General features: G+C 42.9%; 1 protein-coding gene and 1 pseudogene across 1 annotated transcript; both read left to right on the top strand.

The window, feature by feature from the left end:
- Positions 1–36154: 36154 nt before the first annotated feature.
- On the top strand, positions 36155–116020 carry NPC1L1 (NPC1 like intracellular cholesterol transporter 1). The gene is made up of 20 exons (XM_073622184.1): positions 36155–36311; positions 38150–39472; positions 47195–47409; positions 49650–49750; positions 50698–50870; positions 51061–51189; positions 51951–52133; positions 53005–53119; positions 56724–56851; positions 56981–57118; positions 61072–61161; positions 62998–63188; positions 82839–82954; positions 85511–85637; positions 87698–87753; positions 87841–87991; positions 89996–90227; positions 90822–90935; positions 109766–109928; positions 115482–116020. Exons 1-20 carry the CDS (start codon positions 36258–36260, stop codon positions 115667–115669), a joined length of 3987 nt encoding a protein of 1328 aa, XP_073478285.1. The 5' UTR covers positions 36155–36257; the 3' UTR covers positions 115670–116020.
- LOC141135058 (5S ribosomal RNA) lies at positions 76556–76674 on the top strand (annotated as a pseudogene).
- Positions 116021–144179: the final 28159 nt, after the last annotated feature.

Below are 144179 nucleotides of genomic sequence, written 5' to 3' on the forward strand. Positions count from 1 at the left end.
GCTCCTTTCGGATGCCAGACTTCGGCTGTCTTAATTGGCCAGTGCAGAATGATGTCATTCCTGTCCATGCACAGGACTCATTCATCCCAGCATACTGACACTGTGCTGGAACTGTAAACAGAACTGTGCATGTGCAGCTCTGTGTACATTTCCCAGAGAATTGCAAACAGGCAGGTAAGTGTATTTTATTGCAGAACAAACATTGCATATCTCTTCTGCAATAAAAGGCCTGCCTGTTCACAATTGTTTCATATTTTACATTTAGCTCTGCTTTAACATCGTACTCCGATGTCCGCAGCCAGCACCTAAACGTCAGTGAGGTGGGTGAGCTGTGGGCGCAGAAGGCAGGCCATGCATTGTAACTTACAACCTAGTGAGCTGTCAAAATTAAAGCATTTGGCAGCGGTACTTCTGGGGACTGCTGAAATAGTCATTGCTTGTCTGCATAGGCACACGTTCATTAAGTTGCTGTCCTCTACATTACTGGCTGCTGACAGGATTTCTAACGTAGAGAGTCCACTAAGAAGCCAGGACATACTCTATCCAAATACATTTAAAAAATGCAGTAATTACTCTAGGTGGCAAATAATTTTGATAGATGTTAATGATGGTTGGACTTTGCACATTGTCCATTGCTTTATTAAATAGAAAACACTTAACTTCCGTATTGTGTAATGACTACTCTTTCCTCCGCTATTTTTGTGGCATGCAACAAGATTGGAAAAGTCTATAGAAAAGATGAAGAAATTAGCTCAAAGGTCCAAGTAAATACAGATATGTGTCTTCAGGTGATAACATTCATATAACTTTGACCTGTATATTTTTTGCTAGAGGATTACTATATGTTTTGCAATGATCCCTGATTAGAAGTATGCAACCTGTGGGACAGGACCTAAAATTGCATATACGTTTGGTCTTATTGGGATCCTCAATTTTTTGGGATAAAATGGCAAATTTGTCATCTAAAAAAGATTCATGTTTGGATCAAAAGGTCCTGAAATCCTCCAGCCGCTCGAGAAGTGTATACATTGGACATAGGAACCAGCATTTTCCTAACTCTGTTTCCACTGCAGAATCCTATTTGATGACACTGACAGCCCTTCACAATCAGGCCTAATGCACACAGGACGTTTTTGCATGTAGTGCAAAGGCCTGCCTCATTGCATACCAATTGAAACTGTTAGCCCGGGTAGACACATGTGCGGTGGGAATTGAAGCTCAGGTTTCACTGCGAAGATAAAAATCAGTTGTTCAGAGGTTCCTCTGCGTTTTAGCTGCGGATCAGTAAGCGGGAGGGTGTAGTGAGGAGAAGGAGAGAATTCATGTTCAGAACGGAATGCATCTGCGAATCAGATGTGTTCTCATAGAAGATAATGGGCTTGTAATTCGCACCGCAATGCCCAAAAAAAGCACACGTTTTTTGTGCAATGCGCAGTGCGAATGCAACGCACATATGTACATTTTAGCAGCATTTAGTGGCAGAAGAGTTTACAGGAAAAAACCCTCTGCCAGCGCATCCAGAAGCAGCAGTGTTTGGGCAGAAAAAGCGATTGACGTTAGTAAACGCATCTAAACTCGCCTAAACGTGTGTTGATGCTAAGCGCATTTAGTGCTTGAGTGTTAATTCATTTCAATGGCCAAAATAAATTATTTATTCTAGCCAATGAAATGAATTAATGCCCAAGCCCCTGACCAAGCACTTGGCTCCTGTAAATGTTCCTAAACGCTTGTAAAAGCATTAGACGTTGCTGGCTTCTAGGAGAGTTTTAAAAGAAAAACGTCCTGTGTGCACGAGGCCTTAGTTGAATTCAGTAATGTATCACAAGATGTTAAAATGATCTGTAAGACCCAAACCGTGGAAACTGTGTCCAAAAAAGGCAAGCAGAGCACAAAAGCCTAGTTACCAGTATTGTCTGTGGGCTCCCTGTAGCTGATCTTTTCCCCCGTTACTGACTTAAGCAGGCCACAGATGATTTGATTTTCTTTCCTACCGCAACGGATGGAAGACAACGTATTACTAGACAGATAGTGAGGTAAATGATCCAATAATAACACTGGCAGAAGTAATTTTAAAAAAATATATTAGCTACCACTAGATAACCACGCGCAGCTCTGATAGGAAAAAGATTGGTTGAATTTCCCCTAGGCTAATTAGGATAACGCTATATACTGAAACATCAACAACAATATATCACCTTGACCCTTACAGGATGACAATAATAAATGTTTCCCAGACAAAATGTAACAATCGTAGCATTAGGATCTCTAACCCCTTATGATAGAAATTTAATTTTCTACTGCCTTGCTGCTTCATATAACGAATGGAGCACTCGCAGAATCAAAACAAACATAAAGGTGGAAAAAGTAGGCAAGCATATTGTAAAGTTTCCATTTAATCTGATAAACCAATTGAGTGGTATACTAACAAAAGTGATGATTGGTGCTTAGCAGTATTAGCAGTCTTTCCATGGTATGCCGCTCCAGGCTTTTGGCATGAGGTCCATACAATGTGATGAAAAATAGACACCACAGTTAGATAACTGTCACTTCCATCAGTAGGCCTCCTACCACTCAGGTTCTTATCAGCTGCTCCATCTAACAGCGCATCATATTAATGTGACCTATTTGCTGGGGATGCGTCTTGAGGACATTCCCCTTCATCAGCCAGTGTGATCGCTTACTATACATCAATGTCATTTTTTTTCTAACTAAGCATTTCCAAATATTTTGTATCTGTTTTTATAATAACTTGACCCCTCCCCATCAATAATCTCAGCACCGGCACACCCCAGCATAAAAAAATGTCTTGAGCTGCCCCTGATGCTGCATAACCAAGATATACACTCCAGTCTCAGTAAACTGCAGGGGCCAGTTACTAAACTCTGCAGTGCAATCAATCTGCTGCTGGTGTTTTTAGATGTTGATTGAGTGGCTATGTGACTAAAGCCTGATTCCTTTGTTTACTTAAAAAAATACTACCTAGGAATTTTGTCCTCCAATATTGTCCCCTGCAAGCTCACTCCAAGGTCTAGAAAGAACCTCAGACAGATGGGATTTTAAGGGCAAAGTCAAATTAGATTGAAAGAATTATGAATTTTATTATGCAAAAACGTTTAAAAAAAAATATACAAAAACAGTCATTAAAATAGCACCATTACAATGTATTACAGTGATGGCAAAAAATCCCACTACACAGATGCTCCTTGAGTGAGAGTCCAACGCGTTTAGAAATAGTTAAATATATAGTCTTCCTCAGGGACAATTTTTTCCATTTCTGAAAAGTACAAAATATAATATATAATATAAATTACATACATATATCTTATCACATGCATCTGAAGCCTGTGCTGAAATATACAAAAAACTTACAAATCAAAAAAGAGAATTTCCCATGCTCCATCGGACATCCACTCAGTCTGTGTAAGCCTTTAATCATGCAGAGGAACCCCTGGATCTTTTAGTCCAAAAAAAAAAACTAGAGGCAGCAAAAATGCGGAGATCTGCGAGAGAAAAACACACAGCATATGGTAGAGCCAGGTGGGGAAGAAAGAAAAAAAAAAAGACACACTTACGTAAACTTGTAAAGTATGACATCCCAGCTGGAAATTTTAGGATAAGATTTACTCCAAAGGAGGGGGGAATTCAAACCACTCACTAGGTGAAAACGAAAGATTCCCAGCCCTAAATGATAGTGGGGAGGGAGAATGTAGGGATCGTCTGAAAAATAATAATGTATAAAAAAGACCATCAAAAAAAGGAGTTTCCAAAAACTGTAACTACCATGATGAAAAAATAAAAATAAATAAAAATTAGACTCCATAAAGTTAGAGGCACTGGTAGAAATATCACTCCCCAAGGGGACCCCCCCAAAAAAATTATGGGAGCCATTACGGGTGAACTATTGGAGTTCATACGTACTAGACATCCCCGCATTCCTACCATGTATGCACTTCCAAAAGTACACAAAGATCTATACAATCCCCCTGGCCGCCCCATTATATCGGGTAATGGCAGTATATCGGAAGGCAAGTTATTGACCAACATCTAAGACCTCATGTCCTAGAGTTGGCATCTTATACTAAGGACACTATTCATCTACTGCAGATATTGGAGGATCTAGTGATCCCTGATTCGGCCATTCTCGTAACCATAGACGTCAAATCACTTTACAATAGCATACCGCATGATCTGGGGATAGCTGCTGTTAGTCGTGTGTTACAACAAATGGCAACCACAGAGTGGAATTTCAATAAATTCATACTTGAGATGTTGGATTTCATCCTCAGACACAATGTCTTTCTGTTAAAGGGTTATACATCCAGGTACTTGCTATGGGGACATGTTGCGCCCCCTCTTATGCAAACCTGTACCTGGGGGAGTGGGAAAAAGCTTTTTTGTCTGATGACCAGTTAACCACATATACTGAATATATCATCCTTTGGCAAAGATACATAGATGATATCTTTCTGATATGGAATGGTCCAGAAGATATTCTTAAAGGTTGCCTAAGAGAGATGAATCACAATACTTTGAATTTGTTTTTCACAATAAAGGGATAGTGAACCCGCGCAGTGAACATAAAGACTTAATTGGTAAAGTTTGGAACTGCTGCCTCCCAACAGGCAGTCACCCTAAAATGGGGACAGCTGAGATATATTAGAAATGGTAGAAGGGTTTGGCGCTGTTCCTATTTAGTTTCCTACCTCCATATAGGTTACTAGAATAAAATAAATTCTTAGGTGCACCGTGCATATATCAAATATTAAATACAATATGGATTCCCAAGTATACCGTGCATGAGACAATTAAATATTCTGCTGCAATATTGTGCAATCATAGGTGATACATAGACATAACTTAAATGCTTACATATGTAATATTGCTAAGGGGGGAAGAAAGGGGGGGGGGGGGAGAAGGGAGTGAGATAGGGAAGTGGGGAGGGGGTGTAGGAAGTCTGTTCCTAAGGAAAATTACAATAACCAGATAAAGTGCAAATGTGCTGGTGCAATCCAAAAGGCAACAGTGACAAGATAAGGTGCAAACGTGCTTCAAAATTCTTTAGTAAGTCTCTTGTGCCATATTCTTGTGCTGTGGTGATAATCCTTCACTTATAATATCTCTTTGCTCTGAAAGTGCAGCCACTCACCAGATCACTTCACCCCTGCGGGGGTAGTAGGCAGTTACAGTTTTATCGCCACTGTACAGCGATCGCTGGCGGGCTCAGGATCGTGGTATATCATATATAAAGAGAGAGGGAGTGCCCATAGCGTAAAATTGCTTTAAAAAAACTGCTTTAAAAAAGTTTTATTACACAAAATGAAAGGGTACTCACACTTTTACAGTAAAAATCAAGCGAAATGGTAAAAACGTCAGAACCGTCATAAATATCCTTCAGCGCTGGTACAGGAGGTGATGTTTGGGAAGCACAGATTAGGCCACGCCCTACGCGTTTCGTCGTTAGGACGTCTACGGGAGCTCCCGTAGACGTCCTAACGACGAAACGCGTAGGGCGTGGCCTAATCTGTGCTTCCCAAACATCACCTCCTGTACCAGCGCTGAAGGATATTTATGACGGTTCTGACGTTTTTACCATTTCGCTTGATTTTTACTGTAAAAGTGTGAGTACCCTTTCATTTTGTGTAATAAAACTTTTTTAAAGCAATTTTACGCTATGGGCACTCCCTCTCTCTTTATATATGATATACCACGATCCTGAGCCCGCCAGCGATCGCTGTACAGTGGCGATAAAACTGTAACTGCCTACTACCCCCGCAGGGGTGAAGTGATCTGGTGAGTGGCTGCACTTTCAGAGCAAAGAGATATTATAAGTGAAGGATTATCACCACAGCACAAGAATATGGCACAAGAGACTTACTAAAGAATTTTGAAGCACGTTTGCACCTTATCTTGTCACTGTTGCCTTTTGGATTGCACCAGCACATTTGCACTTTATCTGGTTATTGTAATTTTCCTTAGGAACAGACTTCCTACACCCCCTCCCCACTTCCCTATCTCACTCCCTTCTCCCCCCCCCCCCTTTCTTCCCCCCTTAGCAATATTACATATGTAAGCATTTAAGTTATGTCTATGTATCACCTATGATTGCACAATATTGCAGCAGAATATTTAATTGTCTCATGCACGGTATACTTGGGAATCCATATTGTATTTAATATTTGATATATGCACGGTGCACCTAAGAATTTGTTTTTCACAATGTCCTATGATCATCATATGATCAATTTTTTGGACATCAGCATCCACAAAAACAGAAACTTGCCAGCAGCCTCTACAGGAAGGAAACTGCCGGCAAAACCCTTTTGCATGCCGACAGTTTCCATCCTGAACCCCTCAAGAAATCCATACCTTTCAGCCAATTTTTACGTCTGAAACGCAATTGCACCACCATGGAAACTTTCCAATGTGAGGCAGAAAAATTGAGCGAGAGATTGCTCGCAAGGGGATACACAAAATCCTCTCTGAAAAAAGCCTTCAACCGGGTCAAGGATCAGGATAGACATGCCCTAATTTTTAAAACTAAAACTCAAAAACATGATGATACAACAAGGATCATCTTACGTTACTCCAATGAACATAATACCATAAGGAAGATCCTTACGAAACACTGGTCGATCCTCACTGACGATCCTGTCTTGGGGGGTTTTCTTACCCCTAAACCCCAGATTACTTTCAGGAAGGCAGGTTCCTTTGCAGAGATGCTAACTCAAAGTGAATACAAGGGAAATCAAAGACAGGACCCCTGTAAAATCTGGGGGACCTTCCCCTGTGGTTCTTGTTCTTTTTGTAGGGTTATCGGCAAGAGAACCTCCTTTCGACTACCCAATGGCGAATGTTTCCAGATGAAACATTTTGCCAATTGTAAGACTCGGGGAGTAGTATACTTGGTACAATGCCAATGCGGGGCTTTCTATGTCGGGAAAACCCGGCAAGGGTTTGGACAACGTGTCAGCAAGCACTTACAAAGCATGCAAATTGGTAATCGGTATCTTCCCCTTGGAAGACATGTGGCCAGGGGACATGGATATAGGATGTCATCTGTAAATTTTACAGTTTTGGACCGTATCCATGTCCCCACTAGAGGTGAGGTTTGGAATAAAATCCTTCTACAATGCGAAACACGCTGGATTAGACACTTGGATGCTACCACCCCACCAGGCCTCAATGAGGCGGAAAGTTTTAGGCCCTTCTTAGAAGGCTTTAGCTCAGGAAAAATGGATTAAAACTCAATATGCTTGATTTTTCTCCTTTCCCTCCCTTTCTCTCTCCCCTTTTTTCTTGCCCCGCTGTCTCTTATTCTGCTTTCTCAGCAGGGGATCTGTTTAAAATGACAGTCTCTATTGGGGTATTACATTACCATTATTTTTGAAATTGTATTAATTGAATGATATATTATTTTGGGTTATTGATGTTCTAAAAAATTTTTTTGGTAACTCTATAATATATTATGATTTGTGTTATGTTGTTCCATTTTCTGTTTGTTTTCTCAACTTTCATTTTTTATTTAATTCATATATATGATGAGATTGAATTCTTTTGCTCCGTCTGGCCCTAACCACTCTCATCTGTGACCACTATCATGCATCCAGCACATGTAGGCCCCCACCAATCTTGTTGGGGGCCATCCTCCTTCCACACTGTGGTTCTAGATGCTTTTGGCACTGTCCAACAGTTGTGGGAGGATACCTCATGTGTCGTTGGCTATTAGTTTCTCCTTCTTGGAAATTTACCCCCCTTTTGGGTCTTTTTCCTTATGCCCCTGCTTTGGACTGGGTGACGTGTTTGTTCCACCTTACCCATCCAGCCCATTCAATATTATTTCATTTATTCAATATATGATGTTATGATGTGATGTTATTTGATATCCCTTTACTTAATATCATCCACTGATTTAATTTCATTTTTTCAGTTTTTATAATTTTTGGATTCCTATTTTTGAGTTTCTAAATTACATTGTCACAATTCATCATGAATTATATTATCAGCGGTTGTTACCCCTGTTTTTTTTGTTCTGGACTGCAGGGGGGTGGAGCTGTGTCCTCCTTTGGAGTAAATCTTATCCTAAAATTTCCAATTGGGACGTCATACTTTACAAGTTTCCATAAGTGTGTCTTTTTTTTTTTTTCTTTCTTCCCCACCTGGCTCTACCACATGCTGTGTGTTTTTCTCTTGCAGATCTCCGCATTTTTGCTGCCTCTAGTTTCCTTAAGACGGTTCTCCGCCTTTCCAATTTGGTTCCTCTTTTGGACTAAAAGATTCGAGGGTTCCTCTGCATGATTAAAGGCTTACACAGATTGAGTGGATGTCCGATGGAGCATGGGAAATTCTCTTTTTTGATTTGTAGGTTTTTTGTATATTTCAGCACAGGCTTCAGATGCATGTGATAAGATATATGTATGCAATTTATATTATATATTATATTTTGTACTTTTCAGAAATGGCAAAAATTGTCCCTGAGGAAGACTATATATTTAACTATTTCGAAACGCGTTGGATTCTCACTCATGGATAAGGAGCATCTGTGTAGTGGGATTTTTTGTCATCACTGTAATACATTGTAATGGTGCTATTTTTATGACTGTTTTTGTATATTTGTTTTTTAAACGTATTTGTATAATAAAATTCATTTTTTAATTACCGTATTTATCGGCGTATAACACGCACCGGCGTATAACACGCACCTCAATTTAGGAGGGAATTTTAAGGAAAAAAACTTTTTAGGAGGGAAGTTGAAGGGAAAAAAACTTACATTTAAATGCCCATCATTGCAGCCTTCTCAGTGCAGCCTTGCCCCAGTCCAGCCTTGCCCCAGTCCAGCCTTGCCCAGTGCAGCCTTGTCAGTGCAGCCCTGTCAGTGCAGCCATGTCAGTGCAGCCATGTCAGTGCAGCCTTGCCAGTGCAGCCATGTCAGTGCAGCCTTGCCAGTGCAGCCATGTCAGTGCAGCCTTGCTAGTGCAGCCATGTCAGTGCAGCCATGTCAGTGCAGCCTTGCTAGTGCAGCCTTGCTAGTGCAGCCATGTCAGTGCAGCCTTGCTAGTGCAGCCATGTCAGTGCAGCCATGTCAGTGCAGCCTTCCCCAGTGTCCAGTCCAGCCTTGCCCCAGTCCAGCCTTGCTGAAGCCTGTGAGCTTCAAAATCGCCGACCGCGATTTGAAAATGGCGCCGCCGGCGCCGAAATACACAGAGCCGGTCCTCGGCTCTTCTCGGCGGCTCTCGTTTACTTTCGGTTCCACTCGGACGGTGAGCGGAGCTATCCGAAACTAGCCGAGTATACTCGGCTAGGTTCGGGCGGCGCTCGAGTGAAACCGAAAGCCGCCGAGAAGAGCCGAGGACCGGCACTGTGTATTTCGGCGCCGGCGGCGCCATTTTCAAATCGCGGTCAGCGATTTTTTAATTCTGACAGGTCAGGATCGCAGGGGATCGGCGTATAACACGCACCCGCGATTTTCCCCTGATTTTAAGGGGAAAAAAGTGCGTGTTATACGCCGATAAATACGGTAATATAATTCTTTCAGTCTAATTTGACTTTGCCCTTAAAATCCCATCTATTTGAGGTTCTTTTTGTATTGTTCTGGGATGGTGGCAAACTTTCGCATCAACCTTTGGGAGTTTATCTTTTTTCACTCCAAGGTCTAGTGCTGGAATAATGCTCATCGTCATTTAACTTACTTCCAATGAGCTCAAGGAGTCACGGACATGCCTCCTGTGTGTACATTACCAATCAGAACTTATAGCTGTAATAGTCAAAACCACTGTACAGGACGCCGTAGCTGGGTCCTGGAAGGATGCTATATTTACCCTCTGTTTGGACTGTGGTCCCTTTAAGGGAACAAAAAGGGTTAACTCACTTGTCAGAGGAGTTGGGTTTAAAACAAGACAGGAAGTTGTAGGTGGGTGTGGAGGAGTGTAGAGGAGACTGTGGATGGTAGATGGTGGTTTTGTGTACAGCGATAAACGTGAATGGCAGTTTTTTTTTTTTTTTTTAAAGTCTGTGGCGTGTGAAACACACAAAGTTGAGAAAACAAAACAGAAAATGGAACAACATAACACAAATCATAATATATTATAGAGTTACCAAAAAATGTTTTTAGAACATCAATAACCCAAAATAATATATCATTCAATTAATACAATTTCAAAAATAATGGTAATGTAATACCCCAATAGAGACCATCTTTTTAAACAGATCCCCTGCTGAGAAAGCAGAATAAGAGACAGTGGGGCTAGAAAAAAGGGGAGAGCGAAAGGGAGGGAAAGGAGAAAAATCAAGCATATTGAGTTTTAATCCACTTTTCCTGAGCTAAAGCCTTCTAAGAAGGGCCTAAAACTTTCCGTCTCATTGAGGCCTGGTGGGGTGGTAGCATCCAAGTGTCTAATCCAGCGCGTTTCGCATTGTAGAAGGATTTTATTCCAATCCCCACCTCTAGTGGGGACATGGATAACTCCACCCGGTGCCAAAAAAGTGCACACACATAAAGAGTGAACACAAGGAGAGACGTGTGCGAGCTGAGCTTCTCATACCCCGCACCAATCTAAAGCCATCTGCTGCCTTTTCTCATACAGCCACAACCGCAAACAATATACTCTTGATCCCTGATCACTACTGCTCTGCGCCAGGTGCTTATCGGGACTTTGTCTGGCCCGGATCCCCTTCTATATCGAGGTTTCCCCTCTGTCATCGGGGACCTCCGCCATCTTTGGGCCTGCGGATTGATCAGCGGCTCCTGCCACCTAGACACACAAGCCGGAGGGTGGACAGACAGTCCACACACACACCGGACGGCGGGCTCGCCTCTGGGGAACATGCGGATCAGCCTCTCAGCTCGGGGAAACTGCGGGATTCCATTTGACGTCCACCCTCAGCATCCTGCAGCCTCCCACTTTGACGCGGCCTTCGGGCTCGATTACGGATGCTCTCCTCTCTCCTAAGACGCAGTGAGTAGTGCATCCCACCTAATCATCCGTGGCCGAGTCCCCAGGAGGCGTCAGACTACCCAGTCCACTATCTTTACCTCCCCGCAGGGTTTCTGGGGACTGGGGGCGGCTGTGTTCACCCGCCCGGCGGCCGTCTCCTAGGATAGTCCACGGCTTCGGCCTACTCCCTGAAGGCATCCCCTCCACTCCTTCGGCTGAACAGACCCTTATAGGGTATTGGGGCTTGCAGAGACTGTATCCCTCCTCTCAAATTAACAGTGGGGGGCGGTGGAGCTGTGGACAGGTGGATCTGATGGTCCAAATGAAGCACACTACTACCTTTAAGAAGGATGCTGCTTAGATAAACCTAGGGCCCCTGTCTGCTCACCAAGACCTCCGTGCAGCAGTTTTAGCTATTTACAGTGTCGGAGGTAAGCCTGACTGTTTGATCACTAAATTCTCTGCATACCTCATGGGCAAAGTTGGCCAACAGCAACGATACTATAAACCACAGATTGGGCCACGAGAGGAACCAAGCATGGAACGTTATGTGATTATTCTTTTTTGGTTTTCTTTTTCACTTTTCTTATTCATGTCTAAAGATGTGTTTCACAGATTGAGATTCCATGGTCGTTATCACCTCATTTTAAAAGGGTTTCAACTTGGGGTTTGTATTCCAGTAGTCAGAGGTGAAAAAATATTATTATATTATCAGATGTTTTTACACTAGCCTTTCTAAATAGATCACAACCATGGCTCTGAAAATGATGTCCTATAATGTGAAAGGCCTGGGCTCCATTAGTAAGCGCTGGATGGCCCTGAAGGATTTCAGGGCCTCGGGCGCAGACGTGGTGATGATCCAGGATACCCACTTTCGGACAAGTGGATCAATAAAATTTGCCTCAAGGTTCTTCCCCACCTCCTTTCTTGCCTCCGACTCCACGGGCAGGGCGGGAGTGGAAATCTTGATCAGAAAATCGTGCCCTATTAAGGTTAGGAGGTCTCACGTGGACCCTCATGGGAGATTTCTTATCCTAGAATGTGAATACATGTCTACCTCTTTTACACTGGTTAATCTATACACTCCAAACACAGGCCAGATTGACTTCCTCAACAAACTTTTTGATACTCCCCAATATCGCTCACAACCTTTTATGATAGTTGGTGGGGACTTCAATCTGGTCATGTCACCCACTAGGGATAGACAAACCCTTTTTAGTACTGTCGCATCCAAAAGAGTATTGTCCCAAGCCAATGCCTTTCGTAAATGTATTAGGTCATGCAGACTCTTCGACGGAGGATAAAACATCCCTCTGCTAAACAATTTACGTTCTATTCACCGGCCCATAAAATGTACTCCCGCCTTGATCACTTTTTTATCTCGGCTCCACTCATCCCTTATGTGATCGAATCGGATATTTCTCCCATTACATGGTCGGACCATGCGCCCATTATGTTAGATCTTATGCTATCCTAGACTTATACCAAATCCTGTCATTGGCGTCTTAATGACCGCCTTTTGCAGTCTGACGTATCCCACTCCATCCTAGCAAATGACAGTCTTTAATGTCCGCTCTAGTAACTGCTGAGCGGAGGCTTTTGGGTGGTCCCACAGTGATGAAATTACGTAAAGTCATTCATCTCAGAGAACAAATTAAATCAACAAAACTTGACAAAACAGCTAGGTCCATGCTGTGGATGAAACAAAAATTTTATGAATACTCCAATAAACCCCACAGGATGTTAGTTAACAAGCTATGCCCTCGTCCGTTCAATTAATTCCCTGACTTTCTTCAACAGTCAGATGGGTCTAGAACACACTGCCCCTGCGAGATGTCCAAAATGTTTGGCAAATTTTACAGCAAACCGTATAATTGCCTGACCCCGGAGAACCATTTTGAATTTACCCAAGAAAATTTTGAGTCCTTTTTTTCCAATATAAAGCTACCGAAATTATCTACAACGGATTTAGAGAGTTTAAATGTAGCAGTATCAGCTGAAGAACTCTAAGCTATAATTAAAAGTCTCCCATTACACAAATCTCCCGGCCCTGATGGCTTGCCCTACTCCTGCTACAAATCTTTTTTTGACATTCTATCCCCTCATATGCTAGCTTTATATGATTCCCCCTTAAGGGTACTCCTCCGCATTCACATTTCTCTCATTCATTTATTTCGGTTATCCCTAAGCCTGGAAAGGGTCCCTCTATCCCAGATAACTACAGACCCATAGCCCTCCTAAATTCAGATTACAAAATATTTACTAAAATCCTTGCTTCCCGACTATCCGGGCTCATCCCCAAACTGATACACAGGGATCAGGTAGGTTTTGTGCTTGGTAGACATGCGGGAGATAACACCCGGCGTACAATAGACCTAATAGACCTTTTGGATAGAACTTCTCGTTCGGCATTGATTCTGAGTTTAGATGCACAGAAAGCTTTTGACAGGCTAAGTTGGCCCTACATGTTCGCCACTTTAAAAATATATGGTTTTAGCGGTCCTTTTCTAAAAGCTTTAGCTGCCTTATATTCAACTGTCACAGCACAGGTGCAAATGTCATCCTTTCTGTCTCCTGGCTTCCCCATGACAAATGGAACTCGGCAGGGTTGTCCTCGTTCGCCACTGCTTTTTATTCTGTGCCTGGAACCCCTAGCCGAGTCTATCCGTATACATCCAGATATACGTGGGGTGGTGATGAGACAGGGGGAATATAAATTATCATTATTTGCAGATGACATTTTGCTTACTATCACTAACCCGTTGATATCTCTCCCCTCGTTACATAAACTATTGACCTCTTTTAGTGCTATTTCCGGATATAAAGTCAATACTTCCAAAACTGAAGCCCTTCCTATACACATTCCAACGCCATTATTATCCCAACTCAAAGAATCATACTCTTATAAATGGTGTAACACCTCTCTCAAATACTTGGGTATCCTACTTACCCCTTCTTATGCCTCCCTTTATAGTACTAACTTTCCTCCTCTGATATTGGATATCTCTCTTAGGCAGAATCAATGTTTTAAAAATGTCTATCCTACCCAGACTGCTCTATTATTTTGAAACTCTCCCAGTAGCTGTACCTGGCTTCACAACTAAAAACACTCCACAGGATTTTTCTAAAATTTATATGGAATGGCAGGTCTCATCGCATAGCGAGCTCCGTGATGTTTTCCCTTAGATCCAAAGGAGGTTTGGGAGCTCCAGACATTACTAAATACTATCATGCCACGCATTTAAGGGCCATTACCTCTTTGACTTCCTTACATGCACCAAACCAATGGACTGCCATTGAGAAAGGGGTACTCTATCTGGTCCATCCGTGCTCCTTGGTTTGGGGTGCCCCCCCTTCTTTGGATCCCATATATAAACATCAGTGCACTGGCCCAATGACACTAACTTTAACCATTTGGCGTCATTGCCTCAAAAGCTATTCCCTTATGTCCCCCTGCTCTCCTCTTGTGAATGTATTATTCAACCCTCTCATTCCCGACAGTATGTCCCTAGGCAGGATTTTCCCATGGATAAATGTTCATCTCTTCCAGCTCCGGAACCTGGTCCATCCCACAACGAGGAAGCTGCATACTTTCAACACTTTAGGTGTAAAATTTGATATACCACCACACCTCTTCCACTTTTACCTACAGGTTAGACACTTCTTTCATTCTAAATCACCAACCCTGACCCTAGATAAGCCAACTACTTTTGAATACCTGTGTGCTCAAGGCCCTCATCAACTGCATTTAATTTTCTGTATTTACCGTATCCTCCATGAGTCGACTCCAATCACGGAGACCTTGCACCATTATATATGAAGGTGGTTTCACTTAGTGGGCCGTCCTGTCACAATACAGATGTGGGATAGGATTTGGTCCTCTACTTTTAGATCTTCCTTTCAGAGGAGTTCTCCGAATAGATTGGCCATTGGGCGCTCCAGTGTGCGACGGTTCGCGCCGGTCCGCGCTGGCGTGCGCCCCCGTGCGCCCAATCGCGCCGCTGTGCGGGCGCGTGCGGGTGCGCGCGGGCCTGGGCGCATCGGTGCGGGCGCACGCACGGCGCTTTGCGCCAGCCGCCCTATTTAGTCTGCTGGAATCTTCTGCTCGGTGCTGTCCCATCTGCAGCTCCCAGTTCCTGACTTCCTGTTTCCTGTTTGCTTCCTGTTTGCCTGTTTGATTGCCTAAGTGACCCCGGCCTGCCTTTGGACTCTTCTTGTTATCTGCCTGCACCTGACCACGGCTTTCCTTGACTACGACTCTGCCTATTCCTTTGTACCACGCTGCCCGCCTGCTGCCAACCCTGCCTGTGACCCGGACTTTGAGCCTGCCTGCTCCTCTGTACCTCGCTGACCGTTTGTTGCCAACTCTGCCTGTGACCGGACCTGCCCACTTTTGCTCCTGCTCTGCACCAGCTGCCTAGACCCTTACTTTCTAGGACTTCCAGACCATACGCATCAGGATCCTGGGTCTTACCTCCGCAAGTCACCTGCCAGGCTCTCTTACCACTCTGCGCTCCTGTGCCTTCTGTTTACACTACCAGGGGCCGGGAACGAGATACATACAGGAGGCCTCCCCTGCTATACCCGGTTCGTCAGTCAGGTACGTGTAAGTCTGACATTCCAAATGTGTCACTCAGAGGGAGACATCCATTAAGATTCTCATGTTTTGGTACAGAACTCCTGATGTAATTCATAAGTATGATCCCTCAGTCCCGCCGCACTGTTGGCGGTGTGGGACTGATATAGGCTCCCTATTTCACATCTTTTGGCAATGCACCTTGATTCAAATCTTCTGGTGTAATGTACATTTCCTTATACAAAAGGTGGCTGGGGTGTCCCTTCCGATTGATCCTTTGAATTACCTATTGGTTCTGCCTTCTCTAGGTGTATCTAAAAAGACAAATAGACTAATATCCTATATTTTACTAGCCGCCAAGAGGCTTATTCCATTGTCCTGGTTATCCAATGCACCTCCTTCGTGGTCCAGATTTCTACATTTGGTGGCTGAGATTCGGAAATTGGAGTTTTTGACGGCCTCGGTACATGGCTGCATCCCCCAATTTAATAAACTATGGGAACCGTAGGGGGAATTCTGGACCCCCATACTACCAAACATGCCCTAATCTTATATTGATTCTACATTGATTGTGTATATGGCTTAGATTGACCTTGAGGTTCTAGATTCTTATTCATACTACGCTTATTACGTACATCACAAGGAAATGATCCAATCCACACTTGTGCCTAGTTTCTGTGAACACTTTTCTTTTTACTTATAATTGTTACTTTCTATTTTGCTTTCTCTTTTTACTATGACTGTTTATAATGCACTTTTATTGATAGTGTAATGTACATTTTGTTACAATTTTGTACTTGTTCTTTGATATCCCAATAAAAATACATTTTTGAAAAAAAGAGTGAACACAAAAACGTGCAACGGGTGCTACACAGTCCTCCCTAGGAAGGACCTTACCCTGATCCCCCGGGGCATTAGGCTCCAGACGGGGACTAAGGTACTTCACTTGGGACCATCTGGCTGAAACCAGACGGACCCCCTTTCTCTGGAAGGTCTGCCAAAATAGACCCACCCAAGAACTTGGTGGGACTCCCCCTGAAGGGAGACCCCATGAGAGAGAGCAAACCAAGCCAAAAGGCCTAAGTCCACCCCCTCCCAAGAGTTTCAGGGCAGGCCTGAGGACCCACACCCTACTCATCACACAGTGACAAAACGTGTATACACCAAACAAAAACATACAAAAAAGTGACAAACACTGGGGAAAAATAAATAGGAAAGTGGGGAGAAGGGAGTGGGAGAAGTGAAAGAGTGACCATTGTGCAATACAATGGCCAGGCCCTTCGGCCAGGAATAAAAATTGCCCCTGGTCCTAGCCAAAAGGCTCGGCCCGAGAGGCAGGTGTGAAAAAAAGTGTGTATGATAGAGTGACCATGGTGCCAAAAATCAGAGTGACCCTCACTCACAGTGATTATACAGCACCCCTGAACTTCCACTTCAGGAGCACATTTACCACAGGCTTTTCGTCACAACCCTGACCAACAGCCCAGTCAGCTCAGCCCCCACCCCAGCCAGGAAGGCCTAAAGTGCTGGGAGCTTGGGGAGAGCCCTTGCCCCAAAGGCTCAACCTTTGCTCCCATCACTCCTACCTAATCACATTCAGGAGATACTAACCTCTCCCCCCCCCCCCACAAAGAGGAGCCGGTGTTCTCTCCTGAATAACTGACCAGAGCTAGGACTACACCAATCTAGGCCAGAAGGCCAGGGACCCAACCCTCTGGCCAGACCCAATGCAGCACCCATCCTCACCAGGAGCACCCTTCCAGACGGCTCAGACGCAACCAGTGGTCAGCCCCCAGTATCTGTCGGGCAGCTCAACATAATTCCTGCTGAAACTGCCCTTCCAGGCACAATTACGCCATTGGATTTGCCAGCCCTCCCCTATGGGAGCAGCACAGCTCCTCCTCTGGCAACTGAGAAGAACAAATTTTTTTTTTTTACCAAATATCAGCGATATAATTTTTGTCCAACATTAAAAAAGACTTCAGAGTAGCACTCCTTGTGTTGAACCCATTCTTGCATCATTTATTTGGTTTTTATATTTTCCTTTTTATTTTAATATTCAAATTTTTCTTTTTTTTTTTGTTTAAATTTAAAGATTAATTTTCCCATTACATTTAAATACAACAATACAACATCATATATCATTCAACTAAAACTAACTCCACAGTCCTATTTTCCATCCACTCTTTGCACACTCACCCTTATTTTTTAAATCTATCAAAAAATACAAATACACTCCAGATAAAAGAAATTTAAAACATTCATCCACACTAATCAACTCTCTCTTACTCACAAGCACACATCTACACTTCCATAACACTTCTTTCCCCACACTGAGAATTTGCCACGCCATCAACCTTTTGTTCACAGCGACACCCAATATACCACCTTCTCATAGTTCAAATTCACCATTCCTGTTACTACTTTCAACATTCCTCCCACTTTTCTCCAAAATTCTTGTGCGAACCCACAGTTCCACATTAAATGCATACTGGTCTCGTCATTACCACAAGGATGTCTAGGACAACAAGCTGATCTTATTTAGCCTCTTCTATATTGAAACTGTCTAGCCGGCACACAATCATGAACCACTTGCCACCGCAGGTCTTTCTGACTATTAGGCATTTATTGGTTACCAAATTCCAAATTTCCTTCGAAATAGCCTCCCTATACCTTCCAACTTGCACTACACATTGAGCACTCCTCACTCTCTGAATCACACTTTTAGGTTGTTTCCATTCACTCAACTCACACTCTTGCACACCATACAAATTCACAAAATGATAGAGTACACTGTAATGTTGGCTTAGTACATCTTAATAAGGTTTCTTTAAACTACCACTTAGCCAGTTATACTTTTTCAAAACCTTTCCACCACTGTACCTTACCATGTCACCCACCAAATTGTCCATCCCACTCACTCTCACATTTATTCCTAAATACCGCATACTCAAGAACAATTTCACATCAGGCATCCCCCTTCCAACTTTATACTCATCTTTATACATTATCTCTCTTCTCACTCTTTCCATTTTGGCTCCCCAAATGAACATAAAAAGTTCCCTAATGATCCTTTTAAACACAATATTTCTTGAAAAAAAAAACAGGGGAACCCCGAACCAAAATAAAAAAAAAAAAAATGATGTGGGGGTCCCCCTAAATTCCATTCCAGACCCTTCAGGTCTGGTATGGATTTTAAGGGGAACCCCGCGCCAAAAAAAAAAAAAAAAACGGTGTGGGGTCCCCCCAAAAATCCATACCAGACCCTTATCTGAGCAGAAGAGCGGGAGCCTCCCCCCATGCCATGGGTGCGGAGCGGCCCGAGGAGAAGAAGATAGAAGACGCCGCGGAGGAGATACTGGACGAGAACGCCGGAGGAAGAACCAGAAGAGCCAGAAGAACCAGAAGAAGAAGAAGATGAAGGAAGATAGAAGAAAGAAGGAAGAAGAAGCATTTAAATAAAGGAATTGTCAAAAACTGTCTCTTGTCATTTTTAACATTTTTGACAGTTTTTTAGTGAAATGGTAGGGGTACCCCTTACCATTTCACACAGGGGGGGGCGGGATCTGGGGGTCCCCTTGTTAAAGGGGGCTTCCAGATTCCGATAAGCCCCCCACCCGCAGACCCCCACAACCACCGGCCAGGGTTGTGGGGATGAGGCCCTTGTCCTCATCAACATGGGGACAAGGTGTTTTGGGGGCTACCCCCAAGCACCCTCCCAATGTTGAGGGCATGTAGCCTGGTACGGTTCAGGAGGGGGGCTGCTCTCTCGTCCCCCCCTCTTTTCCTGTGGCCTGCCAGGTTGCATGCTCGGATAAGGGTCTGGTATCGATTTTTGGGGGGACCCCACGCCGTTTTTTTTTTTTTTTGGCGCGGGGTTCCCCTTAAAATCCATACCAGACCTGAAGGGTCTGGTATGGAATTTAGGGGGACCCCCACATCATTTTTTTTTTTTAATTTTGGCCGGGGTTCCCCTTAATATCCATACCAGACCTGAAGGGCCTGGTATGGAATTTAGGGGGACCCCCACGTCATTTTTTTTTTAAATTTTGGTTCGGGGTTCCCCTGTGGGGAATTCCCATGCCATTTTTATCAATGAACTTCCATGTGTATTGTCGGACCGGTAGTTTTAAATGGCTTTTTTCCTTTGAAATGTAATTTTGCTGTCAGACTGTTCTAAACACGGGAAACATGCACCCCTTTACAGGCATACTATAGACACCCCCCAGCTACGAAAGTTTAAGGGATATTACACTTTTATTGTTTGACTTTAAGCATTATTAAAATCACTGCTCCTGAAAAAACGGCAGTTTTTAAAACTTTTTTTGCATTGATCCATGTCCCCTGGGGCAGGACCCAGGTCCCCAAACACTTTTTATGACAATAACTTGCATATAAGCCTTTAAAATTAGCACTTTTGATTATTCATATTCGTGTCCCATAGACTTTAACGGTGTTCGCGTGTTCGAACAAACTTTTTTCCTGTTCGCATGTCCTAATTCCGGATGTCAGCCTTATCACTTTTCTTAAATAACAATGTTACTACACCTTCTTTCTGAAATTCACTCAGAGCACCCTTCTCAAACACTTCATTTACTAACACACACAAATCATCTTTCATCAAATCCCAAAACTTTAAATAAAATTCAACACTCAAACCATCACACCCAGGCGTCTTCCCCTTCGACATACTCTTAACAACCATCTCCAATTCTTCACACGTCACACTCTCAGTCAACTCCGCATACTTGCATTCATCCAACTTCCGTTCCAATCCACTCAAAATATCATTATAAAAAACAGCATCAATCTCTTTTCTCCCAAACAAATCTTGATAGAACAGAAAAACTTTTCTCAACATCCCTTTCAAATCCTTACACCCATCAATCTCACTGATAATTGCTTTTTTTCCAACACACTTTTTAAAGAAAAAACAAGTACATTTCTCATTAATTTCAAACTCCTCAACTTTTGCCCTGAAAATTATGCTTCTCCCTTTCTCATCAATCCACTTGATTCTTTCCTCCCACACAACATCCATCTCATCACCAACATCTACTCCAATCTCTTTTAACTTAATCAAACCCTGCCACCTTGCATTCAACTCTTCATAACACCTCAAACTCTCTCTCTTACATGTCACCCCATCCTACTAAAGAAACTCTTACACCATCCTTTACACCAATCCCACCATCTCCTGACACACTTAAATTTCCCTTTCATCTTCCTCCAACTCCCATATACTGTAACTCTCTAAATCTCTCCCCCACTCAAATATCCTCAAGCAACAGAACATTAAGTTTCCACAACCTCTCTGTACCTCAACACTACCCTCTACCCTTAAATGTACTAAAACTAAAGAATGGTCTGAAAACAAGTTTTCACACTCCCACCTTTTTGGCTCTAAACCCTATGAAATTAAGCAGTGGTCAATTTTTGATTTCCCATTTGAGCTCTTCCAAGTAAATCTATTCGATGCATCTCCTACTACTTTCAATGTATCCCTAAGATGAAGATCCTCACAAATTGAATTCAAAAGTTTTGAAGATTTGTCCAACGAGTGATCCCTGTCTCTGTCCTCCCTTGACATCACACTATTAAAATCTCCCATAAAGATAACTGGTTCTAACCCAACTAAAAAACCTTGATCTTGGCAGTACCTGATCTCCGCAAATATTTCTATGCGACCCATTTGTCCAGACTCATTGATTGGAACCGCCATCTGCCCACTAAGCAGTGGGCCAGACTGGAACAATCCCAGTGTGACATACCCCTGAATAGAACACCATGAATATATCATGTTTTGCCTAGAACACTCACAAATCATCCCTTAATAGGCCTGACAGTGCGCACATGCTCATCCTTATTTACACGTTTCCGACTCTCATCATTGAGTTCTCTGCTTCGCCTGATACTGGGAACGCCAGAGTTCTCACCAGGCTGTACAGATGGAAATTTTCTCTCTCTAAGAAACTCTAATTATTTCCAAGCTTCCCATTTCCTCCAGCGGGGTCGTTGGCCCACCATAGAAGAACTCATGAGCTCGGAAGGTCAATTCCGACTGGATTACTGGAGAGCTTGCCAACTTAACCACTTTCTCAAGACACTTCCTATTCCCAGCAGTTTTCCCCCAACACTGACCACTTACGAATCGTACTGTTCGGAAGAGGGCCCAATGTCTCACACCATCTCTGCCACATACCAATTGCTGAATACACCTTTAGAGAGCCCTCGATTACAATGTATAGAAAGGTGGGAACGGGATTTGCAATGTACCTTCACACCACGTCAAAAACAAAATATCATACATTTCACCTACAGATCCTCGATTTGTAGAAAGACGCAGGAGACTAATTATAAAATCCTTACTAGATGGTACAACACCCCTGCTAAATTACATACTATCTTCCCAGATGTCTCAGATCATTGTTGGAGGTGTCAGAGCGAATGGGGAACTCTACTTCATATCTTTTGGACCTGCCCTAAGTTGGAGCAATTTTGGAAGACCGTTCAAAGTACAATACAGAGATTCACTGAAAGTTCTATAGTACCAGACCCTGCGATTTTCTTACTTCATGCCTCTCACTTGCCCAGCAAGGCCTACAAAAAAATCGCTGTCGCGTCACTTGTTTGACGCCGCCAAGGCGTGCATTCCCTTATTATGGAAGTCTGCACAGCCTCCCACTATCACCATGTGGGTTAGAAAAGTGGAGGATATTAAAAAAATGGAGGACCTAGTCCTCACGGCCAGACACCAAAATGAACGGTTCTCCAAGATTTGGACCAAATGGAACATGTTCATATTCTCAGATGAGGGTCAGAACCTTCTGAAAGATGGATCCCTAGCTTAACATACGTATCTCCTTTTAGCCTTTCTTTGAGGGGTGGTGGGGGGATTCCAGTGGTCTGTACAGATGCACTTGCAGCCTCCATGTGCCCCCTTACCCCTGTCTCTCCCTCCCCCCTCCCCACTATCCTCTTTCAATTTCCCCCCTCTTCTCATATAATTTCCTACATCTCCCCCTCTGGACTTCTGACTTCTGATATCACTCTATTTTTCGTTCTCTATACTTTTTATACTCTCCTGTCTATATTTTCTTTTTCTGTTTCAAAATTATTTTTCTTGAATTTTAAGTTTTTGGAAAATGGAGTGGGAGGGCACTAATGGTTCATATAGCACCTCAATATAAGGCATTAAGATCACACATGTCTGTTATAAGTTCTCAAATGATAGATTTGGAAATGTTACAATGGCAGAGGCTGTGTCCTCATTATCTTTTCTTCTGATAGAGGCTGCGCCCTCAACATTTCTCACTTGCCTATGTATAAGTTGTTATGCTGATGTGCCTTCCCCAGTTGTTCAATAAAATTATATTTGAAAAAAAAAAAAACCTTGATCTTTTCTAACAGATTATAAAGTTCATTCTTCCGAACAGAACCATATAAATTAATTATTCTAAGGATTTTCCCCATAAAATAAATTTTCACTAACATGGCCCTACCAGGTTCAATGTGAACAACAGAAATGATCTCCACTTGGTTTGACTTCACCAAGAAGCCTATTCCTGAGTTTTTTGTTTCATTTTCTCCCAACCACAATGAAGGGCCAAGAGTCCAGTCCTTTTCCAGTTCTCCATAGGACAATCTGAAATTAACTCCACATTCTTGCAACAAAATAATCAAAAAGAAGAAAATCAAAAAGGCAGATCTCCACCTATAACTCAAAATAGACCTCACATTGAGGGACGCTATCTTCAAAAACATTCAAAATTTGAAAAAAAGGATCTCTTCTATTCTATTCCATGCTCCAGCCTATCCTGGTTCAAACTTTTGGGCATCTGCACACTTCCTTTCAATCCCTGTATCAGAAACTACAGAATCTCCTTCATCCTCCTCTTTCCCCACCTCAATTGACCATGAAAAGGAATCCGGAGAACCTAGCCCCTCAAAAATATCCTCCACACCTCCAGGCATGGGCATCCGCAGGTAGGGGCAAGGGGGGGCGGGCAAGTGCCCCCCCCCTGGAATCAGGGATCTGCAAGGTGTCTGCCATAGGCATGCGCACGGTTGTGCCCAGGCACACGTTTTTCACCCGATTGCAGCTCGCAGACTGTCAGCTGGTGCCGGGCACTGGAACGCTCTCCATGTATCAGCACCCGGCACAGGAAGGAATATTGCATTGTGGGCGGCTGCCGGAAGGCCTTTCATTATCTGGAGCTTCTGCCGCCTCCAGCACTGGCCTCCAGCATTGGGAGTCAGCACACAAAACCCTTACTGCTCTCTCAACTCTGCATATACAACAGAGGAGGGGGCAGGTTATCCACACAGCCTCTCAAGCCTGCAGCGTGTATCAACATAAGCCCATGCCAAGAGACCTGCCACTGAGTTATAGGTGATTCTCTTCTGTGGGGGGAAGAAAGCTCTGGTGGGGATTGGGTATGCATACTGGCATAGCACACGCCTGGATTCTGCACCCTGTACATAGCACACGCCTGGATTCTGCACCCTTTACATAGCACACGCCTGGATTCTGCACCCTGTACATAGCACACACCTGGATTCTGCACCCTGTACACAGCACACGCCTGGATTCTGCACCCTGTACATAGCACACGCCTGGATTCTGCACCCTGTACATAGCACACGCCTAGATTCTGCACCTTGTACATCACACGTCTGGATTCTGCACCCTGTGCATAGCACATGCCTGGATTCTGCACCCTGTACATAGCTCATGCCTGGATTCTTCAACCTGTACATAGCTCATGCCTGGATTCTGCAACCTGTACATAACTCACGCCTGGATTCTGCAACCTGTACATAGCTCACGCCTGGAATCTGCACCCTGTACATAGCACATGCCTGGAATCTGCACCCTGTACATAGCACATGCCTGGATTGAAGTCTGCCGTTTCCCCTTAGCCAAAACTTCTTGCGAGTTATGGCTAAGCCCCTCCCCTTCATAACATTGTCAAAAGGGGGAGGAGCATGGGTGACCTTAAAATGATGTCCCCCCTGAAAAAATTTCTGCGGACGCCCATGCCTCCAGGTTCAGTTTTACGCCTTTCATTACCCATATTCTCCACCGAATTTTCTCCTTGACTTCCCTCCTTTTCTATCCGACATTCCATCTCCTCACATGGCTCTTCCGGGATCTTCTCCATCAATAATCCCCTTGTATACTTCCACTTGTTTCTGGCACCACATCTGGACTTCCACTCTTCACACCACTACTTTGTGGTACATCAGAACTAGCATCCATTGGCACCTCAACTTCTACCTTCTCTTCTACAATCTCTTCTTCTGTAGGGACTTCCTTCTTCTTTTTCTTTCTCTCCTTCTCATTCTCCATTTCTTTCTCCATTTCAACTACTTGTCTCAACACATCCTCATCTTCTCGGAGATTCTTCTGTACCTTTTTTGGGCCAGCCAACGTTTCAGCAAATGTCTTGTTGGGTACTCCTTGTACAGATGACCTTGACTTTTGCAATGGGTACGCTCTTTTGGGCCTCCACACTTCCCCTCTGCATGATCCAATCCTCCACACTTCCCACATCTTATCAGAAGTTCACAATCCTTTGCTGTGTGCCCCATAGTTCCACACTTCCAGTGGTATGCTGGCATCCCAGAGTATTTTAAGAAGCCTCTATTTCTTCCAATGTGGAATGTGCTCAAGATGATCCTTTGTGAACTCATTTGCATAGAAATGTACTCTATACAGTCTCTTACCTGACCAAACTCCAACAGTATTATCAATTAATTTCACAAACTCCACTGTTTCACACTCCAACTTTAGAAATTCTGTCACTTCATTTGTTGTCACGTAAGTATTGTACATCATGACTGTTACCATTTTCCAGGGGCTTCTATGCAAGAATTCTAAGTCATAATTCTGCATTAAAGGTTCACCGTTTCTTCTTTCCCAATCTCCTTTAAAAGATCGGTACTTGAAGTAGTCCTTGGACACAATTTCCACCACACCCTGGTTTCTGTATTCAGCCATACACAGCAGGTCTGCACCATCTACTTTACATGGGGAGAGCACATTATCCATTACCATTTTTGCCAGATCATTTTCAAATTCTTTTTCTCTTACCTCCACCTTCACTGCATTTTTAAATGGGCCTCATGGGCCGCTGAAGTAAATCTGCTGTCATCCATTTGACTTGCAAATTAGGCTCTCTCAAACAAGAGAAACCTCAATCTCCCTCGGCCTTCTCCATACAAGGGGGAACCCCCAAAAGTGCAATGCTTACCTGGCCAAGCTCAGAAGCCTGGCCCACTGATCCCCGAAAACCAGGTCACGCACGGGAGTCCGTTGATCTAGCCAAAAGGCCGAGAAGCAAACCGCAGTGTCCTGCCTGGAAGCCTCCTGGCAGGGGAAGTTACCTGCGACAAAAACCAAGGACTGTTTAACTGCGATAGCAGTTCTGGACTCTGCAAGTTCGTGAGACTGAAATCTCTTTCTTTTGTTTTTGCTGCTGTGAAGCTATTTAAGTTTAATAAACCTCCTTTTGACTGAAAAGCCTGTGTTCTGCGATCTAGCTGTTTCCCCGAACTTTACACCACCCATCGCTGAGGACAAAAGAAAAGGAAGAGGGCCTTGTTTGCTAAAGAGGATCTAAATCCATTGATTAAATGGTTTCCCAAAATAGTTTATATTCAAGGCATGCTGTGAATGATAACTGTCCTAATTGCTTATGTTCCCAACCAAACCGTCAAACCATCAAATGGCTGGTGTCATAACTGATTACATGTGCAGCACCATGACAACTGCAAATCAAAGAGTTGCAAAGACAGCAGCTTCCTTAGCTGTAGAGGAGAGAAGGGTTTAGTTCAACTTTAAATGACCAAAGACTCTTGCTAAAAAGCTATATTTACAGAGCAAATACAAAAACAAATGGTGTGGGGGCTCCAAAATGTAATGGTGACTAGGAAAAGTGCCTGGTGCTAAGATGGAATGCCATTCCTCCCAAACCTTATCATGTGCCTCCAGTCTGTTTTGTATCCTGGCTGTCATTTTCTCCATTAGCTCTATGTCTTTTATTCTGGTATAGAGGTCCGATTGAGAGGGTGGAATCTGTTTCTTCCAGAACAAGGCTATCAGACATCTCGCTGCTGTAAGAACATGTCCCAGCAATTTCCTGGAGTGTCGGGATATACGTAATCCAGACACTCCAAGAAGAAATAATTTCGGGGTTCTGGGAACCTGCACGCCCAACAGACGATTCAGCAATAATTGCGTTTCCGTCCAGAAAGGGGCTATTTTGGGACATGACCAGTAGATGTGATATAAGGTCCCTCTATCCTTCATGCACCGCCAACATTTATCCGAACTAGAAGGGTAAATGGCATGGAGGACATCAGGTGTCATATACCAGAAAAAAAGAATTTTATAGGCATTCTCTTTGTACAGTGTGCATAGTGAGCTCTTAGCTGCCTGGGACCAAACTGTCTTCCAGGTGGATTCTGGAATCTCTTCACCCAAGAGCCTCTCCCAGCGGGTCATGTATGCGTGTTTACCATGATCTATGATGTTGTATGAATTTAGTATCCGGTAAATATCGGATATTAGCCCACGTCTAGCCGAACCTTCCAATATCAGTCCCTCAAAGGGCGATGGGGTCGAGAATTGTAAGTTCGGGGCGATTGATTGAGCATAGTGCCTAATTTGCAAGTATCCATAGAACACTTGCCTCGGTAAATCAAATTTTTTCTGGAGTTCTGTGAAGGACAGCAATCTGCGCATGCACGGGTGCACCAAGTGACCAAAATGGAACAAGTCTCTCGTCGCCCACAGAGAAGACATCTGGTGTATAAGACCTGCAGGCAGTTTGGGGTTGTAGAGGAATGATGTGAGGAGAGAGCTTTCTGAGCATAGCTTATAGAGTCGTGATAGCTTACGCCAAAGTGTACTAAGGTGGAGCATAGGCCCCAAAAGCTGAGTGGACCCCACCTTCACCTCTGCATTCCATAGCATACTATTAGGGTGGACTGGAGCCATCCATAATTTTTCAATTTCTGTCCACCTATTATAAGAACGTTGGGTGAACCAAGAGGCCAGGGCTCGCAATTGGGTGGCTTGATAGTATTTAGTTAAGTCAGGGAATGACAATCCGCCGTCTGAGCGCGCCGCCGTCATGACTGAACATGTTATTCTGTGTCTTTTGTAATTCCAGACAAATCGTAGCAGATCTGCCTGGAGTTTCTTCAGCTCCGCCTGTGGTATTGGGATGGGAAGAGTTTGGAATAGATAAAGCAGCTTTGGCAGAACAGCCATCTTAACAGAAGCTATCCTCCCTAGCAAGGAGATATGATGAGCCTTCCATTTTAGTAGGAGATCCCTTATGGTTTTAAAAAGAGGGGGATAGTTGGCTCGGTATAGAGTGGAATAGGAGGGAGTTATCTGTACTCCCAGATATTTCAGTGATGATGTCTTCCAGTGGTAGGGGAAACAGTGTTGTAGTTGTTGGGTCTCCTGTGTTGGGATGTTAATGGGTAGGGCTTCTGATTTAGCTGCATTTATTTTGTACCCCGATAGAGATCTATATAAGTCAAGTTCAGCGTGCAAGTTAGGAAGTGAAATTCTGGGCTGGGTCAGGGTGAGAATAATATCGTCAGCAAATAGGGCTAACTTAAATTCCCTATCTCTCAGCATGAATGCCGTGCCGATGCCGTGAATATTCGGATTTTTCCGAATGGATGCCGCCAGAGGCTCAACACACAGCGCAAATAGCAACGGAGAGAGTGGGCATCCCTGGCGGGTTCCATTCGTGATCGGGAAAGCCTGTGAAAGGGCAAAGGGGGTTTTTACCTGGGATGAGGGGTTAGTGTACAGATGTCTGATAGCTTGCATAAATGGACCCTGAAATCCCATGCAGTTCAACGTGGCGAAGAGGAAGGACCACCCAAGGCGGTCAAAAGCTTTTTCTGCGTCTAAGCCAAGGACTAACGCCTCCAGCTTATTCCTGTTCGCCACGTCTATCAGTTCAATAATTCGTCTCGTGTTATCTCCCGCCTGACGTAGGGGGACAAAAACCACCTGATCCTTGTGTATTAGCGAGGGAAGTATCAGGTTCAATCGCATTGAAAGGAGTTTAGTAAAGATTTTCAAATCAGAGTTTAGGAGTGCGATTGGCCTGTAACTGGCACATATGGAAGGATTTTTGTCAGGTTTGGGGATCAATGTGAGGAACGACCTCTGCATATCTGTGGGAATGGTGGTTTTCTGAAAGAAGGCGTTAAATATCCTACACATATAGGGCAGGAGGATCGGGAGAAATGTCTTATAATACTCATAAGGGAGACCGTCTGGTCCAGGGGATTTGTGGGAGGGCAAAATTTTAATAGTGGCCGTTAACTCTTCCTCTGTAATTGGAGCATTGAGTGACATTAGGTCCGTCTTCTGAAGTTTGGGGAGTCCGCTATCCTCCAGATATTGTCTCATACGATCTTTTATATCAGGAGGGAGCGGATCTTGGGGAATTTCAGGGTTGTTATATAGGGTTGTGTAAAATTCTCCAAAGGCCCGAGCTATGTCCTGGGGGTGTGACAGGAGTGCCCCCTGTTTGTCTTTAATTTGGTGGGGTGTGGACATGTGGGAGCGCTCAGATAATTTACGTGCCAGAATGGTATGGGCCTTATTACCTTTATCGTAGTATGTCTGCTTTAGTCGGGTAAGTGCCTTCTCTACATGTCCTAACGCCAAGTCTCGGAGGGTATTTCTAAGGCAGACCACTTTTTTAAGAAGGGGTAGGGATGGCGATACCTGCAGGCGGAGTTCTAGAGCCTTGAGGTCTCTTTCGGCTTGAGTTTTAGATGCCATCGCATTTTTCTTCATAGCCGAAGAGATCGCTATACACCGTCCCCTGAGGACTACCTTGTGAGCCTCCCACAAGATAGGGAGGGAGACTTCAGGGGTATTGTTTTCTAAGAAGTAGTTCTACAAAGTTGTCTCTAATTCCGATCTGGATGGGGTGTGTTGTAGAAGAAAATTGTTTAGCTGCCAATTACTGGGTTTGCGGGTAGGGATGCCTATTTCTAGTGATATGAGAACTGGAGCGTGGTCGGACCAAGATATGGGAAGGATCTGGGCAGTTTTGGTGGCACGTAATGTGTTATTGTTGACGAAAAAATAGTCTAAGCGGGAATGCATACGGTGAGGGGCAGAAAAGAATGTGTATTGCCTATCTTCCGGGTGTATAGCCCTCCATGCATCGAATAAGGCATGACGCCTGGTTAATTGACGAAAGAGCTTGGAATCTCGGGCGACCCGGGTCTGCGGGGTTGTGGAGTTAATCGCATGGCGGTCTAGACCTACCGAGTGCACTAGGTTAAAATCTCCGCCAATGATCAAATAATCATTGGGCAGCCTGAATAGGCGCCATGTCCTTGCTTTTTGATGTATCCCATTGTATATATTGTTTGTGTTTGATTTGTATTTTTGTATATATTTTTTGTTGTACTTTTGAATTTTGTAATAAAATTATATATTTTTTACTTACATTGCATCATTGATGGTAGTGCCTCAAAAGTCCCACTCTAGGGGAATGTTTTGGTCTCCTCTGAGCAAGGAACCATGAAGGACATTACATCTTAAAACCTAAGTAGAGTAACGGTTTAGTTTACTTATTGTTTATATTTGTAGGCATATTTTTGTAAGCTATGAGTTGTGTTGTATTGTGTATTCATAACATTTGTATGTGCAGCTTTCCTGTTTAGTAAAGCATTGATACACTACAGAAGTCTAAGCTTCCTTGGTTTTACCGCAAGAACTTTAAGAGATAGATGCAAAGCATAACACGCTCTTACAGTAAAGAACCCTCTAAGCAGTTTAAGGTTAAACCTAATTTCTTCTAATTTTAATGAGTGACCACGTGTGTTATTAAACTCCCTTCCGCTGAAAAGTTTTATCCCTATTGTGGGGTCGCCAGTATGGGCTTTGTTGCCCTTCTCTGTACTCGCTCCTTTTCCAGTACATCCTACCTGAGAACTGGTGCCCAGAACTGGACAGCATACTCCAGGTGAGGCTGGACCAGAGTCTTGTAGATTGGGAGAATTATTGCTTTATCTCTTGACTTAATCCCCTTTTTAATGCATGCCAATATTCTGTTTTATTCTTTGTTAGCAACAGCTTGGCATTGCATGCCATTGCTGAGCCTATTATCTACTAGGACCCCCAGGTCCTTTTCCATCCATGATTCCCCCAGAGGTTCTCCCACCAGTGAGTAGATTGCATTCATATTTTTGCCACCCAAATGCATTATTTTACATTTTTCCACATTAAACCTAATTTTCCATGTAGTTGCCCACCTCTTTAATTTGTTCAGATCTTCTTGCAAGGTTTCCACATCCTGCAGAGAAGTTATTGCCCTGCTTAGCTTAGTATCGTCCGCAAATACAGAGATTGAATTGTGTATCCCATCCTCCAGGATGTTTATGAACAAATTAAATAGGATTGGTCCCAGCACAGAACAATGAGGGACCCCACTTTCCACCCCTGACCATTCCGATTTGCAAAATCCGGATACACCACGCGTCTACGGACCTTCCCTAGATGGCAGCTCACCTCCTCATAGAAGGTTAATAGATTAGTTTGGCAAGAACGATTCTTCATGAATCCATGCTGATTACTGCTAATGATACCATTTTCATTACTAAAATCTTGTATATAATCCCTTATCATTCCCTCCAGGAGCTTGCATACTATTGATATTAGGCTAACTGGTCTGTAATTCCCAGGGATGTATTTTGGCCCTTTTTTAAATATTTGTGCTACATTGGCTTTTCTCCTTGGCTTTTCTCCAATCAGCTGGTACGAATAGAAGGGTCCTTCTATTCGCCTTTGCATGAGGTTGTTGGGAAAGATGGTGACTTCATTCGAAGCGGTTCCCTATGCTGAATTTCATTAGAGACTGCTGCAAAACAGTATCCTGTCTGCCTGGAACAAGAAGGTCCAGGCGCTAGATTTTCCAATGCGTTTGTCGCCAAAAGTGCGCCAGAGCCTCAGTTGGTGGTTGATACCCGAGAATCTGCGGAAGGGGAAATCCTTCTTACCAGTTACCTGGAAGGTGGTAACAAATGCCAGCCTTTCGGGTTGGGGAGCAGTCCTGGAAGAGGCGACTTTACAAGGGAAATGGTCCAGAACAGAAAGGACCTTGCCCATCAACATTCTAGAGATTCAGCAGTGTACCTAGCCCTAAGGGCCTGGACATTCAGGTTGCGGAATTGTCCTATCAGGATCCAATCAGACAATGCCACAGCAGTGGCTATATCAATCACCAAGGGGGCACCAGGAGTCATGCAGCCCAGGGAGAGGTAAACTTTATCCTAACCTGGGCAGAAAAGCATGTGCCGTGCATATCGGCAATCTTCATTCCAGGAGTAGAGAATTGGCAGGCGGACTACTTAAGTCGCCAGCAGTTGTTTCCAGGGGAATGGTCTCTTCACCCCGCCATCTTCCGGGCTATATGCCAAAGATAGGGGAAACCGGAGGTAGATCTGTTTGCGTCCAGGTTCAACAACAAAGTCGACAACTTTGTGTCAAGAACAAGGGATCCATTTGCATACGGAACAGATTCGTTGGTGACCCCGTGGGATCAGTTCTCACTGATTTATGCATTCCCTCCTATTCTGCTGCTACCACGGCTTCTTCGCAGGGTCAAGCAGGAAAGGATTCTTCCTGCTTGATCCTAAACCAGGATACTGTTCCACCTTCATTTTTTCCAGAACCCTGTTCTACAGAAGAGAAGTCACTACATTCTCTGGATGTAGTGAGAGCAGTCAAAATGTATTTGGAGGGGACTGCTCAGATTCGGAAAATGGATGCTTTGTTTGTGTTGCTTGAAAGTCCTAGGAAAGGACAGGCAGCGTCGAAATCTACTATTGCAAAGTGGATTCGGCAAGTAATTATTCAAGTTTATGGTTTGAAGAGGAAAGTTCCACCTTTTCAAATCAAAGCGCACTCCACCAGGGCTGTTAGTGCTTCATGGGCAGTGCATCACCAAGCCTCCATGGCTCAAATCTGCAAGGCTGCAACTTGGACTTTAGTCCATACATTCACCAGATTCTATCAGGTGGATGTAATAAAACATGAGGTTATCGCCTTTGGGCGCGGTGTACTGCAGGCAGCAGTATAGGTCCTCAGGTCAGATTTCACCCTACTTTTGTTTGTGTCTCCCTCCCCTCAGATAGCATTGCTCTCGGACATCCCATACAGTAATTACTGTGGCTCTATGTCCCGTGATGTACGATAAACAAAATAGGACTTTTATAACAGGTTACCTGTAAAATCCTTTTCTTGGAGTACATCACGGGACACAGAGGTCCCTCCCCTCTTTCTGATTACACATGTATTGCTTTGCTACAAAACTGAGGTACTCCCAATAAGGGGAGGGGTTATATAGGGAGCTAAACTTCCTGTTTAGGGTGTGCCAGTGTCCATCACCTAAAGGTGCCTTTAAAACCCATACAGTAATTACTGTGACTCTGTGTCCCGTGATGTACTCCAAGAAAAGGATTTTACAGGTAAGCTGTTATAAAAGTCCTACTTTTACCTCTGACCCCCCCTACCATTGCCTTTACATTCATCACTGTGTCACATCTCTCTGTTCGTTTAGATACATCAAACCTGCATCTACTCCTGAAGAAGCGAGCTATAGTCTTGTGAAACGCGTCAGGTTTTCTGATCCCTTTACATATTGTATGACATTTGTATCAATGCATTTTTATCATGTGCAACTTTTTTGGTTTAGCTACCGTTTTTTTTTTATCATCCATGTATGTATACCAATTCTTGAATAAATACCTATACTGTACCTACTTCTGTTACTTAGTGGCAAACTGTGCTCACCTCATTTAAAGTCCCAGGGCGTCTTTTTGTATATTTGTTATATTTAGGGATGGAGGTGTGTCACTGGTGACACCAGACCTTTCCTCTTGTTTGAGTGGTAAGAAGAAAGCCATTGTTGAAAGAAAGCCAAAAGAAGTCCCGGTTGCAGTTTGCAGTTATGTGGGGGACATAGAAAACATGTGGAAGAAGGTGCTCTGGTCAGATGAGAACAAAATTGAACTTTTTGGCCTAAAAGCAAAATGCTATGTGTGGCGGAAAACTTACACCGCACATCACCCTGAACACCATCCCCACCGTGAAACATGCTGGTGGCAGCATAATTTTGAGGGAATGCTTTTCTTCAGCATTGACAGGGAAGCTGGTCAGAGTTGATGAGAAGATGGATGAAGCCAAATACAGGGCAATCTAATTCCCCGTACACACGATCGGACTTTCCAACAACAAAACGGTGGATATTTGTTCAAAGGGTGTTGGCTCCAACTTGTCTTGCATAACCACGGTCACACAAATGTTGCCCAACAATTATGAACGTGGTGATGTAAAGGACGTACGTGATCTCCATTACGAACCCTAGTCTTACAAGACCGAGCGCTTCCGGCTCATCCTTGATTCCAAGCATGCGTGTTTGTACTTTGGACTTTTGTCCGATGGACTTGTGTACACACGAATGGAAGGTCCAACAACAAATATTTGTTGGCGGAAAATTTGAGAACCTTCTAGCCAACATTTGGAAAGTCCACCAACAAATGTCCGATGGAGCATACACACGGTTGGACTTACCGGACTTACCGCCAACAAGTTATGCTTATTTGTACTTGTGCACTTTGATGCATTAATCTGTCATATTTCACATTTGAATTTGCATTTATACTTTGATGCGTTATGTATTTGTCATATTTCACATTTGTATTCATAGTATTCATCTATTATTAGGTCCGCTTACCTTGTAGAGGTATTGTGTTTCCCACATCCACATGCGTTTACTTAGACGTAGTTGTTCAATCATGCTATAATTTAGTAGCATGTCTAACACACTCTAGCGCAGCATAATCTTTTTTACATTTATCATTTGCACGCATATGAGACGTGTTTAAAGCACGCAGCTGAGTAGTGTTTTACTAAGTTTTGTGTGGCTCGCAGGATCTTTCCCATAGGGGCATACACATGATCGGAATATACGATGAAAAGCTCCGTCTGACTTTTTCTGTTGGACATTCTGCTCGTGTGTACATGGCATTAGAGTCTTCAAAAGACTTGAGACTGGGGCGGAGGTTCACCTTCCAGCAGGACAACAACCCTAAACATACAGCCAGAGCTACAGTGGAATGGTTTAGATTAGGGTTGTCCCGATACCACTTTTTTAAGACCGAGTACAAGTACCGATACTTTTTTTCAAGTACTCGCCCATCTTGGTACACCCTGCACTTGGCTGCAGTAAGCCAGCAGCAGACTTCTTATTACACCCAGCCCATATAGTATATGGGCTGGGTGTAACAAGATGGCCGCTGCTGCTTTTAATGCGGCCGAGTGCAGGGTGTACCAAGATGGGCGTCGGGATGTCCAAGCACTGACGTCAACACGGAGCGTCACTTCCGGTGTTCCACCCGCTGACTTCCGGTTGCACCGAGTCGCTTTATTCCTCTCCCAGGTATCGGATCTGGCATCGGGAGCATTTGCGCGAGTACAAGTACTCGCGCAAATGCTCAGTATCGGTATCGGGACAACCCTAGTTTAGATAAAAGCATATTCATGTGTTAGAATGACCCAGTCAAAGTCCAGACCTAAATCCAATTGAGAATTTTTTAGCAAGACTTGAAAATTGTTGTTCACAGACTATCTCCATCCAATCTGACAGAGCTTGAGCTATTTTGCAAAGAAGAATGGGAAAAAATGTCACTCTCTAGATGTGCAAAGCTGGTAGAGACATCCCCAAAAATATCTGCAGCTGTAATTGCAGTGAAAGGTGGTTCTACAAAGTATTGACTCAGGGGGGCTGAATACAAATGCACGCCACAGTTTTCACATATTTAATTTGTAAATAATTTGGAAAAACATTTATCATTTTCCTTCCACTTCACAATTATGTGCCACTTTGTGTTGGTCTATCACATAAAATCCCAATAAAATACATTTACGTTTTTGGTGGTAACGTGACAAAAGGTACAATATTTCAAGGGTGTGAATACTTTTTCAAGGCACTGTAGCAATGTAGATCTGCACACCTAAATTGGAAGCAGTAAAGTATGCAACTTTATACTTTAAAAAGTGGCTAAACCCATAAACAGAATATCAAACTTCTCCAAATAAACTATAGTAGAGACCAAGTTCACACCTCTGCCATGTTTATATTTTGTGTCCCAGTTGAAGAAATTTCCCCTCACTTCCTGTACAGATGACCTCATCCCAAGTATGGGAAAATCTTCCCTACCATGTCTAAAACAACAAGAAAAGGTTTTGGCTGGAGTCTTTCTTTCCACTGCAAGGAAAGAGGTAACTTTTTAAATGAAAGTTAATGCTGCTATTAGATATAATTTACTCTTTGAATATATTTCTTTGAATTCTACCATTTGTGGATTGTTTTGTTCCAGTTCCTCCAAGGCACACTTTTTTTTGTAGTGATTTTGTGATGAGCTCAGTGTAGTTTGTTTAGTTTCGCTCTCAGTGTGTGTCAGTGAATGCTGCAGACGACTGTCACCTACTCCTCCTCTTCTGGTTAATAAAAAGCAGGATTTATCACGTCTACAACTGCCGATTGGCTCCTGTGCAGGCTACAGACCTAGAAAAAGACAAATCAATGCTACTTTGTCCTGCGTGTGGAGTAAAACATCTCAGCTCCTGGCACAGATATCACCAGACTCCCTGCTACCCAGCCCCTTTAACTTCTTTGGAGGGGTGAAAGATGCTTCCCACGTTTCTTACTCTAGTGGTCCTGGGAGCACTGTTACCTCTTCAGGTTAGTAATCTCTGATCATTTGGTGTATATTTCTGGCTGAGCGTCACACAATCAAAATCATTCTTAAAATCAGACGACTCTGTTGCCTGTATTGATCTAAATTGAGACAATTCTGATTCAACTTATTTTGTATGAAATTACTTGTAAATGTCAAAATAACAACAGTAGACCATTTTCACCTCCTAAGCCTAGGCTCACACTGTTGCAGGATTGAAATCGTACGCGTTCAGCTGAACTCGCACAATTTCATACCCGCATGTTAGTCTGACTTCATGGGGCGATTTCAGAGATATCTGTGCGGGTTCCTGTACAGATGTCTATTGAAATCGTACCAGAAGTCGCTCAAAAGTAGTACAGAAACTACTTTTGGGAATCGGTGCAGCGCCGCAAAGTCGGAATTGGACCAGTTCGAATAGTGCTATTGCTGGCAAAAGCCAGCCAATTTAGCATGCGATTTGACATGTCAAATCGCATGCCAAATCGCATCAATGTAAACCTGGGCTCAAACCACTAATTGCATAAGTAAGAAGATTTTATCTGATTCCTGTAGATATTTGCTTATTGGGCACATAGAGTATAAGCTGCTACTACAGCTTCTGAGAGCCAGACTAATATGTACCATACAGTATTTCCATGATGGACCAACACTGCTCTTCAGAGAATTGGCAAATGCTTGCAGGATTAGGTCAGATGTCCTCATGAAAGTTTGGTAACAAATAAATTTGCTTTAGCTGAATATCAAACACAGGAAAGAATATGTCCCAAGGTTTAAATTTTTGACATTGGAGTAATATGTTAAGAGGACTTTACATTGTAACATTAAGTTAGACTACGAGAGTGAGATGGACTGGTGACCACGTTAGACCACAAGAGTGAGATGGACTGGTGACCACGAGAGTGAGATGGACTGGTGAAAGTGTCAAGGCTTGGTGACAGCATCAAATGATTACTCCATCTTCCTCTGTTTGCTTTGGGCTTACCATTGAGTGTTTGCTGCCTGGCCATGCCTCATGTATTGACTTTTGCTGCCTAGTAACTAGCCTATAGAACCCTAAGTCCAATTTGATATACACCTATGTAGCCCCATATCTGCAAGAGTGAGCTTACAGTATAATTTCCTTACAGTTGTCTGTTCAAAGAGAAGAGACTAAACAGTCAATAAATCCACCACTGTGAAGACAGGATAGAAGGATAAACACATTCGGAAAAATCCAATAAACATGTTGAGACCATATACAGTACATGCCATTTAGACTAAATACAAATCTGTTTTTGAGTGAGTGGTGGGGAGTTATCAGTTTTTTTTGCTGTCTTTGTACCTGGTAGGGAGAATCACTCTCCCTCTAATTGTTTCAAACATGGAGAACAAAAGCGAGGGAAAACACAAAATTTTGAGTTGCCAGCAGAACAGGAATAGAAGGGAAATACTCCAATGGGAACCTTGTTTCAATGACAACTGCATAAGAGGATTTTCCTCACATTGGGAAGATATCCTCTCACTTCCTATTGAGTCTACAGGGCAGGAAGTAAAGGAAAAATATTCCTAATGAGACACATATGACCAAAAACCAACAGTTATTTTAAACCTCCCCTACTCTGTCCAAAAAAATAAAAAATAAAATTGCCTTTAGATACACTGTAATTTTCTTTTGTATCAATTATGTATTTTTTTTCTTAAATTTTTCATAGACTTATGTCTACTTTCATGTTTATTTTTCAACTTCTGTCTGTTATGTGCCACTGTTCAGTCTACTGCTTCACAGCATGCTGTTCCTATGTCACTATCCTTGCACAGTTTACTAAGCCAGCTTTTGTTTCTATATATTTTTGTTCTGCAGGTTGTAGGGTACACCACAATAAAGAAGGAGGGGTATTGCACATTGTATGGTGAATGTGGCTTAAATCCTGAGGTTACCAACAGCCTAATCCCAGCTATCATTCCCTGTCTGTCCAACACAGAAGCCAGGAAGCTCAATGGAACTCCTCTACTGCTTCTTAAGGAAATCTGTCCGATGCTTTACACTGGAGATGACAATACTTATGCCTGCTGCTCTTCCAAACAGCTACAGAGTGTCCAGAAGAGCTTTGCGTTATCAAAAGTCATTCTGAGTCGATGTCCATCTTGTGCAGAAAACTTTGCCAATATCTATTGTCAGAACATTTGCAGCCCAAATCAAAGTTTATTCATCAATGTCACACGTGTAAATGATACCATAGTAGATGGGAAGCCTGAGAAAGGTGTGCTGGCCTACGAATGCTACTTTAAGCAAAGTTTTGCAGAACAATCTTTTGACTCCTGTAAAAATGTACGATTGCCCTCCACAGGGGGTTTTGCCATTGCTGCCATGTGTGGGAAATATGGAGCGGAATTTTGCTCAGCTCAACGTTGGTTAGACTTCCAAGGGGATATCAGCAATGGACTGGCACCCTTAGCTATTGACTTCAGACTAATAGGAAATGACACTGAAGTTGGTGGTGGAGTGGAGGTCCATGAGAGCAGAGTATGGAGCTGCAGTGAAGGCCCAGGTAATGATGATGCTTGCACTTGCCAGGACTGCAAAGAGGCATGCCCTAAAATCCCTGAACCGGAGCCTCTACCTGACCCATTTAAGATAGGGTCTATTGATGGGTACTTAATTATAAGCAGTGTCATTTGTGGAACCTTGATCCTATTTTTTATCATGTTCCTGATTATGAACTGTTCTATAAATAGATGTGGAAAAAAGAAAAGGAAAGAAATACCACGGATCAAATATGCCGATTTGAACTGCTCAGAAAAGGTGAGCCTAAAAACTAACCACTCCATGGAGAAAACATTCCAGTGGTGGGGCACCGTCATAGCTTCTTACCCTAAGACTGTCATCTGTGTCTCTTTAGTTCTAGTTGTGGTACTCTCAGCAGGTATGGCCTTGATCAAGCTGACTACAGATCCAGTGGAACTGTGGTCTGCTCCAAATAGCAGGGCAAGACAAGAGAAAGACTTTCATGATAAACATTTTGCACCATTCTTTAGAACTAACCAGATAATCATCACAGTGAACGATCGCTCTTCATATAGCTATGACTCTCTCTTTTTTGGCACACTGAACTTCAGCAGAATCCTTTCTCCCGATATCCTTCTAGAGATGTTGGACCTTCAGACCAAGCTGCAGAACATTGCGGTAAGTAGATCAGTGCAAACTGTTGCGATTTAAGATCCCCTAAGACTTTTTTAACATGTAGTAAATGCACCCCTAAAACTGTATTTACTGTGGGGTTTTAGTGCTTTACATGAACTTCAGTGATAAATAATCTTCAAAATTTTAGAATCTCTCTTCCGGTACCCTAATCCTTGAAGTATTGTATAAAACAAATTGGAGGAGATTTAGGAAAACTGGAAAATGCGAAATCTTGTGCAGTTGTGCATGGTAGCGAATCAACTTCTAACTTCAGCTTGTTGAGATAAGCTTTGACGAAAAAAAAAGCCTGAAGCTGATTGGTTTCTATGCACAGCTGCGCCAGATTTTGCATGCTCCAGTTTAATGCCCTGTACACACGGTCGGACATTGATTGGACATTTCGACAACAAAATCCATGGATTTTTTCCGACGGATGTTGGCTCAAACTTGTCTTGCATACACACGGCCACACAAAGTTGTCGGAAAATCCGATCGTTCTGAACGTAGTGACGTAAAACATGTACGTCGGGACTATAAACGGGGCAGTAGCCAATAGCTTTAGTCTCTTAATTTATTCTGAGCATGCGTGGCACTTTGTGCGTCGGATTTTCTGACAATGGATTTTGTTGTTGGAAAATTTTATAGCAAGCTCTCAAACTTTGTGTGTCGGAAATTCCTATGAAAAATGTGCGATGGAGCCTACACACAGTCGGAATTTCCGACAACAAGGCCCTATCACACATTTTCCATCGGAAAATCCGACCGTGTGTACAGGGCATTGGTGAATCAATCTATTGTTTGTATTATCTTTTAACACTTTTGTTTTTTGAATTTTTTATTACAATCAGCTTGTTAATTTTAGAACATTACCTTTTATGGTGACTTTGAACCAGTGGATAACAGGAAAAATAGTGCAGCAATGAAGACCTAGTAATATGCATAGCATATTCTATCTTAACTTTTGGTATTTATAGTCTTTCTGCAGGCACTTAAGAGCAAAACAGGAGTGGGGCAGATTAGGGGTTTGGTGGGCCACTTCCCTGAGTTCAACCTAAACTAAAATGCTAAGAAAATAAAGCACAATGGTAATGATTCTAGTTTTGGAGGGTTTTATTTGTTTACTAATGCATCAATGAGTTTTAGTACATTGATGGTAGAATTTGAATGCCCCCTTCCTGCTCCATACACATTTTTAGCCATGCATGCAGTTAACCAAATATTGTTTGGTATGGAGTAAGACTGAGAATAAGGGATTTGGGTAAACTGAAGCAAATTATAAAGGGATAGTCCTTAGAGGCTGGGAGGTTTGTCTGCAATTTAAATAACAGAGATAATAATTTATGATCATTAGTACTGAATTAATATAACTAGTGGTAGCGTACATGCATTGCTCAATAGTTTCGCTCATCAGCTTACTGTATTGTTTGGTAGCAGCGAATAAACAGTAGTTGCTTGCTTCTCACTTTGATTCTTAAACAATAGTGAATATACACTATATGTGCAGGCCAGTCAAGTTCCTCCACCCCAAACTTGCTCATCCATGTCTTTATGGACCTTGATTTGTATACTGGTCCAAATCATTTGGTGGAGGAGGGGTTATGGTGTGGGGTTGTTTTTTAGGTGTTTGCCTTGACCCCTTAGTTCTAGTGAAGGGAAAACCTTTAGACGTCAGCATAACAAGACATTTTGGACAATTTCATGCTCCCAACTTTGTGGGAACAGTTTGCACAAAGCAAGGTCCATAAAGACATAGATGAGCGAGTTTGGTGTGGAGGAACTTGACTGGCCTGCACAGAGTCCTGACCTCAACCCGATAGAACACCTTTGGGAAAAATTAGAGCGGAGACTGCGAGCCAGGCCTTCTCATCCAACATCAGTGCCTGGCCTCACAAATGCGCTTCTGGAAGAATGGTCAAACATTCCCATAGACACACTCCTAAACCTTGTGGACAGCCTTTCCAGAAGAGTTGAAGTTGTTACAGCTGCAAAGGGTGGGCCAACTCAATATTGAAGCCTACGGACTAAGACTGGGATTCCATTAAAGAGGAAGTAAACCCTGATGGGTTTTACTTCCTCTTTTGCTCGCTGCTGCAGCCTGCAAATGAAAAGCATAATGGGCTAGTATGCATCGCATACTAGCCCATTATGTGCCACTTACCTGCAAAAGAATCCAGCGATGTCCCTTGTGTGGGCAGCGTCCATCTTCTGGCCCTCTTCCTTCCGGGCCACGGATTCCGGCTCTGTGATTCGCCGGAGCTGCGTGACGTCACTCCTATGCATGCGCACGGAAGTCACGATTAACGGCATAGGCTAGGGAAGAAACGGAACTTAGTTTCGTTTCTTCCCCGCGCATGCGCCGTTGGAATTTCAGGCGGACTACAAGTGAAATATCTCCTAAACGGCGCACGTTTATGAGATATTTCCACTACCTATAGGTAAACCTTATTCTAAGCTTACCTATAGGTAGAAGTCCAAAAAGTGGGTTTACAACCACTTTAAAGTACATGTGCATGTAAAGGCAGGTGTCCCAATACTTTTGACAATATTGTGTATGTTGGACTGACTCACCATTTGAGTCAAAAGCAAAAGCGACCAAAAGTAATGAATTTCCCTTAGCATACAATGGTTTGAGTCACCATCTCAATATGCAGTTATGGAGTTTAGTAGCTTCAAAGCTCCATATAGTGCGATCCATGTAATAGAGGGATTCACTTTATACAAATTCAGTCAGTCCCCGAAATACAGGCTGCATGCACCATGCAAGAATTTCTATTTCAACCTGTATATACTCTACTGTATACTATTGTAGGGCAATTGACTATATTAAAACTAAAGCCCAGGTAGATATAAATTGTACACTCAACTAGTTTGGTCTTAAAATAAGTCCTTATAATCCCCTAGGCAGAAGCATAGACAGCATTTTGATAGAAGGAGATAACAGAGTGAAAACAGAGATGACCTCATAACTGTACTGCTGCTCCTTCATTATCCAATCAGTAAACTGGGGGTTTTCTATTGACCAAACCGCTGCTGCCGTTGAATTTCGCGCAGCTAGAGATTTCTGGTCTGAATATATTACTAATTCTCTGGCAGGCAAAAAAGTTCTCATATTTGTATTTCAATTGCATATTTAGTTGTTCTCAGGCTATAATTTCATTTGACATTTGAGATAGTTGAAGTGGCATAACCTCGATTTCATCTAGAATTATGCTTCTTTAATAATTTTGCACAAACAAATGTTACAAAACAAGCAATGAGCATTGAACCAGTGAGACCTATAATTCTGATGTCAATATTTTATCACACCCGCAAATGGTTATTTTCTTGCGCTCCTCAACTGACACCTCATAACACTCTTAACACCATCCAGAAAATAACAATACATTAGGGGCAAAAACCAGAGTTAAGCCCCATACACACTATTAGATTTTCTCTTCTACAGAATTTTCTTTTCTACAGAAAATTGTATAATGTGTATCCAGCTTTATTATCATTGTGAACAGAATATCTCAAAAATTGCTAATATTGAATTTAATTTATACTAAAACAATATAGACAAGGGCGAAGAACCATTGGCATAAACAAAGTAGTTTGTGTGTGTGTGTGCAGTGGTGAAGCTAGACATTCTTTCACCCGGGGCAAAAAACCCAAGTCCTCCATCCACACGCCACATGGTAAAAATAATAATAAGATATACAGTATATCAGTATTTCCCTAGAACTTGAAAGTCTGCTAATGTGTCAGTGACAGGGTAAAGAAAGAGGTGATTGAAGGGGTTAAGTACAAATAGAATAAGGCTTATTTTCCAGAAAGTATGAGATCCCACCAAATCCTTCCTTCCCAGCACAGGGTTTCCAGACATGTCCATGATAGCTAACAGACTCTCCCAGAGTCCCCAGTGGCTAATGTTGGGGTGTCTGGGTCCCCTGGACTCTCGAGGGTTAACCACCAGGAGCCAATGTGCCAATAAAAGGGGAAAATCTGCACTCAATCCACGTCTGTGTGACTTTCTGGGCTGTGAGTGACACACCGACTGAGGTGTCCCCTGTCCGGTCCTGTAGGTGCCATGCCACCTCTATAATATCAATGATATTGATGATCATTAACCCTGGATGTACAGGACAGTCACAGACCCATTGCTTTATCTGTGGGTGAAATCACCTATAGCCCTTCCTATGCCCTAAAATTACCTATATAATGTCCTTTGGTTCTGGTTTGGTTCTCCAATAAAGTGCTCATTTCCCATTTTGATAACCCCCCCCCCAATTTCCCATTATAATAAAGCCCACTTTCCGTGATCTGATAAAATCAGTATATATATCACCCCCCCCCCCAATTCTAATAAAGACCCCAGGGGTATCTGGGCAGTGTGACGTGAGGGGGCAGTGGTGACAGGTGGGAATAGTGTGATGGAAGAGGGCAGTGTGACAAGTGGGGGACAGTGTGATGGAAGAGGGCAGTGTGACATGTGGGGGGACAGTGTGATGGAAGAGGGCAGTGTGACAGGTGAGGGGCAGTGTGACAGGTGGGTGACAGTGTGATGGAAGAGGGCAGTGTAACAGGTGGGGGGCAGTGTGTCAGGTGGGGGACAGTGTGACAGGTGGGGGACAGCGTGATGAAAGAGGGCAGTGTGTCAGGTGGGGGACAGTGTGATGGAATAGGGCAGTGTGTCAGGTGGGGGACAGTGTGACAGGTGGGGGACAGTGTGATGGAAGAGGGCAGTGTGACAGGTGAGGGGCCAGCGTGATGAAAGAGGGCAGTGTGACAGGTGGGGGACAGTGTGATGGAATAGGGCAGTGTGTCAGGTGGGGGACAGTGTGACAGGTGGGGGACAGTGTGATGAAAGAGGGCAGTGTGACAGGTGGGGGACAGTGTGATGGAATAGGGCAGTGTGTCAGGTGGGGGGCAGTGTGTCAGGTGGGGGAGAGTGTGACAGGTGGGGGACAGCGTGATGAAAGAGGGCAGTGTGACAGGTGGGGGACAGTGTGATGGAAGAGGGCAGTGTGACATGTGGGGGGGGACAGTGTGATGGAAGAGCGCAGTGTGACATGTGGGGGGACAGTGTGATGGAAGAGGGCAGTGTGACATGTGGGGGGACAGTGTGATGGAAGAGGGCAGTGTGACAGGTGGGGGGCAGTGTGACAGGTGGGGGACAGTGTGATGGAAGAGGGCAGTGTGACAGGTGAGGGGCCAGCATGATGAAAGAGGGCAGTGTGACAGGTGGGGGACAGTGTGATGGAATAGGGCAGTGTGTCAGGTGGGGGACAGTGTGACAGGTGGGGGACAGTGTGATGGAAGAGGGCAGTGTGACAGGTGAGGGGCCAGCATGACGAAAGAGGGCAGTGTGACAGGTGGGGGACAGTGTGATGGAATAGGGCAGTGTGACAGGTGGGGGACAGCGTGATTAAAGAGGGCAGTGTGACAGGTGGGGGATAGTGTGATGGAAAAGGGCAGTGTGTCAGGTGGGGGACAGTGTGACAGGTGGGGGACAGTGTGATGGAAGAGGGCAGTGTGACAGGTGGGGGACAGTGTGATAGAAGGGGGGTTTGAAACAGGAAAATCTGGATGCCGCACACCGGATAAAGTTGAAAACGTCTTCTTTATTGTAAAACTTGGATCATAAAAAACAGGACAATCTAGCTATGAGTAAGCGCTCGAACTAGAGCGCGAAACGCGTCAGCTGTGTCTGTACCACCCGCCAGATTGTCCTGTTTTTTATGATCCAAGTTTTACAATAAAGAAGATGTTTTCAACTTTATCCGGTGTGCGGCATCCAGATTTTCCTGTTTCAAACCCTGCTTCAATTTGCATTTAGCCAGCACCTGGGACTCCTCTCCTCTGAAGGATTCACTAACACACACCTGAAAGCAAGTTCTCCTGAGCGGTGATTCATTTTCTCTGTGATAGAAGGGGGTCAGTGTGACGGAAGGGGGACAGTGTGATGGGAGGGGGGCAGTGTGACATGTAGGGGACAGTGTGACAGGTGGTGGGTGGCAGTGGGACAGGTGGGGGACAATGAGACATGGGGGGCAATGCGACAGGTGGGGGGCAGTGTAACAGGTGGGGGGTAGTGTGACAGGTGCAGGGCAGTGTGACAGGAGGGGGGCAGTGTGACGGCAGGGGGACAGTGTGACAGGTGGGGGACAGTGTGACAGGTGGGGGGGCAGTGTGACAGGTGGGGGAAAGTGCAACATGTGGGGGGGCAGTGTGACGTGGGGGGGCAGTGTAACGGAAGGGGGGCAGTGTGACAGGTGGGGGGCAGTGTGACGGGAGGAGGGCAGTGTGACAGGTGGGGACAGTGTAATGGGAGGGGGGCAGTGTGACAGGTAGGGGGCAGTGTGAAGGGAGGAGGGCAGTGTGACAGCTGGGGAGAGTGTAATGGGAGGGGGGCAGTGTGACAGGTGGAGGGCAGTGTGATGGGAGGAGGGCAGTATGACAGGTGGGGACAGTGTAATGGGAGGGGGGCAGTGTGACAGGTAGGGGGCAGTGTGACAGGTAGGGCGCAGTGTGACAGGTGGGGGGCAGTATGACAGGTTGGGGGCAGTGTGACAGGTGGGGGGGATAGTGTGACAGGTGGGGGGGTAGTGTGATGACCTATTCTACATTTACGGTCTATAATGACCTATTCTACATGTATGGTCTCTGATTACCTATTCTACATGTATTATCTATGAAGACCTGTTATACATGACCAGATGCTATTTAGCTTAGGCTATGTTTTTAAAATTATAGTTGTTTGGAATCTGCTCTTGGCTTATATCATATGTGTGTAGCTTGCACATTGTTTTTGTGTTTATTAATATTTAATAAAATGGACAATGAGACATGGGGGGCAATGCGACAGGTGGGGGGCAGTGTGACAGGTGGGGGGTAGTGTGACAGGTGGAGGGCAGTGTGACAGGAGGGGGGCAGTGTGACGGCAGGGGGACAGTGTGACAGGTGGGGGACAGTGTGACAGGTGGGGGGGCAGTGTGACAGGTGGGGGAAAGTGCAACATGTGGGGGGGCAGTGTGACGTGGGGGGGCAGTGTAACGGAAGGGGGGCAGTGTGACAGGTGGGGGGCAGTGTGACGGGAGGAGGGCAGTGTGACAGGTGGGGACAGTGTAATGGGAGGGGGGCAGTGTGACAGGTAGGGGGCAGTGTGACGGGAGGAGGGCAGTGTGACAGGTGGGGAGAGTGTAATGGGAGGGGGGCAGTGTGACAGGTGGGGGGCAGTGTGATGGGAGGAGGGCAGTGTGACAGGTGGGGACAGTGTAATGGGAGGGGGGCAGTGTGACAGATAGGGGGCAGTGTGACAGGTAGGGCGCAGTGTGACAGGTGGGGGGGCAGTATGACAGGTTGGGGGCAGTGTGACAGGTGGGGGGGGGATAGTGTGACAGGTGGGGGGGTAGTGTGATGACCTATTCTACATTTACGGTCTATAATGACCTATTCTACATGTATGGTCTCTGATGACCTATTCTACATGTATTATCTATGATGACCTGTTATACATGACCAGATGCTATTTAGCTTAGGCTATGTTTTTAAAATTATAGTTGTTTGGAATCTGCTCTTGGCTTATATCATATGTGTGTAGCTTGCACATTGTTTTTGTGTTTATTAATATTTAATAAAATGGAAAACCCTACCTAAAATGTTGTGCCTTATGCTGAATGTTCTCGGGATTAAGTTTTAATATATGAGTATAATTTAGATACTACTACTTGTTTATTTTCCTTGTAGGTGTGGTCAGAAAAACATCAGAAAAATGTGACACTGAAAGATGTTTGCTTTGCACCCCTAAACCCATCCAACCCCTCAGAGACGGACTGCTGTGTAAACAGTCTAATGCAGTACTTTCAGAACAACAAGACCCGGTTTAACTTGGAAGTGATGCAGACATTATCTGGTGAAACAAAAAAAGTGGGATGGAGGGACCACTTTATGTACTGTGTCAAGTAAGTTTGGGAACATACCAAGTACTGCATGAAAATAGGTATATTAAATATATGCACAAAATGCCTTCCAATTTGGATTGGATGTATTATAAATACTTAAACAACCCAGACGTTATTTTCTTTACAAACACAAACATTCTTATAGATACATGTTCACTGCAAGTTGAGTAAAACGCAACTGTCAACTTAGATTAAGAGCCCAGTATACAATAAATGTAGAATCAAGTATGGGCTTCAGTGCAGTATGAATACATGTCATCTAAGATAATTTTCTAAGATATTCATATAAAACTGGTGTTAATATTTTCATGCTGTAATCGTATGGCATCATTAATATGTGGACACTTTTTTAGGTCTGCACAAATTATTTCATGTGCAAAGTGAAGAAATTCATAACAACCAATCTGATTTCAGTTTACTGTACCCACATCTGTAAAACATTCAACCAATTAGCTTCTATGGGTTACTGCATCTTGAAATTATATAGTATGTAAACCCAACATTTCATATTCCTGATATGTGCCTTCTGTCCCTTGTACTTGTATGAAAAAGTGTCCTGTTCTCTTTGTATTGCTTCCTTTATGTGAAATCCCTGGTGTTCCTACCAGTCCTTCTGCTTACCTATTAAAAACTGACCACACAAAAGAACACACTGTGGTCAGTTCTCTAGCTATGCTGGGAACTCAGCCTGCTGTCCTGACCTTACTCCCCCCCCCCCCCGCACAGCCTTTCACTGGGAAGATCAGTGTACTGCTGCTCCTCCTCCCCCAGCTCTTTTGCAGCTGAGAACAGAGGGTATGTGATTGTTTATAAAAAAAGAGGAAAAAAATGTTTATAATTTTTTTTTATAACTATACACAAATGTTTTGCCTTTCATTTCTATTTTAAACTTGATTTGTTTTTTTTTCAAGGTGAGGGTTTACATATATTTTATGTACATAGACAATAGACCTGGCACTACCTTTTTAACCCCTTCACGCTTAAGCCTTTTTCTGACACTTGTTGCTTACAAGTTAAAATCAGTAGAAAATTACTTAGACGCCCCAAACATTTTTAGCAGAGACCCTAGAGAATAAAATGGCAGTCATTGCAATATTTTATGTCACACTGCATTTGTGCAGCGGTCTTTTGAATGCAATTCTTTTGGACAAAATACAGTTTTATGAATTAAATAAAAACACAAAACAGTGGATTTAGCCCTTTTTTTGGGGTATAACGTGAAAGATGATGTTACGCCCTGTAAATAGATACCTAACATTTCATGCTTTAGAATTGCGCACACTCGTGGAATGGCGACAAACTATGGTACTTAAAATTCTCCATAGGTGACATTTTACATTTTTTTAACGATGACCAGTTTAGAGTTACTGCGGAGGTTTAGTGCTGGATTTATTGCTTTTGCTCTAACGATCACAACGATACCTCACATGTGTGGTTCGAACACTGCTTCTGCACACAAATATGGAGGGACTGGGCACTTTAATTTTTTTTTTCTTATTTATTAAATTTTTTTACACTGTCCTTTTAATTTTTATTATTTTTTGATCACTTTTATTTCTGTGAAAAGGAATGTAAACATTCCTTGTGACAGTAATAGGCAGTGCCAGGTACTCTTTATGATGGGATCTGGGGTCTATAAGACCCCAAATCCCTCCTTTGCACTTAAAAGCATTCAAAATGCTAAGTTTGGCTGTTTTGAATACGGACATTTTTTAAAAATCTGGCGCATTTAAGGCTTCAGTTAACCAGAAGCGATGTCATGACATCAATTCCGGGTTACTAGATCCGAGATCTGATCAAAGCTGGGACGAGAGAGCCTGGGCGAGCCGCAGAAGGCGGAGGGAGGGGGGGAGTCTCCTCCTGCTGTTTGTAATAACAACTGAGCGGCTGATTAGCCGCATCAGTTTGTTATTACAAGAAAGCCAACCGTCGGCTCTAAAAAACGGTACCGCATCACCCCGATACAACCCCTTGAAGCCGAAGGCCGCATATTTGCGTTAGGTAGGCGTGAAGGGGTTAAATAAGCTAGTGGGTGTTAGCAGTGGAGTGTCTGTATAAATGTTGACCCTCCATAAGTTTATTTGGGGCAGGAGTGAATAACTCCCAATAATTATACTGCATTGTGCTCCGTGATGGTTCCCAACAGGCCAGATATATTAAATGAAGGCTTTAGGGTCAGACATTAGTACAAAGCAAATTCTGATTTCAGCTTTTTCTTTTATGTTGTACTTTCTTTGCAGTTCCCCGCTGTCTTTTAAGGATGTCACAGATTTAGAGCTGAGTTGTATGGCTGATTATGGTGCTCCTGTCTTCCCGTTCCTCGCTGTGGGTGGTTATGATGGTAACAACTTCTTTTTATGTACCAACACCTCACAATACACTTATCTTTTAACTTTTAAAGAACTGTCAAATCTTAGGCAGTCTGTCAATACTGCACAATATGGGAAATTTAGTTTTGACACTATATAAATGCAAACCGGTTTAGAAGAAAAAAAACTTGCAGTCCATTATTTTAAAGTTTTGTTTTTTGTCAGAATGTTTATATTGCTATTTGTGTCCTTTGATGTCTTTCTGAGATTCCCCTTCACTTCATGTTTCAGTGATGTCCTGTCACCGAGATTCTTTCTCACTTCCTTAAATGGTGACAAGTAGACTGGAAAAGAGAGGTCTTATCTCCCCAGAGGGAACATGGACCAAAAAAGCCCCCACAAAGTTCTAAAAATTCCCCCCCTCTGTCCAAAAAAAAAAATGAAAAAATAGTGACTGGTGTTGAGATTTACTGATCATCACTATTCTACATTTATATGGACTATGGAATTATGTTTGTTATATTGCTGGCGATATTTTTTATCATTCAGAACTAGTCTGACCTCTGGTTATTCTGTTCTGATTGTACTGATCAGCAACAGATCATTATTAAAACAATCAGTTCTACATGTTTTTGTGATGATCCCAGTAAGCACACTAAAAAGATGAATTACATTTCGAATATTTTACCCCACACCCTATGCACACTATGTACACAATTTCCACAGTTCCAGAGAGGACATAAGGAAAACGCCCATTTGGTCAATGACTGGTTTCTATCATGTAAGGCCTAGTGTAAAACTTATACCTAAAGATTGTTTCATATTCAGCCTCATCTGTGTACACTATTTTTTTTCTGCAATAAAATCCAAATATTTATGAAATATTGTCAACTTCAGTAATATTACCATTAGAGAGCATCATAGAATGACCTTTTTTTTTATAATACTCTATTCCTAACAATAATTCTTTGTCCTGCAGACAATCAATACTCAGTATCACAAGGTCTGATTCTGACCATTTCACTAAACAATTATGCCCGATCTGACCCTCGGTTTGACTATGTGATGCTTTGGGAGAAGGAGTTCCTGAACATCTTGAAAGAGTATCAGCAGGACCCTAAGAGTAACTTGATCTTAGCTTATATGGCAGAGGTAAGTGGTGCCATAACATGACCATTCACACGTTCTTTTGGTCCTATCAGAATATTTTGTATCTCCTCCAGATCTAGGCCACCCTGTGGTCTGTATCTGACTGTATTCCTTCTCTGTTTCTTTTTAATTTCTACCTTCCATGCTGTATAGGAATGCAAACCTCTGAGCCTTGTGTTTGATCTTTTAACAGCGATCACTGGAGGATGAGATCAGCCGAACCACCACAGAAGATATTCCTATATTTGCCATCAGCTATCTGGTGATCTTCATATATATAGCACTTGCCTTGGGGGAGTACAGTAGCTTCCGGAGAGTGCTGGTAATATTTACTTTTTTAAAAGCAGATTTGTTTATATACCATTGGCTCATGACAAGCACTCCTCATGTGCTGCAATATTGTGCCCTGCAAATTGAATGTTTCAAATATTCTCCTGACAACAGCCATACTACAAACCTCTTACAATCATTTTATTCCCTGCATTAAAATATCCCATATGCAATAAAGCCACATTTACTGCAAGTGCAACAATTACACCACTTGTGCTACCAAATCACATATATTATAACTGAACTCACTGTGACCACCATAACCATATAACATATCCATGCAGATCAACCATACTTCCACAGAAGTATTCTCCAATAAGGACTTTAAATATAGTAAAATATTACTGTAGCTCCTTTATTTATTGATTTATTTTTTTAGCAAAAAGGCAATACAAAAATGTAAAATGTCCATCTACCCCTTGCTATGTATAAAACCAGTATCTCAAGCTTGACTGCAGACCGAGCTTGACAAAGAACCTTTACTTGCTAAAACTGTAACAAAATGTAAATGGAGGTCATATTTGTATTTCCTTTATTTTGCTAAACAAAAAAAGGAATGAGCTGATATTTGTAATATTTTTTTTGTGTGAATGGGAATCATCAAAACACAGGAAACAACAAATTAGATCCTCCATTAAAAATGGCAATTAGGTAACACGACCAAACCTCCCAATAGAAAGTCAACCTTTTTTTCATAAACCATCTAGATTGTGAGTGTCACATAATTTTAAATGATTCTTTCTCTTCCATTAGGTGGACTCTAAAGTGACTCTGGGCCTTGGAGGAATCCTGGTTGTCCTTGGAGCTGTATTCTCATCAATGGGTTTTTTTTGCTACCTGGGTGTACCATCTTCGCTGATCATTGTTGAGGTTGTGCCCTTCCTGGTTCTGGCAGTTGGAGCAGACAACATCTTCATTTTTGTTCTGGAGCTACAGGTACAAATATGCCTCTAAACAACCAACTATGATGAAAAATGGTAAATAGACTGGTTGCAATAGCAGCAGAACACCTCCACTTTTTCCATTATCCACATTCTAGCAATGCTAGTAGCATTTTATCACATTCAGCCTGGGTTCACACATATGCAAACACAGACATCGCATGTGATTTGCACCCGTATTGCTGTGCCGATCACATGCGATGTCTGTGCTATGCAAATTCAGCCATAGAGTTGTATGGCTGAACTCGCATTGGATTCGCACAAAAAAGGTGCAGAAACTTTTTTTTTTCCCGAACTGGAATGTGATCGCATTGGGTTGATGCGATCTGATTCCTGTCTGAATCCACAGTTCACACTGCGATCTGTGAACCATTCTGGGGGTGTCATTAGCATTGTATTGACACCCACAGCGGTTCGCAGAGGGCAGTGTGAACTGCCTAGGGGAGAGATGCGATGCGGGAACTGGCACTGGAATTGTGCTGGTTCCCGCATCGCTATAGTGTGAACCCAAGCTTAACTAGAACTGTTCTGCAGTGTTGAAGACAGTTCACCACTGATCAAATGGCTTCCTTGTTTCAACTGAGTGTCAGGAACATACCCGAGTATTTACAGTATATCTACATGAGGACAGGAAGCGATAGGAAAGGTCTGTAAAGGGTATACAGACAAAAACAAATGCACTTTTTTAGAAGTGTGGGGAAGGGTTAGAACGTCTGACAATATTTTGCCATTCTTTATTGGATGAGATGAACTAATGTTTTAAATGTTTGTGTAGAAATGAATGCACTCAATTCACAACAGCTCTGGCATATTTATTATCTCTTTTCATGCCTTTCACTTTTTTGCCATATTTTCTCCTCTTTCAGCGTGATGAGAGGAAGGAGGGAGAACGCCGGGAGGAGCAGATTGGGAGGGTCCTCGGCAATGTGGCCCCCAGCATGTTGCTGTGCAGTCTTTCTGAGTCCTTGTGTTTTTTCCTAGGTAATACCTCAGCTTTGTGAAACACTACAAACATTACAATAAGGCCCCTTTCACATGATCAGCCCGCTCAAATCTGCCTGTATGTTTTTTCAGGCAGATCCGAGCGGGCCAGCCATTGACTTCTATGGGCAGGCGGATGTCAGCGGAGATGTGTCTGCTGACACCCGCCTACCATCCGATCCGACAAGATCCGCTCAAAACAGACGGATGGCGATATGTTCGCCATTCGTCTGGCGGATCGGATGAAAACGGACAGGCTGTCCGTTTTCATCTGATCTCCCCATAGAGAACATCGGGGCTCTGGCAGGTCTGTCCCGGCACAGTGAGCGGAGATGGACCTGTCATCTGCCTGCTCAGTGGGGATCAACTGAGCAATCCCCCACTGAGCTAGCGGAGCCTGTCCAGTGGATCCGCTCTGTGTGAAAGTGCCTAAGGTGCTTTGACTACAACCCCCGTGATCTTTTACAAAATTCAAAACAAGGCACATCGAAATTGGTCTTACCGAATGTTATAAAAACAGTACTTTATTATTCCTTTAACCATAAAAACAAAAGCTTAAAAATCTTGGCCAAGATTTTTACAAGGCCATTTAAGGCATGGAATAAATCCGCATCTGAAAAGACCACATTTCGGGTAACCAGAGGATATATACAAATGCTGAAAAGTCCGGAGCATCATTTCATGGTACATTGCAGCTTTGATTATTCTCCAAGACTCTTTTAGGCTGGGTTCACATATGTGCGAATTGGATGCGGTGTCACCGCATCCAATTCGCATGACATGCGAGTGTGACTAGCTCTCAATGGAGCCAGTTCACACAAGTCCGAGATGGCCGCGGTGTGGTTTGCAAAAGGGTCCTGTGCGTTTTTGGGTCCGGTTCAGGTGCAAATTCAGGCTAAAATTCGGACCTGAATCGCACATGAACCTGTTAACAGAAACACACTGAACCCCAGGCACGAAACTGCGGCCGCACATATGTGAACCTGGCCTTAGCTGAGCTAAGGGAAAGTCCTGGTCCATTTATTCGATTTTTTTTTAAACCAAAGTTTTGTGTCGCTTTAGTCCTTGACCTAACCCTTTAGGGTTGAAAATGTGTTTATTGTCAATTTCACAAGTTTCACAAAGAAAAACATTAAAATTACATCTGAGTGACAACCAATAATGAGTCAGCTCGATGGCTATCGCTCATAGCTTGATTCTTACGAGCAAATAATGTATTACAAGGGGTGTCAACTGTCATCTGCTGCGAGGGACCTTCTAAACCAAAGGTCATTGCTGTTCACGATAAAACTATGTAAAAGAATAATGAAGAAGAAAAAAAATTAAAAATGGGAGACCAAATCAAATAAGAGGGAAAAGGGAAGAAGAAAAGAAACCCAAGTAAGGGCTCAGATAGAGTGTAAGGAGAACGAAAAGATAGAAAGAGGGGTCATAGGAGAGAGAGAACTGCTGGAGAGACACTCGTGGGAAGAGTTAGATAGAAGGCAGAGGGTAAGACACCTAGGGATTGTCACCTCCACCCTCCCTGTATTTAATCTATGTACTGGGATGACCCTGTTGGGGTCAAGAGCATAGTCGTGAAGGTATCTGAAGAGGAGAGCCAGATGGACCACAACACCCTGTATCGTTCATGGTCGAGACCCATTGTGATAGGGGAGGTGTGGTGGTTGTCTTCCTTTATAATGGAATGAGCGGTCGTGCTAAAGACAGAAAAAAGCAGGGAACTCTCAGTTTCTGTGATGTTTTAGACCCGGGGAGTATTGAGAGGAGAGCAATCAATGGAGTAGGCGATAAAGATTCCTCATAAAATTTATTAAGGCATTTAAATACCTGAGTCCAGAAAGGGCGTACCCTCTCGCATTCCCACCAGACATGTAGATAGGTCCCTATAGCCGAACCACAACGCCAGCAGGAGGCTGGAGTTGACGGGAGTTGATGGGAACATTTTGTGTAGTGTGGAGGGATCCCTATACCATTGGGATAGACCTAACCTTAAATGATCTCAGTTCGCATAGGTAGCGCTATACAAGTCACTCATTCATTCCAATTCAATAAAAACCATCCGGCATTCGGTCCGTGTGCATGTCAATCGGTCCGACAGAAGCCGGACGTTTGGCCAGCTTCTGTCGGATGAGCATGCTGGAAACCACTCTCAATCAGCACTCTCAACCAAATGCAAAGAGCACTGACTAGAGTGTTCTGGCGGGGCTCTGCAGGGGAGATCACTGTACTAACATCGGACTGTTAGTACAGCGACTCCGACTGGAGCTGTCAGGTTTTTTTTGTTCAATCCAGCGTGTGTACCAGGCTTTAAACTATCACCTAAAAAACACTCTCTAACCCTAAGAATAACCACAAATGATCCCTATTTTTAGCCTAATATACAAGAATGGGTGCCAAAATCTCAGTTCCATAAATGCCGTTCTGCGAACACACCAGGAAAATAGCCATATTAGGTAACAAAACAATATTTGTAAAAAAATCCCAACTCAGTTGGACTGAATGACATCATTAAGTATCTGTATGTAGGCAACAAGTGAACTTCAAACAAAGTCCCCATTGGCAAATATTTACCGGAAAGGTCCACAGCACTGTATCATGTACCAAAGCACACTTCTCCCTCTGACACAGCAAAATAAACACGCACATATAATTGTCTTAGTTAAATAGGCCTATTTATTAAATTCAATTTTAAGCATGTATTCTTGAAAATTTACCTTTTATTGCTCTCAGCCTCTTCTGAATCTCCAAATTTCTGTTTCAGTTTTTTTTTTTTTTAACTTCCTCCTAGAGGGTGGCTATGTTTGTTCTCCATGGTCCCCACTGTATGGAGACCCATAGACCTCTTTGCGAGCTCCTGAGATGGGCTAGATACCATGAACTATGGGATGTGTAGTGTGCATAGAGCCCAACTAACATGCACTGCTCACTACAAACAAACAGAGCTGAGGCTGGAAAGGAAAGGTTTTGGAGATATAACAAGGAGGCAGATAAATAGTAAGAAAAAATGTAAACAAAAATAGAATACAGGGCCATTTAGTAGTGGTTGTGTATGGATTATTTTTGGAGAATAAGGATATTGTTTAGTGCCACTTTAAAGCCAAACCCTGGGATAAACAAATATTGTCTAAATACAAGAGTCGTGTATATTGAATTGAATTTTGGTGTTCTTTGTGGATTCCTTCTATATCTGTGCAGTAATCCAGTGTGAAACTCTACCTCTCTGCAGGAGCTTCCTGTAATAAAGACCGGTCACTGCTGCTCTCTAACTCTGTGCAAGTTGATCGGTCTTGTCTCCGCCTCCTCCTGTAGTTTTCTGCAGGCAGCCTGTAGTGGGTGGAGCATTTGGGTCCCTCCCATAACTCTGCTCTTTGCACAGACTATGTACAGCACATTGATGTCGCTGCTACTTTTACAAGGCAATATCTGAGTTAGACACAAAGTGGATTTATATCCTTTTTGGATATTAAGGAGTATATATAAATAAGAGTTTTTGTGACCAGAGTTCAGCTTTAATATTTATAGACCACAATAATCACTGTACACACAAAAAAGCAAGTTACAGTAAAACTTTATTTCTAATGTGTGTCTGTCCTTGCCATAGGTGCGCTCACACAGATGCCTGCTGTTCGTACATTTGCACTGAATGCGGCCCTGGCTATCCTGTTTGATTTCCTGCTTCAGATCTCCATGTTTGTAGCTCTTGTGTCTATGGACATGAAACGACAGGAGGTAAAGTTAGGTTCTTGGGTCTGTGGTTGGGTTGGAGAAAATGTCTTCCAGGATCCTCTACCTATAAATCTTTTTACATTATGTTCCCCTGTCATCTGGGGTCCTGATCCACGTTTGCTTGTTCTTCAGAGCTCAAGATTTGACATTTGTTGTTGTATCAAGAGCAAGAGTGAGAAGCCCAACAAGAAATCTGAAGGGTGGTTAGTGTGGTTCATGCAGAAGGTGTATTGCCCCATCTTACTTAACCCCTTCAGCCGAGTTATAGTGGTGAGTAGATCTTCCCATAAATCCATTATCTCTTATATATTCTTACATAAAATTCGTATTATCTGCCTATTATATTTTCAATTGCACATGGGTCTATCTATTAATCACAGGATCACAAGCTATTTTAACTGTCCTGCCTTGCAATTGGCCCAAACTAATACTTTCTGTGATTTGAATCTAGTCTTATGTTTATGTATTCACTGATTTTGAGAAGGGTATGTATTTAAACAGAACACACAATTCAGGCAGAATCTATACATATGTCAAGGAGCAGAAGTGAGGCTGTTAAACAAATAATTACAGGCTCACAGATGGGATCTTGTTCTAAGAAAAAATAGTCAAGGGTCTAAACCAGTGGTCTCCAAACTGCAGCCCAGGGGCTGGATATGGTTCTTTGCTTGCTTTTATCCGGCCGTTGGGGCACTATTTTATTCACTGATGCCAATGAAGAGTACACTTCCTCCCAATTACCTCAACAATGGGGAAATTTCCTTCCAATGACACCAACAATGGGGCATGGTTCCTCCCAATGCCACCAACAATGGGGCACAATTCCTTCCAATGACACCAACAATGGGCCACAATTATTTCCAATGACACCAACAATAGGGCACACTTCCTACCAATGGCATCAACATTTGGGCACAGCTCCTACAATGATATAAATAATAGGGCATGATTCATCCCAATGACACCAACAATGGGGCCCAATGACAATTCCTCCCAATGACACCAGCAATGGGGCCCAATGACAACAATGATGGTGTACAGTTCCTCTCAATGACACCAAAAATAGGGCCCAATGACAACAATGATGGGGCACAATTCCTCCCAATGACACCAACAATAGGGCACGATTCCTACCCATGACATCAACAATGGGGAACAGTTCCTACCAATGATATAAATAGAGGAGCACAATTCTTCCCAATGACACCAACAATGGGGCCCAATGGCAACAATGATGGGACACAATTCCTCCTAATGACACCAATGATGGGGCCCAATGACAACAATGATGGGGCCAACTCCTCCCACTGAAACCAATGATGGGGGATTGTGTACTCCCACTGATGCTGGGACATGTTGTACTCCCGATGGCTACAGTCCGACCCCCATAAAGTCTGAAGGACAGTAAATTGGCCCTTTGCTTAGAAAGTTTGGAGACCCCTGGTCTAAACGGTTCATCTGGGCACTCTGGTGTTTGCCAGAAGGGTTGGTGTACCTAAAATGGACTGTCATCCACTGCCTCTGTAAAATTCTGCATTCAAAACACAGCTTACGACTGGCTTCTAATGCTATTCTGATGTCCATAGTGGTGTCAGTACACAAACATCATTTCGTTATTTGTTGAGTTGCACATAATCTGGTCCTAAACGCCAATAGGCCTGGTGTGCATTAGAGACACGGGCTTAGTTTAACCTCTTGCTGCTGGCCAAACACACATATGCAGCCTCTTGGTGAGTGGGCCGTCACGCATATATGCAGCCTTGTGTAAATATGAAACTGTGCTGAGAGCACGCGCGCTCCCAGGACAGTCACTGGCGGGCACTGGAAAACTCCCGATGCATACTTGCGATCGAAGCTTTCCAATCATGTGACCGCTGTGAGAGCCAATCACTGCGGTCACATGACCTGAATGCCCACCTCCGCCTCCTGGCATTTAGAACTCTTAAAGGGCCGGGAGGCGTCGGTGGGAAGGGGTTAAAATGGCTGTCAGCCTCAGACATAAAATCTGAACAAAGCACATATTTCTATAGTGTTTACTTGCCTTTCTCCAAAGCATTAAAGCCAGCCATAGACAGATCCAAATTTGGCCTGTTTGGCAGGAACCAATTGAATTTTAATTGATCTATGGGCAAGCTGATTGTACTGAAGTCTATCTATTGATCGACTTCAGTACAACCAGCCTTTCTGTGATTTTTGTTGCCTTATTATTGCCGGTGGCTGTAGCTCCCGGAAAGGCACTCTGTCGACAGAACACTACAGCGCTGCAGGAGGGATTCTGACACTGACTGTGTTGATGGGAAAATTAAGCAATTTTCTTTCCTTCAACCTGTGGATGAAGGTAAAAAAAATACATAATGTATGGTCTGCCTAAATTACATTTCTCTCTGCTGTCTCTTTCCTCTGCTATCAGCATGAGTCACTTCCAACAAGTTTTCCTGACACCAAGAGGTAAAAAGGTGACAGGGAAGAAACCTCAAGCATATAGTATGTGATTGGCAGCTTCAGCTGTGTTCCTGTGCGCAACTGCTCACTCCTGCTTTGTGAGTCTGTGAAAAATCCTTTTTAAACTCTGAAATTTACAAAAATGTACAGGACAAATGGCTGCAAATACACAGGGACAACATAGGAGAATTTGTTTAATCCCTGTTTATCAACTGAGGCCAGTAACTTCACTGGGTATAGGTAAGGGTTTACAACCACTTTAAAGGAGAACTCTATTTGACAGACTCAAGCTCAGGGGTCTCAAACTGGTGGCCCTCCAGCTGTTGTGAAACTACAAGTCCCACGAGGCATTGCAAGGCTGACAGTTACAAGTATGACTTCCAAAGGCAGAGGCATGATGGGACTTGTAGTTTCACAACAGCTGGAGGGCCGCCAGTTTGAGACCCCTGCTCAAGCTGGACAGAGGCTTTTGGAGGGGACTGCAGGCTAGCCTCTTGCCTACTAACTATGGGCCCTGGCTTTTAAGGCAGCACTGTTCTTTGGGAGGTGTGTGCCTGGAGGACCCTTGGAGTATTGTTACTTTGGATTCAAGTCCATGTCTCTCCAAAACACACAGACTCTGGGAACTGGAGGACCCATATACATATTTGGAGTCTCTAGGCCCAAACCAGCAATGACTGCTTCATACTGTGAGACTCATAGCAGATGTTAATGTCATCAGCTCAAAGCCACCTGTCTGGGGTCTCCTGCTATAATGTGCTTATTGTAACTAGGTGCCTCCCATAGTGTGCCTCCTAGGTGTCTTTTTCTCATTGTTAATTGTCATAAATAAGTCACCTAATGTTTCTGTCAATCTGCTCATCTCTTGAACAAGTGATTAATATTGTGATCACTGTACCTTATTGAACCATTGTGGAATGTTACATGTTGATTAGCTTATTGGTTAATTAAATCACTGTCAACTATTAGTTGCTAGAAGTGGATTAGCATGATGTGTATGTTGGCTGTCCCATAGCTATGTTAATTATATTCCTGTTTAAAGTTTGTATTGTTAAGGTAATGTGATCAGGAGGGGACTGTCCTCCTGTGGGGTAAAAAATATGTGTCTGAGTTTCAAACAGTCATTCCTTGCACTGTTATTGGTGGAAGCACCTAATCAGAGTGCCAGGCCGTTCCGTCACACTCTACCTCTAAAAATTTTGTTTGCTTTTTTTACACCCTCTTCCCTCTGCAATCACAAATGTGTTTTTTTTTTTTTTGTATATGTTTGTATCATTTTTTTTATCTTTGTTGTGGCTCTCTTTCCCCCACCACCTTTCTGGCCTAGGCCAGAATGACGTGTCCCTAGTCCTGCATCCTCCTGGGATACTCACATCTCACATTCTCTGGGATACTCACATCCTCCCAGGTGGCTGCAGAACCAGGGACACAGAGCAGTCATAGGGCTGGCCTGGCACATCAACCTGAACAAGGAAGAGGCAGCCAGCTGAAGAGGACCAAGATGCTGGCACAGGACCTTTGTTATGTTACCCAAACATCGATTCACAGAAAGACAATGCTGAATTTGCTGTGCGGGTGCGTATGTATTTGGAAGATAAACCAGCAATATAGGCAAGAGAGTTAAAAGAGAGAAAAAAAACATGGGGGAATTTAGTTCCACTTTAAGTATACTGTATATCATGTGGATGGTGATAGAATCATGAACTTTAACATCAGGCAATAGTTTCCCATATTTTGACTTTTTGGCTAAAGTGTCTCCTTAATGTCTTTTGTCTCCTCAGATAGTGGTGTTCATCTTCCTGTTTTGCTGTGGGACGTACTTTATGATGTATTCTCGTGTGGGTCTGAATCAGGAGCTGTCTGTACCTCTGGTACCTATTACTTAATAATATTTTTTCTTCTTGGTGACATTTCTTCAATGTGAATAAAACTAGAACCATGAGGCTTATTTATGGCATGATGGAACAAGGAGATTGTTGTCCATAAATACCTGCCAAATTCCATACACACAACCAATATTCGCCCATGGGAATTTAAGTGAGGCATAATACAAAAGTGCTAAAATATCAATTTATTGTACAAAGATTTGACACATAAATGTATAAAGTACACATAAAAGATGTTTGGCATATCAAGCCGATGGGTTACACGTAACAATATATAATGTACATCAAGTTAGTATATTTTTAAGTACATGCTGTACATAACCAAGATGATTGCAATATGGGAGAGGAATGAATCTTGTAACTCAAAGCGTTTTGTGAATACTTTCACTTCTTTAGGAGTAGATATCTCCAACAACAGAACTCTATAAAACCAGCTTGAAACTTGATACAACATAGCGTCTCCAAATGGCGACCGATGCTCAGTGTCTGATACGGGAGTACTGGAAGGGGACCAAGACACCCAATGGGAAGACCAGTGAGGTAGCACAAGAGAGTTCATGGCTGTAGTAAAATAATGCCAAAGTACCAAAAACCAACCTTGTGTTTGCAAAGGTGAGTGATGATTCTCCAACCAAACAGATTATGATCTTCTTTTCCTTTGAGATCATGATCTGTTTGGTTGGAGAATCATCACTCACTTTTGCAAACACAAGGTTGGTTTTTGGTACTTTTGAATTATTTTACCACAGCCATGAACTTTCTTGTGCCACCTCATTGGTTTTCCCATTGGGTGTCTTGGTCCCCTTCCACTACTCCCGTATCAGACACTGAGCAGCGGTCGCCATTTGGAGGCACTATGTTGTATCAAGTTTCAAGCTGGTTTTATAGAGTTCTGTTGTTGGAGATATCTACTCCTGAAGAAATGAAAGTATTCACAAAACGCTTTTTACCTTCCATTACTCCTGTATCAGACACTGAGCAGCGGTCATCATTTGGAGGCGCTATGTTTTATCAAGTTCCTAACTAGTTTTAGAGAGTTCTGTTGTTGGAGGCTTCTACTCCTGAAGAAGTGAAAGTATTCACAAAATGGGTCAAGTTACAAGATGCATTCCTCTGCTATATTGCAATCATCTTTTTTATTTAAAGCATGTCCTTGAAAATATACCAGCTTGATGTACATTATACATTGTTACGTATAACTCATTGGCTTGGTATGCCAAACATCTTTTATGTGTACTTTATACTTATACTGTATGTGTCAAATCCTTGTAGAATAAATTGATATTTTATGACTTTTGTATTATGCCTCATTTAAAGCCCCGTGGGCATGTAAAACATTACATATATAACATGCAAACATTTTGTATCTTTATGGTCATAGTGTTATATGAATCCTTCTATTATATCCTAATGACATTGCAATAATTAGGGTTCCCTCCTGAGACTATGACCAATGCTGAAAGTTGATGTGTTTTGTTGATGTTTTCACCTTCAGTAAATGTACTGAAGTGTCTTAGGGCACGTTTAGACATGCAGCCAGTGGGTGGTAAAAGCATGCAGTTGAGCCAGAGTTTTACTGCCCCCTGGTTGCCCACCTAAACAAGGGCATGTAGCTGCTCAAGACTGTACAAATTCTGTGGAAAAATATTTATTGCTTTGTTACAGGGTAGTCTTAAATGAGGTTTGAGAAGCAAGAGAAGGGTAAATCTAAGCACCTGGGAAGGATTAAATTAATCTGTTGCCTTGTCCTGCCTAAGAAAAGCTCAGGTCCTTATTTGTACATCCTATTATATACTGAATGCTTTAATTACCTTTTCCTAGGATTCCTATATGGTGGATTATTTAAAAGCTCTCAATGAGTATTTTGAAGTTGGAGTGCCCACATACTTTGTCACAACTTCTGGTTACAACTTCTCCAGCGTAGCTGGAATTAATGGCATTTGTTCCAGTTCAGGCTGTGATAATAATTCGATGACGCAGAAGATACAGTATGCCACTGACTATTCTACACGGTAAGTCTTCTGTCCACCTCCAAGATGAGGGTAACCAAGCAGGGGTATACTTATACTATCTCTTAGTGTTTTGTTTTACCAAAATTAACAGAAATTAACTGCAATTTAGTTGTTACAATAGCAGAATTGGTATAAGGAACACAAAACATGCCCGTGATGCCTTGCTCTAGATCACATTAAACAAGATTTAAACTCTAATTGGCTGACATTTTTGCAAAAACACATATCATAAAGAATTGCCAAGTTTTTTTTTTCATAAACTACTGGTTTCACTTTATTATTAGCCTCTTTTTAGATCTCAGTTTTTCTGAACTTCAGCAATGATGGAGGATGCAAAGAGAGAGAAGGTTGCGCAGCTGGGAATTATACTCTCAGGGAGTTAGACATTAAAGGATAAATTCACCTTTTTAAAAAAAAAAAAAATGCACATTTTTTTTGTAGGTAAATTGCAATTACAATTATTTTTTTGCAGCCTGGAAATCGCTGATGCCATGCAGGGCTCCTGCAGACTGTCAGTGTGAGCTGTCTGCCTGTACATCGTATGGGCCGGCAGTTTCACACTGATGGGAAGAATCAGTGAACTACCAGAGCACTCATCAGTGCCTTATTAGTTAATTGAGAACTACAAGCCGGAAGCTGCAAAGGTTGTCGGTAGTTGTAGTTCATTCATTCACAGAACACTGTGAATGAATGACACGGCCGAGCGGACAGAGCCCAGCACGGCCACATTTTCTTTTTTTAAATCCAGTAGATTTTTATTAGTATTTTTTGTACAAAAAAACAACACAATACATACACACTTCCCAAATACGATCCTAAATACACATATAATATTGTCTCAAACTTCCCTGAGCAGCCTCGATGTAGAAAAGTATATTTCTCTTTTAACAAAGTTTCCCTTATTTGTGTTCTTCATTCCTCCACTGTTGGTGGGTATACTGAAATCCATTTTTGTGCTATTAACTTACGAGCCTGAAAATAGACTTCCTACTATAATATAAGCACAGTTCAGAATTCTAGATTCCGCTGTCATATTTAACAAACAGATGCCAGGTTCTAGTGGCAATTTTTTTCCGAACAAGCTATTAATAGTCTCGATTACCCCCTGCCAATATCGATGGACTTTGGGACATCTCCTTAACATGTGGATTAGGTTTGCAAGTCCTCCCACACATTGAGGACAAAGAGAAGAATCTCTACGGTTTCCATTTAAATAATTTCTCTGGAGTATGATATGACGATGTAAGATAAATAATTGTGTTAATTTTTGCGTAGCGGACAACGATAGATGGTCATCTTATATTGGTACCAGGTCTTGTGCCCATTGAGCCCTTGAGCTCTTGAGGGAATATCTACCGAAGCTTGAAACGTATTATACAGTACCCCGTATAATCGTGATATAAGACCTTGCTTATGCCCCTTGACATCCAATAATGATATTATATTCGATTTATTAATAAGGTGTGTCTAAGCTGTAAGGCGTGTCTAATCTGGAGGTATTGAAAAAACCTCTGTTTTGGAATTTCATATTCATCCATTATTTAAATAAAGGATTTTAAGCTATTATTCTGAAGTAGCTGCTCTAAAAATCTTAACCCTTTTTTTGCCATTAATCAAACCCTTCCAGTTTCCGCAGTTCCTTACAATTTGCATTATTCCATATTGGGGTATAACATGTATAACCCGTAATGTTGGTAATATTTTTCATTTCTTGCCATACTTTATCGAAAGTAAGAACCCTTTATCCCCTCCCAAATTTCTTGTCTTCAGTAAGGAGACCAATGGGTATTCCCTACATAACAGCAATAACAGACCCTGTATAGGATCAGGATCCGAAATTTCCGTCCAACCAGAAAATTGCTGTAGTTGCAAGGCTAGCAACTTTAACATGTGGGCTTTTAACATGTGGGATAGCAAGCCCCCCTGCATCTTTAGCTAACATTAGGGTGGTTAGTTAGGGGAATTATGAAGGATATAGGTTAACTGCGGAGTCCAGATCATTTTAATGAGATTCGCTCTACCAATCACTGTCAGTGGAAGTTCACACCATCTCTGGCATTTATCCTTAAATTTAAGCAATAATGGTTTAAGATTCACATTAATATAATCCTTTACATTTTGGGTTACCTCAATCCCCAAGTATTTAACTGTGTGTTTCATTTAAATTTGCAAGGCTTGCTCTGGTAAAGAAATTTCCATATCATCTAATGGCATCAATATTGATTTCTCCCAATTAATCTGAAAACCCAAAAATTGCCCAAACGTAGAGACAAGTGTCCTATTTTATCTTCCCTTCCTGAATGGCGAAACCCAACTATCCCTTCAGACTGTCTTATGGTAATGGCCAGAGGCTCTACTCCCAGAGCAGAGTCCTAGAGTCCCTCTAGATAGTATTATTGATTCTCAACCTTGCCTTTGGATCCTTGTACAGCAGTTTCAGCCAGTATAAAAATCCCAGACCAATACCAAAAGCAGTAAGTGCAGTCCATAAATATTCCCATTCCACCCTATCAAAGGCCCTCTGGGCGTCCAGGCACAATATGGCACTCGTGCCTCCATTATTCACAGGTAACTGCATATTTTAAAAAAGTCTATGAATATTTATTAATGCTGCTCTTGTAGGGATAAACTCTGTTTGATCCTTATGAATCAAAGTATTAATATAGTTAGATAACTTATTTGCAAGTACCCTAGCTAAGATCTTGGCGTCAGAAATAAAAGAGAGATAGGGTGATAGGATTCTGGTTTTAACGGATCTTTACCTGGTTTGAAAATCACTATAATTATTGTTTCTTGCATTGATTTAGGACGTTCTTGTGTATTCTATGCCTCATTTAATACTTCCAAAAGTTCTGGGAGTAGGATCTGGCCATATTTTTTATAGATTTCAGAAGGTAGTCTGTCCATTCCTGGATATTCTGAGCTTGTGCCACTGCTTCCTTCAACTCTTCCAGAGTTATAGGATTATCCAAAAGTTCTCTTTCTTTTAATTTAAGTTTAGGAACATCTAATTTATCTAAAAATTGTTTATTTTGATTTGTTACATTTGGAGTCCCAGACTCATAAAGTAGAGTATAAAAATCAACAAATGTACTTTGAATACTACTTGTATCATATACTATCACTCCATTTATATTTTTAATAGCAGCTATACCTGACGGACCGTCTTTTAAATTGATACACAGTCCAATTTGACAGTAAAAGTAGCAAAATGTGGAATAAAAGATAGTCCGCTCAAACAGAAAGGCATTAGAAATTTGTTGCAGTTTATTGATCCAGACGAATCGCTATCACCACAATGCTTGTGTAATAATCCCCCAAAGAAAATTCACTTACCAGATATTACTGGGTTTGATGCATATCTCTAGGTAGTTGTTATCAGCAAAACACTGCGTGTCTCCATCCAATATTGCTGGGTTAGTGCGTGGGTGTTAGGTAGCTGTAATCAGCAATTCCTGCATCTCTCCATCTGTACATTGCTCGTCACAAGCAATAAACATACCTTCCAAATACTGGATTACGCTATGTGCCCCCTTATTTTCTTGCATGTGATGAGCAATATACAGATGGAGAGATGCAGGGATTGCTGATTATATGATGGCAATTCGTCCGGATCAATAATCTGCAACACATTTTTAATTCCTTTCTGTTTGAGTGGACTATCTTTTATTCCACATTTTGCTACTTTCACTTTCAAAGTGGACTGTGTATCAATGTAAAAGACTTTCTGACTATACTAGCGCTATTAATGTTTAACTATTTTAATTTAGACATAATTCTCCCAATTAATCTGAAAACCCAAAAATTGCCCAAACGTAGAGACAAGTGTCCTATTTTATCTTCCCTTCCTGAATGGCGAAACCCAACTATCCCTTCAGACTGTCTTATGGTAATGGCCAGAGGCTCTACTCCCAGAGCAGAGTCCTAGAGTCCCTCTAGATAATGAAAAAAATGGGGACAAAGTATTATTGATTCTCAACCTTGCCTTTGGATCCTTGTACAGCAGTTTCAGCCAGTATAAAAATCCCAGACCAATACCAAAAGCAGTAAGTGCAGTCCATAAATATTCCCATTCCACCCTATCAAAGGCCCTCTGGGCATCCAGGCACAATATGGCACTCGTGCCTCCATTATTCACAGGTAACTGCATATTTTAAAAAAGTCTATGAATATTTATTAATGCTGCTCTTGTAGGGATAAACTCTGTTTGATCCTTATGAATCAAAGTATTAATATAGTTAGATAACTTATTTGCAAGTACCCTAGCTAAGATCTTGGCGTCAGAAATAAAAGAGAGATAGGGTGATAGGATTCTGGTTTTAACGGATCTTTACCTGGTTTGAAAATCACTATAATTATTGTTTCTTGCATTGATTTAGGACGTTCTTGTGTATTCTATGCCTCATTTAATACTTCCAAAAGTTCTGGGAGTAGGATCTGGCCATATTTTTTATAGATTTCAGAAGGTAGTCTGTCCATTCCTGGATATTCTGAGCTTGTGCCACTGCTTCCTTCAACTCTTCCAGAGTTATAGGATTATCCAAAAGTTCTCTTTCTTTTAATTTAAGTTTAGGAACATCTAATTTATCTAAAAATTGTTTATTTTGATTTGTTACATTTGGAGTCCCAGACTCATAAAGTAGAGTATAAAAATCAACAAATGTACTTTGAATACTACTTGTATCATATACTATCACTCCATTTATATTTTTAATAGCAGCTATACCTGACGGACCGTCTTTTAAATTGATACACAGTCCAATTTGACAGTAAAAGTAGCAAAATGTGGAATAAAAGATAGTCCGCTCAAACAGAAAGGCATTAGAAATTTGTTGCAGTTTATTGATCCAGACGAATCGCTATCACCACAATGCTTGTGTAATAATCCCCCAAAGAAAATTCACTTACCAGATATTACTGGGTTTGATGCATATCTCTAGGTAGTTGTTATCAGCAAAACACTGCGTGTCTCCATCCAATATTGCTGGGTTAGTGCATGGGTGTTAGGTAGCTGTAATCAGCAATTCCTGCATCTCTCCATCTGTACATTGCTCGTCACAAGCAATAAACATACCTTCCAAATACTGGATTACGCTATGTGCCCCCTTATTTTCTTGCATGTGATGAGCAATATACAGATGGAGAGATGCAGGGATTGCTGATTATATGATGGCAATTCGTCCGGATCAATAATCTGCAACACATTTTTAATTCCTTTCTGTTTGAGTGGACTATCTTTTATTCCACATTTTGCTACTTTCACTTTCAAAGTGGACTGTGTATCAATGTAAAAGACTTTCTGACTATACTAGCGCTATTAATGTTTAACTATTTTAATTTAGACATATTTTTGATATATTGTATTTTTATTATAGTAGCAGCGTTTGATATTGGTATTGGTATTTTTGCCGTGAGCGCCAAGGGAGAGATCTCCACTATTGTTTGATTATTTCTCAATCTTTGCCATACCTGACGGACCATTTTGGTTACGAGCTATCACTTGACATATGGCCTACCTGCTCCCCCATTTCATAATGTTTTGGACTTAGAAAAAATCTACTATTCTGCCCTTTCGCTAAGGATAGATTTCTATATATTTTCTGCGCTTTCGCTAAGGATAGATTTCTATATATTTTCTGAGCTTCCTGCCAGGCTAACCTTTTGTCTTCCGTGGGGTCCAGTATGAACTCCTGCTCTACCTGATGCACTCTTTGCATTACTTCTTCCTCTCATTGCCTTGTCGGTCTCTTAATGTTAGAAATTTCTTTAATTATCAGGCCTTGTAGATAGGCTTTCATAGTGTCCCATACTACTACCAGGGAGGTGGAGTTCTTATGATCACAAAAGAATCCAGACAGCAATAGTTCAATTTGATTCTTTTCTGGAATCAAAGACAACCACTATGGATTAACTTTCTATGGTGGGCGTGGCAATTGCTCCCCCACCCCCAGAGACAAAACCAAAGGAGAATGATCAGAAAGACCCACCCCTTAGCCCATATTGAATTGAATCTAGCCAAGGGAGAAAACATTCCCCAAGGCCAAATCAATTCTTGATAGCAACCCATAGGCACTTGAACAACATGAATATTCTCTACTTAATGGATATCTAAGTCTCCACACATCTACCAATCCCATCTCCTGTATTTGGCTAGCAAATCCAGTTATATTTCCTCTCCTGTTGGTCTTTATGGTGCTCTGTTTATCTTCCTCCTCATTTAATACATTATTAAAAACTCCCATCATTAAGATTGGGAGATCCGGCCATTTTTTTAAAACACTATCTTTAATATGTCATCTTTATTGGGAGGGGGGAAATAAAAATTCACCAGAAAGATTTTTTTGTCATCCAAAGTACATAGAAGCATTAAATAACAACCATCTTTGATACTCTGCTTGCATGAGAATCGAAGGGAGCTAGAGATCAAAACACTTACTCCTCGAGAGTATGTAGAGTAGGTGGCATGATATTAACACCTATATCTAGATGTACCAAACAATATGATATCTTCGCTCCCCAGGTGGGTCTACTGCAAACATACTATTGCTGGTTTATGAAATTCTATTGACTTCAATACTGCTTGTCTTTTATTCCTGTCCCCCAAATCTCTCACATTCCAGGACATCACCTTAATTTTACTTGACATCAATACCCACTATCCAATGAACACAAAATAAACCCATCGAGTCGTTGGTTATTGTGGTACCTTTTACCCTCCATAAAGTAGTATACTATTTCTCGAGGAGGAAAGAGAGAGAAAGAGAGTTTTCTTTAGATCATTGCAGGGAGGGGGGAGAAGATCCCAACTGCCAAAACAGGGGATCGGGGGGGTTCGGGGGCCGGTACATTTGTAACATGTTGCATGTTACACCCTGAATATGGGTGTAAAATGTAACATGTTACAAAAGGTGAACTTATCCTTTAGGCTGGGTTCACACTGTTTGAGGAGCGGCTCACAGGAGGGGGTCTGGTGCATCCCTGTTCTCCGTTTCAGGGGAGAATCAGGTCCGAATTTGTGCCTGAATTCGGGCCTGAAACAGAGCCAAAAACACACAGGACCCTTCTGCGGTGCGCTCCGCAGCCGCCCTGGAGATGTGTGAACCAACTCCATTGAGAGCCGGTCACAACCTCTTGTCATGCGAATTGAATGTGGGGAAACCATTTACAACACTTCTAAATCTTTATTGTGCTGTCTGTCAGCTTGAGCATACGATGAAGCTTCTCAGACCCATGTAAAATATACATATGTATATGAGCTTTTATTCTGCCTAGGCAAGAGTAGTATAATCCCAAAGCATGCGACCTGAGAACCTTTGCTGTGACCTTGATATTTGTATCTTATCTTGGTTATTCTATGTTCTTCCTTCACCTTAGTGCTATCTCTGGTTCACACCCTAACTCACCAGTTATCTCCTAAGACAGCCCTGTCAACTCTGTGCATAGTAACTGCTCTAATCTAATCATGCTACTTAATTATGTACAATATATAAATAGTCTTTGGACTTCATGTCAGACTAACCCAGCTTGAGCCTTTGCATACGACTAATATCTTAACGCCTTCATCTTGCAATTCACATCATTGTCTTTGCTAAATAATGTGGTTCCAAACATTACTACATTATTGGAAGAACTAACAAATCCTTTATCTATTGGATTAGGCAGAGGTTCTAAGGCAGGCCAACACACAAAGGAAATTTCTTTCGTGCAACCATCGGTTGCAGCCGCTAGCAATAATTGTAGGAGAATCCAGCAGGCTTGTTGTACCCAAGTTGATCGATCAATCAAGGCCCATTCAACCTGCTCATTAATGGTTTGAATCTCGTCCATTTCCTGTTGAACCAGCTGTGATTCGAAATGTGTATGGCCAGCCTAAGGGCTGTGTTTAGCTAGATGCCTACAGTTTGGTTAATACCACTTAAAGAATATGTAAACCCAACATTTCATATTCCTGATATGTTCCTATTGTACCATGTACGTGTTTGAAAAAGTACCCTGTTCTCCTTGTATTGCTTCCTATGTGTGAAAACCCTGGAGTTTCTGCCAGTTCCTCTGATTTCCTATTAAAAACTGACCACACTAGGCATGAGAGCACAGTGCAGTCTGTTCTCTAGCTGTGCTGAGAACTCAGCCTTCTCTGCTTCAATAATCAGACTTGTCCTGGCAAGCCCCCCTGCACAGCCAGTATTTACTGGGAAGATCAGTGTACTGCTGTTTCTCCTCCCTGGGCTCCTTATGTAGCTGAGAACGGAGGGTATGTGATCACTTATAGAAAGGGGGAAAAGAGCTATTTTTGATGTGTGTGTGTGTGTATGTATGTACAATATATATATATATATATGTATATATATATATGTATACATACCTCACAACTTTTTGAGATGGGAATGAGGGACACCTATTAGCAAAAGTATGTAGGTATAGGACACACGTCCTGCCACACATCCTTAAAGGAGGATTATACAAAAAAATGATTAGTTAAACCCACAAGTGCTATTTTTACCACTACTGTTCCGTTATACTGACTTTTGAAATTTACAAATGCAGCAAATTAGAAATTGGATGAAAGGTTTATCACTGGAAAACACTTTGAAAGATAAAAAGTGCATTTTATATACAACTCTATAGATCAGACCAAAACGAGGGACAAATGTAAAATATTAAAATATCTCTTTAAATTGGACTTTTAAAAGGCAACCAAAGATAACAAAAAATATATTATAAAGGTTGATTTTTATTATTATCACTTTAAAAGTTCCTTACATGAGGCACATATTTAAAAAATTAACATAATGTCAAATTTATTCAAGATAGAACCCAAAACATAGAAGAAGTGGTGATACCCAAAACCATGAATGGCTATATGATCAGAAGTTCAATAACAGCAGAACATGGAACGGACTATACCCATTTCAAATGTCTTCCTCAGGGATATTAATCACCACTCTGTAAATAGAAACTTCCACCATAATATCTGTTTTCACAGCCATATACAGTATTACATTACTGGTCGGCAAGTAGTTAAATAAATGCAATCAAAAGTGTCTCAAGCATCATGTATATATGGGAGAGAAAAGGATAAACACCTGTGTGAACACACTGGTGCCAAATCCAAAATAAAAATTCCCTAAACAGAGAGAGGCTCATTGGCCTCATGTGATCCCCGGCATTCTCCTTTCACCGCGCATGTGCAGGATGCAATTGCGCTACGTCATGACATCACTTCCGGTTCATAGACCCGGAAGTGGCTTCATCTCCCGACAGCTACACCCGGAAGAGTGCACAGCACCACCTCCAGTTTTAGAAAACAGCTTCCAGAAACGCCATGCTGGAGTCGCCACCGACACATATAGCCCAATAAGCATCCAAAGGGACGCCCACTGGAACCCACAGTGCCCAAAGAGAGCGGGGATACCCCGCTCACTCAAACACTGGGGGCCCCATTTTGGGCCCACCCCGATAACAGGGTAAACCCCACCAAAGGGTGGGACTTTGTGTGCTGGGTTGGATCTACCTGGTGCCACCAAGTGGAAATCCAATGGTACTACAGACAAGGAAAATGACTTACAATAATAACAAAATAAACCCAACCAAATGAGCCCCTCTAAGCCGTTCACCTCTCAAAGAGATAACCTAAATGAGGGACAAAGGGGCTTTGTTCCAAATCAGGGACAGCCCCTTGAAATTAGGGATGATTAGGGCTGTGTGTGTATATACAGTATCTCACAAAAGTGAGTACACCCCTCACATTTTTGTAAATATGTTATAATATCTTTTCATGTGACAACACTGAAGAAATGACACTTTGCTACAATGTAATGTAGTGAGTGTACAGCTTGTATAACAGTGTAAATTTGCTGTCCCCTCAAAATAACTCAAAATACCCCAAATACCCCAAATACACAGCCATTAATGTCTAAACTGCTGGCAACAAAAGTGAGTACACCCCTAAGTGAAAATGTCCAAATTGGGCCCAAAGTGTCAATATTTTGTGTGGACACCATTATTTTTCAGCACTGCCTTAACCCTCTTGGGCATGGAGTTCACAGAGCTTCACAGGTTGCCACTGGAGTCCTCTACCACTCCTCCATGACGACATCACAGAGCTGGTGATGAACGTGAGAAAAGTCCTGGACAGCCGCAGTCAAATAGAAATTGCCTTTATTCAGTAAAAACAATAAAAGTACATGTATGCCACAGCAAGAAGAGGGAAGCTGATGCGTTTTACACTGTAGTCAGTGCTTAATCATAGCTATGAGCTGGTGGATGTTAGAGACCTTGCGCTCCTCCACCTTCCGTTTGAGGATGCCCTACAGATGCTCAATAGGGTTTAGGTCTGGAGACATGCTTGGCCAGTCTATCACCTTTACCCTCAGCTTCTTTAGCAAGGCAGTGGTCATCTTGGGGGTGTGTTTGGGGTCGTTATCATGTTGGAATATTGCCCTGCGGCCCAGTCTCAGAAGGAAGGGGATCATGCTCTGCTTCAGTATGTCACAGTACATGTTGGCATTCATGGTTCCCACAATGAACTGTAGCTCCCCAGTGGTAGCAGTACTCATGCAGCCCCAGACCATGACACTCCCACCACCATGCTTGACTGTAGGCAAGACACACTGATCTTTGTACTCCTCACCTGGTTTCCACCACACACGCTTGACACCATCGGAACTATATAAGTTTATCTTGTTCTCATCAGACCACAGGACATGGTTCCAGTAATCCATGTCCTTAGTCTTCAGCAAACTGTTTGCGAGCTTCCTTGTGCATAATCTTTAGAAGAGGCTTCCTTCTGGGATGACAGCCATGAAGACCAATTTGATGCAGCATGCGGCGTATGGTCTGAGCACTGCCAGGCTGACCCCCCACCCCTTCAACCTCTGTAGCAATGCTGGCAGCACTCATACGTCAATTTCCCAAAGACTGGATATGATGCTGAGCACATGCACTCAACTCCTTTGGTTGACCATGGCGAGGCCTGTTCTAAGTGGAACCTGTCCTGCTGAACTGCTGAACGTTCTTGGCCACCGTGCTGCAGCTCAGTTTCAGAGTCTTGGCAATCTTCTTATAGCCTATGCCATCTTTATGTAGAGCAACAATTCTTTTTTTCAGATCCTCCAAGAGTTCTTTGCCATGAGATGCCATGTTGAACTTTCAGTGACCAGTATGAAAGAGCGAGAGCCATAAAACCAAATGTAGCACACGTGCTCCCCATTCACACCTGAGACCTTGTAACACTAATTGGTCACATGACACCAGGGAGAGAAAATGGCTAATTGGGCCCAATTTGGACATTTTCACTTAGGGGTGTACTCACTTTTCTTGCCAGTGTTTTAGACTTTAATGGCTGTGTGTTGAGTTATTTTGAGGGGACAGAAAATTTACACAGTTATACAAGCTGTACACTCACTACTTTACATTGTAGCAAAGTGTAATTTCTTCACAAAAATGTGAAGGGGTGTACTCACTTTTGTGAGAAACTGTATGTGTGTGTGTATATATATATATATATACATATATATATATATATATATATATATATACTGTATATATATATATATATATATATATATATACACACACACACACACACACACAAATGTTTTGTCTTTTATTTCTATTTTACTCTGAATGGGTTGTGTTACATACAGTGGGGAAAATAATTTTCTTGTTCATACATCACGGGACACAGAGCTCTATCAATTACTTGGGTTAGATAGTCACCATCAGGTGATTGGACACTGGCAAACCCTAATTACAAGGCTAGTTCCTCCCCTATGGAGAGTACCTCAGTTTTTTCTCCAGTGTCTAAGGTGGTTGGTCACGTTAAAGATGTGCTAAGAAGAAAGCTCTGTTTGATGGTCTCTGCGGGGGCCTAGGAGCTATACAACCGGATCCATGCCTCGGGCCAATATGCCTAAGATGGATGGTACCTGGGCCTCGTGAAAGAAGAAACAAAGTTTTGCCTGTAATGTCTCTCTTTGAGGACTGGGCTCTGGGATCCAGTGCTTTGGTGCACAAAATTTAAGTTGCACGAAAAGTTTTTCTGACAGAGTCTTCTACAGGTCCAGGAAAGAGGATCCTGTGAGAAGGAACCCAGGACCCTGAAGGTTGGCACAACGTTACCCACTGTGATAGGTGAAGGTTGGATCTGTCTGTTATCAGCAGTTTCCTGCAGCTGGGATAAGGTAAGGGAAGACAATCCTAAGTATACACCTTATGGATTATCTTCTTTTTTTTGAGTAGTTTGCATGACTTACCTGGTTTCCGCCACTAGAGGGAGTAAGAGACATACCTGGTGTATACTTACATGCCATCCAGGATACACGCTCAGTGAAGTTGGTCTGAGAAGCCGTTCGCCTCCTTCGCTGTAGGCTCTGCCACATGATCTGAAAGGGGGATCCCACGAAGTCTAGAGGGTCCCACGTAGTCCTCCGGTTGTCTCCTTTCTCCCCCCCTTGCCCCCGGCCGCCGCCATGTTGGTCCTACGGGGGTGTGCTTTTACAGCAGATTCGGCGGGGAAGGAGGGGGGGCGTGGTTGCTAGCGCAGTGCACGGCGCATCAGTGCGCAAGCCCTGTAATCAGTGGGATACAGAGCTGTGGGCAGTAAGCATCTCGGTGGGTTCGGATCCAGGTATATATAAGACACCTACTCGGCATCAGGTTGTACAGACTAAGCTAATAATAATATTGTAAGACTAGGCACAACAGTGATTGCATTTATATTAGTACCTCTGCTTTTGTCAGCTTAGGACTATGTCTCTCCGTAAGAGGGCTTCAGGGGCAGATAAAAGAGCCAATAAGAAATCACTGCCTAGATCTAAGGGTTATATCCCCCCTGAAAAACTGGAGGCAGCCGCACAGGATGAACCATTGGCCCTGTCAGGCTTGCAGCCTCTCCCAGCATTGCAGCCCTGCATAGGTCTTTTAAAGACAATTGTTTGCATTTGCAGTGTGTGATGTACAGCAGAAGTTAGCTGCTTAATCGCAGCATCCTCACAAGACGGCAGAAATTGGGGTAGTTCCCGTTCCCCTGCCCTAAATCCTCAATCAAGAGGATCAACAATCTGATGATGAAAGATCACCATCGGGGGACAGGGAACAGGTGCAATCTATCGAGGCGGAGGTATCAGAGGCCTCACAAGCTCTGGAGTTGTAGCTGCAATCTTTTACAGAGATTTAGGCTGTGTATAACTTACCCTTAGCCTAGACAGCCGAAGCCTCTGTCTCCTACTTGGGTTTTTTTCTTAAATTCTCATAGGCTTCTTGCACCTTTCCAAGTCCGTCCATTACTACAAAAAGGTGTAGAACCTCCACAAGGTCCTCATGCAAGTGCTTGCTTACAAACTAGCCAAACGCACAACTGCTGAGATGCCTACGGCCACATCACCCTGAAAGCGCCCAATCTCATCTGATCTCAGAGGCTAAGCAGGGTCGGGCCTGGTTAGTACCTGGATGGGAGAATGCCTGGGAATACCAGGTTCTGTGCACATTGTTGCTAACACAAACAGCTAAACGCATGAATGCGGGAACGCACGTCAGCGGAGGATAACTTTCTTTTATCAGTCCACATATGTGCATAAATTACCTGAGTATTGGAATGTACAAGATACATGTGGCAGAACATGTAATACACATAGAGATACATGTTTTTTTCTGTTTGTGGTGGACTTACATAATCACATGAGAATGCTTGGTCATTAAGTGCTTATTTGCGCAGAAATGCCTACAAATCGCATGAATGCCTAAATTCGCATAATTGCCTAAAAACGCAAAAATACCTGTTTGCATAAAGTTATGGGGTGCTTGACCCCACAAGAGTCCTTGTTTGCCCAGGGATACTTGCTCACGCAGAAAGGCTTGTTTTCACAGAAATGCCTAAATCGCATAAGAATGCTTGGGTGCATAAAGCTGCAGGATCACACCAGGGTGTTTGACCTCACAAGAGTCCTTGTTTACCCAAGGATACTTGGTCACGTGGAGAGGCTTGTTTTACAGAAATGCTTAAAAACACATAAAGATGCTTGATTGCATAAAGATGCTGGATCGCACAGGGGTGCTCGATAACACAAGAGTCCTTGGTCTCACACTTGTCTGCACAGTAGTGCTTTTAATGCATAGAATGTTTGGTCGCATAAGAGATGCTGAATCACATAAGAATGTATGATCGCCTAAGGTTGCATGATCACCTAGATTTGCATGGTTGCATAACGAGGCATGATAATTTAACCTCTTTAATTATACAGGATTCTTTATGTTCACATAGGAATATGTGTCTGCCTGGATACATGATGTGTAATCTTGCATTGCACATTCAGAGACGCATGCTTGCTTGCAAGGTGCCCATTCCATAGCACACGTGCTATAGATATGAGTGTGTACAGCGCACACTTTTTATGTTTTTAAACATATTGTAGAAAATTCATGCTTCCATGAATGCATGCTTCTTTTGAGGCATATGGTATTAACTCTTGCCACTTACACATATGGAGAATTGTTTACATATGTATTTTCAGAACTTGTCTGCTTTTCACAGGGCAACAGCACCTCTTCTGGTTGGTAGGCTTGCCCTTGTGGTTTGCCACCAAGCTCAAGTCTTTTATAAACTGCTAAGGCCTGCCTCTAGCGGGTCTAAAGGGCTCAGGGTATAGCTGTAATGGCATACCAAGGCAGTCTGCTGCCGATAGATCAGTCGGTAGCATGGCTGGACCTAAGTGTGTCCAGCATGATCTTTATAGCCCCTATGGAGGCTAGAGTATTTGGAGACATAGCCCAAAGCAGGGTATCTTTTACCCGAGTCAAAGGCCAATACCATAAAGATTTGGCCCAAGTGGGCAAAGCAAGGGATAGACCTTCCATTTGCCTTTGTATGAGGTTGTTCGGGAAGATGGTAGCCTCATTTAAGGCTGTTCACTTCGCCCAGTTTTCACTCAACGCCATTGCTGAACAGCATACTGTCTGCTTGGAGCTAAAGGATACAAGCCTTAGTTTTTCCCAGGCGTCTGACGTTAGAAGAACGCAAGAGCCCCAGTTGGTGGTTGCTAGCCAAAAGTCTACAGGAAAATCCTTTATTCCAGTCACCAGGAAAATGGTAACTACGGATTCCAACCTTATAGGCTGGGGTGCAGTCCTAGAAGAGCTTTTTGCTCCAAGGAAAGTGGTCCAAACCGAAAGTTTCCTGCCCGTCAATATTCTGGAGATTCAGTACATTTGGCCCTCAGGGCCTGGACTTACAGGTCACAAGGCTGTCTTGTCCGGATACAATCCGACAATGCTACAGTAGTGACCTATATCAATCAAGCAGGCACCAGGAGTCCGAATGCCCAGAGGGAGGTGAACCATTTTTTTGTTTGGACAGAGAAGCATGTTCCTTGCCTATCTGCAGCCTTCATTCAAAGGATGGAAATTTGGCAGGCGGATTATCTAAGCCGCCAGCAGCTGTGTCCAGGAGATGGGCCTCTACACCCCTCCATATTTCAGGCTATATGTCAGAAATGGGGTACCCCGGATGTAGATCTTCTAGCCTCCAGGTTCAACATGAAGCCGGATGATTTTTTTGTCAAGAACAGAGGATCCACTAGCATGCGGAACAGACGCTTTGATAATTCCTTGTGATCAGTTCTCTCTGGCCTAGGTGTTTTCTTCCGTTCCGCTCCTTCCGCGTCTTCTTCACAGGATTGGAGTGGGGAAGTAACTGGTTATTCTGGTGGCTCCAGCCTGGCCCGGAAGGCTTTGGTATACAGGAATCATAAAGATGGCGGTAGGAAGACTGTGGATTGTTCCACTAAGCCCAGACCTACTCTCGCAGGGACTAGTATTCCATCCTTCCTTACGGAATCTAAATTGAATGGTTTGACTGCTGATACCTACATCCTGAAAAGTTGTGGGCTTTCGGGTCCAGTTCTCTTTACTCTGGTTAATGCTAGGGGGCTGGCCTCCAGGCTCGTCTATCACAGAGCCTGGAAGGCATATGTTTCCTGGCATGAATCCAGGGGTTGGCATCCTCAAAGGTATGCCAGTGGCAGAAGTCTCGCCTTTCTACAGTTAGAAATTAAACTGGCCTTGAGCACATCAAGGGTCAGTTCTCGGTCTTATCAATATTTCTTTTTTTCAGAGGCCACTCGCCTCTCATTCCTTAGTCTGGGCTTTTTATCCAAGGGGTGTCGCGTTTAATTCCGCCAGTTGAGTCTCCCTTGTGCCTGTGGGATTTGAATGGTCTGTTTTTACAAAAACAGCCTTCTGAACCAATACGTCATATTCCTTTGGCTCTTTTGACCAGAAGATCGTGTTTCTGGTTGTCATATCCTCTGCTAGAGGGGTATCAGAATTAACAGCTTTTTGCTGCCTAAGGTGGTATCAGGATTTCATCTGAACCAAGATGTTGTCCTAACGTCCTTGTACGGGTCCGCATTCTGCGGAAGAAAGGTTGTTACACTCTCTTGATGTAGTAAGAGCAGTCAAGGTCTATCTGAAAGCAATTGCTCTGATACCAAAAGCTGATGCTTGTTTGTGCTGCCGGAAGGTCCTAGAAAGGGTCAGGCAGCGTCAAAATCCACTATTTCTAAGTAGATTTGGCAGGTTATTGTTCAGGCTAATAGTTTCATTTGAGAGCGCACTCCATTATAGCACTAACTGCTTCATGGGCAGTGCTTCACCAGGCCTCCTTGGCTCAGATCTGCAAGGCTGCAACTTGGTCTTCCATCCATACATTCACCGAATTCCTTCGGGTGGATGTGAAAGGGCATGAGGATACCGCCTCACGTCCGATAGCGGTCTGCTTTTTGATCTGTGTCTTCCTCCCCTCAATTTGGGCATTTCTCTGGGACATCCCACCAAGTAATTGATAGAGCTCTGTGTCCCGTGATGTATGAACAAGAAAATAGGATTTTTTAATACAGCTTACTTGTAAAATCCTTTTCTTGGGAGTACATCACGGGACACAGAGCTCCTGCCCCACTTCAGGGTTTATGTATATATACGTTGGGATACTTATTGCTTTGCTACAAAACTGAGGTACTCTCCATATGGGAGGGGTTATATAGGGGAGGAACTTGCCTTGTAATTAGGGTTTGCCAGTGTCCAATCACCTGATGGTGACTATCTAACCCACTAAGTAATTGATAGAGCTCTGTGTCCTGTGATGTACTCCCAAGAAAAGGATTTTACAGGTAAGCTCAATTTAAAAATCCTATTATTTGATCCCCTATAGATTTTGTAAGTTTGCCCACTTACAAAGAAATTAAGGGTCTATCATTTTTATCATAGGTGTATTTTAAATTATCGAGACAGAATATCAACCAAATCCAGAAAAAACACATGATACAAATGTTATAAATTGAGTTGCGGTTCAGTGAGTAAAATAAGTATTTGATCCCCAAGCAAAACATGACTTCATACTTGGTGGAGAAACCCTTGTTGGCAAGCACAGAGGTAAGACGTTTCTTGTACGTTTCTTGTAGTTGGTTACCAGGTTTGCACACATCTCAGGAGGGATTTTGGTCCACTCTTCTTTACAGATCTTCTCTAAATTCGTAAGGTTTCTTGACTGTTGCTGAGTTTCAGCTCCCTCAAAAATGTTCTATAGGATTAAGGTCTGGAGACTGACTAGGCCACTTCATGACCTTAATGTGCTTCTTCTTGAGCCACTCCTTTGTTACCTTGACGGTATGTTTTGGGTCATTGTCATGCTGGAAGACCCATCCACGACCCATCTTCAGCGTTCTGGCTGAGGGAAGAAAGTTCTCATCCAAGATTGTACAATACATGGCCCCGTCCATTGGCTCCTTAATTCGGCAAAGGCGGTCTGTACCTTTAGCAGAGAAACAGCCCCAAAGCATAATGTTTAAACCTCCGTGCTTAACTGTAGGGATGGTGTTCTTAGGGTCATACTCAGCATTTTTCTTCCTCCAAACACGGCAAGTCGATTTAATGCCAAAGAGCTTAATTTTGGTCTCATCTGATCAGGACTTTCTTATAATCCTTCTCTGAATCATTTAGATGTTCATCGGGAAACTTCAGATGGGCCTGCACATGTGCCTTCTTGAGGAGGGGGACCTTGTGGGCGCTGCAGGATTTCAATCCATGTTGGCGTGTTGTGTTAATAATGGTTTGTTTGGTGACTGACTTTGGTCCCAACTGCCTTGAAATCATTCACAAGCTCCTCCTGGGTAGCTCTGGGCTGATCCCTCCCTTTTCTCATTATCATCCTTACTCCATGAAGCAAAGGCGATTGATGATGATTTTGTATTTCTTCCTTTTGCAAATAATCACTCCAACAGTTTCCTTCTCACCAAGCTCCTTGTAGCCCATTACAGCCTTCAGCAGGTCTACAATCTTGTCCCTGATGTTCTTTGACAGCTCTTTGGTCTTGCCCATGATGATGAGATTTGAATGGAAGAAAGAGATTCTGTGGGCAGGTGTCTTTTATACACATAACGAGTTGTCTTTAGGAACGCCTTCTTAAATTGACAATTGACAAATTGTGTACCACAGTAGCACCTACCGTAGCCAGTCTGCGGGAGCCAGAATTATTGTTGGTTGGTAAGGAATCAAATACTTATTTTACTCACTGAACTGCAACTCAATTTATAACATTTTTATCTAGTGTTTTTTCTGGATTGTGGGTTGATATTCTGTCTTTATCATTTAAAATACACCTATGATAAAAATGATAGACCCTTCATTTCTTTGTAAGTGGGCAAACATACAAAATCTGCAGGGGATCAAATAAATATTTTGCCATTATATACTTTAAAAGCCCATCTTTAGGCAAGACTGATATAGAGGTTGCATCATATGAGAGCTGTATCTGTGCATACAGTATATGTGGTTTTTGTTTAGTTGCTTCTATTATCTTCTGTATGATATGTTGCACATATGCCAAAAGTCTGCATAACTCAAATTTATCCAACACAGTGTATCAGTTGCGGCCCATCTATAGGGGGCACATGGGTGCCGCGCCCCCCCATCCATCCATGCGTCCAGCCCTCTAATCTACATGCGGGGTGCTGGACGCATGGATTCCAATGGGTTTTTTTATAAGCACATAATTAGAGCCAGAGGCTCTAATTGGCTTGAAAAAAGGGTGGGGTCAGGGCGCAGAGCACTTGTTTGACAATAGCAAATTATTATTCACCTGATTTTCCTCCCGGCCAATCAGGCAGCAGTTCCTGAGGCCCTATTGGCCAGGAAGTCTTAGGACTTCCGGCAAATTGGTTCTCAGTCAGGACCCACTTCCTGTTCGGCCTGGAGGAGCAGCGATGGCCTCAAAGCGAGGAGCTGGAGCCCGGATCCATGTATGCCTGATCTGCCTCTTTCTTGAGGTCATTCCTGTCCATCTCCCGCGGGAAAGGGGGGGTGGGTGGTATCGCCGCATTCCCGTCTTCCCCCCACACACACACACACGTGCACGCGGGAGGGGGAGGTTGGGGGGTGATCGCCGCATTTCCATCCGTCTCCCACGGGGGGTGGCATTGGTTTTCCGCCCCCCCCCCCCCCCCAAAAAAAATAAAATTTGAGCACTAGCAGCCGCCACTGCAGTGCATGGTCTACTGCCGACTGGACTGTCTGTCTGCCTGTTCTATTTAAAATGCATTGTCCTAAATGTTAATCATCTTGTCCTGACTCACTGTTCTGTGGCATTTTTGTCCCTGCTAGATCTTATTTAGCTGTTCCAGCATCCTCCTGGGTCGATGACTTTGTGGACTGGCTGAACCCCTCATCAGACTGCTGTAGATTGTTACTAAATGGAACTTTTTGCTCTTCCACTAGCCGTGAGTACCATCAACAAACCAAGACAGTGTCACTAAAATAGGAAGATGATTAAAAATCTTAAACTCCTGCTCTTATGTATTTGCAATAAATGATACAGTATATCATACACATATTCAAAACTGATATATATCTATGCTCAGGTATTTAGGTCAGAATCATACCCTCTCTGGTCCCTATTCCAATAACTACACTTCTAAAGTGCATGGTCTAGTATTTGCACCAATAAATGCTTTGGTGCCTACAACACTAGCTAGTCTAGTATCTACTCCAATATCCACTCTAGAACCAGAGGCATAACTAGAATCTTCAGTGCCCCGGTGCAAGAAACCATGAAGGGCCCCCTTGACCACTGGGGCCCTTTCCACTGATCCTGGGGCCCTTTACTCCCATTGCGGGGCCCTTTATAAGCCTTAGTTCACACTGCTGCGACTTACTGTATCATGCAACTTGCAACACATAGGTGTTGATTTACTAAAACTGAAGAGTACAAGCCAATCAGATTATAACTTCAGCTTGTTCAATTAAGCTTTGATGAAAAAATTGGAAGCCGATTGGTTACTTTAAAGACCTGCACCAGATTTTGCATTCTCCAGTTTTAGTAAATCAACCCCATAAAGTCGCATGACAAGCCAAAACACATTAGTTTGAGTGGGTGCCATCTTAATCAATGTGACCCAAGTCACCGCGACAAAAAGAAGGTTCCTGCAATACGTTTCTTCAATTTTGGTGCGATTTGAGTGCCATAGACTACAATGTTAAATCACAAAAGTCGCAAGAAAGTCTCAAGGAAGTGGCAAGGAAATCACAGGATAGTTGCATGCCTTTGGGGTTACAACAATGGGAACTGAGACTTATGGTCCCTTTGCGGGACTCTTTTACATATTCTGCAGCGGGCCCCCTTCCTGTCATCTTGGGGCACCCCGAGTGCGATCTTCGCAACCCTGGTAGTTCTGCTACTGTCTAGAACCAAGACTAGTATCTTCTATAGTACTTAGTCTAATATCTTTTTTAGTATATACTCTAGTAAATATGCTGATAGATGCTCTAGTACAAGGTCTAGTATGCCCCACTATAACTGTTCTAAAATATCTGTTTTAATATTTGCTTTAGTTTTTTTCTGTTCTAGTATATGCTTTGGCATTTACTCATTTACATTATGTGGTCTAGCACCTCCTGCAGTACCTGGTCTAGTGTTAGGTCTATTATCTCCTACATTACTTGGTCATGTATCTGTTTAGTATATTTACTCCACAATCTGCTATAGTACCTTTAACAGTACCTGGGTCAAGATCTGCTATATTTGCTCTGTTGTGTTCTACAATACTTGTTCTGTTAGCTCCAGTATGTGCTCTAACATCTCTTGTAGTACTCGGCCTAGTCCATTTTTGTTCTCCAGCATGTTCTGCAGTTTCTGTTAACAATTTCAATATCTGCTATATTAACTGCTACTATTCCTGGGCTATAATCTACTCTGCTATTTGTTCTTATATGTCAAATGGTACCTGGTCTAGTATCTACTTTAGTATCTGCTCCAGTATCTCCTGAAGAACCTGACCTTGCATCTGCTTGTTTATCTTCTTTAATACTTTGTGCAGTATCTGCTCTAGTATCTACTTATTTTCTGTAGTAGTGCCTCAAATAGAACCTAGTCTAATATACACTATATTGCCAAAAGTACTGGGACGCCTGCCTTTACCTGCACATGAACTTTAATGGCATCCCAGTCTTAGTCCGTAGGGTTCAATATTGAGTTGGCCCACCCTTTGCAGATGTAACAGCTTCAACTCTTCTAGAAAGGCTGTCCACAAGATTTAGGAGCGTGTCTATGGGAATGTTTAACCATTCTTCCAGAAGTGCATTTGTGAGGTCAGGCACTGATGTTGGACGAAAAGGCCTGGCTCGCAGTCTCCGCTCTAATTCATCCCAAAGGTGTTCTATTGGGTTGAGGTCAGGACTCTGTGCAGGCCAGTCAAGTTCCTCCACCCCAAACTCGCTCATCCATGTCTTTATGGACCTTGCTTTATGCACTGGTGCGCAGTTATGTTGGAACAGGAAGGGGCCATCCCCAAACTGTTCCCACAAAGTTGGGAGCATGAAATTGTCCAACATGTCTTGTTATGCTGACACCTTAAGTGTTCCCTTCACTGGAACTAAGGGGCCAAGCCCAACCCCTGAAAAACCACCCCCCTCCACCAAATGATTTGGACCAGTGCACAAAGCAAAGTTCATAAAGACATGGATGAGCAAGCTTGGTGTGGAGGAACTTGATATATAGAAATTCATGTTTACATCAAGCTAATCTCTTTGTTTTTAAATGTTGTAAGGCTTATGCATTCCTTTCTTTGTTTCAGATGAGGCATTTTACTTCACTCTGTGGGCCTTGCTTTGTTCCTCCAGCAGTAGATTGTTACCTGCAGAATGGAGCCCCCCCCCCCCGCCTCTTTTTCCCCGTAAACCTTGACTTGTAAAATATTTTGCTCAAAAAGAGAGAGTCTGTACTATGCTCATATGCTGTGCTAATTATAACTTCTGAGCTTCTACCTCTCTATTTTCAGCACTACCTGGGTGTATAAGGAGGTGTATGCGAACTTCTAATGGAACATTGAGACCAACAGTAGAAGAGTTTAACCATTACTTGCCTATTTTCCTGCAAGATTATCCAAATCTAAAATGTCCAAAAGGGTGAGTCAAATTAACTGGCATAAAAAATAAAAAATAAAAGTCTTTGTGGGTGTGTTAACATAAAATGGGGTTCCTACTTGAAATGTGTTTTCATGCAGCAAATGCATGAGTTTTGCTGCATGGAAACAGAAAATTGAAATGTCCCTTATGCAGGTGCTCTGCAGTTAGCGTCCAATTCACCACATGCAGCTAGGATCTATAACAAGAAGATAACCAGTGGTGGCCCGTCCATAAGGGTCGCAGGGGCGCCACCACCCTAATCCATGCGCTCAGCCCCTAATGTACATGCAGGGCACCGGATACATGGATTCCAATGGGGTTTTTTTTATTTTGAAGCACATGATTAGAGTCCGAGGCTCTAATTCGTTTCAAAAAAGGGTGGGCTCAGAGCACAGAGCCCACTCAGTTGTGTGACAATAGCAAATTAATATTTGCTATTGTTTTCCTGCCTCTCCTCCCGGGCAATCAGGAAGCAGGTCCTGAGACCCGATTGGCCAGGGCCTGGCCAATCTGGACTTCAGGACACACTTCCCGTTCAGCTGGGGGGGGGAAGCATCAGACCTGGATCTTCCTTCCCCCTCCTAAAGTAAGGTGTGTCTCCCGCGCGGTGGGTGTCAATGGATCGCCGCCGCCTTCTCATCCGTCTTATGCCGGGGGGGAGGGGGTGGGGTGCTTGCAACAATCGCCGCCTTCCATGGTTCTATCTTCTCCACCCATCAACATGCTAATTATTTTGTTAAATTTGTGTTGATGGAGGAGTAAAGTGATTTTCCTCAAATGCACAGGTTGCAGGAAAGAAAATTGCATCATCGCTTACGACCACTTCACTTTCATTCTTTTTCATTAATACAGAGTAGATCTATCACACTGATACAAAATTAAATAAGCTGAAGGACATATTGATACCTTAAAGTCTAGTGCTGTTTGAACCTTACACGCCTTCAAATAAATAAATAGTGTTCTGGAAGAGGGTTCTCATCCAAGATTTTACAATACTTGGCCCCGTCCATTGGCCCCTCAATGTGGCAAAGTCGGTCTGCACCTTTAGCAGAGAAACAGCTCCAAAGCATAATGTTTCCACCTCTGTGCTTGACTGGAGGGATGGTGTTCTTAGGGTCACAGTCAGAATTTTTCTTCCTCCAAACACAGCGAGTCCCCCTCCTCAAAAAGGCACCTGTACAGTCATGCTAATGAACATCTAAATAATTCAGAGGAGGAATAAGAGAAAGTGCTGTGGTCAGATGAGACCAAAATTGAGCTCTTTGGTATTAACTCGACTTGCCATGTTTGGAGGAAGTAAAATGCTGATTTTGACCCTAAGAACACCATCCCTACAGTAAAGCACGGAGGTGGAAACATGATGCTTTGGAGCTGTTTCTCTGCTAAAGGTACAGGCCGACTTTACCACATTGAGGGGCCAATAGACGGGGTCATGTATTGTAAAATCTTGGATGAGAACCTTCTTCCTTCAGCCAGAACACTGAAGATGGGTCATGGATGGGTCTTCCAGCATGACAATGACCGCCAAGGCAACAAAGGAGTGGTCAAGAAGAAGCACATTAAGGTCCTGGAGTGGCCAAGTCAGTCTTCAGACCTTAATCCTATATAAAATGTATGAAGGAAGCTGAAACTTTGAGTTGCCAAGCGACAGCCAAGAACCCTTAAGGATTTAGAGAAGATCTGTAAAAGAGTGGACCAAAATCCTGGTAACCAACTACAAGAAACGTCTGACCTCTATGCTTGCCAACAAGGGTTTCTCCACCAAGTACTAAGTCATGTTTTGCTTGGGGATCAAATACTTATTTTACTCACTGAACTGCAACTCAATTTATAACATTTGTATCATATGTTTTATATGGATTTTTGGTGGATATTCTGTCTCTATCATTTAAAATACACCTATGATAAAAATGATAGACCCTTAATTTCTTTGGAAGTGGGCAAACTTACAAAATCTGTAGGGGATGAAATAATTATTTTCCCTACTGTATACATTTTTAATACATTCTAAAATTACAACATGGTTTCACACAATAAAAAAATAAAATATGTTTCTTCAGGGGTCTGGGTTCCTATGACAGTGCTGTCAAGTTCAACGACCAGGGAGAGATTATAGGTAAGATGAACCATTCTCTTTATGTATGATGTCAATAGTGTTATGTTGCTGTTATTAAATTGATGTCTGATTTTTTTTTTTCAACAGCCAGTCGTTTTATGGCATATCACGCCCCTCTAAAGAACTCTCAAGAGTATACAGGGGCTCTGTTGTATGCCAGAGAGCTAGCAGAGAACATCACCATGTCACTAAGAAACGTGCCGGGTACAGACCCCGATTTTCAGGTCTTCCCATACACGTGAGTGAACTTTGCTGATATGACAAATTTACCGATATGTTACTTGTCCTATGCCTTACTGGAGGTGTGTGAACCAAAAGGGGAGAACAGACCTCACATTTAGATTAAGTTGAAGTGATTGTAAACTCAATTTTTTAAATACCAAACAGGTTTATACTTACCTGCGGCCCTGAACCTCCTCTGCTCAGATCCTCTGGCAGCATTCCTAGCTGCTCCTCTTCTTGGTGTGCCGACATAGCAAGCCACCCCCCATAGACACAGACAGCGTGGCTTGGCCCCGCCCCCTGCTCCTTCTATGGTATTCTTGGCAAAGACCCTGGCTGTAGGGGTCAAGTAAACAAGCCTGATCCATTGGCTAAATTTAGGTCCAAAACCAAATTTAGACAAGGTTGCCCAAAGAAATGGCACTCAACTGAGTCAAATGTGTTGCGTCATCTGCCACAGTAACCTACTCGTGTACATATTCTGCTGGTCTACTGTTATAACTACGGGTCTCCAAACCTCACTCCTGACCATGACACTTCCGCATTTGTCTCCTTGTTCATATATGCATTGTGTTTGATGGAGAAGGGCCTTCCTTGTACAGATCCAATAAAGAATGCACAAGAGCAGTATATGTATATGTATTGTGGTCTTTGGTGGTAACATAAGCAGTCTAAAGTCTAGTGGACTGGGTCTCTGCCCTAGCCAAATGTTCTTTGGATATTCATCTAGCTTACAAATATGAGTGACATATTGACCTCTCATGAACACTTTGGAAGCATCCCAAATCACTAATGGATCAATGGTATTAACATTAGAAGGCCAGTAGTGCTATAGAAAGGGCTGCACATAATGGTTAAATCGAGTATCTGAGATCCAGAATCTAGAGGGTCTCCAAAGTTTATACCCGGTGTCAGGAAGGAGCTTGAGCACTAGTAAGAGAGGGGCATGATCTGATATGCCACAGGGTAAGATTTCAATCAAATTAACAATATTGAGTATAAGGAGGGGTGGCATAGACTAAGTCAAACTTAGGAAAAGATTTGTGGGAGGTGGAATGACATGAAGGCCATGCTCATAGGATGTTTCCATCTCCAGAGCTCAGTAAGGGAGTAGGATGATCCAGCAATGTGCATGGGAGCTTTGGCTGTCCCAGGTCTCTCTCTCCTCATTGGCTGAGACACAGCAGCGTGGCAATCACAGCTTGTGAGCCAATGAGGAGAAAGTGGGGCACAGGGACGACCCACGGCTCTATATGTTTTTTGGACACATAGGGCGGGACTTGGGAGCGAGCACGCACTAGTGTCCCTATAGAAAGTGGCTTGCTATTGGGGGAACTGGTGAAAGGGGAAGATCCAGGAGTGCCGGCAAGGGGATACGAGAAGTGGAATAACGGGGTTGCTGTTTGCAAAACCATTGCACTGAGCAGGTTAGTATGACATGCTTGTTATTGTTTTTTTTAATAAACCTTTAATATCACTTCAACACCTTTTATTTCCTCCAGTTTGGCTCCATATGGCACCTTCTCCAGCTCTTACCCACTCCGCCTTGAGATACAGCCGGAGCTGATGGAGCGTACATGTCCAAATGTTCATAGAAGGAAGTAGGCTGAAAATACTTACAAGTATTCAGGATTAGAGGTGTAGTTAGGAAGTTCCCAGGATGTGAAGGATGTGAAGATTGCTTCTGCTATTTCTATTTTCAGCATCTTTAGCCCTTTTTTCAAGTGATTTCACTTTGGTAGTAAGTGTGTGGACTCAGAGTGTCCTCCACTGTCCCTACCATCTCCTCTGCCACCGTTAACCTGGAGCGAATCTGAAGAGAGCAGAAGGAATTAAAAAAGATGGAGGAGCAGGGTGGTACAAAGGGCCAGAAGAGGAAAAGAACAAATATTTAAAATAGACCAGCAGCTTACTAGTTCTTAGATGTGATGGCTACATTCATTTTCTTTTTTTTTTTCAGACCTTTTTTATTTTCATTTGGTGATATATTCTTAACATTTTTCATCTGCTCTTTACACAGGATTACATATGTGTTCTATGAGCAATACCTGACCATTGTTCAGGAAGGTCTCTTCACACTGGCCCTCTGCCTGTTGCCAACCTTCGCTGTGTGCTGTATTCTTCTGGGAATGGATTTACGCTCGGGTCTCATTAACTTAATTACCATTTTCATGATCATCATAGACACAGTTGGAGTCATGACACTGTGGGGCATTGACTACAATGCCATCTCACTTATCAACCTGGTGACGGTGAGTGACTGTTCTTTAATGTACATGTCTAATCCATGGGCTAATTTAAGTCATTTCCCATGCTTTGCTTAATCATGAACCAGTAGAGAGGCTAAAATACTTCTTTCCTAAAGAGTTTGCTGCTTCAGGCTCCCTTCAGCACTGCTCAGAAAACTTGGGCTTTTGGTCATATATTTACCATTGGTACCATTGCTCATATTTACCTCCCATTCAACAGAACTTAGATTATCTGATGCTTTTGCATGTGGGCAGCAATAAAGGAGCCTGGAGCAGCAAATTTCTGCAAACATGTGTATTTTAGCCCCTCTATTACACTTTATTTAGCCAGCTAGGGATTATTTAACTTTTCTACTTTTAATGTTTGATATTAAAATGTGGCTACAGGTCCCCTTTTATATCATCTGGTGTTTAATAGCTCTCTCACTCCTTCTCTGTGGCACTCAGTGGTTTAAAGAAAAATGCTTTTGAAAATGAAAAAGTTGCAATTTCTACTATAATGTGAAGTTTCGTGAAAATTTTGGAAATTCAGCCCACAGTTTCACCTGTGTTTGACATGCCTCTTCTTAATTTTAGACCTGCTTTTCTTATTCACAGGCCATTGGGATTTCAGTGGAATTTGTTTCCCACCTTACTCGATCTTTTGCCTTGAGCAGTAAGCTCACTAAAGTGGAACGAGCAAAAGATGCCACTATCTACATGGGCAGTGCGGTAAGTACAAGGGAGAGGCTACATGGTAGGGTGTTGTATGGTGATAAAGGGGGTGGTTGTAGCGTCACATCATTCTGGAAGTAACACTGCAGTGCTCACCATTTCGCATCATCTCAGTGAGGTCTTTTAAAGCAGACCTTTGCCCTCATCTTTCTTTTTCCAAGGCTTCCCTCTCCCCTCCCAGTTACAAAATCAGATATTATTTTTTATAGGGGGTGGGGGAGAACCTTTCCAGTGGGTCCTGACTGTGCGGTTCAAGGTGTTGGGAGAACAACAGAAATCTGCCTACATAATATGAACTAAATACTGTATGCATTATACTTATCTATGCAGCAGGTGATGTTATAGTATGTATTCTATGATATAACAGGATGTATTGTCTATCTATGATCAATACATTCCTTTGTGTTCTCTTCCTGTTTCATGTTTCCAGTGCATACTGATTTTAATACGCAGCTAATAGATTATGGGTCCCAGGCACAGCCAGCAAACCCAGCAGCACTCCAGCAGGCATTCAGGCACTGGAAAGAATTCTACAGTGAATCAGTGAGTACTGTAAGCAAACTACTGAAAGTTGGCAAGCAGTTCAGATGCGAAGTTTGCAATTGCAAAGCTGAACAATGCCAATTACCAGCTGTGGAAGTTTAAACTGGAAATGTTTCTCAGTATGGATGACTTGTGGAAAGAGCTGAATACAGACATTTTCACAGACGAAGGATTGGGATAGGAAGGATAGACAGACAAAAGCAGTTTACTAGTGGAAGATGACCAGCTTATCCACATAAGAACAGAGAAAACGGCCAAAGATAGGTGGACTTCATTACAAAAGCTGCATGAGTGTTCAAGTCTAAACAGCAAACTGTTTTTGCTAAGAAAGCTTTATACGATGAGACTAGAAAAAGGCCAGCAAATGTGTAACCACGAACATCGGGAAAGTTTGGAACCGAATAACGAACCCCACTGAAATCTATGGGACCCGAACGTGAAAAATCAAAAGTGCCTTGAAGGCTTTTATGCAAGTAATTGGGCATACAATGGTTATGGGGGTTCGGGTACTGCCTTATGGGACATGTATCAATGAAAAAAAGTTTGTAAAAATGTAATTTTTAAATGAGCAGTGATTTATTGATGCCTAAAGTGAAAGTATAAAAATGAAAAATTTATTTCAATATAGTGCCTGGGGGGTCCCCTTAGTCCACCTCTAAAGTGGCACATCTGTACTGTGTATAAATACTACTGCAGCAATAATTGCATTTATAAAGCTCCAAAAAATTACATTTTCCCTGCAAGCTTTCTTTATTTTGTAAGCAACGGCTTGGGGAGCCAGTCTGTATGATGAGGCCACAATGTAGTGCATAGGGGACCAAATTCTGGTGTCTCAACCACAAACTTTGGATTTCTACTTCTGTAACGGTGTGGAAAAATTGTTCTTTGTGTGTCACTGGTGCCTTCACACCATAACCCCATAGAGGTACTCTTGAAGAATTGGCCTTGCTGTCAAAAATTGTAATGATATGCACCTGTCAAACAGGTGCGGAAAAATTGTTTTTTGGGTGTCGGTGGCACCTTCACACCATTACCCTATAGAGGTACTCTGGATGAACGCAAGAATTGGCCTTGCTGTCAAAAATTGTAATGCTACGCACCTGTCAAACAGGTGTGGAAAAATTGTTCTTTGGGTGTCAGTGGCGCCTTCACACCATAACCTTTAGAGGTACTCTTGATGAAAGCAGGAATTGGCCTTGCTGTCAAAAATTGTAATGATACGCACTTGTCAAACAGGTGCGGAAAAATTGTTCTTTGGGTGTCAGTGGCGCCTTCATACCGTAACCTTTAGAGGTACTCTTGATGAAAGCAAGAATTGGCCTTGCTGTCAAAAATTGTAATGATAATATGGTAAACAGGTGCGGAAAAATTGGTCTTTGGGTGTTAATTGTGCCCATGAAACCTACACCAAAAACATTCTTCCAGATTAAATCAACACCCACAACACTAGACAGCCTAGAAGTCCTGCAGAGATTCCACATCCCAAAAACACTTAATCAGCGACATCGGCATCAGGGGCTTCATAGCTGCTGGTAATCCGGGACTGATTAATTTTGATAAAAGTCAGATGGTCCACCGAATCTGTGGACAGACGCGTTCTATGATCAGTAACAAAACCTCCAGCAGAACTGAATGCCCGTTCGGAAAGCAAGCTGGATGCAGGGCAGCCCAGCAGCTCAATAGCATTCTGGGCAAGTTCTGGCTAGTGGTCTATTTTCATGACCCAGTAAGCCAGTGGATCATGGACTGGAAAGCTCTCCATCTCTGTTTTCGCCCCTAGATAATCGTCCACCATGTGATGCAGACGCTGCCGAGGGGATGTGGAAGCTGACAGCCCTGGGCAGCGAGGACTAAAAAAATTGAGAAATGCATTACTTAGGCGGCCGCCTCCTCCACCGCTCCTCTCCTGACCAGCAGGAGCCTCAAAACTACATTTCCCATGACACTGTAACCTACCAGAGTCTATAAACTTCTCTTTAAGGTGTCCTCAAGAGATTTCATCTTCTGCACTCTCTGGGGGGACGGGATGAGTGCTGAGACTTACCCTTATAACAGTGGTCAAGGAGGATTGCCAACCAATAGTGATCCTTCTCCTTTATGGCACGTATTCTTGGGTCCTTTCGCAGGCTTTGAAGCATGAGGGAGCCCATGCACTGCAAATTTGCAGAGGCATGAGAAGCAGACTCCTCTGGGTCACTGAGGATTAGAGTATCTGGAACTGCTTCCTTCCAGCCACATACTATTCCCAAGGGTTCTGCGGATGGAAAACCATCTCTTACTGTTTGACGTATGTCTTCCTCTGCTTCAATGCCTCAGAAACTGCCAGAATCCTCCTCCTCCTCCTCTCTTGCCTCTTGTGTGTTCTGTGGCATTGGAACAACGGTGTCTGCATAAAGTGGGCCTTGAGAGGAAAGGAAGTCCTCCTCTTCCTTCCGCTGCTCTGCCTCGAGTGCCCTGTCCATAATGCTATGCAGAGTCTGCTCCAGCAGGAACACAACAGGGATTTTGTCACCGATGCATGCATTGTCATGGCACACCATCCTTGTGGCCTCCTCAAATGGTGACAGTACAGTGGATGCATCCTTTATGAGCAGCCATTGGTGTGGGGAAAAAAAGCAGAGCAAGCCTGAGCCTATCCTTGTGCCATACTCACACGGGTACTCCTTGCCCTCTGCTGCATGTGCAGCCACTGCAGCACTGCCAAAGTTGAGTTCTACCTGGTGGGCATATCACAAATCAGGCAGTTTACGGCCAGGTGGAATTCCCGCTGAATTTCAGCCAACCAAGCACTGGCTGTGTATGACTGCCTAAAATGGCTACACACTGGCCTGCTTTAGTAGATCTTCCAACCCTGGGTACCTATTTAGGAAACCCTGCACCATCAAATTGAGGACATGTGCCAGACAAGGCACATGTGTCAACTTTCCGTGTCTAAGGGCAGACAGGAGGTTTGTGCCATTATCATACACACTACCATTCCAGGCTCCACCTGGCATTGGCGTGAACCACCTCTGGGCCTGTCCCTGCAGAGCTGCAAGAATCTCTGCTCCGGTGTGGTTCCTGTCCCTTAAACACACCAGCTGAAGCACTGCATGGCACCTTTTAGCCTGACTCATTGAATAGCCCTTTGAACACTTAGGGGGTACTTGAGGTTCATAGGACAATTCAGCAGAGGAGGGCATGGAGGAGGAGGAGGAGGAGGGGGTAGAGTTGACGAACCTGGCATCATCACCAGCTGTATGGAGACGTGAGGGCACAACAAGCTGCAGCAATGAGTCTTGTCCTGCGTCCTTCCCAGTTGCAAGCAGAGTTACCCAGTGTGCTATGAATGAAATATATCGTCCTTGCCCATGCTTGCTGGACCACGTGTCAGCAGTAATGTAGACTGTGCGGCTGACTGCCTTGCCCAACTATGCCACAACATTGCCTTCCACATGATGGTAGAGAGATAGAATGGCCTTACATGAAAAAAAATATCTACTGGGAACCTGCCATTGTGGTATAGCACATTCTGCAAATTCACAGAAGGGGGCAGAATCCACCAGGCGGAAAGGCAGAAGTTGTAGAGTCAGCAGCTTTGACATGCTTGTATTTAGACGCTAGGCATGTGGGTGGCAGGGACTGTATTTTTTTTTCCGCTGCAGCAGACGGGGCAGAGAAATTTGTCGGCTATAGTCTACAGTTGGTGGTGTGCTGCTGGCTGATATACTGCAAGGACCTGGGACACCCTGCACTATACCATCATCCCTGTCAGTGGAGGCTGCTGAGAGGTCATGACATATAGCAGGGACAGACTAAGGTGAGTAAGTAGGAAGGACAGATTTGTTCCCCTTTTGTGTGGCTTTTAGGTGCTCTTGCAAATAGCAACAGTGTGATCGGCAGCACATGTACTAAAAAAGCCCAGACAGCTGAGATGTGGGAAGTGGGCCGGGAGATAACAGCTCCACAATGTGATAGAATAGGGTGGCTGCTCTCTACTCTTCCATGATGGCTGCCCTGTTGGGGTTGTGCCTCACCCTCACTTTCCTCCTGTGTTCTATCCTTCATCCTCATTACTACTGGAGACAATTTGGCAATACGCTGCGGCTGGGGGAACATGACTGCCAATTTGTGTACCAGTGTTCTCCCCTATCTGTAGGCTCATGTTCCTGCTTTCCTCAACCTCAGACACAGAACAAACATCTGAATCAGATAATTACTATGCATCGTCAAGGAACAAGTGGCTGATGCTGTGTTCAAATAACTCCACTGACTCCTCAATGCCTGATGCTGGGGCTATCTATGACAGGAATAGCTGTGGACAAGGAGGCAGGTTTTGCCACTCTGGCAGCTGCAGGGGACTGCACACTAGTCTCTGCTTGGGTGACGGAGGATGAGGAGGATGAGGACGCTTTAGTAAGCCAGTCCACCACCTCCTCTGCATGCTGTGGCTGGATAGCATGGGCAACTAAACAGAGGGAATGATGCCCTGCCTGAGGACTGACCACATCCATCTTTGCCTGTGGACACATACGCTGCTGGCCCCCTTACAGTGCCATGGGAACATCTGCCTCTCCTTGCTGTCCTCCCAGACATGATGGGGGGAGTAGGGGGTGCTTATTAACAAAATGTAATAAAGATGTGTAAATGTGTACATTGATGCACTTTAATTAATGGAAAGTGGTGTTTGGTGCACTTTAATTTGAGTATTCATGACACAGACGCTCCACGGATACACTATAATATTGCAATAACGCACAGAACTATACAGCGTTAAACTTGCAGTAACGCACAGATCTATATGGCATTAAACTTGCAGTAACTCAATTAAATATATGGCGTTAAACTTGCAGTAATGCACAGAAATATATGGCGTTAAACTTGCAGTAACGCAATGAAATTGATGGCGTTAAACTTGCAGTAACGCACAGAACTATATGGCGTTAAACTTGCAGTAACGCACAGAACTATATGGCGTTAAACTTGCAGTAACGCACACAGAACTATATGGCATTAACTTGCAGTAACGCAATGAAATATATGGTGTTAAACTTGCAGTAACGCACAGATCTATATGGCATTAAACTTGAAGTAACTCAATGAAATATATGGTGTTAAACTTGCAGTAATGCACAGAACTATATGGCGTTAAACTTGCAGTAACACAATGAAATTGATGGCGTTAAACTTGCAGTAACGCACAGAACTATATGGCGTTAAACTTGCAGTAACGCACACAGAACTATATGGCATTAAACTTGCAGTAACGCAATGAAATATATGGCGTTAAACTTGCAGTAACGCAATGAAATATATGGCGTTAAATGTGCAGTAACACAATGAAATATATGGTGTTAAACTTGCAGTAATGCAATGAAATATATGGCGTTAAACTTGCAGTAATGCAATGAAATATATGGCGTTAAACTTGCAGTAACGCACAGAATGATATGCCATTAAACTTGCAGTAACGCAAGTAAATATATGGCGTTAAACGTGCAGTAATGCAATGAAATATATGGCGTTAAATGTCCACTAATGCACAGAACTATATAGCATTAAACTTGCAGTAACGCAATGAAATTGATGGCATTAAAATTGATGGCATTAAAATTGCAGTTTGAGTATTCATGACACAGACACTCCACGGATACAATATAATATTGCAGTAATGCACAGAACTATATGGAATTAAACTTGCAGTAACGAAATGAAATATATGGCGGTAAACTTGCAGTAATGCACAGAACTATATGGCGTTAAACTTGCAGTAATGCAATGAAATACATGGCGTTAAACTTGCAGTAATGCAATAAAATATACAGCGTTACACTTGCAGTAATGCACAGTACTATATGGCATTAAACTTGCAGTAACGTAATGAAATATATGGCTTAAACGTGCAGTAATGCAATGCAATATACAGCGTTAAACTTGCAGTAACGCAATGAAATATACAACGTTAAACTTGCAGTAACACACAGAACTTTATGGCATTAAACTTGCAGTAACGCAATTAAATATATGGTGTTAAATGTGCAGTAGTGCACAGAACTATATGGCGCTAAACTTGCAGTAACGCAATGAAATATATGGCGTTAAACGTGCAGTAACGCAATGAAATATATGGCGTTAAACTTGCAGTAATGCACAGAACGATATGGCATTAAACTTGCAGTAACGCAAGTAAATATATGGCGTTAAACGTGCAGGAATGTAATGAAATATATGGCGTTAAATGTCCAGTAATGCACAGAACTATATAGCATTAAACTTGCAGTAACGCAATGAAATTGATGGCATTAAAATTGCAGTTTGAGTTTTCATGACACAGACACTCCACGGATACAATATAATATTGCAGTAATGCACAGAACTATATGGTATTAAACGTGAAGTAACTCGATGAAATATATGGTGTTAAACTTGCAGTAATGCACAGAACTATATGGCGTTAAACTTGCAGTAACACAATGAAATTGATGGCGTTAAACTTGCAGTAACACACAGAACTATATGGCATTAAACTTGCAGTAACGCACACAGAACTATATGGCATTAAACGTGAGTAACGCAATGAAATATATAAATAATGAAGAAACTCCTGCGCTGTCAGAAATACCTATGCTAAGGGGCACTGCTGCAACACCTAAATGGCTGATCCAAACAGACAAAAGTGGTGTGAATAAAGTAAGTGGTGATTGCGCTGTGGTAAGAGGGGAAGGAAGGAGGAGGGAGGGGAAGTGGCTAGCTCAAATGTATAGAGAGGTGAATGAAAAATTAAAAAATTATACAAAATATAAAGGTATAATGAGCATGAGGGCTAGTATCATACTAGCACATAAAAAATATCATGTAAATACTGAAACAGAAGAAAAGAAAAATCTCAGTGCAAAAGGGCTAGTACCATACTAGCACATATGTGGTAACTCAGCAAATACTTATTAAAAGATAAAACTCAGTGCAAAAGGGCTAGTATCATACTAGCACATATGTAGTAACTCAGCAAATACTTAATGGTGACTCCAAGTAAATAACTAAATGGTGAACAGTCCCACGGCCTTGTTGTACAAAATGCTCAAACAATGAGTTATCAGTTCCAAAAGGCAAAATGGAAACATTATACAAAATATAAAAGTGTGATGAAATGTTATAAAGTGCAGTCTAATGAGCACTAAATCCGAATAAACTGAAGAAACAAAATAGTCTAAAGCGTATAAAAAGCTATGAAATGAGTGACAAATACAGTGTGGGTACAAAAAAAATTGAACAAAATAAAATATATAAATCAAACAAAGTCCATGTGCATGAGGGCTAGTATCATACTAGCACATAAAAATATTGTAAATACTGACACAAAAGAAAAGAAAAAATCTCAGTGCAAAGGGGCTAGTATCATACTAGCACATATGTGGTAACTCAGCAAATACTTATTAGTGACTCCAAGAAAAATAAATAAATGGTGAACAGTCCCACCACCTTGTAGTACAAAGTGCTCAAACAATGAGTCATCAGTTCCAAAAAGGCAAGTCCACAAGCCACAGGAAAGGGAAACAAAGTCTTCAGTGGGGACACCTCTGTGCTCGCAAGCAGCTCACCTTACTGCTGCAAGACAACAGCTTGTAATCCAGTAACAAATCTCCAGCAAGCAAGGGTCCCATCCAGTAGTTCAGGCGATTCGGGTGGTGGGTGTGCAGGATGGTATATAAAAAACATAAGCAGACATTATATAGTATAACTCCGTGGCAGCCAAAGTGGAATAAAGGGACAGGACACAGAAGGGGGATGCACTCACTTTTGTAAAATGAGTGTGGGCGTCAATCCAACGAACGCCGAGTTCGTATACCTCAAAAAAGGGTGTCTTCAAACCGTCCCCATTTCCTCAATGCTCGTCACAATGGGATGGATATATTGGAAGAGAGTGCACATAGCGTGATCCCGTATATAAATCAGTTTATTAGGTTAAAAACAACATGGTACACTTACATTTAGCAGAAGGCTATAGTAAAAAACATCCACGAGCGCCGAGCTCATATCCTATCATCAGTCTGTGACAGTTCCCGTGCTCCAAAACTCACGCGTATCGTCACGTCACGTGACTTCATCAGAGGATCCTCTGATGAAGTCACGTGACGTGACGATACGCGTGAGGTTTGGAGCACGGGAACTGTCACAGACTGATGATAGGATATGAGCTCGGCGCTCGTGGATGTTTTTTACTATAGCCTTCTGCTAAATGTAAGTGTACCATGTTGTTTTTAACCTAATAAACTGATTTATATACGGGATCACGCTATGTGCACTCTCTTCCAATATATGCATCCCATTGTGACGAGCATTGAGGAAATGGGGACGGTTTGAAGACACCCTTTTTTGAGGTATACGAACTCGGCGTTCGTTGGATTGACGCCCACACTCATTTTACAAAAGTGAGTGCATCCCCCTTCTGTGTCCTGTCCCTTTATTCCACTTTGGCTGCCACGGAGTTATACTATATACTGTCTGCTTATGTTTTTTATATACCATCCTGCACACCCACCACCCGAATCGCCTGAACTACTGGATGGGACCCTTGCTTGCTGGAGATTTGTTACTGGATTACAAGCTGTTGTCTTGCAGCAGTAAGGTGAGCTGCTTGCGAGCACAGAGGTGTCCCCACTGAAGACTTTGTTTCCCTTTCCTGTGGCTTGTGGACTTGCCTTTTTGGAACTGATGACTCATTGTTTGAGCACTTTGTACTACAAGGTGGTGGGACTGTTCACCATTTATTTATTTTTCTTGGAGTCACTAATAAGTATTTGCTGAGTTACCACATATGTGCTAGTATGATACTAGCCCCTTTGCACTGAGATTTTTTCTTTTCTTTTGTGTCAGTATTTACAATATTTTTATGTGCTAGTATGATACTAGCCCTCATGCACATGGACTTTGTTTGATTTATATATTTTATTTTGTTCAATTTTTTTTGTACCCACACTGTATTTGTCACTCATTTCATAGCTTTTTATACGCTTTAGACTATTTTGTTTCTTCAGTTTATTCGGATTTAGTGCTCATTAGACTGCACTTTATTACATTTCATCACACTTTTATATTTTGTATAATGTTTCCATTTTGCCTTTTGGAACTGATAACTCATTGTTTGAGCATTTTGTACTACAAGGCGGTGGGACTGTTCACCATTTAGTTATTTACTTGGAGTCACCATTAAGTATTTGCTGAGTTACTACATATGTGCTAGTATGGTACTAGCCCTTTTGCACTGAGATTTTTCTTTTGATAAGTATTTGCTGAGTTACCACATATGTGCTAGTATGGTACTAGCCCTTTTGCACTGAGATTTTTCTTTTCTTCTGTTTCAGTATTTACATGATATTTTTTATGTGCTAGTATGATACTAGCCCTCATGCTCATTATACCTTTATATTTTGTATATTTTTTTCATTTTTCATTCACCTCTCTATACATTTGAGCTAGCCCCTTCCCCTCCCTCCTCCAATGAAATATATGGCGTTAAACGTGCAGTAACGCAATGAAATATATGGCGTTAAACGTGTAGTAACGCAAGTAAATATATGGCGTTAAACGTGCAGTAATGCAATGAAATATATGGCGTTAAATGTCCAGTAATGCACAGAACTATATAGCATTAAACTTGCAGTAATGCAATGAAATTGATGGTATTAAAACTGCAGTTTGAATATTCATGACACAGACACTCCACGGATACAATATAATATTGCAGTAATGCACAGAACTATATGGCGTTAAACTTGCAGTAATGCACAGAACTATATGGCATTAAACTTGCAGTGACACAATGAAATATAAGGTGTTAAACTTGCAGTAACGCACAGAGCTATATGGCATTAAAAACTTGCAGTAATGCACAGAATTATATGGCGTTAAACTTGCAGTAACGTAATGAAATATATGGCTTAAACGTGCAGTAACGCAATGAAATATACAGTGTTAAACTTGCAGTAACGCAATTAAATATACAGCGTTAAACTTGCAGTAATACACAGAACTATATGGTGTTAAACTTGCAGTAACGCAATTAAATATATGGTGTTAAACGTGCAGTAGTGCACAGAACTATATGGCGCTAAACTTGCAATAACGCAATTAAATTGATGGCGTTAAACTTGCAGTTTGAGTATTCACGACACAGACACTCCACAGATACACTATAAAATTGCAGTAACGCAATGATATATACAGCGTTAAACTTGCAGTAACGCACAGAAAAAAAAACTGTTAAATGCTCACTACACTCACTGAACTATTTCTACATTGACACTAATGTAAAGATGAATGGTGGTCGCACTACACTCACAATCACTGAACTATCCCTACATTAACACTAATATAAAGATGAAAGGCTGCACTACACTCACACTGAACTATCCCTAGAGGCACAGTAAACTGATATTCTACTGACAATAGAATCAGAATAGCACACTATAGCACACTAACTGTCTAATAGCACTGAACAAAGCCCTGTTCTATCTCTCTCCACTCAGCTATCACACTACAAATGGCCGCTATAGAAAGAATACTATTATAGTGTGGGGCGGGATTAAGAGCAATGAACAATGATTGGATAAAGTCATCATGACAGCGTCCAATCATGAATCTGACAGTGCTCTGTTGCTTGACTGGGCGAAGCTTTCATTGCTGTAGCCAATCAGGACTTTCAATGCACTATGCGGCAGGGCAGTGCATTGTGGTCATTCTGTGGGCCGAACAAATGGTCGAACGACCTTTTAATTCGGTTGTTCGGAGAGCTTCCGAACAGCCAATGTTTGGCCCGAACTCATGCTCGGTCCGAACCGTTCGCCCATCCTTAGAGATCATAGAGGATATCAAACTTAACTATATTGTTGCCCTGCTCCTCTGCATCCTTCCGGAGACATATACTGCTCTTATTAATGCTTTAGAAACCACACCTGAGCAGGAGCTTACACTAGCATATGTCAAAGGCAAAGTAATCGATGAATATGACAAAAGAAAATATGCACCATGATGACAAAGCTCTGAAAGGGGTTGTAAAGGTTTGTGTTTTTTCACCTTAATGCACCCTATGCATTAAGGTGAAAAAACACCTGGCAATGGCGGACCCCCCCCCCAGCCCCCCCCTTCCGTTTACTTACCTGAGCCAGTTCACCTGCTGTGCGCGTCCCCCAGCGTCCTCTTCTCCGCAGAGTCTGGCCATTGGATAGATAGGATAGATTGATAGCAGCGCAGCCATTGGCTCGCGCTGCTGTCAATCACATCCAATGACGCGGCCGCCGGAGGGTGGGACCGAGTCATACATGCTGTGTCTATGGACACAGCTTGTATGACAGGGAGCGCGCCTGCAAGCTAACCCTCTCGGGATAGAGCTTCCCAGAGGGGGTTTAGCTATTGCGGGGAGGAGCCGAGACAGCCACCGAGGCTGTACAACCCAGACAACACCTTTAAGATGTACAAAGGCATAAAGCAGGGCTCAAAATTTTAAGTCCTGAGCTACTAGCCAGGCCAGGGTTACTTGCCACCAGTTGCCCTGCCCCACCCCTACCCTGCCCCGCCCCTAATTCCACTCCTAAACACGCCCTCATAAATTAACTCATGAAATACACTTAAATGTTTTATGCAGAATTAAGTTATAAAAATAAATATTAATAACAACTTTATCCGTGCCTGCCATGTCCACCAATGCAGCCTGTGTCACCAATGCAACCTGTGTCCGCCAATGCAACCTGTGTCCGCCAATGCAGCCTGTGACCTCCAGTACAGCCTGTGACCTCCAGTACAGCCTGTGTCCCCAATGCAGCCTGTGTCCCCAATGCAGCCTGTGTCTGCCAGTGCAGCCTGTGTCCGCCAGTGCAGCCTGTGTCACCAGTGCAGCCTGTGTCACCAGTGCAGCCTGGACGGTTGATCTGTCTTTCAAAGTGCCCAGACAAAGAGGAGGGGCTGTATATGATGACACGCGGCGGGGAACACACAGCTATTGAAATGAAAGCTGTTATGTTCCCTGGCGCTCTGATAAACCAGGCGGCGACTCTCCTCTCTCTTCCACTACGATCGCTGGGAGAATGGCTCCCATACAACCCAGACTGCCGGCGATGCTTGCCTCCCCCCGCTCCCAGGCAGCCCACACTCGCCAGCCCTCAAAATCCACTCACAAAATGCGAGCAGGCAAGTGGAATTTTTGAGGGCTGGCATAAAGCACAATTGCTGTAAAAGGACTGGTCATTTAAAAAAGGACTGTTCTATCTGGAAAGCCGAGCAACGAAAGCTAGAGCTATTCACAAAAGAAAGAGTCAAAGCAATCACAAAGGAAACTGCAGATACATCATGTAGTGGCACCTTTAAAGTAACACAAAACGGCAAGCCACGTGGCTGGTGCATAGACTCAGGTGCGACAAGCCACATGACTAGTGATGAGACCTTCTTCACAAACATTGATTACAGTGCAAAAGACAAAGTTTTCCTAGCAAACAGGAAAAGCATCACATCCCAAGGTAAAGGCTAGGGCTTCCTGAACTGCATTACACCACAAGGAGGTCACCACAGTATCCTTGTAAAGAAAGTGCTGTATGTTCCAGAACTAGAGGGCAGCCTTCTATCAGTGAAAAGTCTTGCAAACAACGGTCCCACGGTTAAGTTCCAGGGTGATGAATGTACAGTTTACAATCATAATTATCGATTCCTCGCAAAAGGAAAACTAGATGATCACCTATACAAGCTCATCACCACAGACCAGCAAGCCAATATTGTCTCTAATGACCTACACAGCAAATGTATTCACTTATGGCACAGGTGGCTGGGACACAGAAGTCCAGAAGCTATACACAACATTATAAAGAGAGGCTTATCAGAAGATAAGTGCTCAAGAAATGCAAGTGCTGCGTTAAAGCAAAAGCCACACGTGCTCCCCTTCCACAGGCATCTCAAAGAAAAACTACCCACCCCCTGCAGCTCATACACAGTGATGTATGCGGTCCAATGAAAACTCCCAAGTCAGGCGGAAACAGATATCTACTGACCTTCATTGATGATTATTCCAGGTACTATCTGATGAAACACAAGAATGAAACAGAAACTTCAAGAGTTCGTTGCCATGTCTAGCAACAAATTCCAACGCAAACCAGGAATAAAACACACCAACAATGGAGGAGAATACAGAAGCAAAGTGGCCTCATATCTTAAGAGACAAGAAATAGTACACCAGACAACCACACCATACACTCCTGAACAAAACGATGTAGCAGAAAGGAAAAATCACACTCTTATAGAAATGGCCAGATGCATGTTGTCAGATGCCAACCTACCTCACAAGTACTGGGGGGAAGCAGTTATGACTGCAACCTAACTACAAAACAGATTACCCTCAAGAGCCATTAAAAGTACTCAATTTGAAATGTGGCATGGATCAAAGTCTAACATAGGGCACATCAGAGTGTTTGGATGTAAAGCATATGCCTATATTTCAAGTGAAAAGCAATCCAAGCTGGAGAACAGAGCCATAGCGGGCATTCTAGTAGGCTACAGCAAGCAAACTAAGGGTTACAGAATCCTACACCCAAAGACTGACAAAGTGACAATGAGCCGTTATGTTTATTTTGATGAGAGCCCATCATCAGAAACACTGGTCCCTGAAAGCTGTAAAGTTTATATACCCAGCAAACCAGAAGAAAAGGTTGACCAAAACGAACCTGTGCAGGAGTCAGAACAAGAGGCGGAACTCACAATGCCTAAATCAAGTTCCCCACCAGATCCTGCTGAACTGCCTGAAGTCAGAAGATCAGACTACAAAGGGGATAACACCCCGCAAGCTGTCATACACTGTCAAAACACAGCATACTTGAACCAACATCCTGGGAAGACATAGTAAAACTGCCAAAAGGTGAAGTCAATAAATGGAGAAAGGCAGCAGAAGAAGAATTAAAGTCACTTCAAGAAAATAAAACCTTGACACTCTCAGAACTCCATCCTAACCGCAAAACTATAGGAAGTAAGTGGACTTTCAAAACAAAGTCAGAAGGAAATATCCACAAATACAAAGCCAGACTAGTTGTCAAGGCTTACTCCCAGAAATTTGTTAAAGATTATGATGAAACGTTTGCTCCTGTCATAAAACGATCCACCATCAGAGTGCTTCTTAGCGTTGCAGCCGAAAAGGGCATGCAAGTCAAACACCTAGACATTAAAACTTCTTTCCTATATGGAGACATTTAGCAAGATCTCTACATGGAGCAACCACCAGGATTTGAGCAAGGAGACAACCTTGTGTGTAAACTTCAGAAGAGCATCTACGGTCTTAAGCAATCTGTAAAGATGTGGAATGAGAAAGTGAACAAAGTGCTTACTAAAGAGGGATTCTAAAGAAGTAAAGCAGATCCCTGTCTCTACTCCAGGAATCAAGAAGACAAATGGAAATATATCCTTAAATTTTAAAGTGTAAAGTGAATAATCAATGTATCCATTGATAATCAATAAAAGTGTCTTTAACCACTTCCCACCTGGCCACTGCACATATACTGCCAGGTGGGAGTTTCCTCCTTCGGAGGGACGTTCAGAAACGCCCCTCAGAAGGAGGGGGATCGCGCGCGTGCCCTCGCAGCGGCACGATCCCGATGCGCTCATGTCACCCAGACACGGCGCATCTCCGATCGGCAGGAGGGCTCTATGATTGGCCCTTCTGATCACATGACGACTGTGTCCAATCACAGCCATCATGTGATGTAAACAGAGAGCTGGTTGCTAGGCGATCGGCTCTCCTCTACTCTCACGGAAGTTGTCAGTGGGGAGAGGAAATAGGATCGCTGCACCCAGGGATCGGTGAGTATGAGCTGTTTTTTACAGCTTTTTACACACTGATCACCGGCCCAGTGTCCTCACATAGCGTAAACACACAATGTCCCCTACATAGTGTCCCCAAAACACTGTCCCCACACACATGGCCCCACACATGTCCCCACACAGTAAAAACATCTGTCCCACATATGTAACAGTAAAATCATATGTCCCAATGATCATCTGCACACATATGTCCGTGATCATCTGCGCACATATGTACATGATCATCTGCGCACATATGTCCGTGATCACACAAACCAATTATTATACATTTAACGGGATTTTTTTTACCAAAGACATGTAGCAGAATACATTTTGGCCTAAATTTATGACAAAATTAGATTTTATTGGATTTCTTTTAAAACAGAAAGTAGAAAATATTGTTGTTTTTTTAAAATGTCCGCTATTTTTTCACTTATATCGCAAAAATTAAAAAACTAATTTGTGAATAAATACCACCAAAATAAAGCTCTATTTGTGTGAACAAAATGATAAAAATTTCATTTGGGTACAGTGTTGCATGACCACGCAATTCTTATTGAAAGTGCGAGAGCGCTGAAAGCTGAAAATTGGCCTGGGAAGGAAGGGGGTGAAAGCGCCCAGTATTGAAGTGGTTAACAACCAATATAATGCTCACATCAATGTATTCAACATATTCATCTATACAAATTATATAGAGTAATTCAAACAAAAACGTGATTAAAAAAAAACGTGATACAATACAAAAGCAAAAAAAATTTGTATTGTACCATGTTTTTGTTTGAATCACATTTTTGTTTAAATCACTATATATAACTTGTAGAGATGAATATGTTGAACACATTTATGTGAGCATTATATTGGTTGTTAAAGACACTTTTATTGATTATCAGTGGATATCTTGATTACAGGGGGTCCCCTAGTTACAAACATCCGACTTACAAACGACTCCTACTTACAAACGGAGGGAGACAACAGGAAGTGAGAGGAAATCTACCCCTAGGAAGGGAAATTCACTCCTGTAAGAGCTATTATGAGGAAAAGGTACCTCCACTGATGCTTTATCACCAAGGCTTGTTTCCACAACAACCCAAAATGTTCAAAATCCAATTGTCATTGGGACAGAAAGTGAGGTGAAATCTTCTGAACATGGGCACAGACAGCAAAACAAATGTTACAGGGGTGTTAACCCTTCCCTATGCTATCCAAAAAGCTTAAAAATTGTTTTTTTGGCTGGAGCTACACTTAAAAAATGTACCTGTTCCGACTTACAAACAGATTCAACTTAAGAACAAACCTACAGTCCCTAACTTGTTTGTAACCCGGGGACCCCCTGTATTCACTTTACACTTTAAAATGTATGAATTGGGATTGGCTATCTATTTATAAAAGTAAAAAAAAAATGTTTTTACCACATCCAGTGGGGAAATTGTAGCCGCAGCAAACCTTGTATTATTATTATTATTATTATTATTTTTGCACCTGTGACACTTATTTCACAAATCACGTTTATACATCCTCATCTATGTTGATGACATTATAACCTGTTTTGACCAAGAAGGGGATTACAAACAGATAGTTCACAAGCTGAAAGAAAATTTTGAAATCAAAGAGCTAGGGAACATTAGCTATTATCTGGGAATCAAAATAGAGAGAGAAGAGGATGAAAGTTATCTTTTCCACCAATATCAGAAAATCTTGGAAATCTTGGAACAATTCCATATGCAAAATGTAAAGGAAGTGAAAACTCATATGGAACCAGGTTATCAAAAGAGCAATGAAGCAGAAAACTAGCTACCCAACAATGACACGTATCGCAGAGCAATCGATAAGCTGCTATATGTTGCCACTGTGACAAGACCAGACATAGCCGCAGCAGTTGGCATACTATGCAGGAAAGTTTCAGCTCCCTGTCAGCATGACTGGAATGGAGTAAAAAGAGTGATGCAGTACCTCAAAGGAACAATTCAGATGAAGTTACGATTACCAGCAACATCAAATCCAAAACTGGTCGTATATGTGGATGCTGATTGGGCCGGGGACTGCACATACCACAAATCCACTAGCGGATTCATCTTCCAGTATGGGGAAGGAACAATAAGTTGGTCTAGTTGAAAGCAAGCAACTGTCGCTCTTTCTTCAACTGAAGCAGAGTACACTGAAGCAGCATACGCTTGTCAAGAAACTATATGAGTTAGTAAATTTTTTGTGGATATTGGAATAGACATGTCAAAACCAATTCCCATTTTTGAAGACAACCAAGGATGAATAAAGCTTACGCAATCAGAAAGGGTCAATTCTAGGATCAAACACATCAACGTCAAATATCACCTACTGAGGGATAATCAAGAGCAAGGTGTTATTGACATTCAATATTGCCCATCAGAGGAGATGACTACTGATGCACTCAACAAGCCTTTGTTGAAGGAACGTCATAGTTATATCCAGAAGAATCTGAATGTAATTTGACAAAGCACATGCTGTTGAGAAGGGGTGTTGGAAGAACAACAGCAATCTGCCTACATACTATGAACTAAATACCGTATGCATTATACTTCTCTATGCAACAGATGGCGCTGTAGTGTTATAGTATGTATTCTGTGATATAACAGGATGCATTGTCTATCTACGCTCAATGCACTCATTTGTGTTTTCTTCCTGTTTTATGTTTCTAATGCTGTAAGACATAATCTAACATCCTCCATTAAAGTAAAGGTGTTCTGCTGCGTACAACAAGCTTCCAGCGCATAACGATTTCAATACTCAACTAATACAAGGAACCTAGAAGACATGGCCAAACGGCTCATATCAGAAGAGAAGATGGGACTGAGACGGAGTGGCGGCTTACACAAAACAAAGCTAGATTTGCTAGGTGGGTGAATGTTTTTTGAGGCTGACCTAGCTGTCAAGGTCAGAGGAGATAAATAAATTAATAAAAGGGGAAGTAAAGTTCCTCTTCAAGCCAATAAATTACCACCATGCCATTTGTGGCCATGCCCTATGGTTGAAACTTTATACATGACAATGGAGGCATGACAGAATCAGAGGTAGGTAACAGGTAGATAAAGCAATTTATCACATAGTTAAATAGACTGCTGTGGACACGTTATAAAGATAACATGTACTTGTAGTAATATTGATGCTATCATTGCTGATCTCATCCTAAACATATTAGTTGCCTAGGTGTCTCTGGATTCAATACTTTTGAATTCACTGATCCAGAACATTGATGTCAAGTAAAGTCTTACCACCTGCCCTGCCCTGCATATTTGTTACAGGTCTGCTTCTCAAAAAGTATTAAAGCCTTCAGATCTGCATAACAGTCAGGCAGCTACAATTTTCAGAAGGGGAGGACATCCATGCAACCTCTGTATTCTCCCAGTAAAGATTTCCATTATCACTATATACTGTTTTCTATAGGGTGCTGTGCTAGGGAAGATATACAGGTGTCTTATACTATTGTCTTTTTTCACAAACAGGTGTTTGCTGGAGTAGCTATGACCAATCTACCAGGGATTATTGTGCTTGCCTTCGCCAAAGCTCAGCTTATCCAAATCTTCTTCTTCCGTCTCAATCTGACCATCACATTGTTGGGACTTTTACACGGCCTCGTATTCCTGCCTGTTGCACTCAGCTACTTTGGTAAATTAGTCCAGGATTAAAGTTTGTGTCTAAGTTGTAATGTTATTATACTGTGCCTGGGTCAGGCATTGGGTCATGTATGCAAACTGTTATTCCTCTTTCCAAGTTGGAAGTTTCCAGAGTGTGAGTTGGCACACTTACGATAAGGAGCAGGACAAACAAAACTCTGGCACATTTATGAAATGTCAAGTTCTGTTACAGGAGATATAAGTCACATAGGCAGTCAATTGATTTCAGCCAGTCAAAAGGAACTGTAAGCATCCCTGAAAAGAAGCCCTACCCCAAAAATAAGACCTAGCGTGGTTATCGGGGATGACTGCAATATAAGGCCTACCCTGAAAATAAGCCCCAGTAAAGTCCTTGTAAAAATATATAATCCTTTTTGTAAAAAGATTATATAATGTCCAGTGTGTCTCCGTTTGTAACTTTATTGTCGAAAATACCTGCACCTACAGTGCTCAGAGTGGGGATGACCTCAGCGGGGATCTCGGCCCTTCCCTTGACAGTGCTCAGAGCTGAGAAGAAGAGCTCCGGCGGCTTACGTGAGCACCCAGCGGCGCTGTAAATAAGGTATTTTTGAAAATAAAGTTACAAAAGGAGACTCACTGTACATTATATAATCTTTTTATAAAGTTACAAAAGGAGACACACTGGATATTATATAATCTTTTTATAAAACAGATTACATATTTTTACAATGACTTTAACTAAGGTTTATTTTTTGGATTAAATATGTCACAATGATGACTTCTGAGCTGACAGGGGGGAGAGAAGACAGGGGATATAAATAAAACATCCCCTGAAAATGAGCCTTAGTGTGTTTTCTGTAGCCAAAATTAATATAAGACCCGGTCTTATTTTCGAGGAAACACGGTGTGTAGAGAAAACAAAAGGAAAGCGCAATCGTTTTACAGCACCTTTCACTTTAGGGACCCATTCACACTGAATGCATTGTGGTTTTGTGCGGTAAAACTAGCTTTCCTTTGCCCCAATGCACCTAATACAAGACACTTGTATTGTAGTGCACCACGTCTGTGCATTGTGGTGCATTGCTTTGAAATAAATTTTGCAAATCCTGTTTAGGTGCATTGATTATCAGATTATTAGCAGAGCAAATGTAATGTAATGGGGCATATGTAGTGTTCTTTAACTCATGCCTAACTGGCTCCAATGATCCCCAGGCACACTGCAGTGTCTCAGCATTGGCCTGTCAGAGTGCTCCAGACTTTTCCCCTCTGAGACACCCTGTTGGTCCCTCTGGTTCCTCTGTCCAAAAGTATTCCCCTATGGGTACTAAATAACGAAAAGTTAAATGGCTGCTTTACATAACACACATTAATTGTGTGATACCACACGGTAAAAACATTAGCACAAATCACTAGTGGGAGTAAACAATCAAAGAGAAAAAAAATACAATAAGAAAAAATACTGCGCTAAATACATGTAACACAAAGCAGCAGCTCTGCCATGAGATACACACAGAAAATACAAATAGACAAATTGGAGCTGTGCTAACCTAAATAAAAATTAAATTATAATGAAACACAAAGTGAATTGGTAGTCCTTAAGATCAGTCCATCAAGGTAAAAAAGTGAATATGAGTATGACCCTTTAGTTCCTTGTGACAGTGAAGTAGATACTTTGTACACCACAACAAAAATGTGTACCTCCACCACATAAGTTATGTGCTTACCAGGTGGCAAGCTTAACCACTTCAGCCCCAGAAGAATTTACCCCCTTCCTGACCAGAGCACTTTTTGCGATTCGGCACTGCGTCGCTTTAACTGACAATTGCGCGGTCGTGCGACATGGCTCCCAAACAATATTGATGTCCTTTTTTCCCACAAATAGAGCTTTCTTTTGGTGGTATTTGATCATCTCTGCGGTTTTTATTTTTTGCGCTATAAACAAAAAAATTGCGACAATTTTGAAAAAAAGCATTATTTTTTACTTTTTGCTATAATAAATATCCCCCACAAATATATAAAAAAAAATTTTTTTCCTCAGTTTAGGCCGATACATATTCTTCTACATATTTTTGGTAAAAAGAAAATATCGCAATAAGCGTTTATTGATTGGTTTGCACAAAAGTTATAGCGTCTGCAAAATAGGGGATAGTTTTATGGCATTTTTATTAATAATTTTTTTTTCACTAGTAATGGCGGCAATCAGCGATTTTTATCATGACTGCGACATTATTGCGGACACATCGGACAATTTTGACACATTTTTGGGACCACTGGCATTAATACAGCGATCAATGCTATAAAATTGCATTGATTACTGTAAAAATGTCACTGGCAGTGAAGGGGTTAACCACTAGGGGGCGGGGAGGGGTTAAGTGTGTCCTGGGCAGTGATTGTAACTGTGGGGGGGATGGGCTAGCAGTGACATGACACTGATCGCTGCTCCCGATGACAGGCAGCAGACGATCGGTGTCCTGTCACTAGGCAGAATGGGGAGATGCTGTTTACATCGGCATCTCCCCGTTCTTTAGCTCCGTGACACGATCGCGTGTATCCCAGCGGCGATCGAGTCCGCGGGTCCCGCGGGCACGGTCACGGAGCTCGCGGCAGGCGCGCGTGCACAGCAGGAAATTCAAAGTAATGTACAGGTACGTTACTTTGCCCAGCCGTGCCATTCTACCAACGTATGTGTGCTGACAGCGGTCGGCAAGTGGTTAAGGAAGCTTTTGGCTAATACCCAGCCAGAGCCTTTATCCTGAGGGAGAATCTGATGTCAGCTCACAGACAGACCTCAATCCAAATGGGGTAAGGCCAGGCAGATATCCTTAAAATCTCAATGGACCAGGAATCAGCTCTGTAGTCAATGGGCATTACTATCAGGGTAGCCAAAGTAACCCAAAAAGAAAAAACTTGCCATAGTGTAAAAACCAACTATAACTTTAATAGTAAAAAGGTAATGCACTTACAGCAAGGAGTAGAATAAAAAGCATTGGTTAAAAGCTGACTGGCTTGCATAGACAACCCCTCCTTCCAGGATCGTAGCAAGGCAGTGACGTCAGCACATCCCTCCTACCGATGCATTTCGTCACAAGCTGACTTTGTCCTGGGGCACGGGGGGCGTGCTGACTCACCGCTTATATGAGAGACAAAGAAACTACACCTCGATCAGGGGTTTAGGTGGCAATCCCAAATCCCCCATATTGAAAGAGGGAAACACATCCAGTTCATGAGAGGATGACCAATCATTAGTCAAAATTAAATTACTATAATCCTCAAAAAAACAAAAAAGTTATCCACTAAAATGACAAAAAGAGCATATCGGGATCCATAGTACCTTCCGGTAGCTACATTGGTCCACTAATGCCCCTACTATCTAAGAAAAAAATGTATTAGATCCCCAAACAGGAATTACTCAAGTAAATAATAAAAACCTAAAAACCAGAGGATTAATGACTAAACATAATATCCCTTTCCATGGTCACCTCTAAGGGACTCTTAATAATTGGTAACCAAAACAAGAAAACAAAACGTAAATTTGTTTCATTATTGGATCTGGAATTACACCAAAAGATCACCGCTGGGACACCAATAAAGGTTGATCGACAGCGGCCCCAAGTGGTCAAATCAGAATATCAACAATTATTTAAAGAGGCTAAGGACCTCTCAAAATATCAATAAGTTACAATAAGGAATAATTGATTATTCATATTCATATGAGAATTATGCCAATCAGTTTATACAAATTCCTGTTGGTAAAAAATAAATAGAAATAAGAAATAAAAAATATAAAAATGATATTAACATAATTTAGTTGGCAAAAATGACTTAGTCCTCCTAAAAAATTGCCTATGCACCATAAGGGCACAGATTATAATGGTCCTCCTCAGCGACATGTTGAACCAAGCTCAGCCTATTCGCTAATCTCAACATAATAGTCTCAATGATGTAACTAGAAGACATGGGAACCTGAACTAAGTCAGGAATCCCAATTAGGCTAAAACCCGAAACTCAGAGCAAGTTTACAATACAAAATAAATTATCAAGACTTGTCAATAAAGGCATTAACATCAACGTCCCCATTTAAACCATGCGGAACATAGAACTTAAAGTGATTTTAAAGGCTCATTTGTTGTTTTTTTTTAAATAACAAACATGTCATACGTACCTTCACTGGCCCTGAACCTCGTCTTTTGGGGTCACCCGGCGGCTCTCGCGGCTCCTCCCCACATCAGATAACCCACTAGGAGAAGCTCTCTCCTGAGGGGGGTTACCTTGCAGGTGTGCTCCCTAGTCCAGCATGTTGATATTCTGATCTGACCACTGGGGGCTGCTGACGATCAACCTTTATTGGTGTCCCCGCAGTGATCTTTTGGTGTAATTCCGCTAGATGAGATCCAATAATGAAACAAATTTTCATTTTGTTTTCTTGTTTTGGTTACCAATTATTAAGAGTCCCTTAGGGGTGACCATGGAAAGGGATATTACGTTTAGTCATTAATCCTCTGTTTTTTAGGTTTTTTATTATTATTATTTCCTGGTTGGGGATCTAATAATACATTTTTTTCTTAGATAGTAGGGGCATTAGTGGACAAATTTAGTTACTGGAAGGTACTATGGATCCCGATATGCTCTTTTTGTTGTTTTAGTGGATCATTTTTGTTTTTTTGAGGATTAGGGTAATTGAATTTTGACTAACGATTGATCATCCTCTCATGAACTGGATATGTTTCCCTCTTTCAATATGGAGGATTTAGGCTTGCCACCTGAGACTCAAATCGAGGTGTGGTTTCTTTGTCTCTTATACAAGCGGTGAGTCAGCACGCCGCCCATGCACCAGGATGACATCAGCTTGTGACGAAACACGTCGGAAGCAGGGATGTGCTGACGTCACCGCGTTGCTACGATCCCGGAAGGACGGGTGGTCTATGCAAGCTGGCCAGCTTTTAACCAATGCTTTTTATTCTACTCCTTGCTGTAAGTGCATTACCTTTTTACTATTAAAGTTATAGTTGGTTTTTACACTATGGTGAGTTTTTTTTTTTTGGGTTACTCTGGCTACCCTTTAGCTGGGTACACACGATCCGAACCAGCAGGAACCAGCCATCATTTGGCAGCTGTCCTTTCAACATAAGCCGGTTTAAAGACCGGCTTTTGTCAAAGGGGCATGCTGGAAAACCAGCACCCAATCACCGCTTATTTAGTACCCATAGGGGAATACTTTTGGCTGTAAGCACAGATTAGTGTGCTACCATTGGCTGTGAGTGCTGATTAGTGTATTCTAGCAGGGGTGGTGGTAGTGGGGGGTCCCCTGTCAGAACCCAGTAGCACAGCTAGAGAGATTGCTGTACTAACATAGATTAGTTAGTACATCAGCTGGGTTGAACAAAAAAAAAAACAATGTGTGTACCAGGCATTAGAGAGGAGTCCTGCAAAAGTATATAGTGGATGAACGATCATGGCACTCCATCCTATAATTTCACGAATATCCAAATCCAAGAAGCACATCGCAGTTCCTTCAACAAGTCTGGTAGTTCTCCCCTATCTACAGAAACTTTAAGATTTGACCTTTGTAATTATTTCCATGCAGGTCCTAATGTCAGCCGAGCGGTGTTACTACTTCAGCAGCAGAAAGAAGAGCGAGAGAAACGGCTGGAAAATGGTGTAAACGTATATACTAACCCTGATTTCCAAGGAGATGAGAAGAACACAAATGTATATACTGACATTGATTTCCAGGAAAATGAGACAAACAAATATAGCAACCTTAACTCATAGGAAGATGAGAAGAACAAAAAGGCATAGGTTTAATCTAAGAAACAGAACAAATCTTGAGACTGTATTTGCTCTACTGCAAGGGCTTCTCAATTACCTCAAGAACTAATTTTATTGGCCACTACTAAGGGCCACTGACCAGCACACAGCTGCAATAAAAGTCAAAATGATAACAGCAGTCCTGCAGGAACTACAGAGATTATACTAGATGTCAAGAGATGGCTCTTGTTTTTCAACTATTTCACTGCTCATTTGGACATTGCCTATTGATTTACAGCTGTATATACGTATATATTCATTTTCTGTTAATATTACAAAGAAAACATTGTACAATAAAACTGTATTTTTGCACCATTTTTGTTTTAGTAAGTGATTTTAAAAAATTTGAATTGTCACAGAGTAACTATAAAATATCAGTCTACCTCTCCCTGCTTAAAATAAAGCTTTCTTTACACTTGTGGCCAATTTTCAGCAGATTATCAGCAGAGCATATGTACTGTAAAGGGGCATATGTAGTGTTCTCTAACTCTTTCCTAACTGGCTCCAGTGATCCGAGGCACACTGCAGTTTCTCAGCATTGGCCCGCCAGAGTGCTCCAGACTTTACCCCTCTGAGACACCCTGTTGGTCCCTCTGGTTCCCCTGCCCAAAAGTATTCCCCTATGGGTACTAAATAAACAAGCTCCAAGGTCCAAAGTAAGCTCCATAAAAAGATGGTGGACTTCACTAGAGAAAGTTAAGTGATATTGGTGACAATGATGTCACCTATGGAGCTTGCTTTGGACCATATTGCAATCACTGTTATAACGTGTTTGGGTATGAACCCAAACACGTTACAACAGTGATTGCAATATGGTAGAAAGAAATAGGCAGAGGAAGACCTGTGCCCTAGCAGTGGGTAGAACATAGTCCCAGGGGAAAGTAATCGATCTTAACCCACCAAGTGGGAAAAGTCCTTATGCTTCCCCCCCAAATGGGGAATCTCACATGAAACAGCTCTCTGGCTACATCCTCTTCTACGGACAATTTCAAGAAAATAAATGTTGCATGCTTCTCCCCAAAGAGGGCTTTTTCACTAAACCACCACTTACTTATATTGCACTGCAGGAACATCCCAGATTGGCAGGGCACAGTTGCTAAGCACCCTTAGTTGGGGGAGCATGTTTAAGGGTTTTATTGAAGGTCCTGCCAAAGCTGCAGACACTTAGACACTTGCCACTAATAAATAGAGGAATCTTGTTGTGGCTCGGGAGAACTACAATGGGAATCTCTATTGCACTCCCTTACACATGTGCAGTATATAACAATCTTTCTCTGCACATAAGCTGCTGTGTATTAAGCACCCTAATTCAGGGTATGAAGGTAATAACTTTCACAATTTTTTTTTCTTTTAAATTTTATAGGACTGTATTTAGACATCATGCTGCCTAGGCAAACCTTAATTAAGATGTCCTTTTATATAAACCCCTCCTCTTGTGTCACATGATTGTTTTAGTAAAAACTACAGCTGAATATGCTGTTGGGGACAGAATGAATCCTGCTTTGTATATACAGCTGTTTTTCAATGTACAGAAACAGCCATGCACAGTGAATACCACTGGTCCTCATGCTTACCTGTAGACCTGGGGTGTATATTTAGAGATCTTGTCCTTTACCTGGAGGGGTTTATCTGTATCCCCTGCTTTCCTACCCTGGGGGATTGTATTGGTTTTCACATGGGACCACATTTTCACATCATTGGATCATAATATTACATTCCCACATGGTCTGATGAAGCAGACTGTGTTTGTGAGATGAGTAATAACAGCCACCTTGCAACTAGAACCCTAATACATCCTGCTGGACAAACTTTACTTACCTCGGGATAGAGTATGGGCATTAAGCTGTAACTGGCAAAGGGCAATTACATGTAACTATATGTGAACATTGTATGGTTGTTCATTGGATAGCGATACTATCGGTGACTAATGTGTTTTGTGCATTTTATAACGTGTCATTTTTATGAGATTGCAAATAAAGATTTATTGATTTTTACCAAAAAAGTTTGTGTATAAGTATAATGAGACAGGGTGACATCTTAAAATTCTTATCGTCATCTTTGGCTTTATTGTTCCTCAGTACAGGGATATGGTGTTCTGTTTCACTCCACTATGAGCTGATTGAATTAGACCACCAAACCAGAGAAAGTTCAGGTGGTTTTGTGTTTTCCAAACTATAAAGAGCCTTACAACACCTCTCAACATTCTCAGTACTTGTTCTATCCTTCAATCCTGAACTCAGCCTCAAATGTTCCAAGAGGAAAAAATTATCGATAGAGCTTTTAATCTGTAGCACTGTTCTGACTCATTTTCAGTAAATACTGGTCCTCAGCTGACAAATAGCTACATTGCAAATGTCCTCTGTCTACTTCATTGGCAATAATGTCCTAGGCACATTCATCTCAGGAAGTGATTCTTTTCTCAGGATACAAGGAAGATGAGCACCAGTCACTTCAAATTTAAACTTGAACAGGTTTATTGCAAAGTGCATGCAGAATAGGAAGGGTAGCAGAGGAAGTACAAGATACCTGAAATCTTCTAAGTCTTTTGCACATCCTTATCTTTCTGGGCCCCTCTCTCATCAGGCTATGCTTGCCTGACCCTTAAACAACGAACCTGGCTCCTTAGCAGTTGAGGTTCAACTGGTATCTCAGTCTCTGTGTTCCAAGGCAAGACAGCATAGATATGTGCCTGTGTATACTTTCCACTTAATCAATCACCTCACCACCTCTCTTCTGGGGCATAGTTGCAGCTGGCTTCCTCAGGGCCAGTGGCCTCCAAACTGCAGTCCTGGGGCCAGATGTGGCCCTTTGCTTTCTTGTATCTAGCCCTTGAGGCATAATTCCTGCCACTGACACAAACAATGGGGCACTATTCCTCCCAACAACACCAACTGATTTTACCCCTAATACCTAAAGATTGGGCATTGTTTACTCCCACTGGGGACATTTCGGCCCCCCTAAAGCCTGAAGGAGAGTAAACTGACCCTTTCTTTAGAAAGTTTGGAGACCCCTGCTCTAGGCCCAACAGGATATCACTTGCAGCCAGCATCTTCAAGGTTTCCTCCCAGGGGAGGAGATTCCTGCAGAACTTCAATCCCTAGGACCAAAGGTCTGGGAGAAAGATAGTCCTCATTGACATCTTCATCAGGCAGAAGCCCAGAAAGGAAGACCATTTGCCAGGAAGTGCCTCAAATCCGGACAGAGAGTACAGCGCATCTCCGCCGAGGGAACAAAGGGTTTAGGTGGGTAAAACGAGGGGGCTGGGGGGCCGGTCAGTGTCAGAAGTTTTTTCACCTTAATGCATAGAATGCATTAAAGTGAAAAAACACGAGGGTTTACAACCCCTTTGAGTGCATTGTTTTCCATGCAGAGAGAATTTTTATATGTAATAAGGAAATATAGCTACTCCCATGGCAGGTCTGCTGCCATCTTCCTTATGGATGGCATCGAGAGCTGTCTGTTTCTATCTGGTTCAGGGAGCTAGCCCAGATGACCCATTAAGGTCCACCCACCTTATGCGCAGTATAGGAGCTGAAGCCTCAGATGCAGGGGGTTTCAGGTCCATATCATTTTTACCTAGGTGACAATGGAGGCAGGGGTAGGGTGGATTGTGGAAAAAGGCAAAATAAATACACACAAAAAAGTTTTTTTTCTTTTTTTTTTCCTTCTTTTATGTAGTGAAGGTCCGTCTTAACCATGATTGAACCTGAGGGCCAGTAGTACAGCAAGATTAGAAGGGACAAAAAAACCTTCAGGATTTACAAACGAATGTAGGGAGGTAGTATTTTTCTAAATGTTCTTTTTGTGATTCTCTAGGAAGCAGAGAGCTGTAGTTCAACCTGTTTGTATGTGCTCTCCAAGCATAGCGTGTATTCAGTCAATCACTTGCTATTTAAGCTGGCTCCAGCAGGGTGTGCTGTAGAGGTGGTATTCTGTGTTATGGATGTTTAGTGATTCAACTAGTAACATGCTTGATAGGCCTGGTGAATAGGTTGGGTAATATCACTCGGCTCTTGCTTGATTGGATAGATTGATAGCAGCGCAGCCATTGGCTCCCGCTGCTGTCAATTAAATCCAATGATGCCTGCGTCGTGGGGCGGGAACGAGTCCTGCATTCTGCGTCTATGGATGCAAATGCTGGACTCGGGAGCGCACCAGCAAGGTAACCCCCGGGAGAACACTTCTCCTAGGGGGTTACACAATGCAGGAGGAGCTGATAGCGCCTCCAGGGGACCCCAGAAGAGGATGATCGGGGCCACTCTGTGCAAAACGACTGCACAGTGGAGGGAAGTATGACATGTTTGTTATTTTTAAAAAACAAAAAACAAGCCTTTACAATCACTTTAATGTGTGGACTGATGTCTCTTCTTAAAGTAGAACTACAGGCAAAACTTTTTTCTTTTCATTTTTGATAGAGTTAAGCTCCATACACACGGGCCGAATGTCGGGCAGCATCAGCCGATTCAGTTGACACCGGCCAACATGCGGCCCGTGTGTGCTGCAGCCAGTCAGACAGAAGCCGGCCGTTCAGGGGGCATGACAGAAAAGGTCTGCTGATCGACCCCCGATCAGTTGACTGGAGTGTCCCATTAAAGGCCACAGAGGTGACATACCGGAAGAAGGAAACACATCTGTGCAAAGATTTTTGACACCCTAGACGAAACCTAATTTTGCTGCCCGACCCACTTGGCTCCACCCCTGACTCCATCCCCTTTGCCCTGCCCATATATACCACACCTTTTTAATGAGGCGCTCATCAAATGCAGCCTACCAGCGCCAATCAAATGCAGCCTCACCAGCGCCCATCAAATGCAGCCTCACCAGCGCCCATCAAATGCAGCCTACCAGCGCCAATCAAATGCAGCCTCACCAGCGCCCATCAAATGCAGCCTCACCAGCGCCCATCAAATGCAGCCTCACCAGCGCCCATCAAATACAGCCTCGCCAGCGCCCATCAATACAGCCTACCAGCGCCTATCAATGAATGTTTGCTTGCTTCTATTAATTCGGGAGGCAGGAAACAGACACAGTCCTCCGCCGCAGCTGCAGCTCTGACACTATGTGCAAATGGAGCTGCGGCTGCCTGCTGATGCTGAGACTTAGTTGCTTGCTACAGAGAGAAGAGAGTAGAAACACCAGTGACCAGACGCCCTAGGCAGCAGTGTGCCCTAGGCGGCTGCCTAGTTTGCCTAGTGGTAGCACCGGCCCTGATCGCTTGGCAGGGGAAACAGGCATCCGACACTCCTAGAAGTACCAAATGCCAAAGCCAGCGATTAAGGCTGCAGCCCTGGAATGGAGGGAAAACACATAGCCAGACGGAGGACACAGGCTGCTGTACAGTAAAATGGATAGTCTCTCACAATGTACTATAGGAACAATTACTCTAGAAACTGATAGTAGCAGTGAAATTTCATTGAGTAACGGAGAGCTCCCTCTAGTGGCTTAAGTACAAATCACTATACACTGTACACAAACAAACATATGTTAAAATAATTATATAAAATAAGAAACTTACGTCAAACAAAGTTTATTCAAAATTACTTTACGTTAATTGCTGCAATATGCACTCACTGAAAAAAACACCATTTCCCTTTGAGATATATATGTAGAATTAAAATATGAAATTTAGAAAAGTACAATTGCCTATACATATCACACAATTATCAATACCGAGATGTGAAATTTAGAACAAGAAACATTTATCACAACCAAAACAACATTTTTTGGAGTCAGCTATGTACTATTTTTTCACATGGCCTTAATATATGAATGTTAAGCCAAAAACTTCTTTTTTGTTTTACGGAGATATTTTCCTGGCTTTTCCTACTCTACTAAAAACAGCATTTATATTTCTGTTTGTGTTGCTGTTATAGAGTTCTTCTCACTTCCTGTCTGGTAAAAGGTTGTCAGGAGGACAGGAAGGAAGGGGAAATTCCTCCAAGAAGGCCCTGGATATCAGTAAAAACCCAACAAGAGATCTAAGTTTAGGTTCAGACCTTTGCAAAAAATTGTGCGCTTTTCGTAAACACACAAAGAAATGTGCTGCCATTTAGCAGATGCGTGGCGGTGCCTTTGTCAATGACACCCCCATGCATTTGTGAACATGCCACATTTTTACGCATGCCAAACTGCATGGTGCCGCTGTCTTTTTGGAAAAATCTGGGACTTCATTTCTGCATGTCTTGCACATAGGGAAGCCCACTAAAATGAATGGGCTGCTCCACATGCGACACTCAAAAACGCATCTGCGCTTGATCACGGTTGTAGGTGTCAACCAAGCCTCATTCTTTGTCGCTCTATCTAAAACTTAGGCCTCGTTCACAAAGATGCTGGCACCCATATTCTGTGAATGAGGTGTGTGGAGTGGGTGTGCAGCCACGAATACAGACAGTGTGTGTTTGGGGCCATGTACTCACCGCTGCACGCCTGTCAAATTTTGACCTGCCCCTGTGTCTGGGCAGCCGCTGCGCCTGCTCCAGGCAGAGGCAGGCACAAAAACATATATATGTATGGGTGCCAGCACCCGTGTCAATGATGCCTAAGAAAAAAGGTTTAGCTGGAGAATAACCCTTGAAGCTAAAAACAGATTTTGTTACCAGTTGGTGTAGAAAGAATTTCTGAGATGAGTCACACTGCATATGAAAGAGGGAAGTTTTCGCAGAGGTAGATAGCTGTCATTTTTTAACATGTTGCTACCACAATTCCATGATCCAAATTCATAGACGTGAAAGGAAAGGTGTTTCTGTTACCCATAACATCTAGAGCAGGGATCTCAAACTGGCGGCCCTCCAGCTGTTGCGAAACTACAAGTCTCATCATGCCTCTGCCTGTGGGAGTCATGCTTGTAACTGTCAGCCTTGCAATGCCTCATAGGACTTGTAGTTTCACAACAGCTGGAGGGCCACCAGTTTGAGACCCCTGATCTAGAGACTGATAGTAATATTTATATTTTTATATTTTTCTAATCTGTGCTGGGAAAATAATGGCAGTTGCTAGCATTTAACTGGCATTTGTGGGCAAATGTTTTAATTTCCTCCAGCTAGGCCTGGATTTATATACAATACTATAGATCAGGGCACAGCGCTGAAAGACTTTTTTTTTTTTTTTTTACAAACTATTTCTTAAAGTATATAAAATACAAAAAATCATGACAACATACAAAAGAGGATATATGTCATAAGTACAGATTTAAATCATAAAACAAACAACAAGCTAGAAGCATACAGAGAATCTTCAGAGCATATAAAATTGGTAAATATACAGATACACACCCCTAATCCCAGCATCTTGGGTCCCCACATCAGCAAATCGACACATGACCCCTTATAAACATCACCCATGCTTCAAACTACTTGTCGATATGACACGCCCATCTGAACTCAATGGGGCCGACTACCTATACTACCTTGATTAATACAGTTATAACAGTTATGTTACTATTTGTACAAGTTTTTTTTTTCTTTGTTAGTTTTTTCTCTACCTTCAAGGAAAACAATGCTCCCCCATTTGTTTAACATAACGGATATATCCGCATTCATGCAATTTCCTGTTTATCTTTCTTATTCTCAAATAAAACTTTGCATAATGACAATGAGGTGTGGTGTTTCCTCCCACCTGACACAGCTTGCTCCCGGATGGGGTGTCTGGGACAACAGACCTCACACTGCGCTCAACACCCAGTATAGTTTATGCGGTGAAATTAAAAGATGGAGCTGCGCTACATATATCACACAAAAAAATGCAAGTAATGCACACGTGTATTGAAATTGCTCCCAACACCAAAAAGAAGAAAAAATATTTTTAAATCAGTCCATAGATATAAACATATGTGCTCTTCTTATGACTTGTGACAACACCACAGACTCGTGTTCCTCCACCACAGGCAATTTGCGTGCTTACCAGAGGCAAGCTTAGTATGAGTTTGCAGCTAATAACCCTGCCAGGGCCTTTTCCACAGAGATGAGGATGACAGCTCTCAGGTACTTAGTACGGCAGGAACGCACAACAAACGATCACAGGAATTCGGTCATTCAATGGTCTCAATCGAAAGCTAGAAGGTAACCCATAATGGAGAGGAACTCACCATAGTGTAAATCGTATTAGGAAAACGTAGCAAAGGGAAGACACGTACAAGAGAGGTACAGCAGCTGCACACCCCAAAACAATTTGTGTAACATGGGAAGGTTCCCCCAGGGGGCTTTAAAACAGCAATACAGGCAATTCAGAAAGGAACTATATAAAAGTATTTTATTGGAAACATGTAGGGAACATAAAGGAACTATATAAAAGTATTTTATTGGAAACATGTAGGGTTGATGGCTTGTTGCCGTATCAAACAGTATAATCTGGTTAAGGGATAACAAAAACATTTCACATTTACAGAAAGCAAACACAAAATTACAGCATCACATTTCTTTAGTCTGTTGTGACGATGCTCTGACGCGTTTCGACTCATATGGTCTTCTTCAGGAGGTTGGTTTGCTATAAAGAGATATATTTAGTATCTCAAAAGAAGGAGATACTCCAATATGTATTCAATTTCAAATATACAAGCTATAGTTACCACTGAAAGGTGAAAAGAGAGATTTCCTGACCAAGAATTTAAAACCATTGAATAATCCCTGAGGGTTCATACCCATTCATGCCCCAAAGGCGGGAAAGATTGATCCAATGCGACTTGCAAGCAGTCACACTGAGTACAGCCTCAGAGGGTAAGGAAGGCCAACACCTGCAGCAAATTCCCAATGATATCAATGAATCAAAAGGGGATTCCATAAAGTCCTAACATACTACAAAAATGTCCGACGGATTCCAATTGTTCATTAATATATGTCTCCTTTATGAAGATATAGAACATTAAATGCCAAACAGATTCCATATATTTATTAGGTATTGAAGATGTTCATATATTGTTGTAGGGATTTTGTTGGAATCACTAAGCCCACAAAAAGGCACACTGTTATACACAATTTACCTCTTTGTGAGCACAAACTCCCGGAAATGCTACAAAAGAGAGCTAAGGGGACACATAGCAATCCTGCATATCCACCCCAAGTGATAGAAGGTAGATATGTCAACCAGTAGGACAAAATCTCCAAGTAATCACAATGACACCAAAAATTTTAAATAAACAAATAGAATAATTAAATTCCAAGTTTATATACACCATATATCTCAAATGAAAGAGATATAGGAAAAAGATAAAAATATGGATATCAAAAAATGTATAAATCTGTATACATGTAAAAATATGTGTATATAAAGAATTTTTAAATGAATAAAAATAAAAAAAATAAAAAATAATAATAAGTGGATAATACGGTCAAAAAAAAAAAAGGGCTAAGGACAAAAAAAAAACAATAGAAATAAAAAAATTAGCCTGGTGAAAGTAGTGCCAATCGTGCAAGGTGTTGTCACTAGGGTCTCACATCGAGTTCACATATTCATGGCGAACCACATCTATGCATTGTCAATAAATGCATTCACATCTATGTCAACATTCAGTCCAAATAGGACATAACTTCTAATTCTATGGATCCATGACATTTCAAGCCTGGATAGGCCTCTAACCAGAGAGCTTCCTCTCCAATGTGGGTTATATTTATCAATACCCAAAAATAATGTGTTTGAGCGATCGCAGTTATGCACCACTGAGTAATGTTTAGAGACTGAATGCTTGGAAAAAACATTTATTATGTTGGTGATATGCTCATTCAATCTCACCGAAAGGGGTCGTTTAGTCCTGCCTACATACTGCAGCCCACAAGGGCATTGAAGCAGGTAAACGCCCCCTTGGTCGAGCATATGATGAATGGTCTAATTTCGTGTTCCATCGATGTACTGGAAGAAATGAATTTTGAATCCTCCTCTGTGTGCATCTATTCAAAGAGCAGATTCGACACCTCCTGCACTGGTAAAACCCAGTGAGGTTCTGAAAGAAACCTCTTTTGATTGCCAGGGGTTCAGGACACTAGGTGCCACTCTATCTTTAATAGAAGGGGCACCCTTGTAAATAACCTGAGGTTTTTTAGGTAACAGTGTATTTAGAACCTGATCACTGTCCAAGATGTGCCAATGTTTGTTTATCAGTTTCTTTATACTCATATGTTGTACTGAATAAGTGGTGATAAAAGGGACAGTGGGTGCTCTATCTACATGTTGGGACTTTTCCCTCAGCAGGTCAGCCCTCTCTATAAGAGTGATCTCATCAAGAGTCGTTTTAAGAGAGTCGCGAGAATAGCCCTTCTCCAAAAACCTGTTCATTAGAGTCTGTGCCTGCATCAAAAACTCTTCATTATCCGTGCAGTTGCGTTTAAGTCGCATGAATTGGCTCTTTGGTACCGATCAAAGCCATGATTTGTGGTGGCAGCTATTGACAGGAATGTATGAGTTTCTGTCGGTGGCCTTGAAAAAATTAGAAGTGGTAAACCGATTTTCTTTTACTGCAATTGTGAGGTCTAAAAAATTAACCTCAGACTGACTGGCCTCATAATTGAATTGGATACCCCTAGTGTTATTTAGGTATTTATTCCATAAATAAATCAAGGTCAGATCAGTTACCATCCCAAAGGAGGAGGACGCCGTCTATATAGCGTGCCCACAGTACCAACTGTGGTCTCTGTTGGGTACAGGCAATGTTCTCCTCCCAAAGGGCCATAAAAAGGTTAGCCAAACTAGGGGCATATTTAGCCCCCATGGCAACCCCTCTGTCCTGGCAAAAAAACTGACCCTCAAAAAATTATTGTGTGAGGCCGCAAACCTCAACAATTCCATAATGAAAGAAATTTGTTCGTCATAAAGGCTTAGGTCGCGCCTCAAAAAATATTCCACAGCAAAAAATGCCAGGTCATGAGGAATAACCGTATAAAGGGAGGTAACGTCCACTGTCACCAGCCACATTCCATCCCTTGGGGTATAACCTGATAAACGATTAATTACATGGCGCAAATCTTTGATATGGGAAGGCATCCTCAATACCAATGGCTGTAAATAAAAATCAAAATACCTGCCCACCCGGGATGTGATAGAATCTATGCCACTTATTATAGGGCGTCCCGGGGGGGCAGGTAGTATGCTTGGGAATTTTGGGTAGATAATTTATAGTTGGTGTACGTGGTGCTTTGGGTACCATATGTAATTTCTCTTATTGAGAATACCTAGATTGAATCCTCCCTCTATAATATTAACAAATTCTTTCCGATAATTACTTTTAGGGTCGGATGATAAGGGGGTATAAATATCACGATCCCCTAGAATCCTATACATCTCATCCATATAATATTTCCTGTCAAGGACTACTACACCCCCCCTTTATCAGCTGGTCTGATAACCAGCTCCTTATTATTGCACAGGGAGTCAAGGCCAGCAACCATGTCATTGTTGGGCTTAACTTTTTTAATAGGCATCTTGTCTAGATCTTTGAATAACACATCTCTGAATATTTTCAGAGAGGGAACAAGAGTGCAAGGGGGTTAAATGAAGAAGCATTTGAAAGGCCTGAAGGACGAAATTCAGATGGTATCACCCTATTTTCTTTAACAGGGTTAGAAATCATATAACGTTTGATGTTTAACCTACGTATAAACTTATGCACATCCATGTAGGTCTCAAACTTATTTAACCTACGTGGAGGAGCATATTTGAGTCGGTCAATGTAGCCATACTCAGATTAAAAATACCCGCCTCCCCAACTACATCCGTTTTCATTTTTGATCGTATCCGCCTCCCCCCTCTGATTCCTCTCTTTGTTCTCCTGGTCGTTTGATATCCTGACTGGGCCTGTGAAAACCCCACTGTTGCTGACCTTGGTTATTACACACAGGACCCTCAGCTCTCATAGAACTCTCATTTATTATATTGTTGACCATATTGGGGGGACCATTTCCTCTCCCCAATTGAAATGCATTATTTCTCTGATCGTAGTCTGCCATAGGACCCTCTCTATCACGTAGAGGGAAAAAACTATTATAAGTATTGCCATTATAATCATAATCATACCCTCTATCATTTGGACCCAATGGATCAGACTGATTAGACCCAAAACCAGAGTGGTCACCATAATTAGACCTTGGTCCATATTGGGCACCAAATCCATAATTTTGGTTATTATTATGGCTAGGGCCATGAAAAGGTGGGGGACCTCCTCCTTCTCCATTGGCATATTGTCCCTGAACACGTGTAAAGGGAGCACGCCCTTGATTGTAACCTGGATTAGGATAGGGGGCTCCCCGACCTCGACCCCCACCAGAGTTTTGACCTGGTTTCTGAGGGTGTTTTTGCAGTAAACCCATACCTGTTACCTTATTCTATTACACGCCCTTACTAAAATGTTTACCCATAAAAAGGTTTAATTGTATGACAGACTTTGTTTCACTGCATTTCTTTGTGTTCTTGTGAAAAACTTCAATAAAAAGCATCTTTAAAAAATATATATACAGATATAGGTACATTGAGAAAATGTGTCTAATGGCATTGATTCTTTAACCTATGATATCATAAGCAAGTACTGTATCAGTTCAAGGTATCAGGATATGGTCTTCCATGCATCCTGTAAGGTATATAGGATCCTTTTCATTAACATAACACCATCAACTCTATCCAGTATTATGGATAAGGGAACTGTTGGGGGCTTCCAGTGTAGAGCAATGGCCCATGCAGTTGATACACAGATAGTATGAATTAACCTCTCTACAGCGGATATCTTGCTCCACACTAAAGAAAGTCACCCATGATCCCAGAAGGTATGTTTGAAGGATCCTATAATTGGACAACCACGGTAACAGAGACCAGAATTTCCAGGAAAGATGGCTTGGAGTTTAGAGGGGGTGCAGTACCATTTGGTCAATACTTTAAATGCGGTCTCTGTCTCTCTAATTGCAAGAGATTTAGTACATTTACCGCAATTTATCCAGCATGATATTCCAGTCCTCCACAGCAAATTGTGTATCACAGTCAGCCTCCCATTTGCTCAATAAGTTTGATGTCCTCTGTTCCCCCACGTTCATCCTTTTTAGGAAAACCCACATTTATTCCACCTTTTATCTTCCCGGAGAGCTTTTCATGGTGGCATACCAATTCCCTTACCACTTTAGCGGACCTCCAAATAGGAGGAGTATTTGCTACCTTTGATCTCCTATGCACGCAGAAACAAATTCTGCTTCTGGAGTTCTACCGCTACTTGCAGATTAGGCATTTCTTTACCTCCCATCATGGTCTCTCCACAACATCCCCAACTACCTTCTATGAAAGGCTTTGTCATTACTCTCCCAGAGGTAAGGGTCCCATTTTAGACCTCTACAAATCAGCTATTGCTTCCACTTTTACTTTTACGCTCCCTTATATGCGCTAATAGATTTCAAGAGACTGGCAAACTGTCTTTTGTTTCAGCATTTCTTCAGGATAAAAAAAAGTTAGGAAACAAACCCTTTGCCTCATTTAAAACTGACATTATTTGATTAAAAAAAAAAGTGTGATATATCAATCAACAAGAAGTACAGTATCTCACAAAAGTGAGTACACCCCGCACATTTTTTGTAAATACTTTATTATATCTTTTCATGAGGAGCCTCCTTTAATGAGGAGGGTGTGGATCAGCTGGGAATAAAGATGGCCAAAAAGTTAGAGGGGTTTTTAAACTAGGCGATGGGGGGAGGTCTCAGAGATAGAGATAGTTAGTGCGGAACATATTCCAGAGGGTAGTAGTGGTAGGTTGACTAAAGCACATAAACCCAAGGTAGGTCTAGTAACAAGTCCTAGTTGCAATCTCAGAATGCCCAATAAGAGGATAGTATGTGACCGGTCTAAACTATGTGGCATGTTCACCAATGCCAGGAGCCTGGCGGACAAGATGGGTGAACTAGAGATACTGTTGTACGAGGAGGATTTGGATTTTGTGGGAATTGCAGAGACCTGATTCAACAGCTGTGATGATTGGCTGGCAACCACTCAAGAGTATACCCTTTATTGCAGGGATAGAGAGGATAAAAACGGGGGATGGGTATGCCTATATATCAAGAATAATGTACAAGTGAATGTGAGAGATGACATCACTAAGGGAGCTAGGGAGGAGGTGGAATACTTATGGGTAGAGCTCCAAAGGGATGAAGCTAAGGGAAAAATAATACTGGGAGTATGCTATAGGCCCCCTAACCTGAGAGAGGAGGGGAGACGGATCTCCTATCACAAGTTGGATTAGCAGCAAGGATGAGAAGTGTTATCATTGAGGCATTTCATCACTAATCTGGCGTCGTCCTGGAGCACGGGCGGCTTACTGATGCACTGCTTAATATAGTAAACACATACACCCAAGCCAGACATTTTGAGTCTCAGGTGGCTGATGCTAAAAACACCATTTTGGATGTGGGAAAACTGACACCCAAACTGAAAGCCCTCCAGAGAGTGGGAAGCGCTAGCATACACAGCGAGCACAACAATCAAAACACTCACCGCTATATCAACATACCCACTACATCTGAAACACCAAATTGAGCTCAAAAGGTGTCTAACATACGTAATAAGTAAAAATATTGCTGGAAACTGTAATACTCAATCACCTTTAGTTAAAGATGAATAAGCTAGAAACTGAAATATTCAAACGACCAACCTTATATGTAAAATTGGCACACAAATTGGCACAAAAAACATAAAAATGCTATAGCATGCCACCCACGCTGGTACTAGACAGTAACCACCATGGATAAAAAACGACCTCCAACGACGAGCGCTGAACTTATTCTCTCTGGAGAAAAAAACGCTTGAGAGGGGATATGATTTCAATTTATAAATACCGTACTGGTGACCCCACAATAGGGATAAAACTTTTTCGTGGAAGGGAGTTTAACAAGACACGTGGCCACTCATTAAAATTAGAAGAAAAGAGGTTTAAGCTTAAACTACATAGAGGGTTCTTTACAGTAAGAGCAGCAAGGATGTGGAATTCCCTTCCACAGGCAGTGGCCTCAGTGGGGAGCATCAATAGTTTCAAAAAACTATTAGATAAGCACCTGAATGACCACAACATACAGGGATATACAATGTAATACTTGTGTCTTTTTTGGACTTGTTTTTTTTTTGGACTTGTGTCTTTTTTCAACCTCGTCTACTATGTAACTATGTACAGTAACTATGTGACAACACTGACAAAATGACACTTTGCTACAATGTAAAGTAGTGAGTGTACAGCTTGTATAACAGTGTAAATTGTCTGTCCCCTCAAAATAACTCAACACACAGCCATTAATGTCTAAACTGCTGGTAACAAAAGTGAGTACACCACTAAGTGAAAATGTCCAATCTGGGCCCAATTAGCCATTTTCCCTCCCTGGTGTCATGTGACTCGTTAGTGTTACAACGTCGCAGGTGTGAATGGGGAACAGGTGTGTTAAATGTGGTGTTATCGATCGCACGCTCTCATACTGGTCACTGGAAGTTCAACATCGCACCTGATGGCAAAGAACTCTCTGAGGATTTGAAAAAAATAATTTTTGCTCTACATAAAGATAGCCTAAGCTATAAGAAGATTGTCAAGACCCTGAAACTGAGCCGCAGCATGGTGGCCAAGACCATACAGCGGTTTAACAGGACAGGTTCCACTCAGAACAGGCCTCGCCATGATCTACCAAAGAAGCTGAGTGCATGTGCTCAGCTTCATATCCAGAGGTTGTCTTTGGGAAATAGACATATGAGTGCTGCCAGCATTGCTGCAGAGGTTGAAGGGGTGGGGGGTCAGCCTGTCAGTGCTCAGACCATACTCCGCACACTGCATCAAATTGGTCTGCATGGCTGTGGTCCCAGAATCAAGCCTCTTCTAAAGATGATACACAAGAAAACCTGCAAACAGTTTGCTGAAGACAAGCAGTCTAAGGACATGGATTATGGGAATCATGTCCTGTGGTCTCATGAGACCCAGATAAACATTTTTGGTTCAGGTGGTGTCAAGCGTGTGTGGCGGCAAACGGGTGAGGAGTACAAAGATAAGTGTGTCTTGCCTACAGTCAAGCATGGTGGTGGGAATGTCATAGTCTGGGGCTGCATGAGTGCTGCCGGCACTGGGGAGCTACAGTTCATTGAGGGAACCATGAATGCCAACATGTACTGTGACATACTGAAGCAGAGCATGATCCTCTCCCTTTGTAGACTGGGCAGCAGGGCAGTATTCCAACATAATAACAATCCCAAACACACCTCCAAGACGAACATTGCCTTGCTAAAAAAGCTGAGGTTAAAGGTGATGGACTGGCCAAGCATGTTTTCAGACCTAAACCCTACTGAGCATCTGTGGGGCATTCTCAAACATAAGGTGGAGGAGCGCAAGGTCTCTAACATCCACCAGCTTCGTGATGCCGTCATGGAGGAGTGGTAGAGGACTCCAGTGGCAACCTGTGAAGCTCTGGTGAACTCCATGCCCAAGAGGGTTAAGGCAGTACTGGAAAATAATGGTGGCCACACAAAATATTGACACTTTGGGCACAATTTGGACATTTTCACTTAGGGGTGTACTCACTTTTGTTTCCAGCAGTTTAGACATTAATGGCTGTGTGTTGAGTTATTTTGAGGGTACAGCAAATATACACTGTTATACAAGCTGTACACTCACTACTTTACATTGTAGCAAAGTGTCATTCCTTCAGTGTTGTCACATGAAAAGATATAATAAAATATTTATAAAAATGTGAGGGGTATACTTTTATAAGATACTGTATATAGAGGAAAGCACCAAAACTGTCACCAATATTCAACGTTGTATTACGTTGATAATAATTTTTTTTTAATGTATTGCTGTATTCAATAAAAATCCAACACATAGGGGTCTATATGGGTCCCGAGCATTGGCCCAGCCATCATAAATTATCCCTAGATTTTGTCTAATACATTTATTTCCTATGATCTTCAGAAACATCAATACAAATACTCCAGAAATGCCTCAATCAGCAAAATACTGCATTATGGCCACCAGATGGAGCTGACTATCATAGGAAATGTCTTAGACAAAATATGAAAATAATTTGAGACAGCTTGGATAATACTTGCAATATTTGCTTTTATAAATAGACTGCATTATGTTGCAAAGCATCCCTTCATCAGAGCTTGAAAAGTGCTGAAAGCCGCATGATTTATTGTATAAGCAAGCTAATCCTGAGAGGCAGATTTGGCACTAGTTATCAATGCTGGCTCAAATTGCTTGTTAGACTGGTAATTCAGAAGGTCGCTTGTGGCAACCTTGTTGGAATACGTGGCTACTAGGGATGAGCCGAACACCCCCCGCGAACGGACCGAAAGTTCGCACGAACGTTAGAACCCCATTGACGTCTATGGGACTCGAACGTTCGAAATCAAAAGTGCTCATTTTAAAGGCTAATTTGCATGGTATTGTCCTAAAAAGGGTTTGGGGACCCGGGTCCTACCCCAGGGGACATGTATCAATGCAAAAAAAACTTTTAAAAACGGCCGTTTTTTCGGGAGCAGTGATTTTAATGATGCTTAAAGTAAAAAAAAAAAAGTGAAATATTCCTTTAAATATCGTACCTGGGGGGTGTCTATAGTATGCCTGTAAAGTGACGCGTGTTTCCCATGTTTAGAACAGTCCCTGCACCAAATGTCATTTTTAAAGGAAAAAATCTCATTTAAAACTGCTTGCGGGTTTAATGTCATGTCGGGTCATGGCAATATGGATGAAAATCAGTGAGACAAACGGCATGGGTACCCCCCAGTCCATTACCAGGCCCTTTGGGTCTTGTATGGATATTAAGGGGAACCCCGCACCCAAATTAAAATAAGGAAAGGTGTGGGGCCACCAGGCCCTATATACTCTGAACAGCAGTATACAGGCGGTGCAAACAAGACAGGGACTGTAGGTTTGTTGTTAAGTAGAATCTGTTTGTAATTTTGAACATTTTTAACGTGTTTAGCTCCAGCCAAAAAATCTTTTCTAAGCTTTTTGGAAAACATAGGGAAGGGTTATCACCCCTGTGACATTTGTTTTGCTGTCTTTCCTCCTCTTCAGAAGATTTCACCTCACTTTTTTGTCCCAATGAAAAATGTTTTTTGAAAATTTGGGTTTTTTTGTGGAACAAGGATTGGAAAGCATCAGTGGAAAGGAGAAATTGTTTTCCCATATTAACTCTTACAGGAGAGAATTTCCCTTCCTAGGGGTAGATTTCATCTCACTTCCTGTTGTCTCCTTCCGTTTGCAAGTAGGAGTCGTTTGTAAGTTAGATGTTTGAAAGTAGGGTCCTGCCCTATATACTCAGCAGAAATTTGGGCCTTAGGTGTTGCTGTGGCCACAACACTGTAAGCCCTCACAGGGCCCTGCTGTGAAATATTAGATCAAGAATTGTAATTACATGCCCCTGTTGAACAGGAGCTGAAAAATTAGGCCTTAGGCACTGGTGCTGGTGCCACAACACTGCAACCCCTCACAGACACTCTAGTTGGAACGCAGGAACGAGCCCTGCTGCAAAGTATTGCTTCAAAAATTGTAATTACACGCCCCTGTTAGACAGGGGCAGAAAAATTGGGCCTTAGGCACTGGTGCTGGTGCCACAACACTGCAACCCCTCACAGACACTCTAGTTGGAACGCAGGAACGAGCCATGCTGCAAAGTATTGCATCAAAAATTGTAATTACACGCCCCTGTTAGACAGGGGCAGAAAAATTGGGCCTTAGGCACTGGTGCTGGTGCCACAACACTGCAACCCCTCACAGACACTCTAGTTGGAACGCAGGAACGAGCCCTGCTGCAAAGTATTGCATCAAAAATTGTAATTACACGCCCCTGTTAGACAGGGGCAGAAAAATTGGGCCTTAGGCACTGGTGCTGGTGCCACAACACTGCAACCCCTCACAGACACTCTAGTTGGAACGCAGGAACGAGCCCTGCTGCAAAGTATTGCATCAAAAATTGTAATTACACGCCCCTGTTAGACAGGGGCAGAAAAATTGGGCCCTAGGCACTGGTGCTGGTGCCACAACACTGCAACCCCTCACAGACACTCTAGTTGGAATGCAGGAACGAGCCCTGCTGCAAAGTATTACATCAAAAATTGTAATTACACGCCCCTGTTAAACAGGGGCTGAAAAATTGTGCCTTAGGCACTGGTGGTGGCGCCCAGAACCAAAAATGTTCTTACAAGCTATCAGCGTGATGATTGAGGAGGAAGAGGATAATTACTCAGGGATAGTCACTCAGTATCAGCATAGGCAGTCTTTGAAGGGATCTGAGATTTCAAAAAAAATTATTCGGTTACATCAGCATCAGGTGCTTGGTAGCTGGTGGTGATCCAAGACTCATTCATTTTTATGAAGGTCAGCCGATCGACCGAGTCGGTGGACAGACGCACCCTGTGATCGGTTACCACGCCTCCAGCAGCACTGAATGTGCGTTCCGAAAGAACGCTGGATGCAGGACAGGCCAGTAGCTCAATTGCATACTGTGCAAGCTCTGGCCAGTGATCCATCCTCAAGACCCAGTAACCCAGAGGATTTTCGGTGGGAAAGGTGTCCAAGTCTGATCTTGCCCCTAGGTATTCCTGCACCATGTAAAACAGACGCTGGCGATGGTTGCTGGAACCGATCATACCTTGGGGCTGCGGACCAAAAAATTGTCTGAACGCATCGGTCAGACGGCCACCTTCTCCACCGCTCCTTCTTTGACTGACCGAAGCCTCAGCAACACGTTGTCCAGAAACAGGAGTTTGTAACCTCCCAGTCTCTGGGAACGCGTTGCACAGACCTTTCTGCAAGGCCTCCCGAAGATGTTTCATCCTCTGCTCCCTCTGCGATGGCAAGATAAGGTCCGCAACCTTACCCTTGTAACGTGGATCAAGGAGGGTTGCCAGCCAGTATTGGTCCTTCTCCTTGATACCACGAATACGAGGATCCTTACGCAGGCTTTGCAGGATCAGGGAGGCCATGCAGCGTAGGTTTGCTGAGGCATTCGGTCCGGAGTCCTCTGGGTCACTAAGAACGACATGGTCCGCAGCCACCTCCTCCCAGCCACGTACAAGTCCATGTGTTTCTTGGGACTGATCCCTTAAAGACTGCTGCTGATGCTGAGTGCCAGGCTCCACCTCCATACTGACACAATCTTCCTCCTCCTCCTCTTCCTCCTCGTCCTCTTCCTGTGTGATCGGCGGGCACGCAGGAACACTGTCTGGATAAAGGGGGCCTTGAGAGCTAAGGAAGTCCTCCTCTTCCTGCCTCTGTTCTGCCTCAAGTGCCCTGTCCATTATTCCACGCAGCGTGTGCTCCAACAGGTGGACAAGGGGGACAGTGTCACTGATGCATGCACTGTCACTGCTCACCATCCTCGTGGCCTCCTCGAATGGTGACAGGACAGTGCATGCATCCCTGATCATGGCCCACTGGCGTGGGGAAAAAAAAACCAAGCTCCCCTGACCCTGTCCTGGTGCCATAGTCGCACAGGTACTCATTGATGGCCCTCTGCTGCGTGTGCAGCCGCTGCAGCATGGCCAACGTTGAGTTCCACCTGGTGGGCATGTCACAGATTAGGCGGTTCTTGGGCAGGTTAAACTCCTTTTGGAGGTCCGTCAGCCGAGCACTGGCATTATATGACCGGCGGAAATGCACACAGACTTTCCTGGCCTGCCTCAGGACATCCTGTAAGCCCGGGTACCTGCCCAAGAACCGCTGCACCACCAAGTTAAGGACGTGAGCCAAACAGGGCACATGGGTCATTTGTCCCTGTCGGAGGGCAGAGAGGAGGTTGGTGCCATTGTCGCAAACCACCATTCCTGCCTTAAGTTGGCGTGGCGTCAACCACCTCTGAACCTGCCCCTGCAGAGCTGACAGAACCTCTGCCCCAGTGTGGCTCCTGTCCCCCAAGCACACCAGCTCAAGCACCGCATGGCATCTTTTGGCCTGCGTACTTGCGTAGCCCCTTGAACGCCTACGGAGCACCGCTGGTTCCGAGGAAGAGGCCATGGAGGAAGAAGAAGAGGAGGGGGTGGAGGAGAGAGGTGTGTCACAATCAGCATTTTGGAGGCGTGGTGGCGGAACAACCTCCAACACTACTGCACCTTGTCCTGCATCCTTCCCAGCTGCCAGCAGAGTCACCCAATGCGCCGTGAAACTTAGGTAACGTCCCTGTCCATGCCTGCTGGACCATGAGTCAGCGGTAATATGCACCTTACCGCTGACCGCCCTGTCCAGCGAGGCATGGACATTGCCTTCCACATGCCGGTAGAGAGCCGGAATCGCCTTCCGTGAGAAAAAGTGGCGTTTGGGTACCTGCCACTGAGGAACCGCACATTCCACAAACTCACGGAAGGGGGCAGAGTCTACCAACTGAAAAGGCAGCAGTTGAAGTGCTAGCAATTTTGCCAAGCTAGCATTCAACCGCTGGGCATGTGGATGGCTGGGAGCAAACTTCTTTCGGCGGTGCAGCAGCTGGGGCAGGGAAATTTGCCTGGTACAATCTGACGTCGGTGTACCAAAAGCAGATTGCCCACAAGTACTTGGCTGTGACACACCTAATTCTACACCTTCATTCCTCTCACTGCAGGTCTCAGAGAGGACTGAAGGTCTAGTGGGGTTGGAAATCTCAGCTGATGAGGAGCTGAGATCCTCTTTGTTCTTTGGTGTGGGTCTTTTAGATACGCTTGCCAACGAACTGCATGGCAGGTCAACATATGTCTGGTCAAGCATGTGGTACCCAAGCGGGAGATGTTTTGGCCACGCGAGATACGCTTGAGACATATGTTGCAAATAGCAGCGGTGCGATCTGATGCACTCGTCTCAAAAAAGGCCCACACCAAAGAACTTTTTGAATAACGCGCAGAGACTGCAGCGCCCTGCACATGTGGAGCTTTGGGGTGTGATGCAGTCAATGTGCTGCCCTTAGGCTGGCCCCTGGAGGGCATCCTGCCTCGTTGGTGATGTGCCCCCGCCTCCTCCTCCTCCTCCTCCTCCTCCTCCTCTCTCCTATCAGGCACCCACGTTGAGTCAGTGACCTCATCATCCCCTCCCTCCTCATCACTGGAGCAAACCTGGCAGTATGCTGCAGCAGGGGGAGCATGACTGCCAGATTGCTGTCCTTCTTGGGCACCCCCTCTGTCCGTGCTCATGTTACTGCCTTCATCGAGCTCAGTATCGTCATCAGAGCCTTCCAAACGCTGGGCATCCTCCTGGAGCATGTACCCAACACTGTGGTCAAACAGTTCGAGGGAATCCTCATGAGGACATGGTGGAGCTAGGGAAGGAGTCACTGATGACATTGAGCTGAGGGAAGAGGCCGCTGCTTTGCCAGACAAAGCACCCTGGGCATGGGTGAGAGAGGATGAGGAGGATGAGGACGGCTTGGTCATCCACTCGACCAAGTCTTCCGCATGTTGCGGCTCAACACGGCCAGCTGCCGAAAAAAAGGCCAAGCGTGTCCCATGGCCACGTGCTGATGAGGATGCACCGTCTCCACGACCAGCACTAGACACAGAGCCTGCTTGCCCTCTCTTATTGGCTTGTGACTGTCTGCCTCTCCTTCTTGGCCTTCCAGACATACTAATGGCCTGTAGCTGCACTAAGCTGGGATAGAACACCTGTAATTTTCTTCAAGTAGCTTTATATACTGTAACCAGACAAGCCTGCCTGTCAGTAGGAAGATAACAGGAACGGATCTAGCTGAACACTGTGAGCAGGACGCACTGTACTAAATGTAAATAGTCTAGCTGCCTGACCGTGGTACTAATAGGATCAAATAGAACACCTGTAATTTTCTTCAGGTAGCTTTATATACTGTAACCAGACAAGCCTGCCTGTCAGTAGGAAGATAACAGGAACGGATCTAGCTGTACACTGTGAGCAGGACGCACTGTACTAAATGTAAATAGTCTAGCTGCCTGACCGTGGTACTAATAGGATCAAATAGAACACCTGTAATTTTCTTCAAGTAGCTTTATATACTGTAACCAGACAAGCCTGCCTGTCAGTAGGAAGATAACAGGAACGGATCTAGCTGTACACTGTGAGCAGGACGCACTGTACTAAATGTAAATAGTCTAGCTGCCTGACCGTGGTACTAATAGGATCAAATAGAACACCTGTAATTTTCTTCAGGTAGCTTTATATACTGTAACCAGACAAGCCTGCCTGTCAGTAGGAAGATAACAGGAACGGATCTAGCTGAACACTGTGAGCAGGACGCACTGTACTAAATGTAAATAGTCTAGCTGCCTGACCGTGGTACTAATAGGATCAAATAGAACACCTGTAATTTTCTTCAGGTAGCTTTATATACTGTAACCAGACAAGCCTGCCTGTCAGTAGGAATTTAACAGGAACGGATCTAGCTGAACACTGTGAGCAGGACGCACTGCACTAAATGTAAATAGTCTAAGTGTAAATAGATAACAGGAACGGATCTAGCTGAACACTGTGAGAAGGACGCACTGCACTAAATGTAAATAGTCTAGAAGATAACAGGAACGGATCTAGCTGAACACTGTGAGCAGGACGCACTGCACTAAATGTAAATAGTCTAGAAGATAACAGGAACGGATCTAGCTGAACACTGTGAGCAGGACGCACTGCACTAAATGTAAATAGTCTAGAAGATAACAGGAACGGATCTAGCTGAACACTGTGAGCAGGACGCACTGCACTAAATGTAAATAGCAGGAACGGATCTAGCTGAACACTGTGAGCAGGACGCACTGCACTAAATGTAAATAGTCTAGAAGATAACAGGAACGGATCTAGCTGAACACTGTGAGCAGGACGCACTGCACTAAATGTAAATAGTCTAGAAGATAACAGGAACGGATCTAGCTGAACACTGTGAGCAGGACGCACTGCACTAAATGTAAATAGCAGGAACGGATCTAGCTGAACACTGTGAGCAGGACGCACTGCACTAAATGTAAATAGTCTAGAAGATAACAGGAACGGATCTAGCTGAACACTGTGAGCAGGACGCACTGCACTAAATGTAAATAGCAGGAATGGCTCTAGCTGAACACTGTGAGCAGGACGCACTGCACTAAATGTAAATAGCAGGAACGGATCTAGCTGAACACTGTGAGCAGGACGCACTGCACTAAATGTAAATAGCAGGAACGGATCTAGCTTAACACTGTGAGCAGGACGCACTGCACTAAATGTAAATAGCAGGAACGGATCTAGCTGAACACTGTGAGCAGGGCGCACTGCACTAAATGTAAATAGCAGGAACGGATCTAGCTGAACACTGTGAGCAGGACGCACTGCACTAAATGTAAATAGCAGGAACGGATCTAGCTGAACACTGTGAGCAGGACGCACTGCACTAAATGTAAATAGCAGGAACGGATCTAGCTGAACACTGTGAGCAGGACGCACTGCACTAAATGTAAATTGCAGTAACGGATCTAGCTGAACACTGTGAGCAGGACGCACTGCACTAAATGCAAATAGTCTAGAAGATAACAGGAACGGATCTAGCTGAACACTGTGAGCAGGACGCACTGCACTAAATGTAAATAGCAGGAACGGATCTAGCTGAACACTGTGAGCAGGACGCACTGCATTAAATGTAAATAGTCTAGATAGAAGATAACAGGAACGGATCTAGCTAAACTGAATACAGTGTATATATATATATATGCAACACCTGGGATGCATATATATACACAATACACTGTAAGTGCAGCTAACTGACTGACTGTTCTGCCTAACCTATCTAACTCAAATCAAATGACACTGTCTCTCTCTCTCTCTATCTCTCAGCACACCGGAACACACACTACACAGGGCCGCCGTGCAGGCGGCCTTATATAGTGTGGGGTGTGTACTAAATCCCCTGAGCCATAATTGGCCAAAGCCACCCTGGCTTTGGCCAATTACAGCTCTCTCTACTGACGGCGCTGTGATTGGCCAAGCATGCGGGTCATAGTGCATGCTTGGCCAATCATCAGCCAGCAATGCACTGCGATGCCGCAGTGAATTATGGGCCGTGACGCGCCACACGAATTTAGCGCGAACGGCCCATAACGTTCGCAATTCGGCGAACGATCGAACAGCCGATGTTCGAGTCGAACATGGGTTCGACTCGAACACGAAGCTCATCCCTAGTGGCTACTAAAGGCAGTGGAACATAAACCAGCCCACCATACAGTACATGCAGTAGCCAGGGCTGAAATTTACCTAAGCCTCTCTTCCCCAGTGCACCCGAACAACAATGCTGCTTTATAGAAGGACTTATACCCCGTACACACGGTCGGATTTTCCGACGGAAAATGTTCATTGTGAGCTTGTTGTCGGAAATTCCGACAGTGTGTAGACTCCATCTGACATTTTCCATCGGAATTTCCGTCACACAAATTTTGAGAGCTGGGTCTCAAACTTTCCGACAACAAAATCCGTTGTCGTAAATTCCGATCGTGTGTACACAATTCCGATGCACTAAATCCCACGCATGCTCGGAATCAAGCAGAAGAGCTGCACTGGCTATTGAACTTAATTTTTCTCGGCTTGTCGTACGTGTTGTACGTCACCACGTTCGGAATTTCCGACAAGATTTGTGTGACCGTATGTATTCAAGACAAGTTTGAGCCAACATCCTTCGGAAAAATTCCATGGATTTTGTTGTCGGAATGTCCGATGGTGTGTACGCGACATTAGTGTTGGACAGTTCCCCACCTATAATACCATTTCACTATATCAAGCCTGGAAGCCACTGAGAAGGCTTGAACATTTAGAATACCTTCAAATTTGAGATGGACTTTGCAGTGGTATAAGTAGCTGCGTCATTTGGTGAGTCACTGCATCTATCTAAGGCAGGGGTCACAAACTGACGGCCCTCCAGCTGTTTTGGGAAACTACAAGTCCCATCATGCCTCTGCATGTAGGAGTCATGCTTGTAACTGTCAGCCTTTTAATTCCTCATGGGACTTGTAGTTTTGCAAAAGCTGGAGAGCCGCCAGTTTGGGGCTCCTGATCTAGGGGCTTAACCACTTGCCGACCGGGCCATAGCCGAAAGACGGCTACAGCGTGGTCGGCTAGTTCTGGGTGGACGTCCATGGACGTCCTCCCAGCATACTGCTCTCGCGCGCCCCCTGGGGCGCGCACCCGAGAACTTCCGTGTCCTCTGGACCCGGCGCATCACGGATCACGGTAAACGGCCGCTGGTCGCGGCCGTCTACCATGTGATCGCTCCGTCAAATGACGGAGCGATAACATGTCAACAGACCGGCATCATGTCATGACGCCGGTTCCTCCCTCCCCTATCTGTACCGATCGGTACAGTGCGAGGGGAGAGGGGGAGGGATCGGATGGCAGCACCGCTGTGGGCTGCATGTGTAGTGCCCACAGCGGTGCTCAGTGACAATTGTAGTCACATCCATCCCTCCATGCTCAGCCATCCCTGCATAATACCCTACAATACTCTGCATAATACCCTGCAATACTCTGCATAATACCCCGCAATACTCTGCATAATACCCTGCAATACTCTGCATAATACCCCGCAATACTCTGCATAATACCCCGCAATACTCTGCATAATACCCCACAATACTCTGCAATATACCCGGCGCTACTCTGCAATATACCCCGCAATACTCTGCAATATACCCGGCACTACTCTGCAATATACCCGGCACTACTCTGCAATATACCCAGCAATATACCCTACAATATACCCTGCACTACTCTGCAATATACACAGCAATACTCTGCAATATACCCGGCACTACTCTGCAATATACCCCGCAATACTCTGCAATATACCCGGCACTACTCTGCAATATACCCGGCACTACTCTGCAATATACCCAGCAATATACCCTACAATATACCCTGCACTACTCTGCAATATACACAGCAATACTCTGCAATATACCCGGCACTACTCTGCAATATACCCCGCAATACTCTGCAATATACCCTGCAATATACCCTGCACTACTCCGCAATACTCTGCAATATACCCCGCAATACTCTGCAATATACCCAGCAATATACCCTGCAATATACCCTGCACTACTCCGCAATACTCTGCAATACCCCGCAATACTCCGCAATTTTTAACCAGTTCCCGCCCACAGTCATATGACGTCCTTGACTTTGAGCGGGGATATCTGAATGATGGGTGCAGCTACAGACATCATTCAGATATCAGCTTTTTTAGCCAGCGATTTCCTACCCCATAAGAATGATCATAGCAGCTGTTCCACTGCTTGATCGTTCTTATGGGAGGCGAAAGGGGACGCCCCCCCTTTCCCGCCACCCTCCGGTGCTTCTACCGACTCACCGCTATGATCGAAGCCAAGATCGTTTTTTTTTTTTTTTTTTATTTCATCCACAGCCTAGAGGTGAGATGTGGGGTCTTATTGACCCCATATCTCACTGTAAAGAGGACCTGTCATGCCATATTCCTATTACATGGGATGTTTACATTCCTTGTAATAGAAATAAAAGTGATCAAACATTTTTTTGGGGGGGAAAAAGTGTCAAACTAAAATAAATAAAGTAAAATAAACAATAAAAAAAAAAAAAAAAAATTTTTAAAGCGCCCATGTCCGTGTGCTCGCATGCAGAAGCGAACACATACGTAAGTCCCGCCCACATATGAAAACGGTGTTCAAACCACACATGTGAGGTATCACTGCGAACGTTGGAGCGAGAGCAATAATTTTGGCCCTAGACCTCCTCTGTAACTCAAAACATGTAACCAGTAAAAAATTTTAAAGCGTCACCTATGGAGACTTTTAAGTAGTGACGTTTGGCACCATTCCACGAAAGTATGCAATTTTGAAGTGTGACATGTTAGGTATCTATTTACTCGGCGTAACTTCATCTTTCACATTATGCAAAAACATTGGGCCAACTTTACTGTTTTGTTTTTTTTTAAAGCACAAAACTGTTTTTTTTCCCAACAAAACGCGTTCTAAAAATTGCTGCGCAAATACCTTGCGAGATAAAAAGTTGCAACAACCGCCATTGTATTCTCTAGGGTCTTTGCTTAAAAAAATATATATATAATGTTTTGGGGTTCTATGTAATTTTCTAGCAAATAAATTATTATTTTTACATGTAGGAGAGAAATATAAGAATTGGCCTGGGTGCTCCAGAACGCCTGGAGGTGCTCCGTGCATGTTGGGCCTCTGTATGTGGCCACGCTGTGTAAAAGTCTCACACATGTGGTATCACCGTACTCGGGAGTAATAGCAGAATGTGTTTTGGGGTGTAATTTGTGGTATGCATATGCGGTGTGTGAGAAATAACCTTCTAATATGACAATTTTGTGAAAAAAAAAAAAGAAAAAAAAAAATCTTGATTTTGCAAAGAATTGTGGGAAAAGATGACAATTTCAAAAAAACTCATCATGCATCTTTCTAAATACCTTGGAATGTCTTCTTTCCAAGTAGGGGTCATTTGGGAGGTATTTGTACTTTTCTGGCATGTTAGGGTCTCAAGAAATGAGATAGGCCGTCAGTACTTCAGGTGTGATCAATTTTCAGATATTGGCACCATAGCTTTTGGACT

Source organism: Aquarana catesbeiana, linkage group LG03 (assembly GCF_042186555.1).
Source record: "Aquarana catesbeiana isolate 2022-GZ linkage group LG03, ASM4218655v1, whole genome shotgun sequence".
Lineage (NCBI taxonomy): Eukaryota > Metazoa > Chordata > Amphibia > Anura > Ranidae > Aquarana > Aquarana catesbeiana.

Bases quoted from the DNA above. Each gene is read 5' to 3' on its own strand.
- NPC1L1 (XM_073622184.1), top strand. From the start codon at position 36,258: ATGCTTCCCACGTTTCTTACTCTAGTGGTCCTGGGAGCACTGTTACCT. The intron at 63,189-82,838 runs GTAAGTCTTCTG...TGTCCCTGCTAG, and splicing joins GCCACTGACTATTCTACACG to ATCTTATTTAGCTGTTCCAG. The intron at 85,638-87,697 runs GTGAGTCAAATT...ATGTTTCTTCAG, and splicing joins AATCTAAAATGTCCAAAAGG to GGGTCTGGGTTCCTATGACA.